Below are 144179 nucleotides of genomic sequence, written 5' to 3' on the forward strand. Positions count from 1 at the left end.
TCACATATTCTAGACATGCCATGAAAATGAAGATACAGGCCAACAACGTATACAGCATACACAGCAAACCATAGATTCTTGTCTAGTTCTACAAATTGGTAAGATAAATGAACTCAGCAGAAAAGATAGGTGAAGTCTGTAATAAAGGCAATTTATATCTGAGAGAAGAGTTGGCCACACATGTATTAATAGATGTTGGACTCATTGTTAATCAAGAATTGGGGCACACAGAAAGGCTCCTGCTGTGGGATGTCATCCTGTATGCTGTGAGAGTGTGTTGCTCTGATTGGTTGATAAATACAGCTGTTTGGCCAATGGTGAAGCAGAATAAGGTTAGGCGGCACATTCCAACTGGAGAGAGAGGAAGGAGAAAGGCAGAGCCTGGAGATGCTGCCAGCCGTCGCCAGAAGAAGCAAGATGTAAAGTACTGGTAAGCCACAAGCCATGTGGCAAGGTATAGATTTATAGAAATGGGTTAATTTAAGATGTAAGAGCTAGCTAGCGAGAAACCTGAACCATTCGGCCATACAATTCACAATTAATATAAGCCTCTGTGTGTTTATTTGGGTCTGAATGGCTGCAGACCCAGGTGGGACTGGTGTAGTTGAAGTTTTCCTGTGTCCCACCCAGTCTAGTAGCCTCTCGGACCCAATTAAACACACAGAGGTTTATATGCTGTCTATCTGCTTGTATTTCCTGCCTGCCTCTAAGCTGCCTTTGCCATAGGCCAATACAGCTTTATTTATCAACCAATTGGAGCAACATATATTCACAGCATACAGAAAGACATCCCACAGCAGACTGGAGGAAACTCCAGCTACAGGCTCCCCATTGGACAATTGACTTGACAGTACTTTAAACTTGAACATCTGTCTGGAGATGTGGAAAGCATACATTTCCTCTCCCATGCTGGCCGGGTGCACAGAACACTTCTTGGATCAACTTACCAGTGTCCCCATGTCAGTATACCTACTTTGGGTCTATCGATTTCCCTTTAACAAATTTCTCCTTTAAAAACATTTGCTCATGGACAAGACAGTAAGTTCCAAGACATTCTACTTTTATGATAATTGTGAAGCTGAGAGCAAAATAAAAATGGTCATGACTTGATTAATATAACAATTCATTGGAATAAGGAATATTATTTAGACATTGGAAGGACGTGCTTCTGCCAGGCTCAGTGCTGCATAGTCCCAGCTTCTTCAGAAGGCTGAAGCAGGAGGCTTCCTTATTAAGCCCGTGAAGTTGAGGCCAGCCTGGGAACCATTGCAAGACCCTACCTGTCAAAAAACAAAAACAAACACAAAAACAAAAAACCTGTGAAGGGGGGTGTTGGTGGGAGAAAACTTACTGAATAATGTGTGTGGTGAAGTCTGTGTGTGGCTGTACAGTTGAGGGGATGAGGTAGAGGAACCCAAGTTTTTACTCCACATTCTTCAAATGGATCTAGTATTTGTGATAGGCCCGTGCTCAGCAGCCCCAGCGGGAATTACATGGCTGGGTGGCAGAAATCAATATTCCAAAGTTTGTTGACCAGCACTGGCTGCCCGTGTACTCCCTGGACTCTTTCTGCTTCCATTTTAATTGATCTCTTTCTAGATGTTCTACGCAACTCCGCTCTCACTTACCTGTGCTCAGGAGCTGCAGGTCTCACTCTGCGAAGAACCAACCTCCAGCTGCTTCCTGTGGCAGCTTTGGGAGCAGGACTCGTTTTCTTTAATATAATCATATTCTCTAGAAAGGCTCCCCCATTCACAAAAACAACAACAAAGCAGAATAAGATAGTTGGTTTGTTTGTTTTCTCAGCTTATAAATCATCTGTTTCCTTTTCCGGTTGTCTTTTTTTCTTTCATCTCATGCTAATGGCTTTCGGTCATATTGCCGTCCTTTTGCTGACACGCTGCTGAGGTTTTTTTTTTTTTTATTTTTTAGATATTACATTGGTCATATATAAGTATAAACATCCACGGTTAAATGAACGCAGTAACAGACTCACAGTCAGGGTCCATTCTGGACCTCAGAAGCCAGGGTAGGCTTCTCAAAGTTGACAAAGAGATGTTTGACGTGAGCTTCCTAGCAGCCCAAGAAGCCATCAGTCATAGCTGGTACTATGGGAGCCTCCTTGTTTATGTCTAAATGCTATAATGCTGTTATGTAAAGAAATGTTCTAATGGTAAAGCTTAGCTCACCCCAGCACTGGGATTGGCAGTCAAAATAGTGGGGCTGACTGGTTGACCCTATGGGAAAGAGGATGAGGAAGGTCATCAGAAGAAAGAGCCCTAGGGTCTTACACAGGGCTGGAGAGGCAGGTGGGTTCCTGGCATAGCCAATAATTAAGCTGCCAAACACAATTCTAATGCCAGGCCCTGATGTAGTCATGGCCACTGTGGAGGCCCCAGCTCCTGTAAATCTGGCTGCTGTGTCAAAGTCCCAGAAGACACTACTGGTCTGGAACTTCTATCTGGCCACCTGGAGAGTGGAGTTGCTGCAGGCTGTCTAGAGGCAGGAAGCAGGCACTGGCTGGAACAGACCCCCAGTGCAGGAGCTGACCGGAACTGGAGAAGGGAACAGTGCCCTGGTGGTGTGCTCCTTTACAATCTGCATCCCCATTCCTACACAGCCCCCAACTCAGCCCACAGTGCTGTTAAAGTTTTTTTTTTTTTTTTTTTTTTTGAGACACGGTTTATCTGTGTAGCTTTGCACCTTTCCTGGATCTCACACTGTAGCCCAGGCTGGCCTCGAACTCACAGAGATCCGCCTGCCTCTGCCTCCCGAGCGCTGGGATTAAAGGCGTGTGCCGCCGCCGCCGCCGCCGCCGCCGCCGCCGCCGCCGCCGCCGCCGCCGCCGCCGCCGCCGCCGCCGCCGCCGCCGCCGCCGCCGCCGCCGCCGCCGCCGCCACCACCACCCGGCCTAAAGTTCCTATTATTAAGGTAACTGACTATTCTTTTGTTACACAGAACCTGTGGAGATGAAGCTGTCAACAATCCAAAGTTTCCTTTATCATTAAGAGTGTATTGCTCTTTTATAGAGAGACGTTTATAAGGTGCTTCAGAAGATACACCTAACCATAGGAACAATGACTTCAATGAAGATACCCATATGTGGTCACCTACAGGGCATCCATAGGATTATGGATACATTCTGTTGAAATGTTCTGGCTTATGTGCTCTGAGGTCTGATGTTGGCAGTGCACCAACAAGCCTATTTAACAAACTCGCGAGGCTGCTGTTTTAACATTAATTTACCTATTTGTTTATGAACTATGAAAATTAGAAAGCCCACATTCATGAGTCATTCCTGGAACATTCCCTTATCTGAGCAAATCGCAATTCCATCAACCCTGGAAACTACATAGGCAAAGTTCACATGTCAGCACTTTTGGTCTCTCTTTCAGCAAAGCCACTTAGGAAGCTGATGTAGAAGAAATCACTAAAGTGCTTAGCAAGGAATGAGAGGCTAGCTAATTAATACCTAAGAGTAGCTGAGTCTATCTCATGACACATCACGTCCTTGCAGGGCTAGCCACAGAAGCCAGGGAGCCTGCCTTTCCAACCTCAGGTGTTACAGTTTGAATGCTTGCACCCCTTCAGAGCCCAGGTTCAAGTTTAACTCTCCACACAGTCTTTAGGAGGGAAGTCCTGGAGTTGAGACTCTGCTCATGGCTCCATCAGTGCCCTTGTAATGGACTAGAGGGAACCGTCACCCTTTGTGGTTCTCGGCCGCTGGAGCGCAGCGTTGCTCTGACTGGCGAGGAGGTTGTAAGGGGCACCTGGGAGCAGGGAATGTTTCCCACACACCAAACCTACTGGCACCCTCATCTTGGTCTCCCACTTCTACAACGGTAAGAATGAAGTTTCTCTTGCAAAGGACCCAGGCATTTCAGGTATTTTGTTACAGAAGAACAGACTTGTTCATGGATTTTCAGTGGACAGCACGAGCCACAGTACACTCTGCTGAGGCTCCATGGATGACCAAACTCTTCTGTGCATCATGGTTTTTGTTTTGGTTTTTTAGTTGTTTTTTTGTTGTTGTTGTTTTTTTTTTTTTTTTTTTTTTTGGTTTTTGGTTTTTGGTTTTATTAGCCTTCTGAAGACATCCTGCTCCTTCTGTTTTCCGTATTGACGGTTATCTCCCATTTCTTCATCATGCTTTGTCTCTGAGGGGTTCTTTGGTGTCCCTGATTCACTGCAGTGCATTCAGGTGAGGATCTGTCTCGCCTGTCTTTCACCAGTTCTGGGAACTTTCTGGCTGCTAGAACTCTGTACATTGCTGTGCCTCCATTCCTTGTAGTTCTACTTTCTAGAACTTTTAAAATGCAAACCCACCTTCTCCTTCAATTTCTCTTTCTTTCTACTTCTGTATGGGATTCCTCTACAAACTTTGTTCGCATGATCTGTAAGGCAGTATGAGAATTCAAACGTCTGTAATTATATCATTTAATAAATTTTCATTATGCATTTGGGGAACAGTAAAGGTCAGACTATATAGTTTAAGCCAGTCTTGAATTCTTTTTTGCTTTTTGCTTAATTAATTCAATTAGACACTACCCAAAATAATCTTAAAACTTGTTATGGTTGTTGGAATAACAAAATAATGTAGTCATAGCATGTCTCCACAGTTGGAATCAGTTCACTTACATCAGTATGTTTTTAAATTCTATTTTACAGCTATGTCTACATTACTAATTTACATTTTAAGGTGTTTCACTGTGGAGAGGATGCAGCTTCTGATGGTAAGAGCTGGCCTGGGGCTTACTGATGGGCCACGGTGCTGAACACTTATCATTTTCAAGAGGAGAACCATTAAGCCCCTTCATTTGATTATTAGTTATTTATGCTAACTCTTGAGGTGTTCACTTTATCAAGCTTCTATATAAGGCATATATGAGATGTATAACAAACCACTTCTTAGGAGCACCCTGAATTCCAACACCCTACAATTCTCAGCTCTGCTTTGAGCTATATTCACTTCACACTGTTGGGAACATGTCTCAGGAAAACTTCCAATTATGGTCGATGGGTCTCGGGGGCAAACAAACACCAAAGCAGGGCAAGTAGGGCTGTGACCTGGTACAGGTCGTGAAAACTGTGCCTCCTGGACTGACTCAAGGCTAGCATTACCTCTGCTTCAATTAAGAGTCAAGATGTGTTGTTACTCAAGACAATGTAAGGTCGGTTTCTATCGTAAGTATCTATACAGTTTCTGAACAGCATATGAATAACAATCTCATCTTAGCAAGTTTCATCTCACCTAACAGCTACACACATGCTTTTTATAAAGAATTTTGGTACGAGTGCAATCACCTAGGAACTCCCTAGCACACTTAGGACCTGTGCACCTCACCACGTGGATGCTATTCTTCAGTTACGCAGCAGGAGCCAGGTGGAGTGGTATATACCTGGAATTCCAGGACCTGGAGAACTAAGGCTGGAGGACCAAATTTTGGAACTGCTTGGGCTACGTAGCAAGTTCAAGGACAACCTAGGCTATTCCCTAAAAGAATAGCAAAACTATTTCTAGCAAAAATCTAGCAGAAAAAAAGAAAAGAAAATCTAGCAAAATTCAAGAAAATAAATTAAAAAGAAAGCAAGAAAAAGAAGAACTATTGAATTTGGAAATCTATCAGTATCATGCCTCAATTTCTGAATCTATAATAAAGAGTCCTTCAGTCCCAGGTGTGGCTAAGGACAACAGCTAACCTAAATTTTGTGGGATTCAGGAAATGGTCCAACAAATTCTTGTTAAGTTAATAAGCCTTCAAGTGTGTTGTTGAAATGTTGAAGAAAAGCCCGAGTCTTTTTCATAGGGAGCAGAGTTTGGCAGTAGAGATCGGATATGGTCAGTAATCAGTTCCAAAGACCAGGAAACCCAAGGTACAGTTAAAGTGGCAAAGACTTACCTTGATTCACCATTAGCATAAGAAGCAAAAATCTTGTCAGTCAGAAAATCCTTTGATGAAAGGATCCCACACAGTGCCTGGGTCTCATCTGGTGATGGGACAGCCCCCCTCATAAATGTTTAAGGAATAAAACACACTTTGCAATATCTTCAAACTAAGGCGTTTTATTAGCTGGCTCTTCAACTTAAATAACCTTAGTGACCTAAGAACAGCTTTCAGTCACTTCAATCACACTTCTGAAGGTAGACTTGTTGAACGTGAGGGACGTTTTCATTTTCAACATAGAACAGCTTTACTATTACCATCAGTAAATCTTTTCTTAGTGTTAACTAAAAAAAGCACCAGGTCAAAGACTGACTACATTCAAGTCCCCAATTAGATACCTTTCCTTAAAACGTGCATGGAACAGGAGAATGAAATGAGAAAATGAGGACTGTTTTGGTTTGGCTGAAGTTGAGTCCATTTCATGATGATTTAAGTCTCTTCGGATAATCCCCACAAGTCTCAGGAAAACAGATGCATTTCACTACCACCCCAAAGGGAAAACTGCTTTGGAAACGGAAGCACACTAGTGGCCTTTCTGTGTCAGTTGGCCCCTTGACATTTCTGCAGGAGTGATTACGAATACTTCTTGGCAGCTAATCATAGCTTTAGTTCCTCTCATCTACAAGACGTCATCAAGTGCACGCTGTTTCTGTAACGGCACCACTGGATGCCGCCTGCGTGGCTGCCTGTCTCACGGCATTTGAACGTGGTGGAGACACACACGGTGGACCCCATCACTCTTTGATCTGCAAGAGAAAACAAGGTGCCACCGTCATTTCAAACCCTTTACTATAATAACAACAGCCAGGACAGGGAACAGACTTTCCCTTTCCCTCACCATTTTCCCTTCCTGTCACGCTACTTACTCGTTTTTTAAAATAAAATATTCATATTAGCTATGGGAATGCAGAAGAAGATTCAAACTACTGAAATTTCCTGGCTCAGTTCTGGCTATTTCCTTCAAAATGTCACTGTACTTCATCATATATAAAAGTTATGTTTAAAAAAGTGTTACAACTACATTAATTCAATTTTTTGGACAAATTATTTCAAATACACTGAAAGCCAGTAATTTAAAGAAAGCTAATACAGCTTCTTCTACTAAACAAAACCAGAACTCCCAATTTATTTGACCCCACATATATGATACTTTTCTCCTCTCATCACTTAGAAACTATTTGAGTATAAATTTTAATTTCTTGTTCTGATATTGTGTGTTTCCTTAAGCCATAAAATCCCTGTGACCAGCTGGCAAGGTGCAAAGGACACGGTGAACTAGGACATCACAATACCTCCGTGACAACACCAGCGGCTATCGTGGAGCCGCCGTAGCGCAGCATAAACCTCCCCAGTTCCTTGAAGTCTTTGTAGAGCTCAAGGGCCACTGGTCTGTGCGTCTGCAGCTCCACCAAAGCGTTCTGGCCCTTGGTCAGCAGCCTGGCAAGAGGGAGGGAAACAAGGAACAGATGGATATTCGACACAGAGAAGTGAGCACCTGGGGATGAGCAGTTCGCACCCAGTCAGCAAATCAACTCATCTTCAAAATCCAGGAGGAAAGTTGCATGTGTGTATGTTTTAATGCAAGCATATGCCTTTGAATTTTTCTGGGCTAAAAGGAATGAGGGTAATTCTAGATTTAAGATTCATTAGGTGGATGTCAGAGGTGTATATGTGAGTGTGTGTGAGTGTGTGTGTGTGTGTGTACACCAATCTTAAAACACACCTCCTATAGGTCCACTGTATCCTATCCCCTAAATATTCAACACCCATCCTGATCAATGCTTCTCTACCATTCCCTGAAGAAACCTAGAAGCTTAGTTATCTAATAAAGCAATGGTAGTAAAGTTTAGTATTATCAGGATACTAACTCTTAATCCTCTTTTAAAGCGTATTTATTTATTTTTTCACAGTTCTGATGATTCAACCTTGGACTTGACACTAGGACCCTGCAGCAGGCACAGGGAGGGAAAATTCAGTTGAAAAGGTCTCCAAATGACTGTCCTCCAACACAGACCCCAACAATCCCGCACACAGGAGCATTTGTGTAAGCCACTGAGTCAGTCAGAACCCTGCCTCCACCGCTTGTAAGCTTCCTGTCACTTTACTGTGATTGCTGAGGTATAAGTCACAGGAAACACTCCTGAGAGAGCCTAGAAAGCATGGACCTTGAGAATGTCATCCTCACAGTTCTGTGATGTCTGCCAGAGCATCATGGCACACACTGATGTGAGAAGCCAAGGGCTCCAGCTAAGCACCTCCTTCAAGAGACATGCAGGCAGCCCTCCTCTCCTGAGGAGCAGGCAGCCCTCCCTCCCCTCCTGAGGAGCAGACTCCCTCCCCTCCTGAGGAGCAGACTCCCTCCCCTCCTGAGGAGCAGGCAGCCCTCCCTCCCCTCCTGAGGAGCAGACTCCCTCCCTTCCTGAGGAGCAGGCAGCCTTCCCTCCCCTCCTGAGGAGCAGACTCCCTCCCCTCCTGAGGAGCAGGCAGCTTTCCCCTCCTGAGGAGCAGGCAGCCCTCCCCTCCTGAGGAGCAGGCAGCCCTCCAGGCCTTTCTGCTGGCAGTCAGCCCATTAACCCATTAGCACCCTGGGCCTCTTACACAGGTGCAAAGGTGAGAAATACTCAACGGCAAGGAAGGGGATTTTGAGTGGGGTTCCCCACAGGGCTCAAGATGAGGGAAAACCCAAAGTGCAGGCAGCCAACCCAAGCTAGGATGGCCTCTAGCTCCGTACCGAGCAAGAGTCTGCAGTTTGCAATATGCCCTTGCATTATTTTATTTTATTTTATTTAGAGTATGCTTAGTTTCTCAGACAGTACTTCCTGTGTCAGGCAAAGAGGGCTGTGCAGACCTCAGCCTCGATGCTAAGGATAACGAGAAAACCACCATGCAGTGATCACCTCAGTGTGAGACCATGTGGACAGGAACACAGTCACGTCACAGGCTGGAAAGAGTGAAGTGCTAGAGAACACGCGGAGACTTTTTCCTTAGGCTAGGGGACAAGCTAACTGAGCAAGTGACAAAGTTAAGGAAAGCATGAGCCTAAGATCTGGAACACGTGGCAGCCAAATTAAAATTCACCTCTAAGAACACAGGACAGGCTTCTAAATGTCTTTGGTCCATCACCATCTGTGGCTTGATGCAACATAACTATTTGTACTTACGTTTTTATTTATAATTCCCATCACCATCATACATAATCATAGCTAACATTTACTCCTAAACAAGGTGTTGGTATGACTGCACATGTATGTGCAGGTGAGTGTACACACGGGTGTGCGGGCATGGGAAGGCGAAGGGCGGCCTTGGACGACCCTCCTCAGGCACTGTTCATCTTCTTCTGTGACGCGAGCTCTCAGTGAACCTGCAGGCTACGCTAGGCTGGCAGGCCAGTGAGCCGCAGGGATCCACTAGCTCTGCCTCCCGGATGCTGCCATTCCAAGTGGGTTCCAGGCACCTAGCTTTTCCCAGGGGTTCTGAGGATCCTTGTGCAGCAAGCACAGCCTTCACTCGAGCTCTCTCCCCACCCCTTAAGCGTTTATGTATGTGTATTTCAATGTAACCACTGACAAGCAATTGGTAGAAAAAGTACACTGGACTCCACTTACCTCAGTACACACACGGCTTCTCTGCAAGGAATTTACTTACATTGTTAGTGTTTATGATTTCTGCGTTCAAACACTCACTTAGGCTTTTTCTTTGTGACTTCGCCAGTACTTTTGTTTAGGACACTAATCAATCGCTTCACAGTAGCCGGCTCACTGACAGTCTGGTAGTGTAACAGCACCTAAAGCGAGCAGAAGAAGGAAATACTGAAACTGTTTCCTACAGAAGTCCCAGCCTTCCTTTTGGCACATGATGACTATTACACGCAAGTCATCACGGTGACCAGAGTCACTTCCTGATGACTCTCCAGCAGCCCCCGCCCCCTGGCCCACACTAGTAAGGGGTTCCCTCGAATTTCCACCCTGCACTCAGCTAAACTTGAGTAGGCTGCAGAGCCTCGCTGTTCCCTTTTCCTCTGTAACAGTGAAGAGAACAGTACCTTGGGGTTACTGTAAAGGTTAAAAGCAGCTACTGTTCACAACACCTACCACCATGGTGGCATCCTAAGAAGCAGGAGGCCAAGAATCTAAGCCTGAATTCCAAGCCTTTCATTTGCATTTGTCTGTAGGTCAGTGTCCTTAGTGGTAAAACAGACTTTCCCAGAATTGTGATGACAAATAGAGAGGATGAGACAAAGTACTCGGACACACAAATGTTCAGCAAGTGAACTGTTTTATCATGAATGATGAGGGAGGGGGATCTGACATATTCATTGGTGATCACTACATCCACTCTTGGGCAAAAAGAATAAAAGCTTCCATATACAGAGATAAGAAGGAGAGCAACATTTATAAGAATCCCCGAGTACCAAGCATTGTGTGACAGATCTTATAGGTGGTAGTTTACTTACATAGAGATTAGACCAGGCTGAAAGTCTAATAGACATAGGTGCAAATCACCTTCACCTGGGCCATGCTCTTTAACTAGTCTACCTGCAAAGTCCCTGACTGAGGTTCCATACACTAAAATGAGGATGCTCAGAAGTCACCTAATATTAACAGTACCCAGCACATGGGAAACACCCAGATAACATGATGATTTGATACATCACATCGTCTGTGGCCATCCCACCCTGAACAGGCCTGCTCTCGCCTGCCATTAGATCATTAGATCATAAACTAAGTACTGTCGACTATGTTTTCACATGGAAGAGACATAGCAGAAAGTTCTGGCATGTAATGTGGCCATGGAGCTTCATGGAAGCTTGAATTGCACTCTGAATCAGTTGAAGCTACAAATTGCTGGCTCTTCTCATGTCGGCTACTGAGTCCTGTGGAAATCACATGGACACAATCTTCTGTTTTCTAAGAGAAGCTTTTATGAAGAAAAAGGGGGAAGCTTTGGTGGATCCCAATCAAGGTCAGAACACAGACCGACTGTTCTTATTCAAATAATAGGCTTTGAGCGTGCTACCAGTGTGTCTACAGTGCATGAACAGCAGCAGACCGCATTCCCAGGAAGCAGAAAAGCTCTCCTACTTTAAATGGTTTGTAAACATCATTCTGAGCCACTGAGTTGTAGAAACAGACATTTCCTATCTGGAATTCCTAGCCGAAATAGTTTGCACTTGGAGAAGGGAGAAAAGCAAGCCAGGGATGCAGCTCAGGGAAGGATGCTTGCACAGCATGCGCTAGGTCCTGGGTCCCCTCCACACTCATTGGCTGCAGGTCTTAAAACTGCACATCGCAATACAAGTGCGAGACTGAGTATGTCAGAAACACCTCTTTAGGACTAGATCCCTACGCTCATCTCACACATGACTAGGTCTTCATGGCCTACCAAATACCAAAGAAAAGAGGCACATGAACCCCACTCAGTTCCTTCTACTATTTGCTGAGCTGCAACACCAGGGCTAACAAATGGGGTGTGGAAATATGGGGTTACATTTGATATTTCCTTCTCTCTCCACAGCACTGTTTATTAACTAAAACAAAAACAAACAAACAAAAAACCTGTTGGACATGAGTGAAACAATCTATTTACAATCAAAAGAATTCAGTGTATAATATCTTGACATCCTAATATTATATATAAAGTCAAACTCACTCATAATCTAAAACCTTAATACTGTGTATCAAATCAAACTCCTTCATAATCTAAAACCATCTGCAGCACCGTGTCAAAAGGAAAAACTGGGTGCTGGCTTAACCATTACCGTTTACCTAGTCACAACCCCACAAGGGTCTCTACTCACTATTCTGAAAACTCAGAGCATTTCTCCAAACTCTGTTAAATACCCATCTAAACAGAGAGACTTGACGGGAGGCAAGTCAGTCCTGTGAGTTAACGTTCTATGAACATTAACAAGTTACGGTAAGAGACAGTAGGTGTCAGAAGTCTCTTACTATCAGAAGTCCCATGTAGCTTTCTAATAACATCTTTAACATCTCTGAAATCTGAAATACCCTGGTCTAAGGGTGTTAGGGATTGAACTTGGCTTCATGGGTTTATGAGGACCAAATCACCTAGTGTTTCATTAAGCTATAATGTTAGGCAACAATATAAATAATTTTTCTTAATAGCCTATTAAAAATATCAGTGAATATATGGTCATTTGATATTCAACAAAGGTGCCTATGTTGGTTACCGGAGGCTCCCCACTCCCCAACAGATGTTGCTAGGAAACTGGATGAGCAAATGTAAAGGATGACAGTGAAGCTTTGCCCAACATCACATAGGAAACCAACTACAAACCGATCCATGGCCTAACCGCACAAGATAAACACAAGGCTCTTAAAGAAGACAGGCAAAGGCTTCGTGATGTTGGCTCTGGCCCTGAGCTCCTGACATGACACAGAGGCACAGAAAAGACACATAAACCAGGTTGCTCCAAAGTTAACAAGTTACTGTAGGACACTAAGAGAATGAGAAGACAACCACTAGACAGAACTCAGACAATGGCTGCAGGATTAGTTTGGGGTGATAATGCTCTTGAGATGGACTGCAGGGATGGTTATAACCAATAGCAAGAGTATACTAAGTTACAAACTAACAATGTGAACTTTCTTAGATATACTAGTTACAATAAAGATAAAATACGAATTTAAATTGAATCAGTCTTATACTTTCTTCTCTCAAAATGTACAGTTGTCATAACAACTAAGGGAAATTTACATATACCTCTGTATGTAGTATTGGCAGAATTAAGTGCTAACTAGTAAAATTTTAATTGTTTAAGAAGGACTTTCTTTGTTTTTTTTTTTTTTCTACCAGAGCAGGTAGATATGACCAGTTTTTCTGATCACATTTTATCCCGATATGCAGGAGAGTCTCTTAAAGTAGCTGAAAAGCTTTCATTTGGTGCTTATTTTTAAGAAACTACTATAGGCAAGAGATAATGCTACTATTCAAAGTAAATACTGCCCTTTTGACCCCTCTCTATTGGCAAAAATCAATTCTTGTGCATGTAAACACAGGCTACAACAACCTCCCTGCTTGCCAGGAACCAGTTCCACTCATTCTAAAGCAAATGACTGGGGACTATTTGCTAATCCTAAATGGTTAAGAACAAAATATTTCAATTATAACAACTCTTTTGGTGAAACACTTTTTAAAAAGAGAATAAAAATACAATATGACTACTAAAGCATTTAAATATCAAATAAACATGGTGACTACACTTATAAAGAAATAAGAATCACAAGCAAAGCATATGATTATCTCACAGATATATAATCATACATAAGATGAATTTGAATGTCCTAAGTAATTTCTTCTCAGCTCTTCAAACACTATCATGGACTTTAAAAAGTTGAAAGATCAATTACTATTCCTGTTTGATTTAATTTTTTTTCTCTTGAAAAAGTTCCTAGGGTCAAGAAGCAAAATAAAAAGCAAAATAAATATGATGGTTAAATTCTGGCTGTGTATCTTTCTAGATTAGAATAAGACATTAATTTGAAACAAATAGTGCATATTTATGTAATGGCTTTTCTGAATTTATAAAAACAAGTACACTGCATAGTGAAAGTGACTTTTACCTTCAAGGGATAACCATTTAAATCTACTGAGAGACACTTTTTGCTATCACAAAGTGTCTGTACTACATGATCTGATGGGGAAGGGATTGTCTGACTGTTAAGTTACCAATGCAGGGAACCACATGAGAGTGTGGTCTTAAGTCTATGAGAAGAAAACTACACATGAAATAAGAAACCCACAAGTAACATCTTTCTGGGATAAGAAATACTGTGAAAAACTCCTCATCCCACAGTGAGGCAGACTTGAGCTGGTCAATGACACCCTACAGAGCAGTCACATCATGCAGGGTCAGAATGAGTGGCTTCGACGCAGTCAGAGTTCATCAAATGTGACCAGAGCTCTGGACACACCTGAAATCTCCGTGTGCACACGTGCCAGTGCATAGGATGTGAGCATGGAAACCTGATGAAGTCAAAACAGCAGCTCTTGATGGATTATGCAAACACAGACTATTCTTATTTTCTCTATTTGTGTGGCTTTCTAACCTGTAAAACTAATCTATACTTTATACTCAGAAATACCAAAAATAAGTACATTAAGCAAAACAGAAGCACCTCAATTAAAAATGCTAGGTAAGCTTTACTACCCAGTAAAAAGTCTCTCACTTCCCCCAGAAAAAAATATATTATCATCAGTGTTATGAAATATCTTCTCTTGAAAATGTTCTCAGACTCAAGAATCAAAATAAGGGCTGGAGAGGTGCCTCAGGGGTTAAAAACAGTGGCCACTCTTCAGAGGACCTGGGTTTGATTCCTGAAATCACCTGTAACTCAGTTCTAGGGGATCTGATGCTCTTCTAGCTTCTGTGGGCACACACATGGTGTGCAGACATATATGTGAACCAACACCCACACACAGAAAATAAATATTAGAATATATTTTGTAAAAGACTCAAAATAAGAAACAAAGTATTTTCAAATTCTAACTTATTTTTCTAAATTAGAAATGATGTTCCTTTGAAACAATCGGCACATTTTAAGGTGTGTTGGGACTTCCCTGGTTCACAGAAGCAAGGCCAATGCATAGGAAACTTACAGGAAATCCTTTAGTGATAGGAACTTCAATATTGAAGATGAGGATCCGGGCTCTGAAGCGAGTGCAAGCTTTGATGGGTTCTTTGGGGCCGCAAAATATGCAGCCAACACTGTAACAGAGAAGGAGAAAATGAAGGAACGCGCACGGAAAAGATCACTTGGAAAGAAACTAAAACAATTACGCAAATAAGAACGTTTTCTAAGGACTCCCCACCCCGAGCTAAAGCACAGCTTCATGCATTATAGCTTCCATCTCAAGAACATGGTGAGTTTGTGTGTCAACATGAATCAACTCCATTTTAGATGGCATTTGTAAAAATTAAATTTGGCCAAATAAAATTCTGGCTAAGACAGAACTAGTGGACTGCAAAACTCATGTACCCTGATGTCCTTTCTCTGATACAAAGGCTGTTCAAACTCGTTTTCTTACTCACTTGATTTTGATGATATCCATCCCAACCAAAGTAAGGCTAACGTGATCTCCTGCTGCTGCCCAATCAACAGGTTCATCGTGAAGAGTGATTCCTGGAAATGAGTAAAAACCAAAGCCAACAGTGAAACACCTCTGCACAGAGCCAGAGCAACCCAGGGAGTCTGGGGGGTGCGCTTCATCGCTGTACTCATCGTTTTCAATTTGAGTGGGTTAGGAGTGAGAAGTGGAACCAAGCGTGGCGGAAGTAGTTCCTCCAGACCTGACACTCTAGAGCACCACCCTAAGCACGGTGGCTGGTCTTTGCCCACAGGAAGCCGCTTTCTCGCCATTTAGTCAAATATTTCAAACTCACTTACCCGATGAAGCAATAGCCTCCCAGCAGACTTTATTCAAACACTGCTACTATATTAATGGACGCAGTCACAGCTAAATAGTCCAGACTATTAAATGACTCCTAGTGCCGTCAAAGGCAGGACTGGCAAAGGTAGCTGGGAATAGTTTATTCTCTTGAGCTGTTCTGCCCTTCCTTTCAATCTCCCCCCCTCTCCAAGAAAGTTCCAAGGCACAGCCTAGGCTGGCCTTGAACTCTCTGATCCTCCTGCCTTGAACTCCCATACACTGGGATTCTAGAACTGTCCCCTCATACTGGGCAAACTTTGTTTTCAATTAGAGGATGACCTAAATGAAGCAAAAGCGTTCAGAGTCCAAGTGTCCATTCATCTAGCCCTTCACTATTCCTGCTCAAAGACAGCTTCTCCCCAGAGTCTGCACACCATGAGTCACTACAGGGGAGATTAAGAAACCAGCAATAAAATTTAACTGAAAAGTCACCGTGCCTATATATACATATATACATACATACATACATACACACATGCATACATACACACACACACACACACACACACACACACACACACACACACACACACACACACCTACATACATATATACACCTAGCCACCTCAAAACAGTCCTGAAGAGCAATTTCTTAGGGCTTTATGTAGCTTCCTTATTCCAGGGCTTCGGAAACAAAGCCTGTGCTATTTCATTTGATGCGCTGGATGTACAGGTTAAATTACTTTTCACTGAAAGCTGTGCCTTCCAATGAAGACGGTGTGCAGGCCAGCCACAGTAGAACTGTTCTGGACTGACATATTTTTAATAAATTATAGTCCTTCATTTCTTTATAACACTATACTTTTCTCCCTTATGTGACATGCTCTTTTGGGACAATATTCTTGGCTTCAAAAATTAGTAATTTAAATTGTAAATTTAAATACAAAATTGACTAATTTAAATATCAGTCAAATTAAAGGTAGTTGGTTTAATACAATAGAGATTGCCTTTGGCTTAAAATTTTTAAAAGGCCTTTCATATTTATTGACCACGTTTCCAAAATACTTACATTGTTTCTTTTTTTCTCCCAACCATGTTACCATCCCATATCTGGTTTCTTTTGTTTTTTTTTATTCATTTTACATACCAACCACAGATCCCCTCTCATCTCTCTTCCTGCTATCCACCCCACCCCGCCCCCCATTTCTAGTTTCTAAAGGCTTTCTCCTTGGTCAGACATTAGAAAAGGGGGCTTTATTTTTTTCTTTTAATACTCCAGACACTTGATATGTTTTTGTCACTTGGGTTTTAGTTTTTTTCCCACATCCCAGGCTGGTCACCAACTAACAATGTCATTTAAAACAGCCCTGAAATAACTGCAATCCTCCCTCTTTGGCTTCCCAAAGGCTGGGACTAGAGGTACAAGCTACTACGCTTCAATTTGCTGTCACTAGAGTGAAGAGGTGCCTTGGAATTGCTACCTGAGGGCAGGCAAGCCTCCGTTCCTGGGGTAACGGAGCATCACAGTCGTCCCTCATGTATTCAGAACAAAGAGCACAGAGATCCGTGTGGCAAAGCCCAAAGGCAGCAATGGCAGTGGGCAGAGCCGAGGGCTGGGACTGTCCAGAGAGCCAGGCAAGACTCCTGGAGCAGAAGCTTCTGCCATGGCTGCTCCAGCTTCTGCTCAGTCACCAGAGGGACTGGCCAGTCTCCCCATGGAGGAGAGCAGCACACAGCGGCAGGGAGCATGGGGCTCTCTCTCATAGGTGTCCACAGGGACGCAATAGTAAGGCCTGTGGTAATTTTAGGACCAGGTTCTCAACTCTCAGCTGCTGGTTATTTAAAATCTTTTTTTTTTTTTTTTTTAGTTTATTCTTAAAAAAAAAAAAAAAAGCTCATTAGCAGACAGAAATTAGTATTTCCTAAGTGTTTTAGTTCTTTGATGAGTGTGTGTGAGTGAGTGTGTGTGTACATGCACACGGTGGACAGAGGTCAAGCTCAGTCAGGTGTTGTTCCTCAGGTACAGCAATCTGTTTGTTCTGTTCTTATGGTTTAAGGCAGGACTTTGCCAAGTAGTTTGGCTGCCAGCGAAACCCAGAGACCGGCCTGCCCTCTCCAGTGCTGGGATCCTGAGTGCCCATGCCAGCCTGTCATGTGGGTTCTGGGACTACATTAATGCCAGCCTGTCATGTGGGTTCTAGGACTATATTAATGCCAGCCTGTCATGTGGGTTCTGGGACTACATTAATGCCAGCCTGTCATGTGGGTTCTAGGACTACATTAATGCCAGCCTGTCACGTGGGTTCTGGGACAGCACTAATGCCAGCCTGTCATGTGGGTTCTAGAACTGCACTAATGCCAGCCTGTCATGTGGGTTCTAGGACTACATTAATGCCAGCTGTCACATGGGTTCTAGGACTACATTAATGCCAGCTGTCACATGGGTTCTAGGACTGCACTAATGCCAACCTGTCATGTGGGTTCTAAGACTGCACTAATGCCAGCCTGTCATGTGGGTTCTAGGACCCAGGCTGTCACGTGGGTTCTAGGACAGCACTAATGCCAGGCTGTCACGTGGGTTCTAGGACTGCATTCAGCTCTTCCTGCTGGCATGGTAAACACTTCAGCTGAGCCACCTCTGCACCCAGTGCTGCAGGTCTTATAACCACATTAGAAGCAGAAGCAGAGAGCTGCACTTGCAAACAACAGAGCTATGGAAAGTGGATCTTCTTCAAGTACACATTATTTTCCATCAAACCAGAAATGCCATGGTCTGTAGCAGGCAAGAAGAATAGGGTTAACTGGAAACAGAATTTGTCATCCCATGTAACCTTCAACTATAGATTCAGCATACCACTAACTAGGTATTTACCAATTCCTTACACTACCTGTGGTAGCTCACACATGGACTCTCAGCACTTTGAGGCTATGACAGGAGAGCACAGATGTAAGGCCAGCCTAGGCTACAGACTGAGTTCAAAGCTATCCTGAGTTGCAGAGCCAGACTGTATATCCAAATACCAAGGGCTGAGGATGTGACTCTGGTAATTCTGCCTAGCAGGTATCTAGAGTCAATCTCTGCCCCCTGAGGGAGTGGGGTAGGAGAAGGGCCAACAGTGGCAGGAGAGTTTGAAAAATGTCCATTCAGATTTATAACCCTGCCAAGTCCAACTATGAACACAGACCAAAGGAAGAGCGGTAGAGGGTGTACTAAAATGTTAACATTGCCAATGGGCTAGACTTCAGCTTATACTTTACAAATACTACTATTCTACTACAGAACATCTTCCATTTTACCCAGAAGTCACAGAACTGGCTAGAAATCAGATTAAGGTTACCTAGAACTGAGCACTTTCTAAGCTAAATTTAGATAAGAACATATACACACGAAAGGCTAATCCTTAGGCAGAAAGTTATCAATGATCATCAACACACACAGATACCTCTGAAAAAGCAGTGGAGATGGCAGCTTAGGTTAGCTCCACTTAGGTGTACCTATATTTACCTTAAACACAGAGAGAGGTGGGTAATCACAGGTATCATGTATAGGCATAAACATGATCAAAGCTGAAATACAGACTCCATGGGGACAAGCTGCCTGCCACTGACTAGCTACACTATAGGCTGGATTCTTTAATTTCTTCTACAAATTATAATTTTATAAGTATCTGTCAGTTATGTATACAGCTGGCTCCGTCTTAAAACAGATTTTATGACTCAGTACCCAAAACAGAATGTTACCAGGGTTAGAATGTTATATGTACACACAGCCATGTGCCACAACAGGAAAAAAAATGGTTTGTTTTCACATTTTAGTGTTCAACAGTCAGTATCATTTTGACAGTTAGTTACAATTTCAGTAAGAGGATATTGACTCCGGAGTTATAACTAGACTACTGAAGAAGAAATCTGCTGTCTCAAGACCTGTTAGCAAAAGCATGCTGCACACTGGTCATACCTTTTGCAGTGCAGGTTTCATTGGGTGGCATTGCTAACAGTCGGTCACCAGTCTGGATATAACCAGCTTCAATTTTACCAGTCACACAAAAGCCAGATCCTTGATCTGCAAAACATACCAACATCACATGAAGCATGTACTACTGTTATCTGATAATTACCACCGTGATAGTTCTTCTCTACATAGCTACAAAAGGCAGGAGTTAACGAACACCAAGCCCTGGTCAGGTTGGAAGTTTTAATACCTCTACTAAATAGTCACACTTCCAGTTTTTCTTGCAAATAAAACTATTCATATAACAAAAAGTGAAGGTTCATTCCTTTCCAAATGTTTATTGAATGACTAATAGACACCAGGCAATCTACTAAGCTCCGGGGTAAGAGAAGGAAGCAGAGGCCATTTCCATAAGAAACCTAGCCCAGTAAAGAGAAAGACAAGAGTGAGTGAACCTGAGGGCCACAAATATGATTTAAAAGAAAAATTGTGCACCTAAGAATCCACAGTGGCACACCGGGGTGCAGCTCACTGGCCCGGCACATGCAAAGCTCTTGGGGAGAGAGGGTGGGGGCAGAGGACTAAGGGATAAGATGCTAATAGCTTTGGGAGATTCAGGTGGCCTACCTAGAGTCTCTATCTATTCTGAGGCTGAGGTGACTGACTGGCTCAGGGTGGAGACACAAATGTGGGAAGCATCCAGATGTGGGTAGTAGGGGAACTCATGGACATGACTTCATAAAAAGCATTTAGTGAAATCACTATTTCAGAATCTGAAAATGAAGCCTACACACCCAGGAGACAGGTCACAAAAAGGAGGAGGCAGGAGAAAGTAGGTCAAAGAAAACCAGGAAGAAAGAAAATCTCATGATGGCTATGACAACAACCATCATCAAAAAGAATGCAAATTTAAGTACAGGAGGAGTCAGAACTAGAGCGCGTGTTAGCTCAGCAGGACACACTAAGGGAACACGCAAGGCAGAAGCTGGGAAGGTGCCCAAAGAGAGGGCAGATCGTCAGACACCGGCTGGAAGACAGCCCCTGCTTCGGGGTTTAAGAGATAAAGGACATTTCAAAAGCATTTCCATATCCCCTCCCCGACTGCTCCTCTGGAGACTAATTGTGATTATGATCTAGTTCAATTCCATCCCCCTCTGCTTACATTCATTTCTCACTCATTTACTAAAGGCACCTTGTGTCGGGTACTAGACTACATCTTGCAGGTGCCTTTCAAGGGTTCATAAAATAGACGGCAGAGTAACCAGTGCAATAATGAACACCAGTGCAGGGCTGGGGGCCTGTGTGGGCAGGCCCAGAGTAACCACTGTAAATACGCACTCTTTATTTTCTGTGTGATAATGGAGATGAAGGAGACAACTGACATCTTTATAACATCACTTATCCCACTCTATCAATAGTATATACTTCAGCTCCTACCTATCTTTTATTCTCCGACCCTTCTGTAGCTTTCTGGACAGGACTTTCTACCTATGTTTAAGTGAGGTACATTCTTAGGTACTTACTTAGTATAGCACCTTCTCCATCAGTCTGAACCTTTGCCTCCCTCAGCTCCAGGGTACGGGGTTTCCTGGTATCTTAAGCACTAGTCTTTTATCACAGTTAGTGGTTCTGATTTCTCATATTAATTTCCCCCTTTGTCTGTGTGATGCTATGTCTTACTCAAACTGACACAGGTGGGTAGGAAACAGGCAGAGAGAGGAAAGAACACTAAAGCATGGAAACACGAGGACACAGTACGATTGGGATCTTAAAGTATGTGTGTGTGTGTGTGTGTATGTGTGTGTGTGTGTGTGTGTGTGTGTGAACTTTAAAATGATACTTATTTGGTGTCTCTGAGTGTGTGTGTTCAGTCACCACAGTGCAAGTGTGTGAGGTCAGAAGAAAACCTTTAGGAGCTGACGGTCTCTTTCTGCCACGTGGGACCAAGGGACCAAACTCGGCTGTCAGGCTTGGTGGCATGGGCCTTTACCCAGTGAGCCACCTCACCAGCCCCTCACTCTGGAGGGTAAAGAAGATGAATTATCCAATGTGTTTAAGGTCAGGGAGATAAAGCTTAGGCCTCTTTGCCCGTGACAGGTGAATGTAAGGGGGAAGTGGTGTGTAAACTGAGGAGTGTTCAGAGGCTCTGGGACTGGGCCGTGTGAAGTAACAGTGAAAGCGTGATGCTCATCCTTACATTCATGTGGAGAGGATGAACCCAAAGACAACACGACAGTTCGAGAAAACAAGGCACAGAGAGTAGACGGGCAGTGTGACAGAGCCAGTCTACAGAGCAGCACTCACCTTTGAAGACATCCGACACACATAACCTAAAAGGTTTGTCAATAGATCGTTGAGGGGGCTTGAAGGAATCTGGTAGGAAAACGGCAAACAGTTTAATTTAAATGATGGGACTATGGACATTGCTCAGAAGAGCACAGTTTGCTCAGGGGCCTGGTTTTGATTCCCAGCACCCTCAAACCCAAACAAGGAATTATTTTTCCACTACCTCAAGTGTGCCCATCATTGTCTCTCTTCTTCTAGAAAAAGAACTTATTCTGTAAATGCTAACAGTAAATGACTGTCATTCAAATACTTTACAATTATAAACTGTATTTCCCACATATCACTTCATTTAATTCTAACTAGTCTGTAACTAGACAGGGAGGGCCAGTTCTAACCTCATAATGTAGCTTCAAAGCACTGAGTATTACTTTAAATAGTACACATGATTTCAAAACTAAGAGTCCTGTTTCTCTGATTACAAATTCTATGCTTTTTCATATACATTGTCTCTCATAAAGAACTCTAAATAATCTATATCAAGTTTATAGGACATCAAAACAGAGTGGTAACAGAATACGTACCAATTTGTTCTAATAAACATGATCCTTTATACCACTTCGTGAGCTCACTTGACTGTGATCTTGTGGTTAGATTTTCACCACTGAGACCACTCGTAGGGATAAAAGCTACGTCACTCTCCTAGTAACAAGATGGAAGATAGAAACTGACTTATAGAATGCTCTAAGCAAAAAATGCAAAGACTCATCATTACTACAACTGAATCAAGTTTGCAAAACAAACAGCAACAAACTTTCCAAATAGTAACAGGCATCAGCCAAGTGTAGCCCTGAGGTTACCTGAGCCAGTACTTTTGAATTTGGGGGAGATCTGGAAATTTCCTTCTAACCATTAAAGCATATTTACTCACTGATGTAGGCATATTACAGATTTTTGCTGGATAAATTCTTTTCTACCAACATGCCTCCATGACCTCCTTAAACTTTACAATCTAAAGTGGTAGGTGGGAGAAAATCTCTTATCACATAAAATCCACGCCAAATACTCAATATATGAACATTTTAAAAGTCATCCATTTTAAAGAATATATTTTATATACATACCAGAAGAGAAAGAAAAATAGAATTAAACATACTCAACAAGATAATATCAATATAGAAGGAAAGAGAGGGATAGGTATAAATAAGACTATTATACATTATGGAGAAGCCAGAAGGTTCATATATTTTATATTTCTATAAAATCACATATAATACGTGTGTGTGTGTGTGTGTGTGTGTATATATTTACTGAATATATATATATATTATTATATATATATATATGTTATATACATATTTTAATGAAGTTATACCAGTTGGGTGATAAGACTACCCTAAGAGACACAGACTATCTAACAAAAACTCCAGTACTAGACATAAGGAAACTTTCAAGTTGTTGGTGAGTGGAGTCAAGAGATTCCCCAAAGAATACAGGGTATTTCTGCTGTCCTTGGTTGTCTCCAGAAGTTGCAGGGAAGACCCTGTTGCTGAAGACACCACACAGGGGGGATTGAATGGGATTTGCCCTTAAAGCCTCCTCCCTGCGGATTAGCAAGCTACCAAGGGAGGGAAGCAATCAACAGTCCCACTCAGTTGAGACACCTCTGCACCACAACAATGAGTAGCATGGCCAGAGAACCCTAGAGGTGCAACAGTGGTACTTACGTCTTGGCAGTAACCAACAGTGCATAACTGGATTCAAGGCCTGCTTAACAGGAGAGAAATCATGCCTGATATGGGAAAACTGCAACCACCCATGGCTAGTGAGGTTATGGATCTTGGAGGAGAACCTACTTTTTTTTTTTTTTTTTTTTTACTAAACTAGTATATTCCCTAAGTGCATTCTAAATATCTATTCTTTTATCCATAGATAACCGTAGCTTCTCAACCTCATGAATGAAGCTTCTCAGTGCTGCAGATGGACCATTACAAAAGTTACAAACGATCAAATGCACAGAAATGACTGTGGGGTGCCCAGCTCCAACTAATACACCTACAACATAATCCCACACACCTAAGGCTCAAGAAACATGGTGGAAGAGGAGACAGAAAGAATGTAAGAAAGAGCCAGAGGACCAGTCTGCTGCAAGACTGTGCCCTAGAAATGATGGGAAATTACATCCATGACACTTCAACAATATGAATGCTGAAGTAAAATCAATGATAGAAGCAACAGACAGGCTAACATCGAAGGGGTAAGTTTTGTCTAAGGCTCCATCCTTGGACAAAGAACAGTCAAGTAAGGAATGCTGAGAGAGAGAGAGAGAGAGAGAGAGAGAGAGAGAGAGAGAGAGAGAGAGAGAGAGACAGAGAAGTAGTCTTCCCCAAGGATGAGCCAATTGATTAACTAGTACCAAGGAGTTAGCCTGAAATCATACGCATACAAGCAACACTAAATGGACTCAGCAGGCTGTACTTACACGCATATAAAAGCAGAACTAAAGGAAAAGAGGCCATGATTTGAAAGTGAACAGGGAGGGTGGGTATCGGAGGGCCTGGAGGGAGTGGAAGGGGGGAGGGAAATGGTGTCAGGTAACAATTCAAAACCAAAAAGACCGGAAAAGAATATTAATATGTTAGCTTATTTTCTTAGATCAGTAAGACGACTTAGAGAAATAAACAAACCAATTTCACTTAAAATCATCATACCTTAAAACCTGCTTGCTTAAGAAAATGCCCAAGTTTTCCAGTAATCTCTTGAAATCGTTCTTGTTGCCAATTTACCTGATAAAGATCCAATTTATAATTAGAGTTATGCATGAGAACAGACACATAAAATCGGAATTCTATAATAAAATGTACATGGCCAAATATATAAAATATAAATTAAAATTAAAACTCAGAAAAAAAAAATCTTACCATTAATATGACCTAAGATTAACTTTTGCTAAAACAGGAAGCCAACAATCTCTAACAGTTAGAATCTAATAGTTATGCTAAAAATGATTTCGTATTTGGAGAGAAAAGTAATTTATTAAATCATGCTTTAACCAAACATAGATTTAAAAAAAAAAGTACTGACACCCACCTCAGCCATACTAGACAAGTATGTAATGTCAACTCTAGGTCATATGCAGAATTTAGGTGTATGCATACCAGTGTCTATAATTATGTGGAAATAAATACCATAAGAGGAGTGTGAGCAATAAAGTCTAGAATCTTATGTTGTGGCTACAATATGACTATTTACCAAAAAGCTTTCTAGTTTTCTCTACATTTGAAATTTTTCATACAAAAAATGCTAGAGAAACCACAATAATAAACTACAGAAGAACTAACAGAGAATATTGGTGAATATAGAAGCTAGGATGAAGAAAATACCTAAGCACAAAAATAAGCAAAATACATATTGTATATGTCCAAATAACCAAGATGGAAAATGATGTACAAACCATGTACAAAGGAAAAATACACTTAAATATTAATACTATTCATAAAACAATGAAGTTAACAAATGAAGTATGCTCTGTGTATCAAATTAGAAAATATTTTTTTCATCAAAGTTGATTTTCCCATTTAGAGTCATAAATACACCACATGTGCCAAGAGTAAAATAATCAGCACATTTCTCAAAGGCACTCACATCATATTTAGCAAGTTTCAAAAGTTATATGGCCCGAGGCCCAGAGAACAAGCCATTTCAAAATATACACTCACGTATACCCACAACCAGAACAAGTAGAAATCTTCAAAATTAGACTGTTAGAATGAATCATATCTTTAACATAGCCTACAATAAAGCCATAAAAACTTCTTTATCTAGGAAAACATGCATTAGAATATTGTCAACTTTTTACAAAGGAGGTAATCATGTATTATAACCCAATGGTTGTGATGGAGAGAAAAAATATGAAAACTCTTATCTGGAAAAATAAAATTGGTGGATATACAATGAAATGGTTTTATATTTTCATTTTACAGTGATGCATGTTATTTTGTAATTGAAAAGTTTTAAGTTCCAAAACGTCATTTTGAAATTAAGATATTCTTGCTTAAAAATTAATAATACCATGTTCAGTTAATTAAAGGATAGCAAATTTATTTTACTTAATATGGCAGCTAGACTAATAAAATACATACCAGTTCCATCTGTGGGTATCTACATGGGCAGAACAGTCCCATGTAAATTTTTTTAATGTGTTTATTTTATGTGCATGAGTGTTTTGCCTCATGTATGCATCTGTACCACGTGAGTGTTGAATACCTATAGAAGCCAGGAGACAGTGCTGGACTCTGGGAACTGGAGTTACAGATGGTTGTGAGTTACCATGTGGGTGCTGGGAAACAAACCCAGGTCCTCTGAAAGAGCAACAGATGCTCTTAACCCCAGAGCCATCTCTCCAGCTACCAGAATATCATCTTAACATCAGAAACGAAGTCTCCCAGAGCCCTTTAGATACCTGGTCCATTTTATTGACAGCCACAGCAAGCTGGGTCACTCCAAGAGATCGGACCAAAAGGCCATGTTCCCGTGTCTGTCCTCCAGTCTCAAATCCAGCTTCAAACTCTCCCCTGCTGGCGTCAACAACTAAAACAGCTACATCAGCCTGAGGAGAGAGAGAGAATCAAAGCTAGGAAGAACATCACACTCCTTTCATGCAAAGGACAGGTTACTCAATTCACCATTTGGTCAGATTTAAAGGCAGGCTGTAACACGACCCCAACCTAAAACCAAACACCAAAGCAAATGGAAGACTACTACAGACAGCTTAAAATTTTTCAATATGATTATATACTTGTGTGACACCAATAATAACGACATAAAGAACAGGAAGCGGGTCAGCAAGATGGCTCAGCAGGTAAAGCTACTTGCTGCCAAGCCTGACTAGATGAGTTCAATGTCCTCGACCCACATGCTGGCATGAGAGAACTGATTTCCACAAGCTGTTCTCTGACCTCCATAGGAATGATGTGTCTCAAGCACAGACATACACACACAGACACACACACATACACACACAAATACATAAGCATAATAAAAAAGAGCAATAAGAAAGTCTATCCTTGATTACAAAAAAAATTAAAATGCCTAGCCAGAGGGGGGAGGGGGACATAAGCAAAATTAAAACATAAAGATGGCAAATAATCTTGAGTGTCATCCTTACCAAAAAAAAAGAAGAAGAAGAATACAGAGTTCTTTAGAAAATTAGGTAAAATATAAGCCAGGAATTTGCTCAAGAAGTACAAATAGCCAAAAAGTTTATATTTAAAAAGTCCCCCATTTAAAAAGAAATCAAAACTACATATTCCCAGATTCTATTTTTAGATGTCACAAGGTTAGTAATTTAAAAGACAAAGTAATTCACTGGAGGCAGCAGGGGTGTTCTTGTACATATTTGTTATGGGACTATACAACCTCCCAAAGGGCATTTTAAAAGTAAATATCAAAAGCCCCCAAACTGTGCACATTTTACTTCCTATTAATTCCACATTTGGGAATTTAATTTACCAAAACAATTATGGCTACAAAGACATTCAGCTAGGAGAATATTACCTATAGTGAGAAAAACTATGACACGAATTACCAACGGTCACACGTTCATCTTCTGCAGCTACTAAAATAGACCCTTGTAGTGCGGTATCTGCACACTGTGTGAACTTGCATTGCTGTGATTGGTGTAATAAGAAGCTGAACAGCCAATAGCTAGGCAGGAGGTATAGGCGGGACTTCCGGGCAGACAGAGACCCTGAGAAGAAAGGTGGAGTTGCCCGCCAGACAAGGAGAAGAAACAGGAAGTGCAAGAGGAAGAGAAGTAACGCCACATGGCAGAGCATAGATGAATATAAATGGGTTCACTGAAGTTATAAGAGCTAGTTGAGACAAGTCTAGCTTGAGGCCAAGCTTTCATAATTAATAAGTTTCCATGCCATTATTTGTGAGCTGGCGGCCAAGGAAAAAGCTTGCTACAGAACCTTGGATCACAAACATTTCTCCTTTCACACGCAAATCTACAAAGCAGAAAGGAAAAGTTCACATTCCCTGTCAGCCTCTGGTTCCCACGACTCTTAGGTTAACCATTCTTTATGCAATTTTTTATTCTACTTCCATCTTGGGGAAGTGGTTTACAAAATTTTGCAAAAAACTATGCTCCATTTCTCTTCTTCCAGGTCCATTCTTACCAATCATTTCTGTCAATGTCTTGTCTGGGTAGGTTTCAAAGAATGCTGCTCAGAGACACTCAGGCTAGGGTGACTAAATGCCTTTTATTCCCCTTCTGAACTATCTGAGACTGGCAATACAGTCTCTCAAGGGTTTGCTGATTTCCAGTCACAGCATTCAGTGCTCTCGCCTCTTGGTACAGCCCACATAGCTTTTTAGTTGTTTGGCAGGTTTTATTGTTGTTTCCTGTACTGTCTGGTTTATAAGAATCTCACAATGATTACCATATAATCCTTCCCATACATAGTGGGAGATGAAATGGTCATAAAGTGAGTCTGGAATCTACATATAACACCACATTCTTTACATTCTTTTCTCGTGTAAACTACACTCAGCACCCGTCAGCTCGGCATGGTAGCACACACCTATGACCCCAGCATGTGGAAGGTGGAAACGGAGCTCAGAGTTGGAGGCGACACTGAGAGTCTGGGCTACACGGAACATTCCAGGTTAGTCTGAACTTACAGCAAGCTCCAGTCTCAAAACCACCCAACAACAACAAAAGTAGGATCCGAGTCCTCTGTCCGGTGGAGTGACTCTAGTATTTCCTCTTTTACGTACTCAAACACTCTTTCTAGCTTAATCCTACTTTAAAGTGTTCATTACCATGTCAGACTTTAATTTTAGCAATAAATGGGGTGTGTGTGTCAAAAAATCTACACTTGTATACCATAATTTTAACACCAAAGTCTCCATCTCTGATACCTCCACAGTGTAACATGGCGGGAAGCTTAGATAGCACAAACAAACAGGTCACGAAAAATACAATATATCTCATTTTTTTTTCTAGCCTCTTAAAAGTAAAACTTTCAATTTTAAAATATTTTATGAGTTAAAACACCATAATTGCAAGTTTGGTGGATGTCAAAAACTGAAGATACAATCAGTGTGAATTACTCAGTTAAGATACAGGTACCTGGGCTGCTCCTGTGATCATGTTTGGAATGAAATCCTTATGGCCTGGAGCATCCATTAATGTAATAACTTTGGTTGTGGTTTCAAACTTCGTCATGCCAACATCCATTGTTACTCCCCTTAAACAAACATAAGATGGTTAAAAGCTACTGTAGAAATAGTCAGTGATGTGAGCTAAACCTCTTAATAACAGGCTTCATGACAACCTAAATTCTTCATAATAATGGGAACTTTTACATATTTATTTTGTATAATGAAGCAAAGGACTGAAATATCAGCTATAACCATTATCCCTGTATGTTTTGAAACCAAGGTTGTATATATAGCAAACTCAATCGAAATGATAGGTATTTCCCATTTCTTTGATGTTTGGCAAGAAACTATAATTATGAACAAAGAAAGCTATATATACACATCTCTAGATGAGAGAAAAATAAATACACATGAAGAAAAGATAACGGGACAAATGATACTTTCAGGAATTAGCTTTTCTAACGTTCTAGTGTTTATATGTCACTAATTATAGAAATATACACAGACAACTTTCACTTGCAAAGTTAGCCAATAGTTACAATTTGAATACAAGAGGTATCAGATGCCCAATTTTTAACAAAATTAAGAGAGATAAATGGCAGTTTGCTTCATATTCCATTTCAGCCCTCTTAGAGACCAAACCAGGACCTCTTTTCAGACACAAAACGAAGATTCCAATCCTTAGAAATGGCGACAAGAAACCTCGGAAACATAAGAGGAGAAATCAGTTGGGCAATAAACTAGGTTTGCTCTAGATCAGTGGTTCTCAATCTATGAGTCACAACCTCCACAGGGATCAGATATTTGCATTACAATTCATAACACTAGCAAAATTACAGTTATGAAGTAGCAACAAAGTAATTCTATGGTTGGGGGTCACTACAAATGAGGAACTGTATTAAAGGGTCGCAGCATTAGGAAGGTTGAGAACCACTGCTCTAGACCACTCAAACTAAAACAATTTAGCCTTCCTTTAATAACAAGAGTCCCAAAACTACAATAATAAACTAGAGGTCTGCCATGGCAAAGGGGTGTCAGTCTCCTTAGTCAAGCCACTTGAGCTTGCCAGAGTGATGCCTAATCCTGCTTAATGTTCTCCAACACCTAGGGGTTTATATCCTTTCATAAAGATATGAAAATGTCACCCAGCTTATTATTTTCTATTATATTTCTTCAACACCGATTTGCAAATATTTCACATGGTAGAATAAAGAACATACCAGTTTTTAAAAGGCCATTCAGCACTACACTGTGAGATGAGCTAAAAGCACTTCTGATATGTACTCAGAAACTTCTGCTGTCTACAGAATGGAGGAACAGTCTAAATTATAACATGGTGGGAGATAGAAAGGTAGCAACCACAGTGTTACTGCAATAAGCAGATGCTACAGCTGGAAAGCTCAAACGCTCAGTCACCATAGGAATAAGTGCATAGTAGCTCACTTGCACTCAGTGCTGACACATAATGAAGAAGTTTTACTAAGGTCTTCCAGCTTCAATTACACCCTTCTTAGTCTACTAATCCACATAATCAGGTTATGCAAAGAAAACAAAGCCATAGTCTTTGATAATCTGTCTGTTAAACTGGTGGGAATTACTTGGGCTTCTGATATTGCTGTCACATGCAGTTCTACTGTTTTTCAAAATATGGCAAGTAACAGGTTAAAGAAAGCAGTTTTGCAATAATATACAGAGAAAAAGATACCCACACAAGGGAGAAAGACCATGATGATACAAATACCCGGTTATGAGAAACACTAAATATTAATATAACCTGCTTTACTGAGAACTGACTTACTTAAGCATTATAATGTAGAGAGGACTGCAGAAAATGAACACACGTAGAAAAGTCTGCAAATCCAGATACACTCTCTAATACTCAGATTAAAGCCACCAGAGACGTTCCAAACTGTTAACTTGGAAGAGCTTGCACAGGGCCTCATTCTCTTGGACTTAGCTGTTCTGTGTCTGTCATTTCACTTTATGTAGATGGCCCCTGCTTCTCCATCTCTGATAGCCTTAAATATGATATACGCTTATGCTTTAAAATACTTCAAAAGAAATATTCTCATTTTCCGGCCAGAAATTGGTGATTATCTTCCTCCTTCTGTTAGAATCCACCCAAATGAACACTAAGTCCTGAGACAGAAGGACTAACTGACTAGATAGATTCCACTGCTTCTTTTTGGACCATCTCACGAGAACATAGAACACGAATTAGAAAACCATGGAGTTCTCTATTCTGGACCTGCTGGGCACTCTGAATGTAGGCAGAAGACAGTTACGCTCTTTCCCTTTCATTCATAAGCTGGTGCAAGACCGAGTCAAATTCAACTCCAAGTCAAGACAGCGTGATAGGCTGAGGAGTGACAAGTGCCAGCTCTTCTTGCAGCAAAAACAACTTAGGGGACCTGCTGCTTCGGGAGGTGGTTCCGGGCTTTGCTGTTTGGTTTTAGATGTATGCTTCCCCTACTCTCGCAGAATAAAAGCATAAACAATGTACAAAACAAAAGATTTTGTTAAGTTTTCTCTAACATTTTATGTTTTACATATTCAACACACATTGCACACTTATTTTAAAAGGACTGCATTATTTTAAACTGAAAATTTTGAAATATAGTGACTACCTTTCCCTTTCTTCTCCAGTCTCATCCAAGACCCATGCATATGCAAATGAAGCCTTGCCAGCCTTTTTAGATTCTTGTTCATATTTATGCATAGTTCTTTTGTTTACATTACCCAGCAGATAAAGCATATGGCCCATCAGAGTACTTTTCCCAGCATCAACATGACCTAAGGAAAATTGATTCAGGATTAATACTAGGTACATTGTCAGACGTTGTTCACACTGAGGCATTGCATGACTGTAATTCAATAGCTCAAGGCAGTATTTGGAGTAACAAATACTGATTTTTATCAAGGTTAAAACACCTAAACAGGGTGTGTGAGTGGGGGGTGTTGCGCATATTGTTTTAAAGAGGGTAGTTTTTCCCATTTTTTTTTTAAAAAAAAAAATACATCCCATTTTCAAAGTGTTCAGGAAATGAAAATGCCACAAGCCAGGTCTGATGCCCTCCTTGGTAACATGGTACCATTGCACCCAGGGTGGCTAGGATGCATTATGATGCAATGCCTCTGCCTTAAGTCTCTGCTGCCCCAAGCGGCTGGGAGCCTAGAATACGGGCATACCAATGACCACCAGGTTGAGGAGCTGCTTCCCGCCCTGGCGCTTCTCCAGCTCTGCCTTCACGTCTATCTGCTGCCTCAGCTTGCCAGACTTTTTCACTGCTGCTGGAGTTGAACTCAGCTCTTCTGATGCTTGAATGGAGGGAGGTAGGAGGGCAGATTTATGAGTGCTGGTCCCAGGAACGTTAGGAGAAGCAATGCTGCCATCGTCACCAGGAGGGCCTCTGTGAAGAGCAGGCAGGCTGTCTCCATTCTCCTCAGAGGTTAAGCTACAGAAAGAAAGGTCAGGAAGCCATTTTAACTGCTGTCCTATTGTGTCAGAGCAGAGATGCCTCTTTGTAATCCCTTACATTTTGGATCTCAGTTAAGTGATTCACGTTTGTTAAGGTGGAAATGAAAAGTGACCAGAGCCAATCCACACAAACGCAGACTTGGAATCCTGGGAGAGCTGTCTACCAAACACTAGATGCAGAAGGTATGGTGGTGCTCAGTCGGGCTACAGCCAGCAACTTCTGCATCCTATGAGGTAAACACTGCTATTGGAAACTTTCAAATGCCTCGAAGATCTGAAAAGAATCATTCTGGGCCGAGGCCTAGAGCGACTGTCATGACTGAAAGAATAAGTTGGGGACAATTTTTTCAGATACTTTCTCATATAATTTTATGATCTTAACTAATTAATGTGATTTCTTATTTCTAAACAAACTTTCCAAAAGTGAGACCATTAATTTATAAAACTAAAGGATTAATTTTTCTTCTTGACTCAGGCACTTAGACACTAATTTATACTAATGATTTTAAGTGTAGAGTATCTATCCTACATGTGATATTTGAATCAGTTCTACTTACCTATGTTCTAGAGGTATTGTTATACTTCTCAATGTTAATAAAACAGAGTGCCTTCCAAACAATGAATACATGTGTGCAAATATATGGAGAAATGAACTGTCAGTGTATATTTTACATTCTCTCATCTAAGTATTGACCTTGTTTATCAATCAGAACCAGGTGTATTTGCAATGAGATGATCAGGATTGAGTATATTTGCGATGGTATATTAGGCACAGTGTGATAACCTAGCTCAGTGTTTGGACTTATAAAAGCAATACTTTATTGACACTGATCTTCACCAGTTACTCGTGTACCCAACACTTCTCTTTCTTCGTCATTTTACCCAGTATTTCAGTTACTGGCTTAGGAGCTCTGTGTGTATCTCCAGTATAATATAGTACTTTAAGCTTTTGTGCTGGCTGCTAAGGCCTCTGAAACATTCCACATCAAGACTGTGACATTCTTAATGTAAGGGTTGTGTATTTTATTTATTTTGTTCAAGCAAAGACTCCCTAGCTGGACACAGTGGCAAATGCCTTTAATTCCAATACTCAGGAGGCAGAGGCAGGTGGATCTTTGTGAGTTCATGGCCTGCCTGGTCTACATAATGAGTTCTGGGCCAGCCAGGGCTACACAGTGGAGACCCTGTCTCAAATGAAACAAAATAAGAGGTTCCTATAACAGAGTTAAATATAACTCAACACATTAAGAATAAAAAAGGTATCTGCATCAATTTAATCATAATTAAGAGAGAAAGGACATTAGCAAACTCTTAGAACTGAACCACAACTCAAAAAGACCTGAACAGGTTAAAGTTACATGATAATGTGAGTTCCATCTCACCCATCACTGAACTAATACACACTGGAGGAATCCTGCCTCCTAGGCCTGAGCTCTTTCCCACACTGAATCTGAAATTGAGTGAATAAAATCTTGCTTTTAAATCCCAACACTTTAGTGGGAGACTGTTAAAATTCTTCCCCACCTAACATGGGGACATACATTCCCATTACCACAGATTTCTATAAAAGGAGACACAATAAGGCTCCTGAGACTCTATTTCAAAATGCTGAAAGCAGAAGTCATCTTTGTTAATATTTGATGACTTTCTCCTTTTATGCTTTGGTAAGTGACATATACATAACTTATAAATAGTACTTTTTGTTTTTTATAAGACAGAGACTCATAGAGCCTCAGCTGGTCCAGAACTCTATGTAGCTGAGGATGACCCTGAACTCCTGACCTTCCAGTCTCCACCTCCCTCCTGGTAAGACAGAAAGTGTTTGCCACCATGTCCAGCAAAAGTGTTATTTAGAGAATAAAAATTCTGAACAATCTTAAGGATGCGAAATATTAACATTTTACAATTCATTTGAGACACATATAACTCACTTCCTTCTCTAGGAAAAACTCCTAGAATTCTAGAGACTGACTTTAAAATAGCAAGTACTACCAAGGTTGACTTAGTCTTTTTTTTTTTTAGCTGTTTCAAATTCTAGGACTTTGTAACTGCATGTGTTTTGGATACCATGAACCATCTTATTCAGCATAAAAATGAAGAGGGTTAGAGAGACAGCTTACTGGTGTGCAAGAGCTTGCTGTGCAGACATGGGGATCTCAGTTCCGATTCCCAGCACCCACATTAAAGCCGGACATGGTGGCACATATTTGTAATCTCAGTGCCGGGGGTGCAAAAATGCAGATCCATGGCGCCCTAGCTAGCTGTCTACCCAAATGGTAAGACAATGGTAACAGTGCATAATGTTCTTTAGAGGACCCAAGTCCAATTCCCAGCAACAACCACGGGTGGCTTACTCAAACTTCCTCTTCTGGCCTCCACAGGTACCTATATTCATGTGCACATACCCCACACAGACACTTACACATAATTAAAAGCATGTAAATCTTTAAAAATAAAAATGTAAGGTAAAGAGCAAGCAAGGGCAATACCCACTAATCTCTGGCCTTTGCATGTTTGCATGGGTGAATACATACACACATTCACGCTCTACATCCACACACGCAAATATGCAAGCACACAAACAACTACACACACACACACTACATCCACACACAAATACGTAAACACACATAGACACTGCATCCCCACACAAATATGCAAGCACACACATACTCACTACATCCACATACACAAATGTGCAAACACACACACACAAACACACACTATATCCAAACACACAAGAGTTGAAAAGAACTTCAAGGCAATATTTTTGTTTTGTTTTCAATTTTTTTCCTTTAATTTTATTTTATATGTATGGATATTTTGCCTGCATGTATGTGCTCCAAGTGTGTGCAATGCCTGCAAAGGTCAGCAGAGGGCGCCAGATCCCCTGGAATTGGCACTACTTATGGTTATGAGCTGCCATGTGGGTAGCGGGAATTGAACCTGAGGTACTCTGGAAAAACAGCCTGTACTACTTACCACTGAGCCATCTCTCCAGCCCAAGACAGTAGTAATATTTAGTTAACAGAAGTCACTGGGTCTGATTCATTGACTCCCAAGTGCTGCTTGTCTACACTACCCGGAGGTACTAAGAATGCCCTGTCTCATAGAACTAGTCTACAAACCAGTTTTGTTTAGTTTAATGTTAAAGTATCAATCACTGACGTGAGGAAACACACAGTGAGTCATACAATGATAAAGCTAGAATCAAAACTAAGTTCTCACTCCGTCTCTGTCCTTTGCAATACACAAAGGGCTTTAGTAAACAGAACTGAAAAAGATGTTCTCGTCAATTCACAGGAGACAATGGATGCTTTACAGGGGCGAGGGACTGAGTCTTACCCAGGTACTTCAAATCCCATTGTTTGCTTCTTCCCAGATACAGTCATTTTAGCAACTTTTGGCACAATTTCAGACTCACTCTGAGATGACCGAGATCCAACTGATTTTCCTAATTAAGGAGTAAAATATAAAAGGACAATTAATTTCCAGAAAAGTGTGGTATATTATAGAGATCATGATTAATTTACAGAGAATTCATGTCCTTGAAAATATATCTTTTCTCTAAACAGGGAGCTCATGATGCCCAAAGACGACTGCCTCTTTGGGAAATCCCCGACTGTCTGGACGCTCCTGTTTAACCTCACCAAATCTCTTCCTAATTTTGAGCTGACTGTTGAGTTTCAGTATTAAGAGTTAAGGTGGTTTCTGCACTGAGCCTTATTCTGACATTTTACCTAGATCCTCTACCTACCTCTCTGACCACACCCTTTCACAATACTAAAATTGTCTGGTCAGTTAGCAGATGGCTAAACTATTTTGGATCCCCTAAGATTTATATATCAACTGGTGAACAAGTTGAAAGTCGGATGACTTTTGCTGGCACAGTTCATGTGTTTTACTTGCATACAGTACTCGAGTCTGTGAGATCTAAGCTATCCATAAACACAAGAGCCAGGACAATGTAGAAAAACCTGAAAGCAGGAAGGAGAAGCTATGCGGCAGAGCAAAGAAGACTTTATGCAGAGTTATACTATGACTCTTCATAGTTAATCCTCTGGTCTTAAAATGCATTTTCTTAATCTTCAAGGAGTGCAATCTTCAAGGAGTGCCAACAGCACTGGGTTCACAAGACCATGGAAACTAAGTATGCTACACTAGCAAACGCATATAGAGAGATGAATTAATGTACAAAATTCACTAAAAATGCTTACAATTTGCCCACTCTAGGCCAGCCTTGCTAGAAATGAAAAGGTGAACAAGAAGAAAATGTTAGTGCTCAGAGTCTAGAAAGGGAACATAAAATGATATTTTCAATGTAAAATTAAACTTGTTAGTGTAGAGTTAATACACAGTGCCATAAGATCTGATGAGAGCACACACTAGTTAGAGAGCCTCTCTAGGAAAATGGGAACTAGCTAGATGAAATAAATAAATAGATAACAGATAGATAGATAGATAGATAGATAGATAGATAGATAGATAGATAGATAGATAGATAGATAGATAGTAGGAACTTACTAACATTAAACCGAAACACATTCCAGAAGGCAGTCTGTATAGTGACCCTGTTTTAGGAGTCTTTCTGAGTGAACAAAGCAGGCCCCCAGAAGCTGAAGCGGGCCGGACACCCCATGCCTGTCCTCCACAAGTGGACATGCCACACACAATATGTGATCACTAGACCCTCATGCCTGTCTACACAGGGGGACACCGCCACAAAGGTGACCACTAGACCCCATGCCTGTCCACACAAGGGGACACCGCCACAAAGGTGACCATTAGACCCCATGCCTGTCCACACAAGGGGACACCGCCACAAAGGTGACCATTAGACCCCATGCCTGTCCACACAAGGGGACACCGCCACAAAGGTGACCGAAGAGCAGGAAGGAGAAAAGGAGATGAGGCGAAGGCAGAATATGTGAAAACAATCCTTCTCAGGACAAGACATCCATGACATGAAGACAAATTCAGAAACCAGACCTCTGAGAGCCTCCACTGGCCAGTAGGCACATCACCAAACTCACGCAAGGCTTCAACTGGAGTGTGCATTGTGATTCAGTGCACATTCGGAAGAGAACTGGAAAGCTGAAAACAAAGACACGATTGCCAGAGAGGGAACAAACCTGAAAGTACTTAGCATTCAATGCCAGAGGACGCACTTTCCGGAGATGGGGACCCAGGGAAAGGGGACACCAAGGACAGCAACAGAGGGGCCTGCTGCAGAGCTGGCATCCACAGGAGCTGAGGCTGCTGACCAATAGGATGATAAGAGGCTGAAAACTCAGTGGAACCCGCTAACTTTAGATAAAGGTCACTGGTAGTTGACAAGAGCCATTCAGAAGTGAAGGAAGTAAAGCCAGAGTGAGTTCAAAAGCAGAAGGAAGGTGAGAAAGCAGAAGTACCTATCTTTTCATCTGTAACTGGAAAGTCACCATCACTGACATTTTTCAAGTTGTAACAGCTCACTGGGAAGCAAATCTGACAGGAACTACTAACATGGGACTATTTATCTACAGCCCTTATGCTAGACAGCTCCATTTCAGGGCGGGAGGAACAATGCACTTGACTACAGGGCCTGCTGGTTACGGAACCAACAGGCTAGCACACACGCGTGTCTACATGGAAATGCTTCTGTAAATCAGAGTTTCTGCTATCCGGAAGCCGATCTGGCTGTCAGGACTTCAGATGAACATTATAGGTGTGTAGCGTGACTAAGAACGCCTGGCAGGAAGGGGAAGACCTGGTAGAATGCTGCCAATGGGGTCTAGGATCCCACTAAAGAGGAAACTCAGGGCTCAGTGGATAAGCTGCCGACATTACAGTCTAAGAAGGCAGGAAGGATCAGGAACCAAACAAAGCACAGCAGACACTGGGCTGGAGCTCAAAAGGGACAGAAGGCAGGTTCGGGTGTCTTGGAACTAAAAGATGAAACTTCCACATTAATAACTTCCTTCCTCAGGCTAGACAAAAAAAAAATTTTGAATGAATAATTGAGATTTTTAATAACAAAAGAATGGACTTAAACATAAGAAATTAGGGGCAGCTTGGCATGGTAGCACACAATTTTAATCCCAGCAGACACAGGAAGAGCTCTGTGAATTTGAGGCCAGCCTAGTCTACACAGTGAGTTCCAGGACAGCTAGAGCTATGTAGAAAGACCCTGTCTCAAAAAAAAAAAAAAAAAAAAAAAAAAAAAAAAAAAAAAAAAAAAAAAAAAAAAAGAAAGAAAAGAAAAAAATCAGGTTCAAAGAACTGCAGAAGAGAGAGAACACACAGCATTTGCCTTTCTGGATTTGCCTTACCTCACTCAGTATAATGTTTTCTAGGTCTATCCATTACATCCATGCAAATGCTGTGATTTTTTTTTTTAAACAGCTGAACAGTATTCCATTGGGAATATGTTAAGGCATTCCCATTCATCTATTGAAGGACATTTAAGTTGTTTCCATTTCCTGGTTATTGTGAACAGAGTGCTATGGTCACTGCTGAGCAAGTGTGTATGGAGTGGGATGTTGAGTCCTTTGGGCATATGCCAAGGAGTGGTAAAGCTGGGTCATGTGGTAGATTTATTTCTAGTTTTTTGAAGATTCCCCATACTGGCTTCTAGAGTGACTACACCAACTTCTGCTCCCAATAATGGTGAGCCAGTGTTCTCGTCCAGTTTGGTTCACCTTAGCTATTCTGACTGGGAGAGATGAAATCTCCAAACTGTTTTAATTTCATTTACAGTTTTTGGATATTAGCCAATTTTATCTCTTCTATCAAGTACTCTATTTAGATTTCTAGCCCATTTTTAAATGGGATCATTTGTGTCTATTAAATCTTGTTTTTTAATTCTTTGTATAGTCTGGATATTAATTTTCTAAATCAGGCAAAGATTCTCTCCAATTCTTTGGGTTTCTTATTCACTTATTGTTTCCTTAGCTGTACAGGAGCCTTGTAGCTCCATATCCTCAAATGTCAGCATATAACATGCAGTAACCATAGAAACCAATCAATTATAAAGAAGGTGGGGCGGGGCAGGACACAGGTGATATAAAGTAGGAAACAGTAACAGGGAGGGTGGAGGTCAGTACAGAAGGAGAGATGAGGGACAAAGGAACACCAAAGTTGTTGGATACAGCCTCAAGGAATCATATTGTATGCTCACCTAAAATTATAACATGTAAGTGTATATGGACGGACACACACACACACCACACACCTTAAAGAAAGTTAAGCCACTTGGACTCTGCTCCTCCCAGGAACCACAGACTAACAAAAAACCAGTATCAGGCACAAGAAACCTTTCAAATGGTTGGTCAGGGTAATCCAACTGACTCCTAAAACAGTATAGATTATAAATGTAGCCCTTGGTGGCTTCTCAAGGACTGAAGATGGGCCCCTCTTGCTGAAGACACCATACACTTTGGACACAGGACTCTGCTGATTGGAGCTAGATCTGACCTGAAAGTCTCTTTCCTGTGATCTAGCTTCATGGTTCCAGAAAATTCTATGTAGGCTGCCACAAGGGCAGAGGGAAACAATTAAACAGTCCTACCCAGCTTCAAATACCTATGGCCCACAACAATGACCAGCATGGCATAAAGGTGCAAAAAGAGGCACTCACATGTTGGTTGCAATCAATATCTGATAGACTTAAAGCCCATTCAATGGGTGAGAAATCATGTCTGGTACTGAAAACCTAGTCAGCTCCCCAGGGCTCAGACTAGCTTAATTCCTTCCTTACCACATTCTAAATCTTAGCCTTATGCCCACAAATAAGTGTAGCTACTAGCCCTCATCATAGAAGCCTCTTTTTATGTCAAATGGAGACTATCACAGAAAATCACAAATGGACACAATGCAGAGATCAATGGATGAAGGGCAGCCTAGCCCCAACAGATACTTCTACATCATAGCTCCTACTGCATCTACAGTTCAGGGAACTTTGTGGAAGAGGGTGGAAAGACTGTAAGAGTCCAAATACCAGGAAATCTACTGTGAAACAGTCTCCTAGAAATGGCTGTGTGAACAAGACCAGTACAATGACAATTCTGATGTGAAAGGAGGAAAATCTCTTTGAGGTCCCATCCCTAAACAAAGATCTACAGGCAGCCAATGACTGCTGAGAGAATGATACTTAGCCTCTCCCAGGAATGAGCCCTTTTTGGTTGTCCAGTGTAAAGTAGTCAGCCTGAAAACCATATACACACAAACAACAAAAGTAGCCTCAGTAAGTTGTATTTATATTTGTGCACACACATACATGTTTATAATAAAGAGAAAGGAGCTTTCAACTTGGGGGGTGCATGGAAGTGGCTCAAGGAATAGTAGCTGGAAGAGACTGTGATTCTGTTTCAATTAAAAACATTTCAAATAAACTTTAAAAACAACAAAAATTAGGTGGTCACCGTATTTAGACTCCTTTTAGGCTCTGTGGTAATGAACGAGACACTGACAGAAAAGGTACCGACTGTTGTATGCAAGGTCAAGGTTGTACCCAACAGGTGCCAGGACAAAGTAAACCTGAGTTAAGATACGGCTCTCTAAAGACTGAGTTGTTTAGAGAGCAGGAGGTCTAACCTGGGAACATTGCATGAGAAATGGAGACTACTGAAGGGAAGGGTCTGCAGGTCAAAATGTCATGGTGGGGATGGCAGTCAAAACAGGGTGTGAATTAGTTATTTTGAGGGGGAGAAAATTAGCCTGAATTGCTGCCGCCAAATGCATATCACTGCAAATGATAACCAGATGGAAGTCCTTGGTGATGCACTAGCAGGCCATGACCATGAAGACCCGATGAGAAGACAGCTGAAGGCCAAAGTCTTTAATGAGGCTTCAAGTGATGACTGTAAGAACTAGGAGAGGCTTAAGCACAAAAGACAAGACCCTCCAAACAGCAGGGAAGAGGGAAAAAGGACAGGTACCATGATACTGGAAGAGCAGGAAATGAATGAAGTTAACTCCTAGGCCCTGAGGCTAAGTGACCACAAATAAAGTGAAACAAGGCAGTGGATAAAGTGCAGGAAGGACCAGTGACAGCAAAAGTAGAGAGGCTGGCTCTCTGTGAGAGAAGCAAGTGTCGGAGGAGGGAGGTACTTTGTGTGTGGTGATGGTGATGGAGGTGGTAACGATGGTGATAGTGATGGGGATGCTACGGTTAGCAGTGGTGGCATTCGTAGGTGCTAAAACTGGAAGGAGTCATCCAACTGAGGAAAACAAAAGGAGACAAGGTAGACTTTGACTTCTATTATAAGAACAAGAAAAATACAGGATGAAAGCCTCAATATAAGGCCTACAAGAATAATTCTAACTTCCTTTTCAGGTTAATTTTTAGTATCTTCCACAGCTTCATGTAAAACTTTCTTGATTCACTTACACAGTGAGCATATTGAAATACTGTGATCTTTTACTTTTAAAGGCCTTGTAAGCATAGAGAAAAGTCAGTGTGATCTTACACTATTTTTAGAGATGCAGTAAATATTACTTTGGTGTGTTTTTACCTGTAAGAGTCAAGATTCAACATTTAATTTTTTTAAATTAAAAGTAAACACAAAGATACCAGTACTGTAGATAACAAAACGTAACTCATTAAAGCACTTTATTAACCAGCCAGCCTGCTTGCCTGCCTATCCGTCCGTCCTTCCTTCCTCTCTCTCTCCCTCCCTCCCTTCTTTTTAAGTCATTCCTTTAGAAAGCCAGCAAAACCACAGGCCATTCTTAACTAAAAAAATGTAAATACACATATGATTTTGTATGCTACTTCAAAGAGTTCACATACAAAGTCATCCTCATCCCTAGTACCAGGCTGCATGGGAAGCAAATTCTACTGAGGTCAAACACATTTTAACAACTAAAAGAGTCAGTCATGGATCAACAGGAGATACAAGTATTCAGATCAAGATAGACAGACACATACACACAACACTCACACACACATAATCAATCATATCCTCCCCAACCTAATGGGAATCCATTCACTGTGTGACAATCTCAAGAAACAGAGCAGTACATTTTCAGTAAATTTCAAAATGCACCAGTAGGAACTGACTGCTGGGAAGAAGTCTTGACTTCTCAGCCCTGCCCCTCTATTAACTGGCCATCACCTTACCCCCTCACTACGTTCACTTTCCTCTGAAATGTTCTCGGTGGGCACGGTTTTACCACACTCCTCCTATGTCATACCACCCAGCTGGCCCTTCTCTGCCATCTGATGGGGAGTTATGACAAGTTTCTACACACACAAAGAGGTGAAATAAATGATCCCCAGCTCTGTGAATATATGTATATATGACTTCCAAACACTAAGAAGCTCTTTAATTCCAACAGGCCACTGTGAGGTGAAAGTAAAATGTACCATTCTAACGGATTATCAAGCCCCTCGACCAAACCGTGTAAGACCCACTCACCCACCAAATGACGGCGGTCCAAAGGTACGCATTCTGAAGATTCATATTTAATGATCAACATTCTGTCCCTAGTATGCTTGTGTCCCATCCTTCATAAAAGTTATTCAGTTCATCAAGCCGTTTTCCCATTTTATAAATAAGGGACATCCAAGTTAAATGATTTCACTATAATGGCAGGGTCTACGCCCTAAACCAAATCACCTGCCTGCCTGCCCAGTTCACCTTCTCCATGCTATAGTTCCCTCTGCAATAAAGCATTCTTAGACAACGGCACCTTCTGTCTCTTTGGTTGATGCATCCTCCATGGTTCCCCTGCTCTCCTGCTAGCTGAAATGTGGGACTCTTATCCAGAAGGCTCTTGTTCAATGTGAACTCATGTAAAGGATGCAAAGGTAGACCACTGCAGCATCAGAGCGCTACTGACTCCTGCTAGATTTAACGGTGGTTATTTTCAAAAGCTGATAAACTACTCAGACACAAAACTATAAAAAACAGACACAATGCATAAGATAAATTAAAAGTATGTCCCTGAGTACCTAAGGCTTCAGTTTCCATCTGGCCCAAGACTCGGGGGAAAAAAAGACACTGATCAAATGGATCAATAAACGTTTAAGAAATATGTATATACCCCCCCCCCCCCCCCGCCACACACACACACAGCTTCAACAGGACTTCTTTTAAGGATCTTTTGCAGATTTACATAAAAGGACTCCTTTTCCATTTAGTAAGTATAAAGTAAAATAAGTAGAACTAAAAATTCTTAGGACAATTACTAACACTGTTTTAGAAATTGGGAGGTCAAATGAAGACTAGGTAAGAGAGCAGACAGAAACCACATGTGATAATGGTGATTTACACATGAAAAAGCTTGACATTCTAGAATTCCTCTTCTTTTTCTACACCATTATAAAGGAATTTTCAAGTTTCTGCCTTACTTGAAAAGGATCCCATTTACATCCCATAGACACATGGCTTCTATCCAGAAGCCATCAATTTAAACAAGCCTTATATGGATAGAAATCTAAGGATTCGCTATCAGAAAATACATAGGGAACAACCCTACAAAAAAATTTGAGTTTGTTATCCACAAAATGAGTATCTACTTCAGGATGAAGTTTAAATGTATGTATTTGCAAAAGCACAAAAAACAAAATTCCCAAATCAGACTTTATTATAGAGTTAATTTATCATCGAGTGGTATTTTACAAGAAAATTTTTAATTAGGAAATAATTATTAAGTTTGTGGTCAGTCAGGTTCATCTTTATAATACTCAGTTTGGACATTTCTAAGCCCACTTAGCTTCCTCAGTTTTTAAAATAACTGCAATGATGAAATAAAAATGCTGGAATAAACACAAACCATGTCACAGACTGCTGGTAGCCAATGACCATATCAGAGGTGCAGCAGATGGCAATTGAAGGTCAGATGTCAGTCCACCTGAAGAATATCTCTCTGATGGATCTGTCTCCTTCAAGCAAAGCTTAGGAGAATACAGACTCCAGAATGTCTTTTGCTTCTGCTGTACCTTTGGTATCTGATATTGTGTATATGGTGTGGAGTCTCCCAATGCCTTATTGTAGTGTGTTTATCTCATGATTATTTCTTATCTAGTGGGCACATTTATATCTGTGGATTGCCAGGAAGATGCTGTGTAATTTTTGATACAGTCAGGACCTACTGAGTTCCACTAAGAAGCTGCTTTAATCACAGCTTAGATTTATGATTTATGAATTCAGGAGCCAGACTAGCTCAAATTTCTTTAATCTTTATGCTGAGAATTGCAGTTACAGTTTTTTTGTACATCATTAGGTGAGACAAACCTTCAAAAGAGCTATAGATTAGACCAGGTTTTTTAAATAAGCATTCCCAATTTCATCCAAGCAAGGACACACAACTGTACTATATGGCTATGTTGTAAACACAATGACACGCCAATTACTGCTATCTGGCAAATGATTAATTCCTTGCACCCATTCCTGACCTCAAATTGTGAAAATAAATTCTGACTACTTAAGACTACAGAACATAACTTGACTCTGTAGCCCCCAATGAGGGCTGCGGGTGTCCCCAGATAATGAGAACTCTTATATTGTCTGAAATAATTGGTTGGAATATATAGCTGTAAAAAGGCATGAGAGATTGGAGCAACAAGAAAGAACATGAGTATAACAGCACAAGAGGACCAACATGAGAAAACAGGAAAGCAACATGAGAGAGTAAGGGAAAGTGACCATTAGAATGATTGATAGATAGAATTCTTCCCTATTCCCTAAAAATCCCTCATTTTGAAAAAGTCTAGTTTTGCAAACCTGGGCATTCTCTCTGAGCCCTGGTGCAGTCTGGTGCAACCCTGTGACTGCAGTAACAGACAGTCATGCAGAACACAATCACCCTTGTCTTGAACCATTTTTTTTTTATTTTTACTTAAGTATTATACAAGTAAGTTTCTAGAATAAAAAACAAAAACAGTATAAACCTGGTAGTATAAATTCAGTGAAACTATGTCGGGAGAAAAACATGGTTTTGTTGAAGTTCATTTGTAAAGTGAATGTGAGAGAATGAGCAATAACATTTCAAAATTGGGAACAATAATTTGAAACCTGAACTTACAGCTATCAAGACTTTCTATAAAATAGCTGGAGAAAATTAAAATCAGGGAATGTCACAAGAATAGCTCAATAAATTAGAGAACCTGAACTACACCAATCAGTAGGGATGCTCTTGTATATGTTATATTCAGGAACCAGTAATAAGTGAGCATAGAAAATACACAGGACTAGAAACACACAAATCACTTCCTGTCAGCTTTCAATGTTCAAAAAACAGCTGAAGGAATGAAGGACAGAGGGAATTTTAAGTGTGACTTCTTCTCTTACAAATATTTCAGAGTAAAGTCCATCCTGTACTCATCAAATTCTCTAGAAGTAGGATTCTTCAATGTTGACATTTTGAATGTGGTCATTTGTTGCTGTGAAGGGACTGTCCTCGGCACTATGAGGTATTTGGCAACACTGCCCAAATCTCTCTCGAGAGTGGATTAGAATTCCTTGAACTAGGTGCACAGCACATCCATTATATAAAAACACTTCCCCACAAACCAGCAGTCCTTAGCAATCTTTTCCTATCTTCCAACCATGAAACATCATTTATTGTAAACTCCTTTCTTGAAAATTTTTCTATCCAATTAACAACACTCCTTTACTTTTCTTCTCATGAATATTGCTTAGATTTGTTCCTCACATCCTTAACTACTGAGGTCAGATCCTTAGGACCAGATGTCTACAGTATCTGACAGGGTTCTACCTTGTATCTCTTTCCTGTCACCAGGGTCTTTTACCTTCATTTACACACTCAAATATATTCAGTGTCTCTGTACAGGTAAAGGACTATGGTTCTCTGTAACATGGCCCCCATTTATCTTTCAGAACCCACCTTTACCTTAATACTCCTGTATGCAGACTAGTTCTTTGACATCAGCAATTCGTTTCCTCATATACATGACAATGGATATACCCTATGTTCTATGCAAATATCTTAACTTTGACAAAAACTGTAGTTTTAATGCTTATATGATTCATGCACTGCTAAGGATTGTCTTCCTTGATTTCAAATTAAAGATTCAAGAATTTGAAATCAAGGAAGCCAATGCTTTTTAACAATGGAGAACAACTTCTGTACTGTATGAGCAAACATCTTTGGATTCACTCTACAGAGATTTGGTGAGCCTCTTAAGTAAAGACCACAAAATTGTCACCCTAGGTTAAAACACAGTATGTAAATTTATGCACATTTTTGTTATCCTGTGTGAGTACCAATAAGTCTAACCCATGTCAAAGACTCTAAGTTACCAGTCATTTGGAGGTTAGTAACATCAATAAAATAGGGGTTCTGCTACTACCTACCCCAAGTCTGAAGCTAGGCCTTGTTACTACAAGGTCACAGTAAAACAATAATACCTACGTAGTAGGGATTTCTAATGAACAGAATGAATCCATATACATGGCGTGCTTTAACAAATGTCTACTACCAACAGAAAGCACACAACCTGATAGCAACAGAATTACAGACACTCTAGCAATAAGTCATTCAGGATGGAAAGAATGAAAAGCACCGACTGTGGGACATGGTGGTAGGTACTGGATAACTAGATCAAAGAGTAAGACATGATTCTAATGCAAAAGGAACCCAGGAATCAAACAGAGCAGCCACAGGCTGGTTCCGTGTCACACTGTGAGCTGCAGTGATGCAGCCTGAAGACAATACATAAAAAAATTAGAGGAGGTGGGTTTTGAGATTCTCCCCAGTCTTGGAGGAAAACAACAATAGTAAAAGGGGGATCAGGGAGCTTGACAGCAGTCCACAGGGAATCCCCACCAGAGTTTATCTTACTAGACACTGTTTACATCCTGAGTCTTTCAGAGCTCTGAAGGTTAAATTACGATAGCATCCCGACACTGGGAACACAAACAGGAGCAACAGTCTGTTTGCAGTCAGCATTCATTCTAAGAGATAAACAAGACGGAAAGAAATGAGGCAATTAAGAGATTCTGAGAGATCAAAACAATGACTCGAGATGGGCAAGTACTATGGCATACAGTGACCACTGAGACTCTAATCAAATGCACTACTAGAATATGGGATGAATTCAGTGAGAGGGAAAATAACAACAACAGGAACCTGTAACTAAGATCCCAATCAAATACATTAACAGAATACGGTGATGAGTTAAAAGGAAAACGAATAGGAACCCCCAGGGACTACTAAGACTAACCAAAGAGCTTTAATAAATGAAGATGCATGGGGCTGCATTAAGACATGAATGGAAATCCACAGAAAACACCCAGACTATAAGGCTACAGAGCAGAACTGGTACACAGCCATCAAAACACTTGAAGTCACTCAAGACCTACACTGCGAACACAACGTGAAGGGCAAGAAAGCAGCCAAGTGGAAACATGAACGCTCAGGAGAGAGGGCAGCCGAGTACAGCTGGAGGACTGACTTCTTCAATGGAGCCAAGGTTCACATGCTATGAACTTGTGGACCATATCTGTTCACATTGCTTTGGTCCAATCCATCACTTTACAGGCAAATATTAAATGACTATTCAAGATCACACAGATGGTTAATGTAACTTTTGTTCACTTCGCCAGCTTTCTTTCCCAAGGCATCGTCCCTTGTCCCAGTCTCTTCTGACTGTGTCTCCTCAGAATGAGGGACATGGATTCCCAAGCTAAATCAAGGTCGTTTTAAAGTAAAATATTCACAAGACAGCCTTGAGTCAAGAACCTAGAGGAAATGGAAATGTGTTGTCCACATCTTGATCCTGTAAATTTATTCAGTCAGATCATAAATTACTGAGAATATGGAATGAAAAGGTAATGCTAAAACCAATCTTTCTGCCAGGCATAGTGGCGCATGCCTTTAAATTCAGCACTTTGGGAGGCAAAGGAGTGAGTTCTAGGCCAGCCTGGTTTACATAGCAAGTTCAAGGACATTCAGGGCTACATAGAAAGACTCTGCCTTAAAGTTAATTATTTATTTAACTATACCATTAGGTTTAATGTTTAAATTTCAAAGTCTCTTAATCTAGCAGTTAGCTTGCTCCCTGCCCAACAAATAATGCAAAACAATTTTAATTTCTACTGGGAAACTAGAGATGCATAGGCCATTGTTCCTCTAAGAAATACCTGGACAGTCTTCTGTTCATCCTGAGTTTTAGGAAGCAGAAAAGAGGCATAGGTCCAAGGCATACGATCCATTGACATTCTGTCAATTGTAGGTCACAGGCAAAAACAAAAGCGTCAAAGGGACTGTCTGAATAAGTTGAAAAACTTGAAAGGCCTTTGTTGTGTATCTTTGTGCACATACACATATCACACGCACGGGCACACACCCCCTGCTCCCTCTACTCTGAAAACTGCTCTCACTGATGAGCAGAGATGTTGGTATTCACTAGCACCATTTTCTCAGGAAAGAAAGAAATAATTGAGAACACTTCATCTGGTCATGTGCGATAAAACTTCTACAGAGAGAGAAGAGGCTTAGGTGAATTAATCTGCTAGGCTGATTTAATAACCTTTGCCAAGTATAAGCACCTACCCTCCCACTGAGTGGTTTCAGGTTCACCAGTAAACCGGTTCAGGAGACTTTTTTTTTTCTTTTGGTTTTTCAAGGCAGGGTTTCACTGTGTTGTGTAGCCCTGGCTGCCCTGGAACTCACTCTGTAGACCAGGCTGACCTAGAATTCACAGATATTTGCCTGCCTCTGCCTCCTGAATGCTGGAATTAAAGGTGTGCGACACTGCCACCACCCAACTAGATGACCTTTTCAGGTTTCTGCCTTTAGAGTTTTATTTTTAAAATGACTACTTAGCCTACTCAATAAGAATCTCTCCTCCACTCAGACATTAATCTTCACATGACTGCAAAATGCTTGAACATCCACTATCACTATGAAGTGCTATACAATAAAAACTTATCTAGGGAAAAAAATCTTAAGCCCAATCAAAACAACCAAGGAGCTTCCCCCACCCCCCTACATAAAACCCACAACTAAAATGCAAGAGATACAAGGACAGTTTGAATTAAAAATGAGGGCCAGTGAAATGACTTGGCCAGAACGGCCCCTGGTGCTAAGCATGAGGACACCCTAAGACCCACCACAGTAGGAGAGAACTGACTCCTGCGATTGTCCTCTTCCTTCCATGCAGTGCCCAGCCCCCAACCAATGAACACCTAAAGGGGATTAAAGTGCCTTTCTACCTCTTCTCATTTTGGAAGTATAGTAACTAGGCTCTGAAAATTGATTCCTTATTTTAAAACACATGTGAAAAGAGAAAAGGGGATGAAAAACTGTATGGTTAGTATGACCTTAAACCTGAAAGAACACACACAGCACAGACTATGACTGTTCTCTTTGGATAAGAAAACCTGAAGTGACAGCTCTTCCCCCATCCAACTGTCACCTTCTTAATTTAAGACAAGGTCTCACTGATGACGACCAGGTTGGCTGAGAGTTCAAGGTCTTCCTGCTTCTGTTCCAGACTCCTGGGAAAACAGGGGTGTGCCAGAGCACCCATTTTTGTCAACATTAAAAATACTCTGCTTTCACATCACAGAAGGGTGATTTCAAAAGGAGGAATGCTTTTTTCCTATTTCTATGCTTTAGAAACATTCAAACTAAATCCATAATAAACTCCTTTTATGTGAAACAAATTCTCAACTTCAAATATCAAAACACCATAAGTCTAAAAACATTTAAGATTAAAAACAACAACAGGGTTTCCCAGGTAAGTAGACTTTTTTGTCACCAACCATTTTCCTGTAATTGCATTTCAACACATCAGAGTCCATGCGAATTCAAACACACGTTAAGATTTTCAAAATTTCAAGAAATTGGTGCCAATTTTCAAAAGAAAAACTACTTCAAATAAATCATTTCACTGAATCTAAGCAAAGATGACAATTCTAGTTACCAGAGGAACACTGAGAAAGTACACTAACGAGCCAGACTAGACCACTTCCTTCAACAGTACAGCTGCACTCTGGTGAATCATTGCAATACAACTTTACAGCACAAATCCCCATCACACCCATCATTCTGCACCATCTCCAATCACGAGAAGAGAAAAAACAAACCAAATCACTGGAGCCAGGTTTCAGTGTTATGGAAATAACTGACTGGTGGAAACAGAAACTTCAAGGCCTGGGGCTTCAAGGCTCCAAGGTTTAAGTGTGTGCTTCAAAAGCCTGGGGACCAGAGTTCAGATCCCTAGAAACCCATCTAAATGCCCAGTGGGTATGACAGCCCACCTGTAATTACAGTGTCAGAGAGCTGGCACAGGGGAGTCCTAGAACAAGCTGGCTAACCAGACCAACAATATGGGTAGTTCTGGTTTGACTAAGACTGTGGATCAATGAGTAGGGGGAGAAATGATGGTGATTCCTTACAGCACCCTTGGGCATCCACATGCACAGCACACACACACTTGTACACACACACACAGACACACCCACACGTAAAATCATGCATACACACATGCATGTTGCACTCACATTCATTCATACACATACAATAAGTAAATTCCAATCTGTGCTAGATTTCATCATAAACCTTGATACAAAACCAAGTACACAAAATAAAAGTTATAACCATTAGAGCAATAACAACTTCTACTGGTCATTTGGGGAATAACTTTGATACTGTACACTAACAATTATCCTTTAAAAAAACCTTTGGGTCTGGGTAAGTAGGAGTGGGTAAGTATGTACTGCACCGGCAGGGAGACCTGACTCGAGTCCTCAGACTTCACAGAAAAGCAAAGGCAGGGAGGCAGGAGTGGACCCCAGGGGCTCACCTGTCAGTCAGCCCAGCCTAACGGGCAAGCCCTGGTTCTTAGTGAGAGACTGTTTCAAAACAGAAGGGAGGCAGCTCCTGAGGAGTGACCCCAAAGACTGACCTTTGGCGCGCACACACACACACACACACACACACACACACACACCTGCACAAAAATTATTTTATTTATACATACTATGGCTGTGGCTAAAAATTTTGCTTGTTGTGCCAAAAAGACAACAGTCTAAAAATAAACCCTTTTTACATTACAGAATAAAAGTGTTTAAATCCTTACCCCAATCCCCTCCCCCCAAAAGAACCCTCTAGACAAGTATATTGCTGCCCTTCGGCATTCTACCGTAGGCTTCTGTTTCATTTCTTCTAAACTCTGGCAGATTCCTTGCATATCCCTATGAATTACCCACTAGGAACCTCTCCCTAACAATTCACACCCATCTTCAGTATGATGCTCAGGCATAAGAGGTATGAGCAATAATAAGAAGGCATATTGAGAAATACCTCATCAATATACAATCAAGTTAACAAGCTCTTTTTGTGTATCAAGAAAAGCTGTGATGACTTAACATATATGACGTCATTACACATCATAACTACCCTAAGAACTGTTAGCAGCTGCTTTTATAATTAAAGTAAACATGGGGCTGGAGAAATGACTTAGTGGTTAACAGCACTGATCTACAGGATCTGGGTTCAATGCCCAGCACCCACATGGTGGCTCACAACCGTAAGTCCAGTAATGGGGATATAATATCCTCTTCCAGTCTCCACGGATACCAGGCCTACAAGTGGTGCACAGATATGTAGACAAAATACTCATACACGTAAGATAATATTGAAATTAAAAATAAATGAAGGGAACTATGGCAGTGCTAAGTAATCTGCTAGAATGGACCTAGGTGGCCATGCTTTTCTCAGTTACTGTGCAGACCAAGTGAGAATCAACAACTTCTAGTCACAAATTCAGGAACACTGACCATCCAGATAATGGAAAAGCCTGAGGAGAAATGAAAATCTCAAGGTATACAAAGCTGGAAACCAGCAAAAAGGTTTACAGGAGTTCAAACCAGCAAGAGATAGCAAATAAACTGTTTTAATAACGTTTGCAAGGTGTTAATTTCATTAACATCCTATTTAGATGCCATTTTAATTTTCCTGACATCACACACACACACACACACACACACACACACACACACACACACACTCACAAACTCAACCTCACTTTTCTCCACAGTGCTCACGGAGATCAAAGTCACAGCTTACACATACTGAAAGCAATAGCCCTTCTAGTCTAGAGCTTCTCTAAGGACTTGTCTCATAGAAATAAAAGCCCTATTTGGTAAAGATATGTTCAAGGATATTCTATGAACACAAGTAAAGTTGGAAACGGGTATATGAAATAAATGAATGAGCTTCTATATGAAAGGCTTAAATAAGCCAAGTATACCCAAATCATAGATTATATGACCCCATTTTTAAAAAAAGGAATAATAACTCTACTAAAAATATATTACAAAAAGAAGGGAACTGAGTCTAACTTAGCGTACTCTTCTTAGAAAAATAAATCCCTGAATATTTTTATATGAATATTTTAAAGAATGCATATTAGAATGCTAAAAAAAAAAAATGGCCAAGTGGCAAGCCCACAGATAATTCAATTAAACCAAAAAAAAAAAAAAAAAAATCTCCAAAACTGTTGAGTAACATGAATGCCTCAGTTCACTGGACTGGATTCTGAGAACCAAGTTCAGTTGCCTCCTCTCAGGCATTTTCCACATGCAAGATGCTGTGCTTGCAGATTCCCACAGAAGCTTACTTCTCAGAGAAACAGTACTTCAGCAATGCTGGGCCCTAACTAACAACTCCAGGTCCCACAGACACAGATCTCAGGAGCACATTCACAGCTGGCATCACAACAGCCCAAGAAGCACCACATGTCTGTTCGTAATGCCCGGTAACTCAGTTACCAGTGAGAACTTCCAATCAGTGTAACGTGAAATCCTTTAACAAACAGTTTCATAGATGCTATTAGGATTCAAAATTAAATATAAGGAGTAAATGAACACAATATTTCCGAAGGGTAGCCTCAATATGTCATAAAACACCTCACCAACCTTTTCATCCAGTAGTTTCACTACAGAATCATACCTGTCAGGAAATAATTGAGACTGCACAAATATAGTTTATAGTAGTAAATAAATAAGCAACTTGAATTCATGTGGCATTTAGTTAAATCATCAGACACTTCAGCAATGAAATACTATAAAACTCTTAAGGGGGTTGGAGAGATGGCTCAGGGTTAAGAGCACATATAGCCCTCTCAGAGGTCGTGAGTTCAGGTCCCAGCACCCACTTAAGGTCGCTCACAACTGCTTATAACTCCAATTACAGAAGATCCAATGCCCTCTTCTGGCCTCCGTAGGTGTTGCCTTCACATATGTGTGCACATGCAAACACACACATAAAAATAAAATCTCAGAAAAATAATTCTAAGGAAGCTAGATAAAATGCTGCACACCTATAACTGCAGCATTTGCAAGGCAGAGACAGGGGGATGGAGAAGCCAGCCCAGGCTTTCTACCAAGGCTCTCAAAACTAAAGAGCCTGGGCCGTAACTTTTTATAGATCTCTAATGCTAGCACATTTTCCTGATTTTTCTTCTATAAAAGGAATATAAGATAATGAAATGCTGGCTTAACTGAATCTGATCTGTCCTTTCTTCCCTGTGTCCTCACTAAAGTACTCGGTAAGAAGCAGATGCAACAAGTTCTCAAAAGTTATTCTATTAAAACACAATTGCCAAAGAATGAAATAAGTACATGTAAATATATGACTTAAGTATAATCTTGGTAATTTTTTAAAAGCAAGGTTAATTAGGATTAGGAGAAAATTCTACATAATATTCAAGCAACTCATACATTGTACTAAATAATCATTAAGTGAAAATCTTTAAGAGTCTAAGGTAAATGATTTTGAAATTAGGCAATCGTGTTTCAATTTTTCCAGTGTAGGTGTGTATATAAAGAGAACATTACAAACTGAAGTTTCCTCACCAAATTCAACCACTTCCTCTCAAAAAACTCCCACATAATAGTAAGCTCAAAGTCATTCTTATCTTTATGAGATGTATAAAATTCTTATTATTGTTTGAATAAAAATACTCAGTAATGGATAAATCAGTGAAAGTTTTCCAAGAAAATCCATTTCCAAGGGAAAACTAGAAGTTCCCTACATATGCTTATTTGAACAGATTACAAAACAAGGACCACAGTAAAACGAAATAGATATTTAAGTGTGTTACTGACAGGTCATAGATTCTCATATTAACCCTTCATTATAGCAGTATTCCTGTCAATCACAGGAGAAGGTGAGAAAGGAGAGGAGAGACTGCATCCCCTAACACTCCCATCACCCGGACATCCAAGGGAGAAAAGCACAGGGCAACAAAGGGTCTTAGCATATGTGCTTCAGCTCTGCTTCCTCTTTCAAGTTCTCGACTCCTCACAGGAAAACGCTGACAGCTGTCATCTAAGTGTGTTTGCAAGAACAGTGTGTGCAGTCATGGCATGGATTACAGATACAGTACATGACGTCTGCTTAATTAACAGAGCTACTACCAAACAGGGATTTCTTTACTTACCTACTTATTTTAAGGCAGGGCTGCCCTACATAGCCCTGGCTATCCCTCAAACTCACCATGTAGACCAGCTGCCTTAGAATTCAGAGAGATCTGCCTTACTCTGCCTCCAGAGTGCTGGGATTAAAGGTGTGAGCCACCACAAATGTGACAAGGAAAATACATCAGAAAACTAAAAGATTATCCTGTGATTTAATGCCTCCTCCCATATACACTCCTTTAACAGCTCACTCATATCAATGGTAACAGAACTATATGGATAACCCATTCTTAGGCTATGTGTATTTGCTACCAGCATGTTTTAATATACATGTTAACACAATTATCAAAATTAAGAAAGATGTTAATATTTAATACACTATTTTAGAAACTACACTTATTACTATAAAAGGTAAGGGGTTTATGCTCTGCCTCCAAGGAAGAAACGAAATATTTACAAAACTGTGCTAGACATAAGCCAAAAACAGAATATAGCGAGGTCAAGATTACAAGATGGCCCCAGTTCAGCCCCACACACTCTCCATTATTCTTCAACGATGCTATTGAAAAGTGAAATGCCAGCAGCTGGGCAGATGGCTCAGCAGTTAAGAATATGTCTTGCTCTTGCATGAACTCAAGTTCTGTTCTGAGCACCCATGTTGGATAAACCACTGTAACTTTAGCTCCAGGGGAATCTGACGCCATCTTCTGGTCCCCATGGGCACTGCATTCATACGCACATACAACCCCACTACATACACATAATTTAAAATATGAAATAAATATATTTTAAAGCTAAAGTAAGTAAACAGAACTCCCTCTTTCTCAAATGAAAATTTTCAAACAGGCCAAGAGAGAGGTTACAGGAAAACACTTGAAGAAAAATTTTAAAAATCAACATAAAAGCAGATGAAGAATACAGAATATGAATGAGAGAAATGTTTTTATATTCTAGCATATGTAATATAGTAAAGTTACTACAGCTCAGAAAAGCTTAAAAATGAAAGAAAAGATTTTTAAAACAAGAGAAAGGAGGCTGGAGGAAAGTCTCAGCAGCTAATGAGCACTTCTTATTCTTGCGGAAGACCTGGATCTGGTTCCCAGCATCCACATGGTGGCATACCACCGTCTGCAACGCATGCCAGGGCTTCTGATGCTTTCTCCTGCCCTTAGCAGGCACCAGGCACCCACACATACAGTCCAGCCAAAGTACTCAAGCATAGAGCAGAAGTAAAATCAGAGACGGAGGACAGGATCTGAAAGAGCGCTCAGAGGAGAGAGGAACGGGCAGAACATGCTACAGATAGAAAAGCCACAGCAGCCGCGGGCTAGCTAGCTGGGCAAATGTGAAACGTTCCCACAGACTCCTCCACTTCAAGAGCAGTCCCCAGCTGGTGACAGTGCTTGAGAAGATTCTGAAACTTCCAGGAGGTGGAGCCTCGTGGAAAGTGGGTCACTAGTGGACAGAATAGGGTTTTATAACCTGGCCCTGTGCATCTAGCCTCATGGATTTTACCCCCAAACCATGAGCCCAAATACTCCCTTAAGTTGCTTTAGTAGTTCATCACAGCAACAAAAACAGTAACTAATACACTAGTAACACACAATAACAGAACACCCAAGAGGTTCCCCGGGCAAACAAGGGCTCCATCTACTATTTGTCATGGAAATATAAGCCACAAAAATCATGTTCATGTACTAGTAACTCAAAAAATATTTTGTGATATTCTCAAAGGAAGAGTAAAAAAAAGGATTCAAAGTAAAAAGACAAAGAGGTCTAATCATGAGAGGTCAATTTATTTAAAAAATAACTGAGAGCTGGGTATGGAGACCTGTCGTTACACCACTGAGAAGGATGAGGCAGGAGGATCATGAGTAGGAGCGAGCCATCCTCAGCTACATAGCAAGTCCTAAACCAACAACTGTAAACTAATTTTATGAATGGCTATCATCTTAAATGATAGCAAAAGGAATCTAGTGCATTAGAGAATATCAAGGTGCTGCACTATCAGACTAGAGTGTCACCAGACAATCCGTTAGAACACTACTAATGTAACACTTAATACTATCCAAAGTCTTCGGCATCCATGGAGATAGTGTTTTCTGTCTCCAAGGACATTTTATAATCATTAAACTTCCTTTCTCTAAAACTTAAAACAGGAGAAGGAAGCTATTTGAAAATAACTCAGAAAAATATAATAGTCTACAAAAATATTAAAACCTAACAGGTTTTTGAAAACCTAAAGGTCTTTGAAAAAGGACTAGAGACGGGGAAGAGTGAATCAGAGAATGTATGTCAGACCCCTTTGATTCACGGACCCCAAATTTGGGTATTCAAATGTAACCCCCAAATCACTGCTCAGGGCACTGCAGACATCACTTTCAGACCTTTGTGGAGCATGGAACAATTTGAGTCATCAACAGATAAGTTCCCAGGTGAGGGCAAACCCAGCAACACTACTTTCTTGTTTCAGTGCTCGTATTGTAAATATGTGCTTTTCAGGGTGGATTTGGTGTCATGGTTTTCTATTTTTGCCTTCTTGGAAGTAGAACACTGACATGTCTAAAATCTCTAAGCATAAGAAAACTATGAGATGTTTTATGAATACAAAGTGCACATTAGATGAGGTAGTGTGTTATGAACTATCATCTATCATCTATGTGCTCAATGTCAATGTATTAATAAGATTAATAATACATATTAAATAATGTCTCTTTAATAGAGGCATGTGTGAAACAGTTATATGCTGAGTGGTTGATGGGTATGTAACCAGTAGCTTATCAGTTACAGGACATAGTAATCATATATGTCCTACAGAAAGAATGTCTCAGTATATCCTAATTCAGTATTTGCAGTCACTTGGTGAAATATGATTACCCCAAATAAGAACTGACACTATCTGCATGCACGTATGTACACATAAATGCTTACTCATACGTTAAACACAAGTGTGGCAATCAATTGTAAGTAGCAGGTCAGGAGAGAGGAATCAAAGATGATGCTAGGTTTCTGATCTCAGCAACTGAGCATGGTACTGACAAAGATAGGAAAAAAGAAAGACATCACTTTCAGGTTACATATGCTACAAGTTGCTAAACACATGTCTCCATGTACCCTCCTCTTTGAAGTATCCTGCCGTTGTTCATCTTGGCATCTCCAATGTTCTGCTTTAAATAGCACAATATAACTCAAGCCTGACAAGACAGGAAACATGCACTCAATTCTTTCTCCTTCTACCATAATCCCAGAAAGCAATATTCACCCTACTCCTCTAACCTGTACGCTATGTTTTTATATGAGTCACAAAATATCAAATCTCACACACACACACACACACACACACACACACACACACACACACACACAAACACACACACACACCATGGAAAACAAGAACTATAAATGATGAACATATTAGAAGAAATTCTTCACACCAGGATGGATTGTTTTTAGTTCATTTATAGAGACATGAAGCAGTAGTACTCTCTGCATTAATTACAAAATACCATTCTGAAGTACCAAATTTCTATAGAAACTTTTCCTGGGTAAATAATGTTTTTATACTTGATTTAAGAAAACCTCAGAACTATAATTTCAATGTAGCTTTTATAAAAATGTATTATACACTCAAAATGTGACAGATTTCTACAGCCTGGGAATCACACAATTACAAAGTTTCATATAATCAGAAGTATAAATGTAAAAACTATCATAGAAATTCCTACTGATTCTTCCCTTTCTAGACAACATTATCTTTGTTTATATATAGTCCATTACTTAAATAACAGAGAACAATTTCTAAGCTACTATAGAACTCATTTTATAAAGAAATATATATGTATATATTATAAACAAATTTTATAAACATATATTGCACATACATGTGTGTGTGTGTGTGTGTGTGTGTGTGTGTGTGTGTATTTGTGAACACAAAAGAAAGTTGACGATACATAATTCCTTTTCAGTAATGATCCAGATATAGGCTCGAGGCCAATCTAAAAGATAACATCCATTACAAACATGTTCCTTTTCTCTGCACTGTATTATCGTTAGTGCTTCCTTTCCATTCGAAGCACCTTCCTGACTTTATCACTGGGATGACAATCAGATGCAGGAGAGCCCAGATACCAAAATTAAATAGAATAGCTACTACTATTTCCGTGAGAAAGAAAGGAGGAAGTGTAGGAAAGGAAGGCTGGAAGCAAAGAGGATAAGCAGGCGAGAAGGCAAGTGGAAAGAAGCAAAGTTCAAACACAAACGTAAGTCTTCTGTACAGAATGAATTCCTGGTTCTGGACACTCAATTTTAAGAACTGCATCCTTTACAATGAAAATGACAAAACTCCCATGGACACAACAGATCCTTTAAAGAACAAAGAGAGCAAAACTCAAAAATCATTTTGAACATCTTTTACATCTTTTAGAACTAATTTTATTGTATTCCTATGTAAACTGAGGGCACATGATCATAACACAAACAGAAATGGTTTTGTGTGTCAACAAAGTTATTTGAAACAGAAAATAAACCTACCACACTCAACATCCCTGAGCTACCAAGTCAGCAATTGGTCAATGAGCAGCAGCTGGTGACTTTTAGTGTAAACATCTTTACAACAGTCTATCCATCAATGAGCACACACTTCTCTTTGCCAAGGACCACAGCCTGGGTGGAAGGTTTCACCTTCTGAGTCTCAGAAACTGTGACGTTCCCATAACAAAAGGGGCAAGACCTTGTCAAGCACATGCCAACAGGCCAGTAGCCAAGACAAGGAAAAAAGGAAGGCTAGGAAGTTATCTTTAAAAAGAAATAATATATATAATATATAATAAACTTTCTGCACAAGAGAAATCTCTTAAGTGGTGGTTTCAATCCTAATCAGCCACCAAAAGGATACACAGTTCAATTAAAAAGTATAGCTCACAAAGTATTGTTTTTCTTTTGAAAATTACTGTCATAAAAAATAAAATAATACTATCACACTCTTCAGTGTGGATTAAGCAAGAATTTGTGGCTTTATGTGCAAAGAGAAGCACTTGCATAGGCTTAATCTATCGGGAGTAATAATGAGTTACAAACTCTCAGAATACAGTTCAACTCTAAACTAGACACTACCTACACAGAACTCTAGTTGGTAAGTCATATACATAGGTCAGTTGCTAAACTGATAGAGGTAAAAGACTACAAGATAACCAAAGAGTAGCTGGGAGTAAACCAAATTTTAATGCTAACCCTAAAATGCATGTTCTGGTCTTTATAATCTCCTAGACATTATAAACAATGTTATAAACTCAGTTACAAATACAATATGGGACTTGTACTGTGGCTCAGTAAAATACTGGATATGGCAGTATCATGTATAGCTAAAACTACTGGAAAAATCTGAACATACACACACACACACACACACTTACACAAAATCAAGGAATAGTGAAGTAGCTGCCATAAAAAAAAATCTTAAAGAGCAGCTACTTAACTTTCACTAAGAAATAACATTATGCAAGAAACATTAACACTACTTTTTATCATTCTAGGCAAAAGACTATTATCCCTGATAAGTAATTTTTTCCTTGATATTCCTGATTATTAGAAATTAAGTTGGTCAGCTATATTTGCCATTAAAGTTTTACTCCACAATTCTCCAGGGAAAGCAGACATAAGTATCACCTAGAGATCATCTACAAACACATTCCCAAGGACCTCCCTCAGAAACCAACTCAGCCATCTGAAAAGCAGCAGTAGTGGCTGTGTTCAGAAAATTTTCCGGGTGATTCCGTATTGTAGCTGAGGACCAGCGCTGTAGAAGACATATCCTTATCCTACTGACTACAAGCACTCTCATGGGATCTGCCACTGCTGAACTGTGTCATGCTGGGCACAGCCATCAGGAGCAAAAAGGAGGGCTCCAGATCTCATTATTTACTGTAAGGAAACTGTTAAAGAAATCTGGTAAGACTATTTAAATAACATGCAAACATACTTTCAGACAGTTTCTATATGTTTATTTTGAAGAGGATGCCTTAGAAATCTATAAAATATATAACGTATAAAAATAATGAATGTATTATTTCAACTCCAATATATACATGGTCCCTTAAAAGATTTTCATTTTATCATTAAAAATGCACCTCAACCGTATTTCATAGTACTTTCAAAAATCCAGAATTTCCAAAGTTTCTACTAGGAAAGTTTTAGTAGTCATCTAAGTAAAATAATAAAACTAGGAATGGTGCCAATAATACTTGGAAATATAAGCATATCTCAGATATGTCATGTATCCTAAGAATAATTTTCACACTATGATAAGCCCAAGTAGTTGCACATTCATTTAAGAAAAAAGCACAAAAATATTTCATAGAAGAAAATATCTCCTCATAAAACTTAAGAAAGTTGGTTGTCAAATGAAATATCTGAGGCTCAATTCACAATATCACGTTTCCATATGCACACTGTAAACATACACTCTACTAATGAGCTAGCAATTCAAATGAAACCAGTCATTACTCCAAGAAGACATCGTAAAAAAAAAATTCTCAGTGCAAAAATCCTTACCAACTAAAGTTGTTATAATGGACTTAAGACAATTTTAATAAAAATCACAATTTGAATCCCATAATATAAATGATCCTACAAAGACTTTACATTAAGATTAAAAAGCTTGCAAGAGTAACCGAGTTTTCCTCTCGTGACTATTCTCTAGTAAATGCTTTCTTCTGATTAGCTTTTACAATGTCATCCGGGGATGCTGATTTGAAGTCAAATGGCGTTATTGCTACAAGTGGACTCATTTCTTTGTCCGAGACATCTTGAACTTGTCTGCTATAAAGGAAAGTCTTGTAGAGGTCAAGAGAGCGCCTCTTGCAGCTCTTCAGCGGGTAACGAAGACACAGTGTTGAAGCAAAAGCTGAAGGCCTAGCGGCAAGAGCCTTGGTCCAGGACACAGACAGAGGTGCTTTCCTAGCAAGGGAGCCTCTTTTGTTTTTCTTACCATCCTTAGCAGAACTGGAATTTTCCTCTAACTTGGGAGCTAGAACTTTAGTGTCTGGGGTTGGAGCAACTGATGGGTCAGCTGCAGGCTTTGGAACACACTCTGGAGTTTTTATCAGGACACTAAGATCAATATTTGAATCAATTCCAGGACTCCTCGATTCAGATAAACTGAGCTCAAAGGACTCGCTCTTAATCTGAGAGTTGTCTAGGTCGATCGTTTTGGCAATCAAATCAGAAAGGGACAAATTCTCCAGGTCTCTTGTGGGAGAAGTTTTAGACAAGGCCAACGATGACAGAGATCCTGTTAGCTCTGATACTCCAGTAGAAGCCTGAGAGCGGTTTGCCAGCTGTGACAGGGGGAGGGAACCCAAGCTAGCAGTTGACTGCTTACACAGATCGGACAACGTGAAACACTGCCTGGGACTGTTTGCTCTGTGTTCCTCAATCAGCTCGGCTAGGGAGGGACTTTCACACTGGGAAAACAGTAAACTGTTATTCTTTACAATATTATTCTTGGCACTTTGTCCAACTTCAGTGTTTATACTGGGATTAAAATTATTTTCCAATGAGACAGGTAAGTGCAACGGGCTACTTAAACTTCCCAAGACGTTCTGCACTGGAATGCTTTGAAAATCAGGCAGCAAACTGCTTTGAACACCCAAAGAACCACTAGCTGTTGTGTTCCCTCCCATTAAGGACTTTAAGTCTGGAATTCCTTTGAAAGCAACATCTTCTTCGGGAGCACACTCGCCTGTAGGAGGCCTTACCACATCAGCATCTGGAGTCTTGGCAAGCCGACCCTGCAGAGTGTCTGTGGGGGACAGTCTGACTGATGGCTGACTTGCACAAGAATCTCTTGGCATATCATCAATGAGGTGAGCTAGGGACAGCTCCTTTGTTAACTTACATGATTCTAGTTCCTTTTCACTTTGGGGTCTGTCAAGTTTCTTTTTTCTATGAAGTAAATAGTGACTTGGCACAAGTGGAGAATTATGTGATCCATATTTTGCTATTGAGCTAGAACAATCAAAAGATTTGCTACTGCTATCCAAATGATTTTCTGAGTGAGGATAAGAATTTTGAACATTTTCGGCTGAAACTTCAGAAGAAGAAATTAAGACTCCTTACCTTACAAAAGCCATCAATGTTCAGATGAGCGAGTTGACATTTGCAGAAGACAGTCACAGCAACCAAAAAGAGACATGAAATGAGGCATTTAATTACTAAGTGCTTCCCTTGATCCTGACATAACTAAAGCGACTCTTGTTCATTGTTTAGCAATAGGGACCATGAGGAAAACCAGGAATATCACCTCTAACAACCCAAGATGCCCTTCACACTGTGTTCACTGATGTATGCAATGATAAGCAAATGTTCTAATCTCCATGAATTTACTGAATCATGGATTTCATGAATGGGAAGCTCCATTACAGTGAAGTTGTCATGATTATCACAACTCTGAAAACTTCTTTTAAAAAGTGAAAAACTGAGTTCTGTTTTTCTATATTTTAATACATTAAGAACAAGAAGCACACAGCACCTGTGCTTTCCTGTGTTCTAGGGACGCATTATCAATACAGAAGACATTATCATCATGATCAATTAAAAGTACTTATCTGAGCTCCACCCCCACACACAGAAACACTGATTTCACAGCGGTAGGCTGTGTGCAGTTTTGCAGAGGTCTAACCCAAAGATTAAAGGACATATCAATCCAGTTAACAAATGACCACACACTACCAGAATCATGCCAGTTAATACAACTGTACCTCAGTTCTCATGTCCAAACTTCTAAACCCCAAACCCTACAAATTTAAATTTAAAAATCTATTCTTGTTTTTGTATGCATTAGCTAAAAACCAAACATGAGGAGTATAATTTTAATGTTACATTATTTAATGATACTTCAATAACATGAAGTTATAATTATCCATGATATGAGTACAGAGGAATTTTTAACAGTAATGGTTGGGTACTCACTTCTGTCTCATCTCATTAGGATTTTAAAAGTTCAATAAGAAACTAACAAGAAGGAAAATATCTTCTTTAATCTGATTTTATTGCCTTTGTGCTGTTGTTTATGCAAATACACATGCATGATGTAACAGGAAATGAACATAATACTCAAATTAAAAACACCCAAACTAGGGGGCTAGAGTTGGCTCAATGGTTAAGAGCACTTTCGTTCTTCCCCTGCCGAGGACCAAGGTTTGGTTCCCAGCGCGCACGCAGTGGCTCACAACCATCCTTAACTCCAGTTCAGGGGATCCAATACCTTCTTCTGACCTCCTAAGGCACTGCATACATGTAGGGCATAGATATAAACGCAGGCAAAACACTCATATACATAAAATAAAAATATCTTGACAAAATTGCAAACCAGAAAGCCACCTGACAATAACTGAGACAGCTGTAGTAGCTAGGATTTTAACAACTCCAGCACACCATGAACATTAGTCTTTAAGCAGCCCGAAAGAGCTACAGGAGGCGTGAAAGCATACCTTTGGACGCCTTTCCTGCGGGCACTGCTCTTTCGCTCTTCCCCTTCAAATCCTGCACGTGATCTTGTTCCAGAACCACTGACAAAGCCTTCTGGACATCAAAGTTGTTCTTCAGAATTGCTTCCATCAGTATGTCATCGGGCACAGCATCTCCCAGTACCTCTCTCATGTGATCAAGGCATGAATAGAGACGAGCTAGAACATAAAATGGAGATGAAAAGCTGTACTACACAGCATCGTGAAAGAGAGGTCACGGTCTTCACATTTGACCAGAGAATTGAAATTATACTGGGACACTCAAACTTTCCTTCTCTTTAGTAGAAATTACTTATAATGGTTATATTTTATCTACTATGTACCTGTCTTCTCACATCTTATTAACAAAGCAATCAATGTAATGAATGATTCTGAATAACACTTGAAAAAAAATATATAAACTGTATACAGTAATACACATTCTCAGTATAGGATGAAGTTACACGCTTTCCAATTGCTTAAAAAATGCAAATGGATGGAGCTAGAAAGATGGCTCAGAGGGTAAGAGCTGGTACTATTCTGACAGAGGACCCAAATTTGGTTCCCAAGCACCCACATTGGGCAGGTCAGATCAGCCTGTAACTCCAGCTCCAGATGATCCAATATCCTCTTTTGAGGTCTCTTTTGAAGTCTACAGGCATCTTCACTCATGTGCATAAGCCAACACACAGACATACACATATACATGTAGTTAAAAATAATAAAAATGCATCTTTCCAAAAACACAAATGGCACACTCTAACCATTTAGACAGTGATGGTGAAACTTCTACCAACCACTCTTAACATGCATAGAAAGGGAAAGGAATTGTGTGAGACTATTTCAAACTTGTCATTTTGAAAAACACTGTATTTCTTACATGTCATAAATTACTATTTCAAATTTTTTCCAAACTGACAAGCTCTCCATAGCCAACAAATATCATCCTTTATAGTTATCAAAATAATTTAGCATAAAAATAATCAAGTTCAAGAAATAAAGAAGGAAATGAACATTCATTTTTAAAACCATATTTAAATTTGGGATTGTATTGCTTAAGGATTTTCATTTTTCTTATAACTAAGCTATTATAAAGTCAGTATAACACTCATCAGAGTCTTCATATCCTTAAGAGCTAAAACAGGACCAGGTACCTAGAGGCTAAAGAATAAAAACAAATACTCATTTGCATATTACAGCACTTGGCAATTTTCACACTGATCATATCCAATCCTCACAGGAACTCTGGATGCCAGACATGTCACAGAAAGTAACTGAAGTGCACCTCATAAGCTTCTGGGCTGCCATCTATTATGAGGCATCTATTATCAAGACTTTCCTTAGTAAATGCTATACTGCATGCTTAACTGCTTAATTACAAAAATAAATTCCTTAAATACCAGGACGATTCTACTTTGCCTCTGTGTAAGATTTAACAGGATTTCCCTGTTACTAGGAAAGTATTATGTATTGAATTCATACATCAATCACTGAAATGGGAAGGCAACACTTAGCAGAGCTAGCATCAGAACATCTAATAATCACAGGATCTATTTCCTACATATTTGTAAAGAGGAAAAGTACTAGGGGGTGAAAAGTGGAGACTGCATAGTCAGGCTGGCCTAATTAATTCACAGCCTATTCATGTTCCTATAAAATAAGACTTACCAATAAGGCCAGTCAGATCCAGTATGTTAAAAGAATGCCTGTAAGCACTTACTTAACATGGGTCACAAGTATTACTGTCATGTAAGTAATTGCATGTCTGAGTGAAAAGTTAGTCTTTTTTTCACAAATAACTTGACTTTCGTAGGTCCTAATCACAGAAGCACACATAGCAGAAAAATGACTTGTACTCTGTCCACCTTCTCATCCTGGAGACTGCGTTAACACAAGGACTTCTCCTCGGTTCCTATCTTCTCATCCTGGAGACTGTGCTAACACAAGGACTTCTCCCTGTCCACCTTCTCATCCTGGAGACTGTGCTAACACAAGGACTTCTCCCTGTCCACTTTCTTATCCTGGAGACTGTGCTAACACAAGGACTTCTCCCTGTCCACCTTCTCATCCTGGAGACTGTGCTAACACAAGGACTTCTCCCTGTCCACCTTCTCATCCTGGAGACTGTGCTAACACAAGGACTTCTCCCTGTCCACTTTCTTATCCTGGAGACTGTGCTAACACAAGGACTTCTCCCTGTCCACCTTCTCATCCTGGAGACTGTGCTAACACAAGGACTTCTCCCTGTCCACCTTCTCATCCTGGAGACTGTGCTAACACAAGGACTTCTCCTCTGTTCCTATCTTCTCATCCTGGAGACTGTGCTAACACAAGGACTTCTCCCTGTCCACCTTCTCATCATGGAGACTGTGTTAACACAAAGAAACACTCCAGGGCATATGCACTAGCTCTGTAATCCACCAGATATTCAAGTGAATCTACAGAGTTGACAAAATTCAGTTTTTCCCACTTTCTAATTTTGTATATTTATGCCTTTTTTCCATTTATTGCGATTTTGTTAGCCGTTGGCGTTTAAAAAAATATTTATTTTATGTATGAGTGTTTTGCCTTCACGTATGTATGTGCATCATGCCCAAGCCTGGGGTCCCAAAGGTCAAAAGAGAGATCTGATCCCATGGAACTGCTATTTTTAAAAAGCCATACCTTGATCAATTTCACTTAACTGGTGATTCAAAAGAGAATTAGAAGACTCTTTCAGATCTTCATAACCATATTCTTCTACAGGGTTGTCACGTCGTGAGTAAATAAACTGAGCAGCTAGAATACAAAATGAAGAATGCTATAATAGAGCCAGTTCTCAAATTTTTCTTCTTCTTTAACACAAGTTAAAATAAAGGAGATGGGGCTATAGTTCACTGGTGAAGTGCTGCCCTAATACACATACAGTCCTGAGTTTGATTCTCAACACTGACATTGAGAAATCCTATCTGAAGGCACTGAAACAGAAAGAGAGGAAAATGTCAGGATGTCCTGCTCTGGCCTCTGTATGCTCATTCACAGAGGGCAGGCTTCTGCATATTCATATGCATGCATTTTAAACACACACACACACACACACACACACACACACAGCCAGGCATGCCAATTCACATACATGATTACACACACACATCTGATCATCACTTACAGCCAGTCTGACAAGTGATGAAACTGGAACTTCTCCACAACTGTATCAATCCTAGTCTAAGTCCTGAGATGAACACCTTTCTAATGTCGTCTTCCTTCTTCCCCCAATCTCCAGGACCACTCCACTCATGTCATCCTTGCCCACTATTATGCTCCCTTATTCTCTTGGCACTGACATTTTAAAGCACAGAGCAAGCTTACTGATGTGCTTAAGAAAGCACTCAAGACATATTTACAGAGTGAGGCCAACATTACATTAAATTTTGCTATTCAAGAAACACTAATTTTGTTTCCAGAATCCAAAAGGTTACCAAAAGCATAAGCTCTAAGTTTTAAAAAATATTGTTTAGATTTTAACTTTTTAAATTGATTCTTTGTGAATTTCCCATCACACAACTCAATCCCACTCATCTCCACATCAGCCTTCTGCCCTTGAAAACCCCCCCCTAAGAAAACAAAAACAAAAACCCCATTGAGGAAGCTGCAGCTGCCACCCCGTGTCACAGTGAACCACACAGTCTACCCTTGGGCCCGAAAAGTTTGACTTGCAAACGTTTATTGCAATGCAACAGCGGTGTAGTTCCAGGCCTCAGGCTTCTGCTACACTAGCGACAGTGGATCCTCTCCGGTACCCTGTTATTGCCCTGTGTCATGGAGATCCTGAAGCTTTGGTTATACAGGACTGGCCCTTCACAGACTCCAGCAGCTCATGGGTGGGGTTGATGTTGGGGTGAGCCCACTCAAAAGCCCTGGATCGGGGCCTGAGTGGCGGCTGAGCTGGTCACCCCACTCACTCTCCCGCACCCGTGCCACCAGAACCAGCTCTCCCACTTTGCTCAGGGAGGGGTGGGGCTGGTTCTCGTGGCTGCGGCAGCTGGCAAGGGCAGGTCCAGATCTCCTGCACTCATGCCACTGGGGCCAGCTCTCCAGCACTGCCCTGACAAGGTGCGGGGCCAACTCACCAGAGTGCTGCAGCCAGCAAGGGGCAAGGCCAGCTCTCCTGTGCTGGTACCACTACGTGGTCAGTAAGAGGCAGGGCCAGCTCTCCTGTGCTCACGTCCTCAGGGCTCTCCCACACCCATGCCACCTGGGGCAAGCTCTGCTGTGCTGCCCAGGAGAGGTGCAGACCTACTCTCCTGTGCAGCCCGCAAGGGGTGGAGACAGTTCTCTGGGGTGATCTCCTGCCAACAGCCAGGGGCAGGGCCAGCTAAGTATGATGCTCAGCCATGATTCAGGCCGCAGCCCAGACTACCAACATCCGCTTGGCCTTTGATGGTAACATGGGCCATGGACACCAACACAGACCCTGGCTGCAGTAGGGCCTCAGACCCAGATATGGCCCTCAGTGGCAGCACAGGACACTCAAATGAGTTTGGCCCCCAGTGGCAGCACGGCCCCAGGACATCAACGTGGCTTCAGGTGGCAGTGCAGGCTCCTCATACAGGCCTGTTCCTCACCAGCACTGCATCTCCAGTTCCACGTCACTCCAGAGTGCATGAACCGCTCCGCTTCTTTCCCATCTCTCCATTATATATTTACTCAACGTAGTGGCACCTGCTGCCCCAGCCTGCTTAGGTGTTGTTTTCCAGGCCCTAAGTTTCTCTACTTAGGTAATGTGTAAATATTTTGCTCCAATGTACCTCTATACACCACATGCATGCTATGTGCCCTTGAAGATCAGAGAGGGCAATAGATCCTCTGGAACTGGGGTTATGAATGGTCTTCTGCAAGAACAGCAAGTGTGTGCTTAACTGCTCTCCAGCCCTCAAGAGGTCTTAAGTTTTGAACAACTCATTTTTCAATCATATAGTGACATCGTTAACCAGTAACATATATATAAAACTTTGACTTGCAGATATTGGTCTGTGTTTCTCTAACATACTGGCTGTGTCACCATTCAATATGGAATGTAACAAGGTACTAAGTATTTCATTAAAACAAAGAAAGATTCTGTACAAATGCCAATATATGCCTCAGTGGCATAAACAAAAAGGGAAAAACGACAACCCAAAGTATGGACGCATCCACTTCAACTGGACACCCACTGAACTTAACAGTCTACTAACAAAAGTAGTACTATAAAGCAAGACATTATGGGAGCCTTTACATCATTTTACGTCCCATAAGAACATAATAAGCCCACTGCACAAAATTCCTACATTGGACTTTTGAGCATGGTTCCAGTGAGGTATTAATGCTGGAAGAGAAGCTACCTCCAAAATTTATAGATAATGCAGAAAATATAAATAAAGTTACAGCCCATGTGTAATATTTATAATCAGAAATCAGAAGGCCATGCCCATGAGCCAATGACCGTATAGGTTAGCAGAGAAGAAAAAGAAAATTGCAATGTCATAGTTTAAGATCCAAATGAGTAAGACAACTGACAAGAACTGGAGAAACAAATTAATCACTGGAGACTGGAGCAGTTACAACAAAGGAGGTAAAGAACAGAAAAACTGAAGACTGAACAAAAGGAAAATCCATACATACAGAGAAACTGAGGACTAAAATGCATGTTTCCTTTCTCAGATTAGGTCGTCGAAATGGATGAATAAAGGCATGAAGAGGGTGACACATGAAAGAGGCTTCAGTCTAAAACACGCCACTCCAACATGTCAGGTCATGTCAGGGTTCTTTGGAAAGTCTGCTTTCCACTGCCAACTGTAACTCCACTGCCACCAACTCCGGCACTCCCTCCCAGCCCCAGCTGTCTCCAGGAGTGCTTACTGTGAACAGTGGCCTTTGCGACAGTCCTCACTAGTTACGGTCTTAGACCTCACTCCGGCAAGCTTTGCCTTGTCGACCACAGAGTCCTGCATCTGTGGTCATTAGGAAGCTGAGGCCTCTCTCCAGACGTGTGGCATTTTCACTAAGAGGGCTACTGGGTTTTGTTAGTTTTCTTGGCTGAATGACCTGTCCTAATCCTATTTCCCTGTAACTATTTTTAGTCTTACTTGTGAACACCACAAGTATTTCAGAAAGGCACACATTATATGATTTATATATATGTGTATCCTTCTCCACTTTATTCAAGGAGATAAATTAGTATTACGGATGAAAGACTGAAGAAACATTCTGTTTCAGATTCTGTAATACCTTTCCCATTGTTCAAATCTCAGATTAGAGATGAGTCTTATAACGAGAAGGTACCTTAACATCATGCAATACTTAGATTGACAGTCTTTTATTTCTATCAATCTAAAGTAAATCCTTAAAATCCGTGGCATTTTAGACTTACTCTATCAACTATACTAAAAATATAAATGTTTTATTTTCGGCCTAGAGATTTACAAATTGTTTCCCAGGCTTTTCTAAACTTTTTTTTTTTTTTTTTTTTGCCTAGTCCAACATTAACAATGCAACTATGTCTCATACCACTGTGACCCCAGAACCCTAAGACCAATCCAATGCTGACTGAGATGAGAAACCAGATATATCCCTCAACAAGTTTCATTCTAGAGATTTCCATAGCAAAGCGGAAGTTCTTACTTACAAGAAGAATTTCGCCACCTGCTAGAAGCTTCTGTTTCTGGGGGTATTCCTTACTGTTACACTTTCCCAAACAAAAAATTCTAACTTCCAAACTCGTACTATAGCCATTGTTCTAGAAGTCCTGGCTAGTGGTTGGGATTGCCAACAGAATAAGGAACCATAGAGGCTGAGGTCAGGAAGGAGACAGAGGGGGAAGGGGATGGGGGGGGGGGACACGGGGCAGGGAGCACGGACAGCGGGGAGAGCAGGGACACGGGCAGGGAGCACGGACAGCGGGGAGAAGGGGACACGGGGCAGGGAGCACGGACAGCGGGGAGAGCAGGGACACGGGCAGGGAGCACGGACAGCGGGGAGAGGAGGGACACGGGCAGGGAGCACGGACAGCGGGGAGAGGAGGGACACGGGCAGGGAGCACGGACAGCGGGGAGAGGAGGGACACGGGGCAGGGAGCACGGACAGCGGGGAGAAGGGGACACGGGGCAGGGAGCACGGACAGGTGGGGCAGGGGCAGGTGTCAGTCTAAACCTTGAAGTTGAAATCAAAGCCCAAAAGGCAACTAGTACAAATAAAAATTAAAGCAAGGGTAAGAAAATAATAAATGCAAAATGTTTTTCTTTAAAATTTTAAATCTTAAGCTTCAGTGCATTTTCTGAAAGTTAGCCATAGTAATTTTAAAATGTAAGCTATTTTGACATACATGAAAGTCCAAGGAATTCCAATTCTAAGTCCTGAAAGTGCCTAAACCATTTCCTACACATTAGTGTGCACATTAAAGACACAGTTCTCAGCATCCTTCCTGGAGCATCTGATACAGTGGTGCTGGAAAAAAGCAAGAAAACTGTATTTAGCAATTACTCTCTGCTCTTTCATACCAGCAGGGAAGCTTACGAGACACTGCCCTGCAAATGTCTTTAACCCCAGCATTTGGGAGGCAGAGGCAGGCGGGTGTCTGAGTTCAAGGCCAGCCTGGTCTGCATAGTGAGTTCCAGGACACCCAGAGCAACACAGTGAGACCACGTCTTGAAAAAGCCCAAGTAACAAACAAACACACAAAAAACAGAAAAAGAAAAGAAACTGTCCTACACGCCCCACCTCCAGGCTGCCCATGTGTAGTCTACTACATCACCATCCGTCACCTGCTAAATACCCTCCCTGTCCAAATGCCTCCTGTCAAAAGTGACACACACACAGAATGAAGAAGACCCTTCACAATCTGCTTCCATTCCCCATGCCAGTCCTCTGCAAACAAACACCACTCAGTGGCCAGCACTCTACGCACACACTCCCCACTTTCCCAGCCCACTCACTTCTCCCGTCACGCACACTCAGGACCGTTCTCCACCCATCAGACTGCAGCCGTGACCTGTCGGAACACACAGCTGTAAAAAGACCAAAAGGTATGTGTGTGGGCTCTTCTTACACACAAATTGATACTGAGTAAAGGTTCTGAACTAAAATATATCAAGGGACTACTTCCAACTTACATTAATTCAAACAAAATACACTATTCCAATTGCTTTTCCTGGTTCTTTTGTTATTCCTGCCCTGACATATATTCAATAATCAGTATGAAAAATCTTTCTAAAGAAAATTTTAAAGAGCTACATTTAAAAACCACCTTTTATCAAGTATGCTTAGAAATCAAAAATATATCCATTTGTGACTAAAGTTTAGAAGTCTCTATGAACTGGCAAAGCAACTCAATTACAGGTTCAGTAGACCATGAGTACAGTGTGTTCACCTTTTGAATGAACAAAAGGTAGATTTTTATTTTCTGAGCTACTCGGGAATTTGTTCATTTGTTCCTTCATCCCCTAACTGAGAAGTACTCTTCTAAAGGGTATTCAGATATGGTGATGGCTGACCTTGACTGTGGAAGAAGGAATCTCAGTTAAGGAACTGCCACCATCAGGATGGCCTGTAAGCAAGTCTCGGGGGCATTTTCGTTGCATAAGCCCTGTCCTCCCCAAGGTGCTTTATGTCTGGGATTTTATTTATTTTAGTCCAGCCACAAAGGAGCAAACTAGGACAGACACCAACAATGACAGCAGTGATGAAGAGGGGTCTGCTTCACAGAGCAGCCCACCAAGAACACGGCGGCAAAGCCTATGCTCTGCCATGGCAGGCTGCTCTCTACATAACAGAAACTATTCGAAAACTGTTCACTTCTCATCGGAAATTACCTGAAACACACACTAAAAAATGAACGAGGCCGAGTACATGGTGCTCAGGCCTGTGAGCCTAACTTCTGGGGCTCTGAAACAGGGACTCCCAGACTGCAGGTCAGTCTATGATGCACGCTATGTTCCAAGCAGCGCAGGCTAGAGTGTGTTCTGGTCTAACACTACTGCTAGGCCACACATTTTCCTTTTCTTGACTGTTTTTGGTGGTGTTGGTGGTGGTTTTGTTACTAATGTCTTCCTACAGGGTGGTGTTGGGGGTCACACCCAGGATCGCACACAAGCCTACTAAACTACACGCATGCCTACTAATCTACATTCCCCACCTGTAAATGTTCTAGAAAATAAAAATTCATACCCACATGCTTCTGTTAAAAGTGAGTTTATCAAAGAAGCAAAACTATTTATCTATTGTTCAGTGAAGTCAGTAGACTAACTGTGAGGAATCACTACTGTATAAAGAATCCACTTTCACACAAACCATACTCAATAAACCCTGTAGATCTCAACTTGTTTTTGAGACATGATCTTGCTTTATAGCCCAGGCTGGCTTCAAACTCAGAGTTCAGCCTGTTTCTGACTCCTGAGTGCTAGGATTAAAGACATGTGCCACCACACCTAGCAGACCTCGACTCTTATAAGCCTCTCAAATCCACATCTAAGTATTACTATTCTTACCCTCAATAAATGCTTCCCAAAGGCCAGTCTAATATTCCAAATATTCCCGATATAATTACTACTATATGCCTTCAGAGGTCTTAGAATTTCAATAATGATCAATTAATATTTCAATGAATTTATATTAACTGCATAATATAGAGACTATTAGAAAAAAAGTCTTCAAAGGTTTCCTTAAACTGCTTAATTTTTGTTTAAAATGGATCAGTGAGCAAGAGCTCTTACTACACAAGGATGAGGGTCTGAGTTCAAATCCCTAGTACCCATGAAAGACCAAGTGTGGCCATGTACATGTCTGTAAACCAACTGCTTTGGGTGGCAGGAACAGCAGGATCTCTGAGGCCTGCTGGCCATCAGCCTACAGATTTTCTCTCAAAGGACTAAATGAAGAGTGATACCTGAGGTTTCCTCCACGCTCCCATGTACACACAGAAGCATGCACCTACACAAACATATACAACACACACACACACACACACACACACACACACACACACACACACATACGCACAAAAAAATTACTCATGGGTAAAGAAATTCTTATAGGTGAACTTCGTGGGGCATACTTACAAACGCATCTACGCATGGCCAAAGCTGGAGGACCACCAGGAATTCAAGGCCACCCTGGATTATATAAAGTCTATTTTTTGTTTTCAAATAAATCATTATAAAAACTTTAAATTTTAACATGTGAGTATGTAAGCAAATACACACATATACATCTTTTTTTTATTTTGTTTTTGTTTTGTTACAAGATAGGGTTTCTCTGTGTAGCCCAGGCTGTCCCCAAACTCAGAGATCCCCCTGCCTCTGCCTCCTGAGTGCTGGAATTAAAGGCGTGCTCCACCACTGCCTAGCTACATATCTTTGTAAAAATTACATATTATATAGTCTTATGACTCTAGTCCAGAATGACAATCATACTTACTTGACCTTTTTAAACAGCCAAATCAAAGAAATCTTTTTTTTTTTACAACTTACCTGTTGATGGTGAAATACAATAGTCATCCTCCACAGACTGGCCATACAAATCATCTTCTTCAAAATCTAAAACAAAAATCAGATTCATTTACAAGTTCAATCAGTCTTCTATGTTAATGAGCAAACACCTGAATTATCTACAAAATACATTAAAAATATCAACTTTCAAGGAACCTGAATGTCTATTTTCCCATAAATTCCAAGAATTCTACCCACAAAGTAGATATTTACTAACAACTAAATTACTGACAATCTGTACTTTAAAAAAACATACATAGGCCTTCTGTTTTAAGTTAACTGGGCTGTATTTGATTTTCTCACATATTTCATGTGATCAAGAACCAGTAATAATCCTGTAAATAAATAGGTGAATTGTCTAATTGTTCACAGAACCTGAGGTAAGCCACCCGCTGCTCTCTAGGCAAACATCTTTACAAAACTGGGGGGGGGGGGGTGGGTAGGGTATACACTCCAACCATAAAGTCACTCTTCGTGGAGACCAGGAAGCCCAACTCCCATGACCACTAAGTCTTCAAATGGAGTATGCAAGTGGAGTAAGTCACTCTTAACGGAGTATGTTCTTGGTTGAGATTTTCCAAGGTTGCGTCTCTCTCTGGGTAAGGCTCCAGAAGGCTTCCCTGCCACCTCTACCTTCAGCAGCCTCCTCTAATTTCTTCAAAGTATAGCCCATGTTTCAATGCATGAGAAATTACAGCTCCTTCCAGGAAAAACTCAGTTTAGCCAGGTACCTGGCATACATGGGGCAATAAATTGATGTGTTTCCCAAGTTGATGAGTCAAACTATTTAAAACCCTGAAGGAACATGAACTTATACTAGAGACCATTAAAGAGATATTTCCAGTACAAAGTGTGCGCATTTCCAGCTCTGTCAATGCCCAAAGTCTAACAGCCCAGAAGAAGATGATTACAAAACTGTATTATGAGTGTTCAATATGAGAAATACAGAGCAATCTGGGAACACATATGTGAAAACCAGAATTTCCCCAAGAATAGAACATTCAAACCAATTCCAAAGAAGAGAGTTAGCCATCTTTCTGGGGCATTTATACAGCAGGAACAGCATGAATTAAAGGCTAAGACCAAATGTCATGGCAACGGAAATTTGTATGACTGCTACTACTGGATAAAACTATGTGAGATTCAATAAAACCAGACCATAATCCCAAATTTAAAGATGTCATTCACAACCCCCCCCCAAAAAAAAGTCTATCTTTAGATATAACAAATCACTTTTACTAGTTCAGGTGACCTAAAGTACTACAGTATTAAACATATGAAGAAAATTCTCTGAAATCGTCCTAACATGGTTCCTTTCTTCAAAATATTGGCGTGTGACACCTAAGGTATCACACCAGCTACTGGACTAGACCTAAAATTACAGGGGGATTTTGAACTCGTGGAGACAGGCTGCAAACACAGAATGGTTGCTTGCCCATTACGCACAAAGCCGTAGGTCGCAACGGCCAATACTACATAAACCAGGCCTGCCAGTCCACGACATCATCAATGACTTGGGAGCCAGAATCAGCAGCAGCAGGATTAGGAATTCATCACCCTTGACTATATAGTGAACTTGAGTCCAACAGGGGCTACATGAAACTCTGTCTCAAAAAAAAAAAAAAAAAATCAAGGGAAAAAAAAAAACTAGTAGTTAAGACAGTCAAGAAAAATACTCCCAATCACACAGAAAAACGAAACAGGTGCTACAAAGAGGAACCAATGGGTTTTAGACCTCAAAACTGAATATACCTAACAAAATTGAAATACGTGTATGAATTTTTAATTATTGAAAGTCCAAAGGGAAGCTTAACTGGGAAGAAGACCAGATATTGAAAATGAATTACACTTTCGTAAGCAGGAAGGGAGAAACACCCATGACAGGACAGGACAGGCTTGGTTATGATGTCACCAATTGTTACAAAGAAATATAACCTGATCTCAGGTAGCCAAGCTAAGAAGGTATTTAGCACTGACCCTCAGAGGACACAGAACTCTAGTCAAATACTTCACCCAGAAATCCTGATCCTTTCTGATCTAGATGTTCTCTTCTAGAGTGGTTCCCTCAGCACTGTCATTACACGGTGTGGAATCTCTCATGTTTTAACCAGCTGCTCCTTTTAGACAGTCCTTGATAGCTTGAGCAGTACTCTAAGCACTCAGTTATCACTGGATGGGAAAATAAATTACTAGAGAAATGGGTGTCCTTTATTTCATATCTATAAAATCCCTCCCAGTCTAAAGTCATTTCTCAGTGGTGAGGGACGGCAAGGCATTTTATTCATTTACTACAATATTCTGACAGCAAATGTCTGCAAAGTAAGACATTCTAGGCAGACTGGGCCAAAGTCTCCAAAGGTTGGTGTCCAACCCTGTCTGAGTACACAGATGCTCACAATCTCCCTGGGGTGCCAATGACAACCGACTTCTTCCACATAATATGTTCTCCACTTTACAAAGCAGTAGGTCTTTACTCCTCTTGCATTAGTTCCATTTGTTTTTATTTTTAGCTTCTATGATGCTTAATAATACCTATTATTATACACTCATGGCGTGACGTAGCCTTCCTAAAATCACTTTTAGCTTAACTCCTTGAGACCATTAATATATGTATTTTTTTCATATAAAAAAAAGTGAGTCCTTTTCCATGGCCCCCTTGTGTTGATTTTCATTTCCATTTTGAAATTTATTTACATTAAGTGTCATCAGTCAACAACTGAGTATACACTTGAAGATCAGCAGATCGACTTAATTCCTTGAGCCTTTTAAACCCGAATCTTTTCTGTTTCTTACGTCCCCAATTTTGAAGTTCGTTGAACATTGGGGTCCAGCGAGGTTCTGCAGTCAAGACGCACGGACACAGGCAAAAACATTTGTATAAAACCTAACAAGTTTTTGCAGGTCGGTTGAACGCAAGCACCAAGTCAGCCTGTTTTTATAAATAAATAATGCCGGTGGGGGGGGCACGCCTGAAGGAGGGCTTGAGAGACAGAAGTCAGAAACCGGCCCGCGGGTCCCCAAATGAAACAAGGAGGAAAGAGGTGACGCTTAGATACGAAAGAGCTTCGGCCGCCACGGTCGCCAAACATCTGTCGGCCCTTGAGAGATGCTGCACTGCGCCCCGTCCGTAAATAAGGCCAATCCGGGAGGCAGAAATCACGCTCTCGCCCTTCCCTGGGGCTCTGATGTCCTACCCTCTCCCCCTCCTCACCGCAAACACCAGTTCGAGCACGGCTCCGGGGGTCGGCGCTCCGACCCGAGCGGCCATAAGGAGGCCAGGGTCCCCCGGCCGGAGCCGCTAAGATGACGGCCCGGCGCGGCCCTGCCACCCACCTTCATCGTAGTTGTAGCCTCGGACGTTCCGATGCCGGGCCATCGCAGCACACCGGGGGCGTCAGCCACAGTCCCTCCCCCAGAAGGCGGCTCAGGCACGGAGAAGGCGCCAACGGCGGCCGGGCGACCTCCGCCGCGCCATCTTGGCTTCCGCCAGGCCTCTGCGCCGGGCGTCTGCGCAGACGCGACGTCACACCCGCGCACGGCGCGACGGCAAGCTCTCAGGGTCACAGCCGGCGCACTCCCGAGAGCGCAGGCGCACCCGCGAGCCCGGCGGCGGGGTGGTGCAAGGCCCCGCCCACCAGCAAGTTGACTGACGTGGATTGCAAAGCTCGGAAGCTCTCTCAGCTACCTCCACGCTATGGGTTTGCAGTGCACAGTACAAGCGGGGGCGTCTTTGACTTCCACCAGCGTTCAGGATTATTTTCCAGATTTGTTTTTTGATTATCTGGAAGGCTGCCTAGTTTGCTCAGTAAGAGCAAGGACTCTGTCTCAGCTTTTAGGTTTTAGGTAAACGTGACAGGCAGGCAACAAACACGTGCAAATGTGGCATAATAATTAGTCCAAGCTTTAGAGGGAGCAAGACTTTTTGAACAAGTAATTAAAATATAGCTACACTGGGTGACTATGCTTTGTGGGTAATTCATGGCTTCAGATATGGGCTCCATCCTCCATTAACAGCTCTGGTAAACAACTGTCTGGCCTTAGCTATGTAAACTATTTTCATTAACTCGGATTAATTAAGAAAGATGCCTTAGGCGTTGATTGAATACATAAACATGTGAACTTGCTGAGAGCCCCTAGTACAGCTTTTCAGACACAGCGCTAGCCTTGGATGTTTATGATGTAATACATAATACATAAATCTATAACCTGTTATTAAACATCCTCATTTCGTAAAACATAAGGCTAATAGTGCTGTGTAAAAACATCAACCTCATTATCATACTGAACGACTGCTTTGTTGTAGCTTGTTTTTGCAAAGCCAAGACCTTGTATCAAAGGCAAATGTCAGCTTCTGCCTTAGTCAGCATTTCTTATCCACAATAATGAGAAAACACAAATTAAATTCATATTTGTAAATGGCTCAGGTTTGGGTTCTCACTACCGAATGGTTATTCTTAACTATCATTGTTTAATATGACTCCAAGGCAAAGTTTTATGAAAAAAAAAAAAGCAGATGCTAATTTTATATGGTTTTTAAGTGTTTTATTTTACACCTTCAAATAATTTCTACATTGCAACCTATCTCTTTGTAAGGGAAGATAGTATCTTACTCATACATTACCTAACTCATAAAGTTGTAAAAAAGATATTTGCCCGTGTAAGAGAACTTAGCACAGAACATTCAAGTGCTGAAAAATGCTAAATGTGCTAGACACCGTGGCTCGTTCCCTTAATCTCCGTACTTGGTAGGTGGAAGCAGGAGGATCGGGAGGTCAAGGTCATCCTCGGCTACACAGGGGCTGCCAGGCCCACCAGCACTCTTGGAGACCCTGTCTCTCGAATACACATACATAAAACTTAAACACAAATGACAACTTCTATCCCTCTGTAATCATCAATGCTGCTAACTACCACTCACCGAAGCAACTCTTGGAGTAAATGAGTTATGAATTGACCACATCAATAGTACAGGGCAGTGAATAAGGGAAACGATCCTTCTGCCGAAGAGGTGATACATAATCTGGCTCTGTGGACCAGTTCGTTTTGCATTGATTTGTGAAAATAGCATACTACTTGTGCTTGTTAGTTTCATTGTCAACCTGCCATAACTTAGACTCACTCACCTGGAAATTGCTTTATCGGATTGTCCTGTGAGGCATTGTCTTGCTCGGTGGTTGATGTGGGAGGTTCCAGTCTACTCTGGGGTGCACCTTCCCTAGGTATAAAAAGCTAACTGGGCTGTATAAAAAGCTAACTGAGCCGAATCAGAGAGCGAGTCAGTGAGCAGCGTTCTTCTGCAGTTTCTGCTTCAGTTCCTGCCCTGACTTCCCTCAGTGATGGATTGGAACTTGGAAGTGTGAGTCAAATAAGCTGTTCCCTTCCCTTGGTCAGAGTCTTTTACCACAGCAACAGAATGAAACTGGGATGCTGATTTTTGATAGTGATTTGAAGTAACATTGAAAACAATAAACAGTACATACTTAAAGCCTATAATTTAAAATGCTTACATGCGTGTAAATGCCAGCAAAACCATCAACCCAGTCAAGACAATGAACACATGCAGACTCTCAAGCATTTATATATAGAATATAAAAATCCAAAATGTCCAGGTATCCTTCTGCCCTCCATGACTCCCCCAACATAGACTTGGCAACAGTTTGTATTTGTATTTGTTTGTATTTTTTAAAATTTCATGCAGATGAAACCTGGCAGTATGTGTTCTTTTTTAGGCCTCCTTTTATTCAGCATAACTATTTTGAGATTTAGCCACATAGGTGCTTGGATCAACACTTTATTCCTTTTTCTTTCAGAAAGAATCCCATTGTAGAGAAATGTAAGAGAAAATGCAGGTATAACCCAGCGCTTCTAAATAAGAAGTGTGACACACCATGCTCCTGAAAGTCGAACACTGAATTCTGAAGTAGCATGAGTAGCCGGTTGCTGGCCGGTGGAGAGTCTGGACTCCTCACATCTCCTCTTATGTGCTTCTTCCGCGTGGAGATCCTGGTGGTATGAGCTGTCACTATTCAGTCCGAGGTAATGTGCTAACCAATCACAGTCCATAGGCTTCCACTCTGTAAAGGTTTAGTCACGTGCAATAAATCGGACACTGTTCCCTGAAACTGTCTCCAGAGTGGTTTATCCCCATGCCATTTACCGACCCACGGGCATTGCTGTCTTGTTGGGGGATGCCCTGGTAACGATGGCATAGAAATACCAACTTGTATTCTTCCATTAATCTATTTATACCTACTTTATACCTATTTATACATATTTATAATCTATTTATACCTACTTTGGGAAAAGAACAGAAGATACCCAACAGTTTCCAAGAGTGGTTGGACCATTTTACATACCCCTGAGCAACAGAGTTGCACTTTTTCACAGTGGTCCAGAACTTCTTAACCATCTGAAGATATTCGATGTTCTGATGAGTTCTTCAATGAAGTGTCTTTTTGGCTCTTTGCATGGTTGATGATGAGGTGCTTGTTTTCTTATTTCTGAGTCTGGGAAATATTTTTTATATTCTGAATAATATTTTCTATCAGATGTATAATTTGGCAATATTTCTCTCAGTATGTGACTCATCATCTCATTCCTTCTTGTAGGGTGGGAGATGGAACTCAGGGCCTTCTGGATGCTAGGCAAGTGCTGGACCACTGCGCTGCATCCCCAACCCTTTTCATTCTTTAAGAGTGTCTTTTGAAAAGAATTTTTTGTTTTGATGAAGTCTCATTTGTTTATTTTTGGCTTTCGTTTATTTATTTTCTGCCTTTTGTGGATTGTGCTATTGATTTTCCTCCTAAGAAACCTTCACCAGTACAAAGGTCACGAGAATTTTCTCCTATTTTGATGGTTGACAGTTTGAGGCTTTCTGTTTAGGTTTATGATACATTTAAAATTGAGAGTTGTGAATGGTGCAGGCTTAGATCATGGTCCATTTCCGGGAAAATGGTTGTTTCCTGTTCTGGTACCATTTATGGAATGAATTCGCCGCTGACTCCTGTCTGCCTTGTCATCGTAGAAGTGGTTCTGTGGGAAGATGTCATTCTCCACCCTCCATTGTATTCTCTTGATGCACCAGTGTTGCTCAAGCGGAGCAGAAACACTGCAGCCTAATACATAGTGAAACAAAATCATCTTTTCCCCTTACTCTTGTTTTTAGACAGCATCTCGCTGTGTAGCACTGGTTGTCCTAGAATTTGCTATGTAGACTGACCAGGCTGGCCTTGAACTCACAGAGATCTGCCTGCCTCTGCCTCCCTGGGTGCTGGGGTTAAGGTGTGAACCGTCACAGGCAACTGAAATATTCCAACTTTGTTCAGCTTTTTCAAAGTCCTCTTAGCTAAGTTAGACCTTTATCTTAGACCTTTATCATTTCCAGATATGCCACATTAGCATAAAATGGCATTCTGGGATACCGAGATAAATATAAGAAAAGATGTAAAATATTTAAACTAAAACTAGAAAGCATCACTGAGAAAGATAAAATAAAGTTAAATGAAGAGATGGGGACTGGAAAGGTGGCTCTATTAAGAGCATTGCTGTTATTCGGAGGACCAGTAGGCTTCCCGGCACCCATGTTGTGTGGCTCACACACACACACACACACGCACACACACACACACACACACCTCAAAAATGTAATTTAGATGTAAAGTTCCTGAAATAACCACGATATTCAGAACAAACAATGGAGCTGGATGAATTACATTGTCTAGCTAGATACTACAGATATACAAATGAGGCGACATTGAACACATCTCAGAGACATATTATGAGCAAGGATCCCAGCATTGAATTCTTGTAGATGCTTGTAGAACAAGCTAAACTATTCTATAGTGACAGAAAACAGAATTTTGGAGATCTTTTTTAGATAAATGTTAATAAGGTTGGTGAGAAAGCACTGAACAGAGCTCTATGAAGCCAAGTGTGGCCATGCACCCCTGTAACCCCAGCACTCACAAGGCAGCAGGATCACAAGTTGGAAGCCAACCTGGGCTACATAGCAACCATGGTCTCAACAATCAATACATAAACATACAGTTAGATGGGATGCTGGACATGTTCTATACATTGATATGAGTGAGTTAAACGGTCTTACAGGTATGTACATTGTATTATGCCACACACTTAAGGTTTATGAAGCTTGTAGTATGTAAGTTATGCCCCAGTGTAAAGTATAAAACTGGAGAAAAATGTAAAAAAATAAATAAAATTGTCCATATATATATGCATGCATGCATGCATGCATGTATGTATGTATGTATGTATGTATGTATGTTCTATCTATTTCTTGTGTGTGTGCATGGTTTTTCCAAACAGGGGTTCTCTGTGTAACAGCCTTGGCTGTCCTGGAACTTGATTTGTAGACCAGGCTAGCCTCAAATTCACAGAGATCCACCTGCCTATGTCTCTTGAGTGCTGTGATTAAAGGCGTGCACCATCATTTCAAGCTGTCTTATATATTTCAGTTATTTATTTGTTTTAATGTTTTACTTATGATTCCCAGCATACTATTTTAGATACACAAATAAACTTTAACTCGCTTAACAGTCTAGTCTCATTGCAGCCTATTCTGTTTCGTTTTCTACTGTGAACAATATTGATCCTTGGAATTTGAATTAAACCGACTTTGTTATGGCTGAAACTCTTGGCAGGTACTTAAATACCCACATGCTTTTTCATAAATTATAGTGATTTCTGTACTCTATAATTATTAAAGTGAAGTGAAGGAAACGATCTTTATCATTAGAAAGGAAGTGAGTGGGATGATAGTTAATAATTATGACATTAGACATGACAGTTCCCAAAAGTCCTCGAGTTTTATGATTAAACATGTGGGGATGCTTATCCCACACTACAAACCATGAAATGTCCTGAGTCTTGAGCCTAGGGAGATAACATAGTCTGTAAAGAATTTGCTGTGCTGGCATGAGGACCTGAGTTCGGATCCCCAGCACCTACATTAAAAGTCTGGTGCAACACGTGTCTGTAACCCCAACACTGGAGAGGCGGATACAAGAACCCTTGGAGTGGCCTGGCCAGCTAATCTAACTAAATTGGTGAGCTCCCGGTTCCATGGGAGGTCCTGTCTTAAAAACAAAGTGGAGAGCGATTAAGAAAGACACCAAATTCAGCCTCTGACCTCCCAGTGTGAACAGGCACACACACATACCGACACCCAAACATACTCAAACACATAAGTGCACATACAACGCAGACACCCAGACATACACATACACACACACACACACACACACACACACACACACACACACACACACTGTCCTAAGTCCTTTGAGTCTCATAGTTCTTTGTAGATTATTTTAGGACTTGTAATTATACAACAACTAAAATCCATTCATCTTTACAATTGTTGCCAAATATCTGTAAAATCTATAAACAAATAACGTTTCTTACTGGGCTTCCGAATTATTTCCTCAACCTTCTGTAAGAGCTAATGATATTCTTATCTTCTGTGGAATTTTTCCTCGCTTTCCTTACGTACTCCGTTTTCTTTCTCTAACAACATTTCTCTCTTTGCCTTTCATTCTTTGAAGGGCAGAAACGTAGCTGAGTGAAAAGGGGCACTCGTCGGGAACTAGATCCTTATGGCAAGGCAAAGTTCTTCTTCCAAAGGACTACCTGGAGGATTTGTGTTTGACGGAGGCGTTGACAGCATACTTAACCAAACACGGGGGGTTGAGGGGGTTCAAGGAAGCTGAACGAGATCTTCAAAGAAGGCTCCGTGGGACTTTTTTCATTGCTGTGTGGTTTTATGGAGTGAATGTGGAATGTATTGAAAGGGTGGAAAAAGGGACCCAGTGAGTCATGAACATATCAAGCAGAGTGATCCCCGCAAGAACAAAACAGAACTCCGAGTTCCATATAGAGACACGAATTTACAGGGGGAATGCCCGAAGAGCAGTAACACCTGCGTACCACCTTCCGCAGGCTGCTCTTTCAAGCACCAGCCCCACGCTATCTAGCTGTCAGTCATGGTATGATGAACTGTAATAGTAAAGCCGCTTGACAAGTTCTCTACAAGACTCACTTTTCAAAAGTTCATGCTCTTCTAAATGCTCTAGTAAGAGTTAATCCTCCAGATTAAAATCTTCCAATGGGAACATTTCAAGTCCAAACCCCCAGAAAGAGGATTTCCATGAGGATTCCATCACAGCCTGGTTTCCCACCTCACCTCTATTACCCGGCAAGTGGCACTCCAGGTCACAGATCCGACTTTGAAGGTTTCAAGTCTGGCTATGTGTTCTGTCCCAGGGCATTAGGACATGGTTCTTCAGTCTACACCTTCCATGTCCTCTTTATCGCTCAAGCTAGTGCATCAGTGTCACACATACTGTACTGTGACACACTCCTTGAGAATACAAACATCTCTTCTGTGCCCTCCAGTAACTTCTGTTTGTCTCTGCTAGAGCATGTATGAGAAATATTCTAACTCTGCTTCTGCCCCTGTCAACCTCCTAGCTGGATATGAGTTCCTCAAAGGCGGGGATGGCCATTAGCTCATGGTCACTCTAGCAGCCATTACAGTGACTGCTACAAAACCGGACTAAATAAACTAAAATGTGCCGAGTGACTCTTGAATGCGTGTAGAACACATAAATACGTGTGCTTTGTAAGGTCTAAAAAATTACAACCTATAGACATTAATATTGATAGGTCGGAAAAAAGAAACCATTTGCAAAGAATAAGAAAGTGAATAACACAGGGATAGAGGCTATTCCATTGTTAGTGTCTCACAATGACACCCCGGAATTCCAGGTTAGCCCTAACAAAGACACTCTGAATGTACATTTTCATATAGATTTGTGACATGTCAAGGTTTTCAATATGGCAGGCTGGATTTGGCGAGGGTGAATAAAAGCTGAATAGAAATGCTTAAAGAGTCTTATGGGTATATCCTTGAAAAATGAAGATGTAAGTTGACGTAAAAGTTGTATATGGATTTTCATAGAATCACTACTCACAATAGTCAAAAAGTAGGTTTGAAACCTCTAACTGATGACTAAATCAATAAAAGGTTGGATAGTCATACAACAGAATACAGCAGTTGGCAGTGAAAATGGATCATGGGATGACGATAAGCTGTAAGATGGATAAACCTAAAAAACAATACATTAAGAGAAGGAAGCAAGTTAACAAAGACAACATATGGCATCATTCCCTTCATAAGGAATATCCAACATGAGCAAAACTCTGGAGACAGAAAGTACACTGACCAGGGCTGAAGAGGTTATGAAAGGGTGGAGGAGATCTGGGGTACGGAAGGGAGCAGAGAATGACAGTTCGTAAGCGGAGCTTGCTTTGGGCCTGACCCAAACATTCTGCAAGCAGTCGTGGTGGTCATCACACAGTACTAACCACACAAGAACTACTTCTAAAACTACCTACTAACTGGGTAACTTAGGTGTACTGGTTATTTAGCAATAGTGTTGTTATCTTTTTTTTTTTAAAAAAAAAATAAAAATAAAAACTCCTTTTCAACAAAGCTGAATGAATGCTCAGGCTGCTGGAAGGTAGAGTCTCTGCTACCTGCACGAGTGAAAGGAATATCTTCTATAACTTGGAGGCAGAGGGGACCTGTCCCACACAGTGGCCATTGACTGAAATGCTTATAGGCCATCCAGGTCACACACTCCGTTCTGCCATTTGCCAGCCAGATAGCCTTGAGCAGATTGCTTCCCCGTCAGTTGTCTTTATCATCATCACCTCCAACCCCGATGAAAGTGTAGAAATTGAGATGCCTTAATTGGTAATGAGGATTTGGAAGGCTTGATTCATGGAAACATGCGGAGGAGCTCCAATCATATGAGTATTCGAGCCATGTGCATGTTCCCTATTCCCAGCCCCCTGATTTTCACAGCAGTAAGACAGACCCTGTTGGTTCTGGGCAGCTGCTTGGTGCTGGAATCATCTCTGAGGCCCTTGAACTATATACTACCTTTATAGGACTAATGATGGTTCTCCATTGCTTTCTCAGCTCTCCAAGGCAGCATGTGACACTTAGTGAATCTGTCATCCCTCACTGATAAGACTCCCCAGCCAGGGATCACACATCCTCCTATTGAACTTTCAACATCTTCTCTGAACCATGGCAAGTGTGGGCTTTGGTGGGAAACCTTCAGCCTGTACAAAGGAGGTTAGGCAATCAAAACCACTTTTTAAAACTCCATGATGTATTCAAAGCATCTGGAAATCCCAATCTCAGTCTCTCCCTCCCTTCCTCCCCCCCCCCCTTTTCGATGAAATATTGCTGTGTGACCCTGGCTAGTCTCAAACTTCTAGGCCCAAGTCATCTCTTGACATATCCTTGTGTGTAGTTGAGACTACAGATCCACAGATATCCACCACAGTGGCCTGTTGCACCTGGAAATCTAACAACTACTACTTGGGTTAGAAAGAACTGTTCTTTATGAATGTAATATTCTTTAAAAAAAAAAAAGAGTACTTCAGTGAAAGCTGAAATGTAAATACATAAACTTGATGTCTATCTTGCTCTGAATTCACATTTGTTGCATATCTCTTGGTAGTGTATCCACAACTTCTAGGGTGTCTAATCTGTCCATTTGTGGATGTTGTTGTGAACACTTTCTGTGTGTGCATCACTTAGGGGCCCCCATGGTCCTTTAGCAATGAGAAAGAGTTATATCCACAGGGCAAAATGTTTCAAGGCACCAACAGGATCAAAGGGAAGAGCATTTTTAAATCCCAAGGGAAAAATACAAAGCAAATAAAAATTGTGAATCGAGTTTAAAGCAAAACAAGGTAGGGTTTTAAAGGGGTAAAAGAGTCTCCACTCTTGTTAGAAGTCACTTAGAGTAGTGAGCTGTTAGAGGAATTTCCCCTCCTTGCCCTGTCTTGCTCTGTGTCTTTGAAAAGCAGATGACATATAATGTCAGGGCATTGTCTGGGAGCTCAAATCTAGAGAAACTCGGAAGAGGTAAGAAAAGGATTGTGTCAGTCAAAATCACCTCAGCCTCTGGAGATGGCTCTTTCTAGATTTTCTTAGGGGGAGCAAAATGGAAAATGTGTGTCAAGTTGAAGGCATTGCTCATCTTGAAAGCAGGACATAGGTCATTCACACAGCAATGTAGCCTGTGTACTGGCCGTAGCTTTTGCAAACTCTCCCCACACAGTCTCAGTGAAAAGAGGCTCCTGGACACTGATGTATGTGTCACTGATGTATGTGACAGGGCTCATTTGCTTCTAATTTCTATTTCTTGCAAGAAAGTTTTCAATGTGATTACACAAATTTTTTCAATTCCTTTTTATAAAAAAAAGATTCTTCTGATTTCACAACTTTTGATTCTACAGTTAAGCAGGGAAGGACTATTTCTGACCCTCGCTAGGAGATAAATCACTGAACTGATGTAACCCAAAGGTTTATATCCATGCTGAAATGTGGTGATATTGTGTTCCCCAAAATATTGTGCACCCTAATAAACTTATCCGGGATCAGAGAACAGAACAGCCACTAGATATAGAGGCCAGAGAATGGTGGCACACACACCTTTAATCCTAGCATTCCAGAGGCAGAGATCCATCCGGATCTCTGTGAGTTCAAAGCCACAGTAGAAACAGCCAGGCATGGTGGCACATTCCTTTAATGCCAGGAAGTGATGGCAGGAAGCAGAAAGGTATATAAGGCGTGAGGACCAGGAACCAGGCATAGTTAAGCTTTTAGCTTTTAGCAGCAGTTCAGCTGAGATCCATTTGTGTGAGGACTCAGAGGCTTTCGGTCTGAGGAAACAAAATCAGCTGAGGAACTGGCGAGGTGAGGATGTGGCTTGTTCTGTTTCTCTGATCTTCCGGCTTTCACTCCAACACCTGGCTCCCAGGTTTGTTTTTATTAATAAGACCTTTTAAAATTCATGCTACACTGAAGTATAAATAAATAGGAAGGGCACTGGTCCTTCTGTGGCAGAACTCTGGGTAGTAGTAATTAGTCTTCTGATTTCCTGGCACCCTTGTGGTAGATTATCTTTTTCTGAGATGACCATTCAGTATATCCCATCCAGAATGTTCCTACCATGGGATGCTGATGCTCCTGCACTGAAAGATGGGAACACTCCTCTACTGAGAGACACCTCCTTCTGTGAAAGCTGGGTCAACCTGTGACTGCAGTGGCAGCAATATCATGCACACGCCAAACCTAAGCTACAAAAGATGATTTATTTTCCACCTGTGCATCTTAGGAAAACTCGTTCTAGAAAACTGGTCACCATATTAGGAGGAAACCAAGCAACTTCCTGGAAAGATTATGTGTATTGTTTCAGCAGAGCCTCAGCTGAGGGTCTAGATGACAATCAACACTTATGACCAGATGCACCATGGCAAGGCTTCATGATGCTCAGCTCAAGAGAGACAGCCAATCCTCACCAATCCCAAAGCCTTAGGAACAAGTACAATTGTGCTCTTTATCTTAAAACACTGGCTTCTACGGTGATTTGTTATGTAGTAATATATATCTTGAATAATTATTAATACAAAACAATTCATAGCTGATGAGCACCTATACGTGTTAGTGAAAAGCTTCATGCCTGCATAGCCATAATTTATAAAGATGTCAATTGATTAAATGGTTAATAAATACATCTGACTGTGACCATTTGTGGGGCAAGAATGAAAGTGTAGGAAGTGTGCTTTCCATGAGCGTGGCTTCAGTCACAAGCCACAGTTCTAAAAGCTGCCTCCTGGGTGTGCTGTGAAAACTCACAGAAGAACTTTTTATTCCATCCTATTGAAATCCAATACTAACATGACCCAGGAAGGTGGATATGCAAAAGGACTTGGTTTTCTGAACTAGAAAACTTACGTTATGAAATTCTGTAGTCACTGCTCTTTCACGTTACCCAACACGTCAACTACTTGAAAGTTTTAAGAAATGGCTTTGTGCTTGAAAAAGAAAAAAAAGCCACAGTTCAACAATGAAACTGTTGATAAAATGTCTCCTTCCCAAGTGATGGGGAAGGGGGTTGTTTATGATTTTCTAAATTACTATAGGGTTTCTTCATTTTGATTGTGCCGATGATAATTGATTCCAATCTACCTCAAGGACTGCCTGTTCCTTAGGCTACCTTTTGATTAGTGATTGAGAAAGAGCAGGAAATTAAATAACAGGTGACTCATCCTGTCACCAGGGCAGTCCTGATCAAACTTAATAAACACAGCAAGTCTCCATGAGAATGTTCTCAAATGTTCTGGAAAATTCCAAAGAATTAATTATTCCCTTCCAGGTATTTTAGAACAAGCAAAGACTGCGGTGATTTTGTTTCCATGCTCAGATCATACTAGTATACACAGATGTGCTTAAATGTACAGGTAAGAATTTCCTTATCCACTAATCATAGCCTATTGCCATTCAATGAAAAACAGTAAAGTTCTTATCAGGAAAATGATATTAGGCATAATGACATTGGGCAACGTGATTGACAAGACTACAGAAAGAGCCAACCATTGACTGCTTTTATCTCGGTCTGCTTTATTGTGAACCCTGAATTCAGGAGTGTTGTCTTCATAAAATCTGAATGGTTTATATCAAAAATATGTATCTTTTGGACTGGCTCATTCCTCTTTGGCAAAAGAAACTTTGAGAGGTGTGCTAATGTTTACAAAGAAAGTGACCCAGAGGAGGAAACCTGGACATGTCCCTCAGATGCCATAGGAGGCAGTATGTAGTGATGAGTAAATAAGAGATTTAGAAAGAATCCATTGTTGTGATCCTATAGTGTCCTTCAAAGTCATGACAAATGTCTAGTACTTAATGTGTGTCCCTAATGTGTGTGTGTGTGTGTGTGTGTGTGTGTGTGTGTGTTAGAATCAAAATGGCTTTTTATTCACATATTTTGTAGAAAAGGGGGTTTAGTAAACAGGGTAGAGCCACATGAAAAACTTTGGGTTGGTCCATACTATTTACACATAGGAGGGGCACTGTCCTCACATCAGGCACAGCACGAGCACCTGTCCGATGCCCCTTTGTGGACACAGCCCTGGGCACACTTGGAGCAGCCCACGGGGCAGCAAGAGCAGCAGCTCTTCTTGCAGGAGATGCATTTGCAGTTTTTGCAGCCACAGGAGCTGGAGCAGGTGCAGGGGCTGCCTGTGGAACAGGAGCAGTTGGGGGCCATTCCAAGATCTGGTGAAGCTGGAGCTACAGAGCAAGTGACGAGAAGACAGTCGGGCTTCTGGAAGTTGTGATCTGGAGATTTCTTTATAAGGATGAAAAAATTGGGAAGAATTCTTCATTGTTGCCTCCTTTTAAGATCAATTTAATGTAAATATGGGGATACCTAACTATAATTTGGGGACTCTGATCTTTCTCTGGTTGCTACTCCATAGTGACTCTCTTTTGCTTGCCTTTGCCTGGTTATTTGTGTTCAAACAATTTTATTCCACAGTCTCTAAGTTTCTTCTGAGTTTAACATATATGTGATGCTGGACTGCAGCAATACTAGCATCTATTATCTTCAAATGTAAAAGCAGAAAGTAGACCATTGTAATCTGGATATAAAGTGTTCCCCCCAAGCAAATGTGGTCCTTCAAAAGTGTTCAGGGACAGAATCGTGAAGGCTTTGTTTTGCTTTCACCAATTGATGAATCCATCCATAAATTCATAGATGAATTAACAATTGGGAGGTGTGACCTATTTAAATGAAGTAGGTCCCTTGTGCATGGCCCTGAAATGGGTATCATATCCCCTGCCCCTCCCCACCTCTGCCATGAGGTGAGCCTCCTGGCATCATCATCTTTCCTACCACATGTGCCTTGACTCAGTCCCAAAGGCAGTTGGTGACAGAACCATGATCCAAACCGTATCACTCCTCTTTAAGTTGATTCCTCTTGTTTATTTTTCTTTTCTTTTTCTTTTTTTTTTTTTTTTTTTTTTTTTTTTTTGAGACAGGGTTTCTTTGTGTAGCCCTGATCTGTAGACCAGGCTGACCTCAAACCCATAGAGATCGGCCTATTTCTGTCTGTAGAGTGCTGGGGTTAAAGGTATGCACCAAGACCACTGCTGGTCTCCTCCCCTCTAACTTAGTCACACTAGTGGAACCGAAATAACACATGCATGCATAGAGGTCTCCACTACCTATGAAAATAGAAATACATTCCTAGTTTCACTGTTTAAAAGAATCCCATAGTTAGCCGGGTGGTGGTGGTGGCGGCGGCGGCGGCGGCGGCGGCGGCGGCGGCGGCGGCGGCGGCGGCGGCGGCGGCGGCGGCGGCGGCGGCGGCGGCGGCAGCGGCGGCGGCGCACGCCTTTAATCCCAGCACTCGGGAGGCAGAGCCAGGCGGATCTCTGTGGGTTCGAGGCCAGCCTGGGCTACCAAGTGAGTTCCAGGAAAAGGCGCAAAGCTACACAGAGAAACCCTGTCTCGAAAAACCAAAAAAAAAAAAAAAAAAAAAGAATCCCATAGCATCTATACAAAAATCATTATAGATTACAACAAATGATAAAATATAGACAATTATAGATGTTAATTTCCCATGTAGAAAGTTGTTTAAAATGTCTCATCTTGATATCTATCTTGATAACTATTTTAGAAGTAAATACTTTTGCAATTTTCTCCATCTTTTGATATGTTACGTTTGTGAACTATAGGGGCTGGGGCCCTGGGAAAATGGTCCAGTAGGTAAAGTGTTCCTTGACTAAGAATAAGGACCTGAGTTTGAGTGCCAGCACTCACATAAAAAGCTGGCCCAACAGTGTGTACTTGTAATTGCAGTACTGAGGAGGGGAATCCAGGCACCAAGGCTCAGAGGCTAGTCAGCTGAGGCAAACCAGTAAGACTGTAAGACCCTGTCTCAAAAAACAACAGGGATCATGTCTAAGAAATGACCCTTGAGGTTGAGCTCTGGCCTCTGTCTTAGTTAGGTTATCTATTGCTGCAGTGAAACACCATGACCAAAAAGTAAGTTGAGGAGGAAAGGGTTTATTTGGCTTACACTTACACATTGCTGTTCACTACTGAAGGAAGCCAGGGCAGGAACTCAAACAGGTCAGGAACCTGGAGGCAGGAGCTGATGCAGAGGCCATGGAAGAGTACTGCTTACTGGCTTGCTCCCCATAGCTTACTCAGCCTGGCTTCTTATAGAACCCAGAACCAGCCTAGGGATGAAACCACCCACAAAGGGTTGGGCCCTCCCACTACAATCACTAACTAAGAAAATGCCCTACACATTTGATTGCAGCCCAATTTTATGAAGGTATTTTCTTAATTGAGGCTCCCTTCTCAGATGACTCTGGCTTGTGTCAAGTTGACACAAAAGTAGCCAGAACATGTGCAACATACATGAAAATATACACATGTATACACACAAAAGATAGAAATATATAAGACAATGGAATCTCGGCTCCAACATTGTTTATAAGCGATGTGTATACAAATCTGGACGTTTTAAAACATTTAAAAAATTAAATAACCAGGTAAATGTTAACCCTCAATTACTAGAAGACCATGAAAGAAAATGTTCCATGGGATGCTTAAGTGTCCTTCCAATTGGTGTGCCAAAATTCTAATCTCAGACATGATGGTAGTAGGAGGTAAAGACTTTGAAAGATAATTAATAATGAAAGAACCCTTATAAAAGAGACCCAGGAGCCCTGAGCTCTCTGTTATCCATACGAGGACTCAGGAAAAAGATGGACATCTACAAACTAGGAAACAGTTTCTCACTAGACACTGAATCATTGTTTGCTATTATAGCCCAAATAAACCAAAGCAAGAAGCCATGGGAATTGTGTAATTATACACAGACTCGCTGACACTGAGTTGGGAACTAAGTATGAGATCATGAGCATCATGCCATCGGGAAAAAAAAAATGAACACCTTGGAACTAATTCACCAAGAGAGGAGAAAGCCAAATGCACGTAAAGAACACAGTGATCCAGTACTTTAAGGACTGCCTTGTAGTTAATGGATCACTTTATTTTGTGTTATTGCAGAAGGGTAAGCTTGGTTAGGGGATGGTCTCATTTGAAAATGAGGACAATGTAAACAAGGTTTTTCAAAAATGAAATAGTCTTAGGAAACAGAAAATTTCCTATTATGAAAAACTTTCTGTTAAAAATGTAAGCATTTGGGATTTAGGGCCAGGGTTGAACTAGCTGTCCTTTCAAGAGTAGCTATTCTTTAGTTCTATCTCCAGATGGCAAGCTAGGGGCTGGAGTGATGTCAGCAGTCACTACTTCCTGCTCTCCCAGAAGACCCCAGTTCAATGTTCAGCACTCACACTAGGTGGCTCACAACCACCTACAACTCCAGCTCCAAGGAATCCACAGCTCTTCTCTGGTTTCCAAGGATAGCCAGACACACCCCTCCATAGTAAGTAAATAACTAAATTAAATCTTTAAAAATAATAATCGGCTGCATGGTGGTGGCGCGCACCTTTAATCCCAGCACTCAGGAGGCAGAGGCAGGTGGATCTCTGTGAATTCAAGGCCAGCCTGGTCTACAAAGTGAGTTCCAAAAAAGGCACCAAAGCTACATAGAGAAACCCTGTCTCGAAAAAACAAATAACAATAATCATCATCATCATCAACATCATCATCATCATCGAGGACAGGAAGACATTTAAAGTATAAAACAAGAGTGAAAGAAGTTAATAGAGCATACCAGAGAATAAGGAGAAAACACATAATAGGAAAAGATAGGATCAGGAAGGTCATTTATCCAGAAAAAACAATGCTCTTTGACCTTTACTTTAAGAATCAGTGGTCTTGAGCCGGGCGTTGGTGGCGCATGCCTTTAATCCCAGCACTCGGGAGGCAAAGCCAGGCGGATCTCTGTGAGTTCGAGGCCAGCCTGGGCTACCAAGTGAGCTCCAGGAAAGGCGCAAAGCTACACCACAGAGAAACCCTGTCTCGAAAAACCAAAAAAAAAAAAAAAAAAAAAAAAGAATCAGTGTCTTGATCCAAAGCACGACTAGAAATGAGCAGTTTAACCAGAATAGAAAGCAGATAAATCAGGAAGTTGCTATCCTGGCAGAGGAGTGTGACTATTGATCCTTCAAACATGTCGGGGTTGGGGGTGTGGCTCAGAGGCAGAGCTGGTGGCCAGTACACAGGAGACTCCACTGTGCTCGATCCTCAGCACTGGGGGGAAGGAGGGAAGACAGCCTTTTAGTGACTTCAAAGTTACAGGAATTTAGATGCAGGAAGACTAGGATATGGATTAAGTCACCAGCCATTTGTCTTTTGTATATTTTGTGATTCATGCCAATGGGAGGTGTGGCAGAGAAGGAAGAAGAAGCTGAGAAGTTGGAGACACAAGCAGAAAAGGTGGTGTGTGGATTATCAGGAAGATGAGGAAGCTAACTCTCCAAGCAGCCTGTAGGGTTTCCACATAAGGTTTTCACACAGTATTCCTAGTCACCACTCCAAAGGGAATCCCTTTCTGAAAAGTGTGTAAAACTGGCACACACATACACATTGTACACATGCTAATGATTGCTATCTATTTCAAGAAGATAGTGTGCTAATAATACCCTCACATCTTAGTTAAATTCCAACTCAAACAACTACATTCTACTTTCCTAAATCCTCTGCTGTCTTATTTCACTTCCTTAAAAGCTAATAAAACATGTCTATAGTTGTTTATGTAATGACACTATAGAGTAGAGTATGATTCTTAAATTTTTAAAAAAATGGCTACAAAACTCCTTGAGTCTCTGAAATAAAGTCTCTTTAAATTGTGTCTTCTTGCCTTTTCCCCAGCAATAATATTTTGGATACCTATTTTGTTAATGTTATGTATTTATGAACTATCATGACTTGGGGGTATATTATGTCATAATTATTTTTATATGGCGTTGTGTTTTCTAAAGTTAGATTGGTGACATCTTTTCAAATTTCCTCATATTTTACAGGGTTTTCTGTGGAATATTATTCAGGTTCACAGTAGCAGCATCGTGGAGTTAGTGGCACATGCCTATAATCCTGGTGCTTGGGAGGCTGAGTTCAAGGCCAGCCTGGGCAATGTAATGAAACTCCATCTCAAACATCAAAAGAGGACTGGGATATACAACTTAGTAATAGGGCGTTTGTCTAGCATGTGTGAAGCCCTGAGTTCAAAATCCGTCACCGCCAAGAGATTAGATAAATAAATACAGATGTACAAACAAAGAAAGAAAAGTCAAAGGAGGAAAGAAGGAAAGAGAGGGAAGAAGGGAGGGAGGGAGGGCAGAAAAAAGAGAAGAAATGTCCGCCCTGTCATGTTTCTGCACTTCACCTTTTGGGTGTCCGTTTTTTTCTGACTTCTCTTTCTATTGAGACAAGACCTAACTCAGCTCCCTTGTTAGAAAATCCTGGCATCACGAGAAGGTAGGACTTTGGCCCTAGTCCAACAAACTTTCACAGTGATCTTCTTTCAGCTCCGTTCTGGTGGCTTAACCTGATAACCAGGAAGAAAGGAACCGCTTAGTGGCATGTCAGCTCGCTATCTAGCTGGCTTCACATGTCGAAAATGTAAAATCCTACCAGCCATGGCTAGGATGGATGTCATATCAAACAAAGGCTAATCATGTCCAACGGATGCTCCTTTAAAATGCCCCAAATCTACTTGAGAACCAACCTGATAACAAAGCCATGCCTGCAAAGGGATGATTCAGTTGTATCAATGGACTTGTCACTCAGACCTCAACCAAGAAAATAAATGTGATGGGGCAGATGGGTGTTAAAAGCATGCACAGTCTTGATAATAGGAAAACATTAGCAAAAAAAAAAAAATGAAAAAAAAGGGAACTTTTCTAAAAATCCACACAAAACGTTGCTTAGTGAGTCTTAGTTTTTGTGGCGTGTACACGAGAAGATGAGCTGTTAGCTGGCCTGAAAAGCGGGATAAATTTAATCTTAAGAAATCTTTCCTTTGCTCTTGCTGTGATCATGATTTGTAAATTGAGATTGCACATTTTCTTCTGCTGCATTTCCAAATTGCAGCTGGAAGAATCATTTTTTGAATTGGGACTATACCTCGCCCATGCTTCAAGCATTGCCTTTCATTTGTATAATGCTAGGGAATGAGGGCTAGTTCTTAAATGCACCTTCAGAGATTAGAGTTTGCCTCCTCACTTTCCCAAGATTCTCCCTATATTCTTGTCCCAGACACTTCCATTATTTTTGAGTAAAATTTGTAGGTGATATGATTTCACTTATATAAATTACTGTCCAAGTGTAATAGACTCTAACTGAAGGTGAAGGCTACTATTTATATATTCTGTAATAATTTGTTAAGATGATTTGGCTGTATACATTTCCATTTGAGGAGGTTCCTTTGAAATATAATCAAATAATACTGAGGTAGGAATATTTAGAAAGATTTACTAAATCCTTCCCTTAGGAAACTATATTCTCTTGATTTATCTAGTCCCTCAGCTGGGCATAGTGATACACAGACCTGTAATCCTAGCACTCAGGAAGCTAAAGCAGATGAACTCAAGGTCTTGGCCAACCTGACCTATACAGTGAGTTTTAAGCCCATCTTAAAAATTAAATTTCATTTAAAAAATTTAACCAATACCTCTGTCTTAGTCACTGTTCTACTGCTGTGAACAGACACCATGACCAAGGCAACTCTTATAAAAGAAAGCATTTGGTTGGGAGCTTGCTTACACTTTCAGAGGTTCAGTTTATTATCTTTAGGGTGCGGAGCATGGGAGCATGAGGGAAGGCACTGGTGCCATAGCTGAGAGCTGTATTCTGGTCTATAAAGAGAGAGAGAGAGAGAGAGAGAGAGAGAGAGAGAGAGAGAGAGAGAGAGAGAGAGAGAGAGAGAGGGGACATCTGGCGTGGCATGGGTTTTTGAAACATTAAAGTCCACCCCCAGTGACACCGTTCTTCCAACAAGGCCACACCTCCTAATCCTTGTAATCCTTTCAAACATTTCCACAGTTCCACTCCCTGGTGACCAATCATTCAAATATATAAGACTGTAAGAGGCCATTTCCATTCAAACCACCAAATTCCCTGACCCCCCTAGGCTTGTAGCCACATCATAATGAAAAGTGCATTCACTTCAACTTCAAAAGTCCCATAGTCTGCCAAAGTCTCAACACTGTTTACAAGTCCAAAGTCTCTTTTGAGATTTAAGGCAATCTCTTAATCGTAATCCCCTGAAAATAAAAAATAAAAAGCAGATCACATACTTCCAACATACAATGGCAAAGAATACACATTTCCATTACAAACAGGAGGAAAGGGAGCACAGTGAGGAAATACTGACTCAAATAGAGACCTAAAACCAGCAGGGCAAGCTCCGAATTTCAGATCTCCATATCTAGTGTCAAAGGGCTTTTCAGATCTCCAACTCCTTCCAGCTCTGTTGACAACAACACACTTCTCTTCCTTGATCTAGTTCCATGTTTTCTTAACAGATGTCTTTGCCAGGGATCCCATGACCCTGTCATCTCCAATTTCTTGGGTTCTCCAAGGCAATCCAGTCTTCACCTTTACAGTTTCAGGCAATGGCCCATCTGGGCCTCCAGGCAGGGACACCCCTGACACATGCATGGCTTCTGAGCTTTTCTTTAGCCATAGAGGGAGATTCCACAACCCCTTTATTACATCCTTGACTCTAAAACCAGAATCACACGGCTAAATCTGCCAAGCTCTGCTGCTTAATAGGGCTGGAATTTGCTCCCCCTCCCAATTACATTTACATCAGCTTTCCTTTGTTGATTGTTTCTTTTTTTTTTTTTTTAACTTTTCTTTAATTACTTTTCACAAGTGGGAAGCTTAGTTGGGTGAGGTCTTGCCCTGAGGTCACCACTCCCTTTATTCCACTTAGCATCGGGCTTTTCTTAAACTTTTTTTTTTATCTCCTTGATCACTGGACTTGGCTCCATTATACTTCCTAGTGCTCCTTTTCTCCTCAAATTGTTTGTTCATTCTGTATTTCTTTCCATCCAGCTTGTTCCTTTTCACTATAGATTCGCATAAGAGTGATTTCTAATAACCACACAACACAGTCAACACTAGGCTGTCTTGAAATCTCCTCTGCCAAAGCCATTAATTAAAAACAACAACAACAACAACAAAAAACCTCTTCAATTTAGTCTCAGCAGATTTTTAGGATAAGAGCAAAAAGCAGTCACTTATTTTTGCCAAAATACTACAAGAACAATCTGTAGGTCACTTACTAATATTCTTCCCCTCAGAAATGTCTTTGGCTGTCATAATTTACATTGCTCCCAGCACACTGTCTTCCATCCTATTACTACTATGTCCCATTAAGCCCTACAAAAGCCTACAACTGCTTTCCTAATCCAAAGTCCACTTGCTGCCATAAGCAGCATGGTCAGGCCTGTCACACCAATACCCGACTCCTGGTACCAAATTCTGTCTTAATCATTGTTCTATTGCTGTGAAGAGACTCCATGACCAAGGCAACTCTTATTTTTAAAAAACAAACAAACAGCCGGGCGGTGGTGGCGCACGCCTTTAATCCCAGCACTCGGGAGGCAGAGGCAGGAGGATCTCTGTGAGTTCGAGGCCAGCCTGGGCTACCAAGTGAGTCCCAGGAAAGGCGCAAAGCTAAACAGAGAAACCCTGTCTTGAAAAATCAAAAAACAAACAAACAAACAAACAAACAAATAACAACAACATAACATTTAATTGGGGGCTCACTTACAGTTTCAGAGATTTAGATATTTAGTCCATTATCATCCTGGCAAGGAACATGACAATATGCATACAGGCACTGGAGCAGCAGCTGAAGAGCTATATCATGGTCTGTAGGCATACACACAGAGACAGAGACAGAGAGATTGGGTCTTGCATGGGTGTTTGAAACTTCAAAGCACACTCCTAGGGACATACTTCCTCTAACAAGGACACACCTTACAATCCTTTTCAAACAGTTCCACTCCCTGGTTACCAAACATGATACATGAGCCTATGGAGGGTATTCTTATTCAAACCATCATATCCTCCCTCTGAGTCAGGCAACCATAGGAGATAAATTAGCTTGGTTATTTTGTTTTGGTTATGCACGCATGCATGCACACATGCATGCAGACACCTTGCATGTGGTAGTCTAGTTCCTTCCCCTATGTGCACTATGCAGACACACTGTTCTCCAAACAGTGCACCTAGCAGCCTCAGGCTCCCTAAACTCCCCACCTGCATCAGGCTACATATCTTCCTACCTCTGAAGAACAGTGTATATAAGAGGAGCGTAGCCAGCTAGCCTGATAAAACCGCAGCTGCCCTGTTCCGGGTAGTGCTCGTAGGCATGCATGCTAGCTACTTCCCGCTGAGCCAACTTGGAGTCTGCTGCTGCACCTGATGATTGGTGACACATGACCATCAGAATACTGGGGGCCAATGAGAAAGAGACAACACACCTAAGAGGGTCTCTAGCTGCCAGTGGGAAACCAAGAAGGGGTATTTAGACTCACCCCATATCCATAAATGAGTCCACTGCTTGCTTCTCACCTGACTCCTGGTGTCTTGTTGACACCACGCCTTCTCACCCCCTCCCCCAAGGGGTGTCCAGATAGAGCAACCCACAACAAGGGTAAGTTTCCCCTCCCCAGTAACGGTCAAATTTTAAAAGTTTCTGGTTAAGCATATCTCCATTGTATGCCTTTGGAAGACTAGAATGGCTGATCCAGGCTGAACTGGTTTGGGGTACATATACAGTAAGGTGAAACCGAGTCCCCTCTCTCTAATAAGTTTCTAAGGAGAATCCCTATTTATCAACTTATACTTATGTGTAGTTTGTTGTACATATAATTAAAATTAAGTGCACTTTGGGAAGAGACATGTGCAGTAGGAAAAAACTGAATCCATTAACCAACACAGAGATTTACCCAAACTGTGACATTAGTAACAATCCTCTCCTTCTATGCCTTATACATGGAAGTCCTGAGCAATAATCAGGGCCTTGAATACTCTCACTCTTACTGCCCATTGTCAGTCTTCATGGTGTAGCTATCCATCTGCAACTTAGTACTTTGCTCTAAATAGTTATTTTACTCCCTTTGCAAAGCTGTGTGAGCTCTTGTTTTCAACACTTTGGATAAAAGGCCAAGAACCTGGGAACCCCTGACCCCCACCACCAGTAACATTCCCCTACATTAGAAATTACAGAGAGTCAGACAAAGGAGTATCCAATTATCTGACAAAATGCTCAGGGCTTTTTTTTTTTTTTTTTTTTTTTTCCTGGAACCCGAATTTGTCTTAAATTATATAGAAGTTAACATCTTTATTCTTTTCTTTATAGTGAGTGAAAACTCTTTATTGCATTGATTGAATATGATGATATTCCAAAGCATGTGATATTGTGTACATGATTACAACTGAAAACCAAGCAATAAAACAATATATATTCAAATACTTAATATGTATATAATTATTTAAAAACCTGCTTGGACATATTTGTAGTTATAATAATGACATTGTATACTGACAATTTTAACATTCATTACCAGAGAGTCTACCTATGCTTTGTTGAAATATGTTTTTGAAAAGATATTATTAACTAAAACTAGGAGTCTCTCCTCTAATTTCCGACCATAAACATATTGACTTACAATAAGCCTTATTTTTAGGGTTACTCATTATTAAAGATGTAATTTTTTTCATAAACCAATTTTTCTCAGAGAACTTTTCCATTGCACCTTTTACGTCTCTGTCCCTCAGACTATAGGTGATGTGACTGAGCATGTGAACAACAGCGGTGTGAACTGTGGACCCCATCATGTCACGCTCCAAGGCACAGTTGGAACTAGGACTCTCATACCTGAAGATGATGGTTCTGAGACAGATGAACACCCCAGTCAGGTGAGCTCCACGTGTAGAGAACCCTTTTTTCCTCCCTTCCACAGAATGCATCTTGAGAATGGCACCTCAGGAAAGAAAGAGGATCAGGATAGTGATGATCTCAATGGTGCCCACATGGTAGAAGAGAAGAAGCTGATTGAACATCTTTATTCTTCATGTGAATTGTCCATTCGTTTCTCTTTATCTTACTTTTCACACTTGCATTTGATTAAGCTCTTGAAATAGAATTACTTCCCCTCTCTTCCTTTAGTGTAGAAGGCAAAAATCGTAACAACTTGGTTTAAAGATTAAACTTGGCTCTATTTTGGTCTTGTGTTCTTTGCGTATGACAGGCCCTTTCTCAGCTCTTGGTGGGCTTAACTTGGTGGGCTAGAATTTGGACAATGATGGTCATCAAAGCCACTTTAAATCAATGGCTTGCAAGGTCCTTGTCTCACCAGAGAATGGGTACAAGGAGCAGGCAAAGCAAATGTACGTTTGCTAAAGAAAACTGAGAACCAAACACTCGGTAGCAGGAGAGGCTCCAATGGAGGAATGCCACTGTGTTGCTCTGTCTAGTAGGCTCTTGCAGGTGTTATGTCAAGAGCTGGATGGAGACTGAAGTAATCTCTACAGGATTAGTCACCGTGGAGCTGTGGTAGGCTAGCCCAGGAATACCTTTTCTAACTCCAGTTGCTTGTATTTCTACATTAGCTATGACCCGGCTATGTATCCCTGTAAAAACACCCAACCATCTTTTTGTAGCACTTGCTTGTTTCCTATCCTAGGGAATCTGAAAGCAGGAAGCATCTTGGTTTTTATTTGCTTCCATATAAAGCCAAGGCCTTAGCAGATACCCCACAAGTACTTTTGAGCTGAACAAATTGAAACAAAGCTTGGGATAGGATAGCACCTTGACTGCGGTGATGGAATGTGGCTGCCCCCCATTTAAAGTCCATAGACACTGCCAGGGCTCAGCTCCAAAACCGCCCTTTGTGATGCTGTGATGGAAACTCTGAAGCACATTACATCTTTGCTACCTGACTCCCTGGTAAGGCTCAACTAGTAGAAGATGCTAGAAGGACACAGAAGACTAGGGTTGAAAAAAGGACCTCTTTTCTTTCCTTCCTTCCTTCCTTCCTTCCTTCCTTCCTTCCTTCCTTCCTTCCTTCCTTCCTTCCTTCCTTTCTCTCTTTCTCTCTCTCTCTTTCTCTCTCTCTCTCTCTCTCTCTCTCTCTCTCTCTCTCTCTTTCTTTCTTTCTTTCACAGAGTCACACTATGTATGTCTGGTTGGCTTGGTACTCTCTATGTAAACTCACAGAGATCTGTCCATCTCCGCCTCCCGAGTGCTGGGTTTAAAGGCTTACAATTAAAGAGCACACTAGTTCTTGATTGTTTTCTGTATCCACCAAGTCCTCAGCCTAGCAGGGTGATTTTTCTTGCCTTTTCAAGCCCTCCTGGAGTCAGTTTCTTGGTAGCTCTACACTGGCACCAGTCAGGAAAACCAGGGTGTCAGTCCATGAAGACCATTAATAAAATGGATAAGAAACTGATCAGATATGAGAGATGTTTTATAAAAAATAAAAATAGAGCACAGAAGCCACACAGAGAAGATTAGCCCCAGAAGCTCCCCCACAAAAGCCAATAAGATACCTGACTTGTTAGAACCTTGAAGCCTGGCATGGCTGGAACTCAAGTCTCAGCAAAGAGGTCCTGCCTGGCTGGTACAGAACCCAAGAGCTCAAAGGCTCATGAAACTAGGACTCAGACCTTAAGACAGAAGTACTGCCTGGCTGGTGGGCATGTACACAAAGAATTTCATCTTGGACTATGCTTACTGCTGTGGCTCAGAAATAAGTAGAAAGTGTGTTTCCTGAGCCTGTGAGATGACCAAAAGATAACCAGTGTTTATGGGTGGATACAGTCGTTGTCTTAATGCTTCCTATCCTGGTCTATTTATTGGAGTCCCTCCTCCCTCTCCTTCTCCCCTTCTCCTTCCTCCCCCTCCTCTCCTCACTTTTCCCTTCCCTTTCTTTCCCCTCTCCTCTGCCTCTTCCTGAGTCTCTGCCTGTGTCTGTCTGTCTCTGTGTGTCTGTGTGTCTGTCTCCCTCTCTGATCAAAACAGAGGAAACAGGTGACCAAGTACCAACTCATAAAGACTGAAGAGAAGAAAAGCCACCCATGATATGTAATTCTTAGCCTAAGAAAAGACAGAAGCTAGAAACAGGGTTAAGGCATCATCTCCATGAGGTGGTTGTAGAGTGTGAGAGGTGGGTGGGTGGGTATTTCTTAGATCCCATAAGTCAAGGTGGCTCACAAACTGTAGACTAGATTATGCCCTGCTATCGCTGAGACATTATGATGAAAAGCTGTGGCAAATGCTGTTGGTTCCTACTCCGTGAGATAAAGCCAGTGTGTCAGGATTAAAGACAAAGCTTAGAAGACATATTCGTCCACAAATACTAAAGCCTTCGCTCACTGTTCTTTACCAGACAAGTGGACTCTAAAGTTACTGTGTGTGTGTGTGTGTGTGTGTGTGTGTGTGTGTGTGTGTTGTTACTGTTGTTATTTTTGTTGTTGTACTAGAGTTTGAAGCTTGGGCCTTTGTGCATACAAGGTAGGCACTTTAACATTGAGTTGTCCCCTAGCCCTAGAGGCTACATTTTGTTTTCATGTGGCTGTTCATTAGCTAGCTATTGATATTTCTAGATTATAACACAAACTCTTAAGTGCGATTCAGAAAATTCTGTAGGTATTCACTAATAATACATACCCCTGATAGAAAAATTCAGTTCTGTTAAACGATGTGCTGATTCAACTAGGTATTGCTAGTTGTGTGACATATGGGAAGCACAAGTCACAAATATTGAAACGAATTTAATACGATGCTTATAGTCACAGAATCACTTTTTTTAAAAGATCGTTCTCACTCAGCCTCTTGAGTAGGGAACAATGAAAATCAGTAATTCAACTTGCATTTTGCTACTTTAAAAAAATGTTGCCAGGCAGTAGTGGAGCCCACCTTTAATCCTAGCACTTGGGAGGCAGAGGTAGATGGATCTCTGAGTTCAAGGCCAGCCTAATCTACAAAGTGAGTTACAGGATGGGCAGGGCTACACAGAGAAACTTGGTCTCAAAAAAAACCAAAACCACCCCCCCCCAAAAAAGTGAAATGTCTAAAATAAGTACAAAAGTCAGGTCATCAAATTCTATCCATAAATTTCATTTAAAACCTTTTATCTTAAATTAGATTAAATACCCCTTTATGGATACACCTCATAGTTACAGTCTTTAGAAGTTTTATTGATATTAAAGAACATTAATTCTCTAATCATGCCTCCAGGTATACACAAAATGACGTCAAACACAGCGGAGTATTTTTAAACGCTTTGAAAATCTGCCACTCCATATGTCGGAGGGCACCCTGTAATACTGTAATATATTCTTGCAAGTGTGGCTCACAGCAACATGTTTTATATCAAGAACAACATTTAAGTGACCCATCTGTTCAATTATTTACACTCTAAGTCTAATGTTAGCCTGACACATCTACCATGAACAGCAATGTGTTTCTGTGGAAAGGTATTTGTAAACATTGCTACAAGGTCCTCATGATGCCTGTACACAGTAAGAAGGTGGCTGTTGTTTTTTTAATTGGAAAGCAAAGTCTGCAAAAACTAGAGAAAAAAATATTGAATTTTGTTGTTTAAAATTGTTTTGAGGATTTTAAAAAATGTTATTAATTTGAGACATGGAAGATTTGTGGCATGAAATTTACATGAAGAAAAAAGATTGGGAGTTGAAACTGAGGCTCAGGGACATGCACGCGCACGCGCGAGCACGCGCGCACACGCACGCGCACACACACACACAGACACACACACACACACACACACACACAGAGCCATTCAGCAAAGGGTAGAATACATACTGTTCAAGGCATTAAGGAAACCACTGGCCATTAATTAACTGACCACGAGGCTAACCAAGCTGAGCTGCATGTAATGAGAATCTGCAGACTTTACAGAGTGATCTGGAAAAGTTACTAAGCAAGTGAAAGGCAGCCATAACAAGAAACTCTGGCCAACAGAAAGAATTTGATCCCCAGAGTTCTAATATTTACAAAAACCAGTTTTCTTTTCTTTTCTTTTGGGGGTGTGCAAATTAAAGCAAGCTTTTTATTAAAATGTTAAATACTGACCAAGATGGAATTTGGTCAGGACCATCACCTGGAAACTTTCCAGGAGAGTGGTCCCAAGGCACCATTGTCGGGCTTATATGGACAATACCCATAGACCACCGAACTTTCTCATGAGGCTTTATTGTTACTTTCAAGAACTACAACTCCCAGAATCCCAGAAAGTTATGTGGCCCTTGGGCAGGTGGGGGGCTTAAAGGTTAACTTAGGGTCTAACATTCCCCCCATGAAGTTGTGTCTGGGTTAAATCCCTGAACTCTATGATGGGTACTGGTTTATATTTGGATTTGGATATAATAGTATTCAGATAGGAATTATCATTTAGTTATTGTATCAATGATATAAAAGCCAACAGTAATTAACAGAAAGCAGACAGGCCAAAGGCTCTGTGATGGATAATATTTCTTTGTTCCCATCAAATTGTAGAACTAGTAGTTAATAACCAATTTCAACAACGAAACAAAAAGTACTATGGACACAAAAGAAATAAGGACATATGAATATTACAGGAAGTCAGTTGTCAATTAAAACTGTCCCTGTCCCTGAAAAAAAAACAAAACAGACTTTGAACTTTGTTTAAAAACAAAGACAAAATTCACGGCTGGAGAGATGGCTCAGCAGTTAAGAGCACTGGCTGTTCTTCCAGAGGTCCTGGGTTCGGTTCCTGGTATCCACGTGGCAGCTCACAACCGTCTGTAACTCCAGTTCCAGAGGTTCCGATGCCCTCTTCCAGCCTCCAAAGACACCAGGTTTGCATGAAATACATAGATGTACATGCAGGCAAAATACATATACATATAAAATAAGTTTTTAAAAAACTTGAAATCAGCAATATTACAAATACATTCAAAGAACTAAAACAAAACAAACCCCATGGTAAAAGAGGGGAAAAAGCAAGGTTTGATGGCATGTGCCTGAAGTCCCAGCAGCCTAGGAAGGTACGTCAGGAAGAATGCTTGACAAAATTTCACCCTGAGCAGCATAGTGACAAGTGATTTCTCTACAAATAAAGAAATAACATAACATAAAATGGGAAAATACAAGAATAATATGCCATCAATTTCTAGCTTGCCCAGACTAGCCCCAAAATCATAATCTCCCTGCCCCAGTCTTCCGAGTTCTAGGATTGTGGGCATGCACCACCGCAACCAGGTTCAAATGGATTCACAAGGATCTAAACAGACAGCACAGTGGTACATACCTATGGTCCCAGTTGCTCAAAGGGTGAGATAGAAGGGTCTCCTGAGTCCATGAGTTTAAGGCCAGATTGGACAGCATCACGTGTCTCCACCTAAAAATAAACAAGCAACAAGTGCCACAAAACCCTAAATAGAAGTCTAAACTCTAAAGATGAGAAGGGCAATAATGTCATTTCACTGTAGGCGCTCAAGAGCAAAGTTGAACTGGCAAAAGAGAGAATTTACTAATTTGAGACAATCTAGCTGATGAACAGAAATTTAAAGAGAAGTCCATCATTCATGAGGCAGAGGCATGAGTGTCATAGTAAACACAAGGCGAGCCTGATCTCCACAGTGAGTTCCTGGCCAGCCAGAGCTACAGAGTGAGACCTCTCTCACATATCTACCATACTCCCTGCTCAGATGGAAGGGAGGAAGGATGGAGGCATGGTGGGAAGGAAGAAGGAAGATAGGTAGGAAGGAAGGGAGGGAGGGAGGGAGGGTCTGACTGACCCATAGGACATCAACTGTACCAATATATACTGTGTCGATGGGCTTCTAATCTATAAGGATGCACAGCAATAATGTCCCAATGGAAGAATGTTATAGATGTATGGAATTTGAAATGCCTCCAACAAGCTCCTATGTTGACTTGGTCTTCAGCTAGTTTTGGAGGTTCTGGAAACTTAAGAAGTTGGGTCCTAGCTGGAAGAATTAGGACATGGGTGGTATCTTCTTGGAAACCATTTCGTCATAGGCTCTGCTTCCTGCCTGCAGCGAAGTGGACAGCTTCCTCCACGAGTGTCAGCCACCATGGTATTTTATCTCATTGTGGACCACAAAGCAACAGAGCCAAGGACTCAGGACTGAAACTTCTGAAAATGTGAGCCAAAATAAATATATAACAAAATAAAATAAAAAAGTCCTCACCCCCTTAGGGTATTTCTCTCAGATATTTGATCACATCTATACAAAGTACTACACTAGCGGTGGTGGCGCACGCCTTTAATCCCAGCACTTGGGAGGCAGAGCCAGGCGGATCTCTGTGAGTTCGAGGCCAGCCTGGGCTACCAAGTTAGTCCCAGGAAAGGCGCAAAGCTGCACAGAGAAACCCTGTCTCGAAAAAACCAAAAAAAAAAAAAAAAAAAAAAAAAACAAAGTACTACACTAGTTCAGAGAAGGAATAGAGTAGCCTTGGAGGAAGTTATTTGTATACTATTTAAATTAAGTCACTAGTACTAGGAGATTGTTTTAAACTTACACTTTCTATATAAATAACATAAGTAAATTATATTATTTATAATCCTTGTGGAAAACAGTTAGAAATGTAGCTCAGGGAGCTAGAGGGATGACTCAAGGTTAAGACCACTTGTCTACACTCTGACAATGAGCTACACCTCTTGGCCCTAATGAAATGGGGTGTCACTATGTAGCCCTGGCTGGCCTGGAATTTGCTGTGTAGACCATGTAGGCTCACCTTGAGCTTACAGAGATCCACTTTAAGCCAGTCCTCTTAAAACCACTAAGCCATCTCTCCGGCCCCTTGAATTGCTTTTCAATGTTAGCTCCTAGAGGAATTTTCTTGGTAGGGAATCTGCACATACCAAAACCAATCTCTATAAAAATCAACATATTTGCCCTTGTTCAAATGTTTAAATATTAAAATTAGCAATGATGATAGATTATGTTTATTGTTGACATCTTGAATACTTTCAAAACTAAACTCTTTGTTTTGGCCAAAGGGTCTCTGGCCAATTTCAGATCTACTTTACCCCTCCTTAGTGCTAGAGTAGATGATGCCACGTGCCCAGCACACTCCCTACTGAGTTACCCATGGCTGAGGATGGGCAGCTGAAGTAATACTGCCAACTGACTCTAGGAATGAACCCATCAACATCAGGCAGCTTAAGCATTGCTTTGAGTAGTCCCTATGTTCCAGGCATACTATAGCAAGACATTCAAAAGCTTTCCTTCGATTTCACACAGAGTTCTCTTCCACACTTCCTATTTTTCTTAACATAGTAAGTTCCCCCAGATGGACTTTGTTCTAAATTTACTATAAATTAAGTGACGTCTCTGAACTTAATGGTTCTGTATTACACACCACACAACAGTTACTACTGGTGTGGTTAAACATTCTACATTATCAGGTCCCCAAAGTAGTCGTAATCAGTTATAGGAGACTCTGCTTAAATATCTCATGAAGAAGAACTCAAAGAGGATAGCTTGGATTTGACTATGCCAGGCAACCTCAAGAGGGGCCCATGCGGGGATTCGGGATTCTTCTTGTAACTTAAAAAGAAACTTCCACAGTGATCAGAGTCCTTAGTGTCCTGTAAATGAAAGCTGTTCTTATATCAGAAATCTACTTGGGTAGAACAGCTTTGATTTTCAGTTGCAACTGTACATCTGTAAGAGAACAGGCGGTAGCATCTACCCCGTAAGCCCGAAGAAGACCTGGAGATGCTCTACCATCAGTGTGTCACCACACAGCCATCCTGGCAGGCCCACTGTGCCTAACAGGACTGCTGTCGGCAGGGCAACTCCTACCACTGCCCTCTTCACTCTTGGGGTCTCCACTGATGAGATCTGGGTAATGTTCCTGCAACTATAGCTCTGGTGGTGACTGACCCCTGGTGATCTTTCACTATGGGGTCCTATGGCAACATATTTACCATTGTTCTATGCAACACAGAGTCTCCCTTCACACTACATGCACATCACCATCCCAGATAATAGCAAGGAAGCGCCCTCCTCAGGTCTGACATGGTGGGTGAAGCCTGGGAAGTTCTGCACACTCATGGCATCATCTCCCGTGAGCAGCACCTGGAGAGGTCATGCCTGGTCTCTGCTATAAAGATCCTGGAGAGATTGGAAAGGAAGAGTAAGCTGTCCCAAGGAGGAGGGTCAAGGTGAGTAGACTCCTCAATGCCCAGCTCCCTTTTTCCTGAGCTCACAGACTGATCTGAAGGTGGATCGGAACTCTGTTTGCCTGTGCAGTAGGTTAAAGATTAAAAGTTAAAAAGAAAGAGCTATAAAAGTTGAGAGCTAAGAGGACCAAGATGGCTGGATTAGCGCAGCTGGGTCACAGGGTATCAGATGGGGGAGGACCACTTTCCTCCATCCTTTTCCAACTGAGAGATCCTACTTCCCATGTGCCCTCTAGTGTGGGCTTTGTGCTTTTGCAGGAGGCCACTAGGATGTCCAACAACAGGTCCCAGCTGGTGTTTCCACAACAGACCTCACAGAAGCACATTTGTGTCCTGCCTCCTCTGCCTTGCCTCTTCCACATCAGCAACTCTAAGAAGCACCTTTAATACGCATTCCAGTTAGTTTGTATTTGCTCAAAGCAAAATGTGCTGACGTTGCATTCAAAGACCAAGTTCTACTACTTTAGTTTTTTTTTTTTTTAAATTATTATGTCTACATTTTTATTTTATGGGTATGAGTGTTCTGCCTACATATATGTTTGTGCACCACTTGCATGCCTGGTGCCCAAGGAAGCCAAAAGAGGGAATTAGATCCCTTGGAACTGGAGTTAAACTTGGTTATGAGCATGTGGATGGTGGGAATAGAATCCAGGTCCCCCAGAAGAGCAGCCAGCGCTCATAACCACTGAGCCATCCCCAAGTCCTACTTCTTCAAACATGAGCATATGCCTGTGTTCTTTACTCACTGAGAAAATTTTACCTTTGAAAACCGTACAGCAAAGGGACAAGATGGAACATGAGTCACAAGTACACATGGGCACAACCTCCAGACCTGAAAGTGTAGACAGTGTCACAGCTCCACAGCCTGCCAGTTTCTGGGTTGCTAAAGTAGAATCACCCCCGCACAACCCCCCCCCCCACCTAGGCAAACCACAGCGACTTGTGTGGTTGGTGTGCAGCTACAGGCCTCGGCTCTCCTGCCATGTGATTTCACATAGAGCTGGAGCGCTTCCAGTGAGCAGGTGCTAACGGTCCCTGAAAACCAGCTTTTAAAAGAGAACTTAGAGGAGGCAAACAGACATCTCGAGCTGTCATCCCAGATGAACGTGCTTTTGAAATCTAAGAACCCCATGTCATCCAGGACGTTGCTTTCAAAGCTCGATGGGGATCCCAGCACAGAAGCAGGACACAATTTACCCCCCTCCCCATTTATTTTCCCTGAACACCTACTGTGTGCCATGCGGGTGAACCACTCACACCCTTCCCTCTTTAAAATCTTGCTGTCCCTTTAAACCTCAGGCAATGATCACTTTCTTAGAAAGTCATTTCCTTCCTTCCTGGAATACATTCAGATATTTATTCAGATCTTTATTTTGTGCCCAATCCTTAACATGTTCTAGAGATTTCAGCACAGCCAATCTAGCTTAGAGCCTACTGAGATAACAACTAAAAGTTAATTGAGTAATAAAGCATGTACTTATTCCTTTGGGAGATAAACACCCAGTATATAATCCATCCTGATTTCTCTTGTTTTCCAAATCCCATGGAGTAAACACTCCCACCATATCACCATATCCAGCTCATGCTACCAACATCAAGTCCCTGATCCTGAACTGGGAGGAAGGGTTCCCATCAGATCTCATAGACTAGTCTGGACTGGTAGGCACTAGCATGCCATGGCTTCACACCCACAGATTCCCTTAAATAATGCGTCATCACTTCTGTCTGTCATTACAGTAGGCACAGAGGAGCACCTCTTAGCCCTAGGTCGCATGTCATCAGAGACCCCATGGAATAAAGCCTTACACAAATAGTTATCCAGGATAAGCTGACATCACTAGTAATGGAATGTTAGGGTTTTTTTATTGAAATAATTTTTCTTTTGTTTTGTTTTTTGAGACTGAGTTTCTCTGTTTAACTTTGGAGCCTGTCCTGGAACTTGATCCATAGACCACACTGGTCTAGAGAGCTGGCTGCCTCTGCCTCCTGAGTGCTGGGATTAAAAGCGTTGGCCACCACCTCCCAGCAAAATAATTTTTATGCAGTATGTTCTGATGGCTGTCTCCCCACCCTCGCCTTTTCCCAGATCCTCCTTGTCTCCCTGTCTAACTCCATGCCTTCTTTCTCCTTTCTCTCTCTTTAGAAAACAAACAGGTTAATTAAAAAACCAAACATACTAAAACAAAACAAACAGAAAAACAGAGAGAAAAAAGGAAAAGCATGAGAAACACACACACACACACACACACACACACACACACACACACACACTTGCACCATTAAATCACCAAATTAGAACCATAATAGATAAGCAAACAAATCAAAACCATAGTAGATAAACAAAAGATGAGTACAGTTTTAAAAAAGGCTCAAACGAAGCCTCATGAGACAAAACCTCTCCAAAATACCATCAACATTGTCTTGTGTTGGTCATCTGCTGGGCATGGGGCTCCCCTTAAGTGTGGCTTCAATACCCAGTGAGACTTCATTGGAGAAAACTTAACTGTTCCTCTGTGAACAGTAGTCAGTTGGAGGTAGCTTCTGGGTTAGGGATGGGGGCTTGTGTCCACTTCCCCTCTCAGTGCTGGGACTCCATCTGGCTTGGAGCCGTGCAGCGTCAATAACGCTGCGTCTAGAAAGTACTTGGTGTCCTCTACTCCTTTCGGCTCCTACCCTCTTCCTGCCTCCTAGTCTGTGTCATTCCATGATCCCTAAGGGGAGGGGCTTGAAGATGTGCCATTTAGTACTGGGTGTTCCAAGAACTCTCACTTTCTGGACTGGAATATTGATTATTAAAAATCTGTTTGAGATTACAAATAGGATCCTGTTTAAGGAAATGCGGATTCCCATTAGAGCTTTTGAGGAAATCAAAGGAGCCTGTGAAGATGAGTTCTCGTTTTTTGAAGCTTATGGATGAGTAAAAAAAGATGACTTCAGGGGCTGCAGTGAAGATTCAACAGTTAAGGGCACTTGTTGCTCTTGCAGAGGACCTGGCACCCATGGCGGCTACCATTCATAGTTCCAGTTCCAGAGGATCCCACTTCTTCTTCTGGCCTCTGGGGGAATTGCACACACACACACACATACACACACACACACACACACACACACACACACACACACACAGAGAGAGAGAGAGAGAGAGAGAGAGAGAGAGAGAGAGAGAGAGAGAGAGAGAGAACCCATGCATATAAAATAAAAATAAATTTAAAAAATGTGAACTTTTCTCCTATCGTCTAGGATAATATATAACTAACAATTGGTTTGAGGAGTAGTTTCAAAATGAAGACTTAAGGACTTCAGTTAGGAATTTATTTTTCTTTTCTATTGGTTGGTTGTTGTGTTCCTGGGAACCCAGGGCCTCACACATGCCCGTTAAGTGCCCACCTACCCACCCCTAGCCCTCGAGCAGGAAATGTCCACTCTGGTCTCTATTCCTGATAATCCACCAGTAGAAGTTCAATTTTTTTGATTTATTTTGAAACCTTAGTCGAACTTTAAAGCTTCCATAAAGATTGGCGTTCCAACACCATGTCTTTTCATTGATTATCAGCAGGTGCCTCCCCTGTATGTAATGAAAGGGCTAGTGCAAAGAGGACGGCAGGAGATGGGGGCAGATGTTCCGAGAGAAGAACTGGAAATGCGTATAAACAAGTTATCTGTTTTACATTACTTTATTTATCTGCGTCCAATCTAAGTCGCTAATTCATATTTTTCCAGTGCCTAATATTTTATTTTTGGTCATGTGCTTATACTAACCTTTACAGAGCACTTAGGTTTACTGAGAAAATGAAAAGGGGGCGAGAGAATGAGATATAAAGAATTGTTGGCTTTAGCAGCAATTTCTATGCAATATAACTAAAAAATAACTTTATTTTACTAGCAAAAGCAAGAAAGCCAGTTGTATAAATGACTACCATGTAGGGGAGGCTCTGCAAGCATTGTAATGCTGCTTGATCTACCTCAGCCTAGGCACCTTCATCTGGACATATCTTTGACAGTGGAGGAGGGTTTGATATTGCTAAGAATGGCCAGGATTATACTCTCAATAGCTCTCAGTTTGGGAAGCAAGTCTCATCTGTAGCATGGGTGAGTGATTCCCTGGGGGGTATGGCTGGGACAAATGAGGCTCAGCTCCTAGGACTGGGATCTGCAGCCCCAGGATGTACTCCGAGGATTAAATGCAGTGTGTCAACACACACTGAAGCCTCTTGTGCAGATCTGACATGGGTAGTTAGTAGAAAAGCCTTCCTTTAATTAACTGCAGACATAAATGTATGAAAGAAGACCTCGGTAAAAGATCTTAGGGTTGAACACTTCTTATATAACAGGCATGAGACTTAAGCAAGTGGGGCAGATGTGACAAGAGAGTCTTTGATGTTGATAGAAAGGCAAACTGGAAAGATTCATTCATCCTTCAGAACCTCAGATCCACCCACACTGGAAATTGTCACTAACGTTCTCTGGCCCAGGAATAACACATACCCAGACTTGTAAAGTTTGTCTTGTTGTTTGAGTCTTATAATAGAAAGAGGCCAAGAGGCAAAGAGTTTTATGAAAGTGAAATATTCACATTGAGGTGGCCACCAATGGGCAAATTCAGACCCCAGTTGACAAGATACACAGTTCCGAAAGCTGTCAGCCCTGTGATAGACTGTGGCCCAAGAGAAGAGCCTCCTGAATTTTCACCAGCTCATCTTCTTTCTCCAGGATGATGATGCCATTCTTGCTTCGCCTTGTTGTGCTGCTTGGTTTGCAATAAAATCTCCTGTATACCTCTCTAATAAAATGTAATTCATGTGCATGGACTTTGTGATAAACTATTTTTGAGGTCCCATAAAGTGTTGGTCATTGCTTTGAAAGAAAACATGAGACTGCTCATCCTCAGAAGAACTTTGATTTACAACATCTGAACAGAGTAACAGCTTCCCTGGGTGTCCAGTTCCTGACTTCTGAATAGAAGAAGACATTTGTTTATTTGAAGAAGGGAACTTTGCCCATATGGTTAAGATTAAGAACTTGAAGATACAGAGATTGTCCTGGTTTTTGTTGGTTGGTTGGTTGGTTGGTTGGTTGGTTGATTGGTTGGTTAGTTGGTTGATTAGTTTGGTTGGTTAGTTGTTTGTTTGTTTGGTTGGTTAGTTGGTTGATTGGTTGGTTTTGGCTTTGTTCTTTGGTTTTTATTAGATCATATCATGGGTTCTTAATCTAATCACATGGGCTCCAATCACATGGGTTCTTAAAAGCAGAGAACCTTCCCAAGCTAATGTCACAATCAGAGGAAGATGTGCAAACAGTAGACAGCAGAAAGGTTAGGAAGATGTGACTCAAGGAGTCAGTTCTGCTAGTGGGGGTTTAAAGAAGGAGGAAGAGATCGTGACCAAGGAATGTGGACAGACCCTAGAAGGAGCAAAAGACAAAGAAACAGACTCTCCTCAGGGCTTCGAGAAGTTGTACACAGCCATATCAACATCTTAAGTTTTAACCTGGTGAAGCCTATAAAAATGTATGATAATAAACATATGTCGGCTTAATCCATAAAACTGTATAAATCTGTTATGCAAGCCATAGAAAAAAAATGTAATCGGCCACAATCTAAACAGCTATGACCAGTTAAAGTTCACTCAAGTAGTGACAAGGGCATTATGATTGCTACCTCACTTTGGATTATAAGATGCACTCCGCCGGGCGGTGGTGGCGCACGCCTTTAATCCCAGCACTCGGGAGGCAGAGCCAGGTGGATCTCTGTGAGTTCGAGGCCAGCCTGGACTACCAAGTGAGTCCCAGGAGAGGCGCAAAGCTACACAGAGAAACCCTGTCTCGAAAAACCAAAAAAAAAAAAAAATAATAAGATGCACTCCAGTTTTGAAATCTTAAGATGTGAACAAACAGACTCTATGGCAAGTGGAAGATAGACATTAGGCCTTCCATGTCCACTTCCATGAGGCACTCCCTTCTACTTCCTGTGCTCAATGGTTTTTCTTTAGGTCCCCTGACTTAACCAGCAGGCTTCTTCTTTTGTAGACAAAAGAACATCATCCCACAGCTTCATCATTGGTGTCTTGGCGCCTCCTAAGTCTGTGGCCTCCCCTTCTACCTGTGGTCAGCAGGTCCTGAAGCTCTCCCAGGACCCAGTTTACTTCCTGTGCCAAACTTATATTTTAAACCTCAATTATTTTAATTGTCTGTTTATTCCAAGCCTAGCTGTTGCTTCTCTTCTTCCCTCGGTCTTGTAAACAGCATATGGTTGGCTTTTTTGTTGTGTTTGTTTTTGTTGTTAGAGACAGAGTTTCTCTGTGTAGCCCTGGCTGTCCTGGAACTCACTCTGTGGACCAGGTTGGCCTTCGAACTCACAGAGTTCCACCTGCCTCTGCTTCCCGAGTGCTGGGATTAAAGGCATGTGCTACCACCACTCAGCTGGTTCACTCTTTTTCTTTTGTTTTTTTGTTTTGTTTTGTTTTTTGGTTTGGTTTGGGTTGGTTTGGTTTTTGGAGACAGGGTTTCTCTGTGTAGCTTTTGCAGCCTGTCCTGGAACTCACTCTGTAGAGCAGACTGGCCTCCGATTCACAGAGATCCACCTGCCTCTGCCTCCCGAGTGCTGGGATTAAAGGCGTGCGCCACCTCCGCCCAGCTGGTTCACTTTTATAAAGTCTCTGCATTCTTGCTATTGAACCACTACTTCCCAAGTATTCAAAGAAATCTTTCCTTCCACCCGTGGGTCCTGGGTATGGAACTCTGGTTTTAAGTCTTGATGCCAGATGTCTTTACCCCTGAGGCATCTCATGGGCCCATTCCCCACCCCCCCCTTTTAATCATTAGCAAATTTTACTAAAATTCTCAAACCTTTTAGCCTGGTCTGCATGCTCCACATCGATGCTGTTGATGGCTAAAACGCACCGTTAACTTACAATGTTTTTACTCTGACTGATCTTTCATCCTCTACACATACCTAAATTCTAATAGTCCATTAGAAGTGACTGTGTAAGCTTAGGCTTTTCATATACCAGCAAATCCAGTCCGTGATGGGCACCTCTAGCCAACTGTGCCTCATGGTAATGTCTCTCCAAATTTTCTGACGTCTATAGATAGCTTGATTCCCTAAACTACAGCAGACAGCCATTCTTAGTGGCTCTGAAAATCTTCCCTGGTCCATATTATTCTATGATGACACTCACCCTTGGACTTCTGGCCTCTCAAGGTCAGCGCAAACTCTCTACTCTCCTAAGAACTCTCCCCATGCTGCATAGACTGCTCTAATTTCTAATCTGAACAGCTGTACTTCTCCTAGGCTTTACCTCAGTCTACTTGATCTGTATAATTCATGGTTTTTCCATCTTCACATTTCAAGTTCATTGAGATAAGATTTTTCAACCTAGGTTTTGAGCATTGGAGTTCTATGCCTATGTTGCTGTGGGGCCTTGAAGAAGCCATTCAGTAACCGAGAACTTCCATTTCCTCATTTGTAAAATGTAGAAAAAAAATGTATTCGAAGGGGATGATGGCTAAAGTGCCTGGCAAGAAGTAAGTTCTTATTAAATGTTTACTATTTACATAATAGTCATTTCTAAGCTTTGATCCCATCCAGCCCCCGCCACTCTGTCCACAGGGACATAAAGGCTGCTTGTTACATTAATTATTTCACCCTGAAACTGGTGTCATTCTAATCTTTGGACTCGCTTGCTGCTCACCACAATGACCACAGCTAATGATATGCTATCCATTTGACAGACACGCCCACAGGCTGGGGCTCTGTTCCTGAGATACTGCAGGAAAGCGCTGTCATCTCATCTCTGACCTTTATTGGCCACACACAATAGCACCTACCTCTTAAACAAGGCCACCGCGAGGTGCAAATGAGATAAGCCAGCCGTGCGAACACATTTTACATGTGTTGTAAAGTATTTGGGGACACGTTATGATTATTCGCTTGTTCAAAAGTCCCCATTCACAACCTTGCTTTATTTGGTTCCTTGCTTTCTCAAACGCAGTAAGAGGCTGCAAACCAGTCCCAAAGGCCAGTCATGCATCCGCTCCATGGGAAAATGGGTACCGGCTTCTTATTCTAGTCAAAGGGAGAATGCAAAGGTGTGATGCCCTGCCCTCGCCGGCAGTTCAGACTACCTTCCCCTTCTCGCCTTTCACACTCTGCCATCCTGTTTGTGCACCTAGCCTTGTGTGTGTCTGCTCATCAGACAGCATGGAGTGGGGAAAGGAGCTGGTAGGTGACAGGGCAGGGGACCCATGTATGATCAACCCTGGGCACCATGTAGACCACAAGGGCTATATTTGTACTGTAGTGAACCTTCTAGAGATGAAAGCCCCGGCCCCAGAAAGTAGTGCCAATTTACGAACAATCCGGAGGCAGGAGAAAACCACCAAAGGATATTCTTTTTTAAAAAAGTATACCTCTGACCACATACCATTATGACTCATAGTAAAATGGCCCTTGGTGATTCACTGCGACTTATTTTTCTTTAAGCGTGATAATTATCTTTACTGCCTAAATTAAGCTTATTTCCAAAAGCAATCTTTAAAATGCTCGAGGCTTTGTTGGATTTTTTTTTTAATTCCATTGTTTAATGTAAATAAGATTAAATATCCTGATCCTTTCAAGTCTAACATGAGACCTGGTTACGCTTTTGTAATGTGGGATGTCTTCTAAGTTTCCACTCTAGGTCAGTTTTGGAAGAACAAAAACTTTTTTTTTTTTTTAAGTTCACGTTAACTCTAAGGTACACTATTTCAAGATAGAATGTAGCAATGTGATTTCAAAGCACTTCAGTTACGGGACACTCAAAGGGGAGAAGGGGGAGGGGGAGGGGCGCTGGGAGGGATTTTCAATGCCTTTTCTTCAACAAGTACTAACCAATTTCAAAACCACTATCAATTTCATAGTAAATGAGTCTTGACATGTGCGTGATTATGGTTATATTTTCAGGGAAAATGCCCTGGCCTGAGGCGGAGAATCTCTTGAAACGCTAACCACTTGGGCTCTTCTCACTGTGTTAAATCTTTAATGAGTTAATTCACTGGCTACATGGGCTGGATGCAACTGAACTCTCGGCTAAATAGTTGAGTCTGTGTTTTAAAATTTAGATAATTTCTCACGAGGGAAATAAGCTCACATATTCCAAGAGTCGTAAAAGCACACCCTCCACATACGACTAGCTCTGGAGTATGGCCCTTCATGTCTTTTAAAACTCTACTCCACCGGCGTGATCCTCGGCCGGTCGTTCATTACTCTTTTTGAATGACAATGAAGAAATGCAATAATGAACCAAACTGAGGGAAGTATAGATCCACGCATGTTCAACACGCGCATCTGACTTAGCAGACAGCAATTTTGACTTTGCCAAGAACTTCATTATTTAATTAGTCAGCATGTCACAACCTAGCAGTAGATATTTCATTATTTAATTAATTAGCATGTGCTTACTCATTCGGCCTGTGCATATGCGTGCGTGCGTGCGTGCGTGCGTGCGTGCGTGCTTAGTATTTCCTTATGAAACAGGACTGTGTCTTCTGACTGCATAAACATCTAAGATAGTCTGTATCTGTCAACCTGGGCAGGGGTCGATGATCAGAACTTTCTGTGGCAATAGGAAGCAATTGAAGTGCTGATACAGAGTGGTAATGCTGGAGTCCAAGAAAGCGACAGCGTAACAGTTCTAGAAAACATCTATTATTGTCTTGTGTGACTGCATATTTTCTTTCTTTCTTTCTCTCTTTCTTTCTCTCTTTCTTTCTTTCTTTCTTTCTTTCTTCCTTCCTTCCTTCCTTCCTTCCTTCCTTCCTTCCTTCCTTCCTTCCTTTCTTTCTTTCTTTCTTTCTTTCTTTTCTTCCTTCCTTCCTTCCTTTCTCTCTCTCTCTTTCTTTCTTTCTTTCTCTCTTTCTCTCTCTTCCTTCTTTTCTTTCTTTCTTTCTTTCTTTCTTTCTTTCTTTCTTTCCTTCTTTCTTTCTTTTTTTGGCACTGGTGAGCGGACTCAGAACCTTGCATGTGCTAGCCTAGGCCTCTGCATTTGCTAAACAAGTAATGTATTTGAAAGAAACAGAGTTAAGACACTTAGAAGATCATTATATTCTCAGAGTTATTTCTAGATTGGGCCCTAATTATTATGCCAGCCTTTTATTCTTTAATAAAAATATTATAAAGTGCTAGTGAGGCAAGGGTGGAAGAACAAAAAATAGTATTTTTATGTTAAAAGTTTCCAAATATTTCCCAGCATTTAACTCATCCAATGGATGGTGAGCAAGGTAATAATACCAATCCCATATTCAGATCAATATAAGTTAAGCAAAACACTGGGTGATAAAGTTGTTACTAGTTCAGTCCGTACATAGGGGCATTTCTTAGAGGTGCAGACATGGCTGAAAGGAACTACGCACGAACTGAATTAGAAGAAATGGAACCACAGTGCTATCTATTTCCACTATCAATGTTAAGTGACTAGCCGTGCATGCTGTTTGAGGAGTATACACTGCACCTAGGAAGTCCCAGAGGGCTGGAGAGATGGCTCAGTGCTCAAGCATGCTGAGTGCTCTCACAGTTCCCGACACCCCACACCAGGCAGCTCACGGCCTCCTGCAACTCCACTTCCAGGAGATCTGATGTCCTCTGGCCTCTGAAGACACCTGTGGTGCACATGAGTTCAGGCAAGCCCAAACACGTATGGTAATAAAGAAACAGATTTAAAGTACCAACTACCACTTTAAACACTTTGCGCACAGTCCTTTTCAATCTCCCTTGATTCGTTTTGAGGCAGGCATTGCTATTGTCCCATTATACAGATAAGGAGGCTAGATAGAACCCAGAGCAGATAAAGCCAAAGTCCCCACAGTTAGTATAAAGCAGGAACTAGGATCTGGACCTAGCATTCTGGATTTTAAGTTTCTAAATTACCAAGGTTATTTTCAACCATCATGAATGCTTTTTAAAATAAGTGTAGCACACTGTATTATTCAGTAAACTAAAGGTTTATTGAATAGGTTTATGGCAGCCAGGGATTTTTTTTTTCTTTTGGTAATCCATACCATTAAGCCACTGTCTCCAAAATACATCCAAGACTTTTTTTTTTGGGGGGGGGGCCTGGGGTGGTCAGAGCTTCAATAAACTAAACAAACCAAAAATAGCATTACACCTCACTCTACAGCTTAGAAGCTAGGTAAATTTGGAGAGCTCAGAAAGCTCCCCGGACCTCAGTTTCTTCATCAATGAAATGGGGGTATTTAATAGCCTGAGAAAAGAAGTTATGAGGACTGCAGGTAATAAAGCACCACTGAAAGCAATATACAGCCATCACGTGATTAATAATAACACCGGTAATTATGATTATGATTCCCATTAGCTCCAAAGCACACCTGTCGATGGGGGAACAACTGGAGCCGGAACCCCAGTCTTCAGATCTCTAAGCCAGCCGTGCAGACATTCACTGTTATTCTCTGGAGTAATTGGAGCAAATTAAGTCACTCCCATGCCCTTGGATAGCAGCAGCACACTGCCTGTGCGCACCGTCCTCAAAGTGCTGTTTAGAAGGTGGTTATGAAACTCGCTTTTGCAATGGTACAGGAGAACAAAGCCATTTGGTCCGTCTGATTAAGGACACCCCTGCCAGGGCATCAGGATTACGTTCACCCTGGAAAGCAGATGTTCCTGTATCAAAACCACAGCATGTTATCAGGGCGGTTCCCTCCGAAAGACACTTACTGGCAAAACCTTCTGACATGTACTATCATAAATTCAACATTTTTTTCATTTAGGGGAGCGTGTGGGAGAAAATGTAAAGGGTAAGAAGAATGAAATAAAAGACTCCAGAAATGGAGTCTCACTGGATAGCCCTAGCTGGCCTAGACCTCACTATGTAGAGTCTACACTGTAGACCAAGCTGGACCCAGACTCACAACCATCTACCTGCCTCTGCCTCTGCCTCTCAAGTGCTGGGATTAAAGGCGCCAGCAGATATTCTTATATCTGCGACCCTAAAAGGCTATGCAGAAACCTCTTCTGTGGATATACATGAATTTATTTCACTGAGAACATGAGCGTTTGTGACTTTTTTCACTATTATTAACAATATTGCTATCAAGTTCCTGTGTAAAAATCTAATTAAGAATCTTGGGATAAATTCTGCAGGAGAATCACATAGTTAAGAGTTTTTATGCTTCCCAAGCTGGTTGGAGCCATGAACTGTCTTTCGACAGTAAATATTCTTACTAAAAACAATCTCTTCCCAGTTGTTGTTTCTCTTTAATTGCTTTTAAATCCATAAAGTGGGGACTGGAGAGATGGCTCAGTGGTTAAGAGCACTGGCCGCTCTTCCAAAGGACTTGGGTTCAATTTCCCGCACCCACATGGCAGCTCACAACTGTCTGTAACACTAAGATCTGACACCCTCATACAGACATACATGCAAGCAGAACACCAATGCAGGTAAAATAAAAATAAATTTTTAAAAATCCATAAAGTAAGAAGAGATAGTCAACCACTGATCTTATGACAAATAACAGGTTTTTTAAAAACCCTGTATTTCCTTGGTTATTTCTGACAGTCTGTTTTAGAGACATTTTTATCTTCCATTCTGCTTTCTTCTTTTGACATGCCTGTTTGTGAATTTTATCACTCTCACACTGGACATTTACTGTTTTCCTGGACTCCTTGTACAGAGATTGCAGTCCATACAGTCATGCTCCATCAGTCTCTCTCCTCTCCCAGGTGCTGGGGATCAAACCAAGGCTGTGTGCATGTTAGGCAAGCACTCTTCCACGAAGCTATACCCACAGTCCTTGGTTTTATCTGAGACAAGGCCTCAGCATGCAGCCCAGACTGGTCTTGAATTTACTCTATAGCCCAAGCTGGCCTCCAACTGGTGAGCCCTGTGCCTCTGCCTCCAGGTTATTGGGATTACAGATGTACAGCACCATATTCAATTAGTCCTTTGTTTTTGGTTTTTGATTTCTGATGCCCTCCCACCACCACCAAATACCTTCAAGGTTTTCATTTTTATGTAACTCTGTTACCTTGAACATCAAACTGAGAAATCATTATTCTATCCAAAGATTGTTTTAAAAAAAAAGTATTAAGTTATGTTTTGGTCCAGCAGTTTTAGTTTTAGCATCAAAGAGTATGATGTCTGTTGGGTGGTGTTGCTTGAAACAGGCATGCACACAGAGGGAGCCACATTGGTATCAAAGGATGCGTAGGATATGTGTTTTCGATTCCTTTCCTCTAATGACCAGACCTTTGTTATAACATTGAATTTCTCTTCTGGTCCCATTGATTGTTGCACACCACACTCCATCCTATCTGCTTGCAACTGTTTATAGACTCTTTGTGTTAATCCTCTGCTCACTTCTACATCAGTTGCACACTATTTTAATTATGACAGGTTTATATTTCTTTGGAAACATTACCTGGACAAACTCTTCTTTTGGTTTTCATTTTCTAAATATTCTTAGCAATTTTTTTTAAAAAAATTCTTCTTAGCGAATTTAAAATATCATCTAAAAATCTAACTGACTTTCAGAGCTAAGGATCCATGATTTGTACCTTCATGATGTAAAAAGATGCTGTTGTCTCACAGGTTGCTTACAGATCCTTAGTCAAAGATGTTTCCCATAATATTTTTGAAAGAAACTTATGAGACTTGGCACCCAAATTAAGCTGCACTTAAAATAATGCAGTTTGTAAAGTATAAATAGTTTTTAAACTCAAGAGTCATATAAACTATATCTAAATAGCATTCAAGATTCAGATAACATCCCGTCATTTAAAGAGGGCTCTGTTTACTCTAGAGCTTACCTTCCTGTCTTTCATTGGGAAGGGCAATCAGACTATTTCTTGGCCGGCATAGCCCTTTATTACTGAGGGCACTGTGTGTCCACCTTGGGGCAGATACCAGATGCCTTCCCAGTCCTTAGGGGACTGTGTGCTGTCAACGCACACCCTAGAGATGTCTTCAGTCATGTGATTCCATGATTTTGCTTTGTTTGCCCCAATACGCTTCCTATTTAATTAGTCATAATTTTTGTGGTAGAGTAGCGTTGATCTTTACTTATTGTGACAGTCATTTAATTTAAAATATTATAGCTTTCATAAAGGACCAACACCACATTGTGATGGTATAGGTCGTGTAGGAGTCTCTGCTTTTAAAGATTTCTAAGGAAAACATTGAAGAATAAGGCAGATAACAGAACAACCCTTCACACACACCAAAACAAACGGCTGTGTTTGGAATATAAAATTTCAAAAGCCAATTTTGATGATGATGATGATGATGATGATAAAACAATAGCATTGCTGGGTCTTCTTTCCTGGATAACCAGGTAAGGAGATACAAGTCGTATTTTGTACGACCTAGAGATTTTGTAGGGTATTGTCTATTGATGGGGTGCCTATTGATGGCTGTGGGAACAGTCAAAGGAAATTCAAGAGCAGAAATTAACATAGATCCTTAGATGAGATAGAAGGCTGTCTGTTCCCATCAGTGTTCCCACAACAGTGTTGGGCTGCCTTGGGCATATAATAAAGCCCATACACGGGATAGTCTTGTTAAGTGAACTGAACCCTAGATGAAGCCATTTTCATCCTCAAAAGACACAGAAGGATGCTTCTCCACAAGGACTGCACTGCTCCCGTTAAACACACTATTCCTCACCATTCAGCTTGTCAGCCTGTTCCAGGGGAGGGAAGGGCGGGTTGAGAGTCAAACTACCATCGAGCATTAGCTAGAAAGGAAATAAGAACCAGGTTTTTGGGAAGTGCAAAGAACCCTTGGCTCTACCTGCCCTGCCTTCCAGAAGGCAGTACTTGTACTAAGTCAAACCCAAGCAGCGAGGAAGGCCTAAGCTCAGCACTCTAGCTGTTTTTAAGTATAGGATTCTGTGACACCATGGACACTCAGAGTATCACACAGCGGTCTTACTACTTTGCATCTACACAGCTTTTCGTTCGATTCCCCCGCCCCATCTCCTTGACAGCTCAGCAACCACAACCATTTTGTCTCTACGAATTTGACTGTTCCAGATCCCGCACATGAATGGAAGCGTATGCTGTTTATCCTACTGCATTGGACTCTTACTTCACCATACATAACATTTTCAGGGCTCGTTCACAGAACAGCTATCAATTTCATTCCATGTTAAGACTAAAGATTATTACTCCCCGTCCCCTGTGTGTGTGTGTGTGTGTGTGTGTGTGTGTGTGTGTGTGTTTGCCCATTTAACTCGAGAGACATTTGAGTTTTTCTAGCTTTTGGTTCTTATGAGTAACGCAGCCAATAAACATTGTAGCTGAGTCTCGGCTTCAATTATGGATGATGCATCTCCAGCCTGAAATTGTTGGGTCCTGTGGAAAGTTTGCTTAATTGCTTTAGGAACTGCCACACTGTTTTCTAAAGTGTCTGTGCTAATTTATATTTCCATCAGAGTAGTCTGAATACCCTAGTCTCTCTGCTTTCTTGCTGATGGCTTTGCCCATTTATTTTCTCGCCTGTAAATTCTAATGGTCCTGAAACGGCATCTCCAGGCTTTGCTTTGTGTTTTCCTGGTGACTAGCACTATTTAGATTCTTTTTTCTTTTTCTTTTCTTTTTCTTTCTTTCTTTCTTTCTTTCTTTCTTTCTTTCTTTCTTTATTTATTTATTTATTTATTTATTTATTTATTTTTTTGGTGCTGTTTTTTGGTGACCTGTATTTCATCATTAGAGAAGGGTCTGTTCATGTCCTCTACACACATTTCTTCAAATAGCAAAGACATTAGAAATATACATATGAATTTTCACGAAACTAAATGTATTTATTGGGTACCGTGTGATGCTGTGGTCCCTGCGTGCATTGTGTAATTTTAAAATTATACAGTTTCAGTTTATATTGCTCCTCAAACTTTAGCATTTCCTTGTAGTAAAAGCACGGAAAGTCCCTTCTAGCTTTTGTAATATATGCTGTACTGTACTTACTTATGCTCACTAGACTGCACGACAGAACACTAGAAATTTTCAATCCTAATGAACTATAATTTAGCACATGCCATTCAACCTTCCCCCTCCCTCCTCCCTCCACAACTTTTCCAGCCTCTGCTCGCCACCGTTTTCAGCTCCTACTGGATCAATTATTTTGGGCTTCTCGTATACATATTTATTTGTGTTTTCCTGTGTGGCTATTTCAATTAAAATAATGACCTCCCCACCCCACTCCTCACCCCATCAATGCCTGTGGCAAATGGGAGAGCTGTCCCTGTTTCCCATCTGGTGGACCACCTACAGCTGCTCAGGTCTAGACCCAGGGTTATGACTTGGCGTGCCCCAACGTCCACCCCATCTATGATCTGCTGGAGCATGTGAAGGGACCTGACCTGCAGACCCAAAGCTGCAGCATCTCCACAACACAGGGCGCCAGCAGGATGTCCAGGAAGAGTCCCAGTGAGGGCCCAGCATCAATCACATAATGGAGATCAGGGGCCTCGAAGCAGACCAATGACTCTTTGCAATGAACACCCGCAAGTAGAGATGTAAGGACAAAGATGTACATGATGTGACTTGTTGGGTCACACTGCAGCTTCCATGACAAAAATTTCCCCCTATTTTTTTTTCATTTTATTTTCTTCCTCTTTTCTCTAGAATTTTGTTTTGTTTGGGGGGGGGTGTTGCAGGGGCAGAGGGTGGATGTGAAGGGATGGGGAATAAATGGGATCAAGATACACAATGTGAAAGACACAGAATAAATTTTTAAAAAAGAAGAACATTTGAAAAATAAGATAATGTCCTTCAGTTCTGCACATAATTTTGCAAGTTGCGGTATTTCACTATTTTGAGTGGCAGAAGTGACCCTCACTGTGGGTTTGTACCATGTTTTCTTCATTCGTCAGCCAGTGGACATGTAGCCGTTGGCTTTGTAATGCTGCAATCAGGGAGTGCACGGGTCCACCCTGGAGGAGAACTGCCGGGACTCCCACGCTGCTTGCTATAGAACTGTAGTAACTGAGGGCCATGCCAACAGCAGGCAAGGGCTCCCATCTTCCCGCAGCCTCGCCGCCAACACCTTTTAATCTTCTGTCTTATTGGGAACAGCCGCTCTAACTGGAGTGATAGAATACCTCAGTGCAGTTTGTATTTCCATTTCCCTGATGATTAGTGATGCTGAGCATTTCTATATCCTCATGGACCGTTTCTATGCTTTCTTCTGAGAAATGTCGATCTAGATCTACTGCTTATTTTTTTTTATTGAGCTGTTGTTGTTTAGCTAGTGAGTGAAATGGATCCCTTATGTATTTTGACTATTAACTCCTTACCAGTTCTACCACGTGTTGGCTTTCCAACACTGGTACAAAATACCCGATGCCAATTATGAAGAGGAGAGGTTTGGCTCCTTTTGGAGGTTTCTGCCCATGGCACTTGACTCCATTGTTTTAGCTGTGACGAGGCCCTGGTAAGATAGTGGAAGAATCTGCTCACCTCATGGGGGCCAGAAAGCAAAGAGAGGGATAATTGAAGGCGTTAGAGTCCCAAGACCTTTCTCACACACGTTCCCTAGGGACTTGCCATCCTCCCACTAGACCCAACTCTTAATGATTCTGCACCTCTCACCAGGGCCATAGGCAGCAATCAAGCTATTTAGTCAGGTGGCCTGTCCTAAACAGTCTAGCTCCGAACTGCAGCATATAGTTTGAAAATAGTTTCCCTGTAGGTTGTCTCCTCTGATTGTTTCCTTTTCTTTGCAGAAACTTTAAAGTTTGACATAGTCTCATTTGTCTACTTTGTTTTTTTTTTTTTCCTATGCTTTTAGGGTCTGATCCAAAATTCCTTGCCCATAGTAAGTATCCTAGACATGCTGAAGCTTTTCACTTATGTTTTCTTCTAGTGATTTCATGGTTTAGTTTCATAGCTAAGTCTTTAATTCATTTTGAGTTGATTTTCTATATGGAGAGAGAGAGGGATCCAGCCTCACTCTTCTGAATATTGATATCCCATTTTTTCCTAGCACCATGGATTAGATAGATAGTTCTGTCTCCTCTGATTGTTCCCTGCTTTTGTCAAAGAACAGTTGATCATAGATACATTGGTTTCCTTTCAGACTCTCTACTCTCTTCGTGTGTGTGTGTGTGTGTGTGTGTGTGTGTGTGTGTGTGTGTGTGTGTTATTGTGTTATTTTTTCTGGAGGGACGTTGCTTGTTTTACTTTACTTTGAGATAAGGTCTCATGTATGCCAGTTTGTCCTCAAACTCAGTATGTACTCGAGGCTGGCCTTGAACTCTTGATCTTTCCACATCTGCCTCCTGTGTCTACACCACCAAGCCTAGCTTTTGCATGCTTGCTTTAATGCTTGCATCGTCCTGTTTTGGCTCCTATATCTCTGTGGAATAGTTTGGATTCTGGTAGCACAGTGCTCCCTGCTTCTTGTTTTCATTAAAGATGGCTTTCCTTTGCCCACATTTGAACTGAGTTTTCATGGTTGTTTCAAGTTAGTTCTTTATGTAGTCCAAATAGATGCTAATCCCGCATGGTGCCAATTTGCAAGATTTTCTCCACCCTGTGGGTTGCCTTTTCCCTGTGCTGGTCATGTTCTTTGATTCATAGAAGTTCTCACTTTGCTGAAACCCAGTTGAACGGCTTGTTCTTCTGTAGCCTGCGCTTTGGTATCATATCTCAAAACGTTGCCAAACCCCCTCGTCCATTGAAGGTTTCACCATGGAAAGTGCAATGGGAACCTGAGTGTCTCTACGGGTGTACCTTCGTGACACAGTGACCCGGGCTGCTGTGGCCCTGGTCTTCCCACTGCCCCTTTCGTCATTTCCTGAAGGTTGCCTAGACTGGTACATGACATGCTTTGTCTTAAACAACTTGAGGCACCTGTCCTTTGAAGTGGTGTCAGCTGCAGATGAGACGCCATCGTCACATGACATCTGTTTTTAGTTAGTGGAAAATGCTGTAATACTTCACTTATTTGCCCCCCTGCCAGGAAATCCACAACTTCACAGTTTCTCACAGGGGATAATTTGGCTTCTCTCCAATCACTTTTTTCTTTCTAATATTGAGATGCACTGCCATACATCTTCACAGTTTTAAATGGAGATAAACACAGTGGCATATTTGAAAACAGCATCTTGCATGCCAGCTGCTAGTCAAAATTCTTGCCAGCATTCCAACTGGACAGCCTGATGGATGTTCAATTAAAAAGCCACCATCTGATGGCAATGCACAAAAATAGAATATTACAAGTCAATTAAGATGACCAATCTGGCTTCTTTGGTAGTACTTCATCATAACTTTTCTAGTCAGTAACAATTATATTTGTTTCCTAAATTAAACAGACTATAAAGCGAGAATACCACATTCATCCAGAAACTTGCACCAATTAATGAATATCATGAAATATTACTAAATTATCTGAGCCTTCTTCTAGTATGGCTCCAGTGATTTGAAATAGGAAATATGTGCTCTGAATATACTCTGGAAAGACCATTGAAAATTCTTTAGTGACCCTGTTCTATAAGACCCACATCTCTCATTCTAGATTCTTAATAGTTTGTTCCTTTGCCTAAACTTAAATGAAGGAAGATAGGAAGGAGGAGGGTGGGATTGAGAAAGAATCAGTGATTGACAGTTCCTTTGTGGCATCCATCCCAATATGCAGGGCAAGCCTGGTGCATAAATGGTTCATCCTCTAAGGGTTCATGTGTTGCAGACTTGGTTCTCAGTGCAATGGTAGTGTGGAGTAGAACTTTAAGAAGTGAACTCTAGGGCTGGAGTGATGTTTCATCTTTAAGAGCACTTTCTGGTCTTCTAGAGAACCCAAGTCTAGCAGTTCACAACCACCTGTAACTCTAGCTGTGGAGCATCTAACTTCTTCTGGCACCGATGGGCACCCACCCACCCACCCACACACACACACACACACACACACACACACACACAAAAGAACTCTAGTGGTGGGAAGTCTTCCTGTCACTGGGAACCTACCCTCGGACAAATGTAGGTAGCACCCCTCAGTGTTCCTACACTTCCTCTCACACATGTCTCTCTCATGTTGACACCCACTTCCAAAAGCAATACAGCCCGGGTCCATTCACCAGCTGTGTTATTTGGACTTCAACTTTTTAAGTTGTAAGCTAAATCAATCTCTTTTCTTTGTAAGTTACAAGCATCAGGTATTTTGTTATAATAACAAAATAACCGGATTAATACTGATGGGTAAACTGGCCCTCTGAAGTTCCTGGAAAGCATCAAGTTTGGAGATGCAAATGCTCTTTGAGTTGGCCAGGGTACACTTAAATGGTTACATTTACAAGAACAGGAACAGTGACGGATGCTGGAGCACCTACTTTGTAGCAAGCACTGTTGTAAGCACTAAGAAGAGCCCCCACACACAGACCCAAACCAAGCTCCTCACAGGGCTGTCCTTGGTGGAGCCAGATAACATGACTTGATCTGTGATATCCAATCCAAATTGGTTGTTGCCCTGTTGTGTGTGCTCTTTGCCTACTAACAGGGATGTGTAACAGATGTCTATAGGAGAAGGCTGCTCCTGCTTCCTCTTCTTTTTAAATGCTATCTAAAATCTAACTGCAAAAGCAAAATACCAAAATAGCCAAGTAAACACATGGTCACCCATCCATTCACCCATATATCAAGAAAGCCCTCCGGGGGTGGATAATTCTGGCTGGCCATCCCCCACTGCCATCTGGGACAAGGGCTGTGGTACGGTGGCATCTGGAGAGTCGGTGCCTATGAGAGGGCACAAGACAGAATGAGAAAGACAAAGCCACCGGTCAACCTGATGATGTGTGGTAAAATGGAGATTGCCCTCTGCTCGGAGTAACTGAAGAACTCCTGCACATCAAAACCAAGCTCTGCTTGATTTGGAGCAGCATTCTGAGCCTGGAACTCTAACCAACATCAGGTTAACTCCTGCAACTGGGGTCTTTTCTTTGTGTTTGCTGCCTCACAGTCTTTTCTTGGCACTGAAAAGGATTTCATCAAGAGAATCTTCGCTGTGACGTTATCTTATTGAGAACCAGGCTGGACTCTATCTGGTGGGGCTCCTTGCAGCCAATGTTTTGTTTTGACCAGAACATGTTTTGACCAGAACATAGTTTGAGCATGTCTAGCTGTCAGCCTGAAATCCTAGGGATCACATTGAAGGGTGCTCTTTGCGTGAGATATAAAGAGCATCTTTAGAGATTATTAGAACGCGAATCGATGAGTAGTCTTCAGGGCATCGCTGTTGCCTCCGTCCTCACCCGCAAGGTGAGAGATGGGGCAGGAAAGAGACATTGTGTTGACAAAATGGCTCTGGCTCATGTGTTAGCTGGTTTCCCACTGCTGAGACAAAATACCCAGAGGAATCAAGCCGAAGTGGGAGAGGTTGATTTGTGACTCATGGTTTCACAGATTTCATTTTGAGGCATCTGGCTCATTCTTTGGGACAGAGGTGAGGTGGGATCATAGTAATGAGAGCATGTGGCAGCGAGGAATAGGGGAAATGAGAGGAGGGGGAGGGAGGAAGGGAGAGAGAGAGAGAGAGAGAGAGAGAGAGAGAGAGAGAGAGAGAGAGAAGAGAGAGAGAGCGAGCAAGCAGATCTTTTCTTTTGGGCCACCAACTACTGGCTCCCAAATCATAACACAGAGACTTAATATTAGTTTTGAACACTGGCCTAGCTTAGGCACATTTCTGACCAGCTCTTTTAACTTAAATTAACCTGTTTATCTCTACCTACCTTTGGCCTCAGGTTTTTTTTACTTTTTTCTGTACATCTTACTTTCACTGTTTCTTGTGTCTGCCGGCTGCCTGGCTGGCCCCAGAAGTCTCCCTCATTCTCTCCTCTCTTCTCCTTGTTCTCTCATTCTTTTTTTCTCTCCCTTCTCCTATTTATTCTCTCTGCCTGACAGCCCCATCTATCTTTTCTCTGCCCAGCTATTGGCCGTTCAGCTCTTTATTAGACCAATCAGGTGCCTTAGGCAGGCAAGGTGAAACAAATGCAGCACATTGTTACATAATTAATCACACACCCTTGCATCATTAAACAAATGGACAACAAACACATGTAACACAGTTAAAGTAATATTCCAAAACATAAACGTGTAAAATGTCTTTGCCTAGTTAAAATAATATTCCACAACAGAGAGATATAGGTAGGTAGGGAGAGAGAGAGAGAGAGAGAGAGAGAGAGAGAGAGAGAGAGAGAGAGAGGGAACAAAAGTCACTGAAGTTATTCAAGGGTTGACAAGATGGCAAGGAGAGGAAAGGCACTTGCTGTACAAGCCTGGTGACCTGAGGTTGACTTTGGGGAGGCACATGTTGGAAGGAGAGAAACTGACTCACGCCAAGTTATTCTCTGACCTCAACATGCACCCACCCAAAGTAAAATGTAATTTTAAACTTAAAAATTTTTTAAAATTCAAGAGCTTTAACTTTCCAAGGAGCCCCCCCTTTTTTTTAGATTAATTCACCATCTGCAAATGCAGATGTGAAACACAGCACTAAATTATGTTGAAATCATGTGAGCTGTGGAAAAAGAGCTGATCCCTCTGTCTTACATAGTCTTTTACTTTAGTCTCAGAACCAGTAGCTTTTAGTCAAGGGAACGCTTTGTTTTTATTATGTCTCTTTCAGTTAATAGAAAGTTCATTTTCTCTTCACTCTGAAGAAGGCAGTACTTTTAGGGCCTTGGTAAATATGTTCTGGGAACATATTTACTTAACTGTAACAAACATTGACTATCTCCCCGGAAAGCACTAGGGTTATTTGGACATGAATCCAACCCATGGGCATTCAAGCTATATGAAGCCCACACAGGGAACTACAATAAATCCTAAAACTCCCATCCTAATGGAGCATGATGGGCTGAATTGTAAGTGATCGGGCATTCTTTGCAACACAAACAATACATTAGAGACCTACCCTGAGGAAATACTCCAGGGACTAGAGCACAGCAAAACAACAAAAACAAAAACAAAAACCACAAAAGATGAGGAAGGAGTATCAACTTCCCTGAACATATTTCTATAAACAATATAATCGCCTCCCTGAGCATTACAATGAGAAGGTTAAGGGTCCTTAGTTATTTGTGTGTATATGTGTATGGTATATGTATGCATGTGCGCTCGTGTGTGTGTGTGTGTGTGTGTGTGTGTGTGTGTGTGTGTGTGTGTGTGTGTGTGTACACTTGCTTGTGTGGACGTAAGTGGAGGCCAGAGACGTCAGGATGTCTTCCTCAGTCATTCCACCTTATTTTTTGAGATGGAGTCTTTCACTGAGTCTGAAGCTTGCCATTTCTATGAGCCAGCCCCTGGGATCTGACAGCCTCCTGACACCCCAAGTGCTGGAGTGACTGACAGCTTTTCCGTAGGTTCTGGGGATCCACATCCAGGTCCTCACATTTACACATAAACACTTTGCTCACTGAGCTATCTCCCAAACATAAAAGTTTTTATTTATTAACGGCTGATTGTGTGCCACATTCTTAAACATCCCATTTTAATTAGCTAAATAGGTAAGACAAAATTCATTTGAAGAGACCTTGTTTTGTTTGTTTGTTTGTTTGTAGCCTGACTCATGTGTAGCTTATAGTAGTCCATATGAAATTTGGGCATCTCCATGTGTACAATTGAGATGGAGTATCTAATTTTTCTTTTTCAAATGTTCAATACATTTCCTGATAACATTTATTACCCTTCTGTAATTTTTTTGAGAGTTAAATATTTATTTAGCACAGGAATGGCTCACGGGTGGCTGTGCCTCTGTGGAAGTCAGAGGACAGCTTGCAGGAGTCTGTAGTGTGCTCTCTCTTTACACCACATGGGTTTCAGGGATTGAACTCAGCGTGTAGGCTCAGCAGCAAGTGCTCTGCACTCACTGAGACATCTTATGGACCCCGCCCTTCAGATTTAAATTACCTTATTCATCATATCCATGTATTAAGAGGATTGATTTCTAGACCACATAGTCTGGTTGATTGATCTATATGTCCTCTTCAGTAACCACCTGAGATTAATCCCAATGCTAAAGCTTTATGATGTGATTTCACATCATATAGTAAGTAATAGATATATGTACTATATATCTATTACTATAAGTATAGTAAGATATATGCTGATTGTGATTTACTATAATTGTTTACTAAATCCTTTCACATATTTTCTCTTTTAATTTTAGAATTATTTTTATTAAAAATTCTAATAGCATTTTAGTTAGGTTGATGTAAGGTTATATAATTACAAAATAAAAAGTGTTTCTTTTACAATTTTGAGTCTTCCAGTTTTCTTTGTCAACTCAAGAAAAAGCTGTTGATCTTTTCCTTTTCTATGAGTGCTAATATTTGTTGTTTATAGTATTATTTTGTAATTTTCTTGTTGTTGCTATTTAAAAGGAGGGGTTTTCCTTTTATATTTTCTTATACATATCATAAGGAGTACTTTTGGGGGGTTTGAGTGTGTGTTTATGGGTGCCTGTGTGCATTTGTGTGTGCGTGTACGTGTGTGTCTGTGCTGGTGCTGAGGACTCAGCCCCATGAACCCCAGGCCTCGGTGTCCTAGGCAAATGCCTGCCTGAACACTGAACTGAGGCTTCTCTCCAGCCTCATTTCTGCATAGTAATCTTGTATTTTGACGTTTTAGCAGACTCATATCTCAGTAGTTTTAGTTTATTTAGTTTATTGAGCCTTTTAATAATCTGTGTAAGTTATCTACATGGGTCTGCTTTAAAATGTTTTTTTTTTTTTTTTGGTTTTTCGAGACAGGGTTTCTCTGTGTAGCTTTGCGCCTTTCCTGGGACTCACTTGGTAGCACAGGCTGGCCTCGAACTCACAGAGATCCGCCTGGCTCTGCCTCCCGAGTGCTAGGATTAAAGGCGTGCGCCACCACTGCCCGGCTAAAATGTGTGTTTTTAATTGATTTTTTTCTGAGTTTTTTTTAGGACCTTCAGTATATGGTGAATGTTAGTGAGCAGAAATCCTTAGTTTCATGGGAATTTCCTGGTATTTTCCCTGTAAGAATGTTGGCTATAGGTTCTTGGTAAATGCCATATATGGACACATTTTTTATACACACACACACACACACACACACACACACACACACACACACACACATATATATATAGTGGAAATTTCTATTTATTTAGCAGTAAGTGCATTTTTTTTGCATCCATTGGGATAACGATAGTCTACTTTTGTTCTTTTTTCAGGTTGAGTTCTATTTTCAGGATGATCTAAGAAATCCTGACCATTCTTTCCAGAGAAGTCCTGTGCTGACTTTCCCCAGTTTCCACGGCTCTTACTTAAAGAGCGTCACTGAAACAGTGCTACGTTGAAGTCATTGGGGGAAGGGGTACCCATGCTGACATGTATGCCACATTGTTCAACACCATGACGGATCATCTGGTTTCCTTGGACTCCACTCAGACTGAAGATACAACCAACTCTGGTGCGGCCCATTGCACCTTGACCCCGGTCCCTAGTGGGAAAAGTCCCCAACTGTGCGACTGTAAGGTTGAGCTTCAGGTCAGTTGAACTCTTCGCAGTTCTCACGTGACTGCAGCCCTGCGGATGCACTATCTCCAGCAGCACATCTGCTGCAGCCGCTGGCTGCTGTTGGAGAAGGCTGCCGGCCTCCTTCGCTGTGCATCCTGATTGTGCTGACTTCCTTCTGTAACGTCAAGATAAGGAAAATTTCTTGATTTATCAAATGTCTCTGTCTGGCCTCGCAGTCATTTGGATCTTATTTAATGACATTTATCAACATGGTAGGTGTGAGATCTTTTAATCTAATGACTGCTAAAATACTTTTTAAAAGAAAAACATCAAATGATTCTCTCGTTGCTGGAATATATCTATAAGCTATGTTATTTTAATTTTTCATACTGATGGTGGAACCAAATGTATTTAGAAATGGCATAATGCAGCTTACTTCTCAGCTGGAAGTTCACTATGAAAAAGATAGATTTCTTCAACAGTATGTTTAAAAAAATTAAACATTGGACATAGTTTTCACTTTTTATCTACAAATACACCAATGATTAAAGGTAAACTATGATGTAAAAATGGAAATGTATAAGAACAAAGTATTCATTCATTCTTTATAATTTTGGGAGGGGAAAAAAAGCCTTCCTAAAACCAAATCCCAAATCCAGGAGCCGATAACAATTTTTTTTTTTTTAAAAGGAGAAACAACATAATACTGGAAGCGGAGATGCTATAAACACATCTAGTGTGAATGAGAAACTGGACCGGCACGATTGAAATTCAGTTCATAGCAGGATCGCTATTCTAAAAGCCCCCGGTATAATACCACAAAGGCTCTGAGAAACTGAGGGGAACTTGCAACCTGGAAAACACTAATAGGCACATGAGAGGGAACAGAGGGGTCCCGCTCTGCTCAATGTGCACGCCTTCACTCTAAGCAGGAAGAACACACTGTGTGGCCAGTTCAGAAGAGCTCCCCACAGTCTGGCTGGGGTCAGAGGGCAAATGGAGAGGGCTCCATGACGGGCACTGGGAGGAGGTCTGAGGAAATGGCAGTTTGCATCCCACTTCTGAGTTTTTTTCCCCCTTAAAAATCTATCTGTTTCTGTATAAAACGCCATACTTTCGAGATTATTATGTTACTGTTAAATATTTAGAAGTGGATGGGGTGGTAGAGAGAATTCAGATGTCTATCAAAGAGAACTGTTAAAATGTAGTAAGACCAGAAGGTGGAATAGTAGACTATTATGAAAAGAGGCCAAAACTTTCTTTGTATGGGCATCGAGAGAGCTTCAGGACCACTGTAAAGCGAAAAGCAGGGCGAAGACGCAGGGTCCAGTATGACTCTCAATGCGGTGGATACGGAGTAATTGTCAGCACAGTGGTTCCTTGGATCTGCACTTACCACTCTCTGGAGTTAGGTCCAAATCATTTTCAAACACCATAAAAAAATGTATCGATCAGTCTTGTCTACTTTCCAAACTATAGACACATTAGGTTAAAAAAAAAATCTGGAATAAAGATTACCTTGAGTAGACTCGAAATTAATGTCTTAGCTACTTTTCTCATTGCTTCGACAAAACACTTGGTGGAACCAACTTCAGGGCGGAAGAGGGAGGAGAGTGCACTTTAGCCCACAGTTCAGAGGGTACCATCCACTGTGGTGTGGGGGAGCAAACGTGTGGAAACTCTGCCGGTGGCAGGAGCTTGCAGCGGGACTCGTTCGCATCTTGATGGATCAGGACACACAATACAAAAGCAGATATTACCTTCACAGCCTGCCCCATCCCTTCCCCAGTGTCCCACTTAGGCTAGCTAAATCACACATCTCAATGGTCTCACAGCCTCTTACAACAGCGCCACCACGCGGGGAGGAGGTATTCCAACACACAAGCTCGTTTTCCTTCCAATTAGAGCCTTCTGTGGTTTACACATACATGTGTCATCATGAATGCCGTTTAGGTCAGGCTGTGAAGAAATGAATAAGCAGTGCCCAGCAAGTCTAAGGAAACAGACCACAACTGCTGGCATTTCGAGGCTTCTTTCCAGAAAGAAGTTTACAAAAATAAAAAGAGAGTCAAAAGTCTAGTTCCCAAATGTCAAAATTAAGCTTTGTTTTCCCCCTTCTGAGTTAAGAGTAAGACAGCTAATAAATATAAGGCCTAGATAACACTAAAGAATGAAGTGAGAATTTTATTTCTGTTTAACTAATATATAGACCTATGAAACACAGGTTTGTGGTCATTGTTGTATGTGGCCAGGCACCAGATGCTTGGTCACAAAGACAACTGAATGAGGAAAAATGGCACTTAGAACAGCACAAAAACACATGACATTTGCTGCTTATAAAATATTTTTTACTTGCATAAATATTTCTGAGCCATGGTGTCCCACTGAAAAAACATTGAGCTGTTTTTCCCTAAAGTCGTGTTTCATTTGCACAAACTAACCACAGTTTCATCTGAGATTCTCCATATGACTAGTGAAGCGTAACTCTGAGGTTATGATTTAGGGGAATATCTGTGGCCTTAGAGGGCATGCTGCTTACTGGATCCATTCGCTACCATGAGTTATAAATGTGCTCTTGTGTAACTGCTAACCAGCTCAGTGCGCCTCCTTCCTTCCTTTCTTGGGGGTGGTGGTGGTGTTTTGAGACAAGGTCCTGTTCCGTAGGGCTGCCTACCTAGGAACTTACTATGTAGACCAGGCTAGCCTTAAAACTCATGGCAATCCTCCTGCCTCTGCCTCCTGAGTGTTAGGGTTATAGGCATCTACTACCACACTTGCCTCTATTTTGTTGTTGGTAGTGGTGTTCTTTTTTATTATTTATTTATTTATTTATTTATTTATTTATTTATTTATTTATTTATTTATTGTGTGTGTGTGTGTGTGTGTGTGTGTGTGTGTGTGTGTGTGTGTGTGTGTGTTTTGAGACAGGGTTTCTCTGTGTAGTTTTGGTGACTGTCCTGGATCTCACTCTGTAGACCAGGCTAGCCTCGAACTCAGAGATTCGCCAGCTTCAGCCTCCCAAGTGCTAGGATTGAAGGCGTGCGCCACCACCGCCCAGCTTGCCTCTATTTTTTTATAGGCAGGGACAGGGAGAGTATCTGTGTATACGTGCATGAGTATGTTTGGAGGGAGTGATGCACACTCGCGTGTGTGTGCGTGCATGTGTGTGTGCCTGACTGCGTGTTTGCTCACACATGTGTACAGGCAGAGGCCAGTCTGAAGCGTCACACTGAAAGTACTGTCCACTTTTTTTTTTGAGATATGATCTCTTAATAGTCTAGAACTTGTCAAATAAGCTAAGCTGGCTGTGCTGTCAATGATCTGCCTCTCTCCACCTCTCCAGCATTGTTGCTACGGGTACCCGTCCCATGCCTAGATTTCTAAAATGTGGGTTCTGGGAATCAATTTCAGGTCCCTGTGCTTGCCAGGCAAACATTTTTCCAATGGAACTATCTCCCTAGACCTGTTTTTCCTCTTTTAATTTATGTTTCAAGATTATTCATTTAACTATAATCATATGAAAAACCATATGTTTTTTAAATATCCAGTATGCTTACATCATTAATCTAAAAAATTTTTTTTTGCATTGGCTTGTTGAAATATACCCCAACCCATCACCGTGTCAGTGTTTATTAAATCCTTGTAATAGTTCAGCCTGGAATGTCCTCCACAGGCTTGTCTTTCAAATATGAGGTCCCCAGTTGGTGGCACTATTTTAGAATTTTTACTTTTGGGTGTGGAAGCTAACTGGAAGATATGGGTCATGGTGGGTGGGCCCTTTATGGTCATGTTCCTTTGAGTCCAGTCAATCTTTCTTGTTTCCAGATCAGCCAAGACGGGAAGAACCTTCATGACACACCCTTCTATTGTGAATTATTCCATGCTCTCCCCACAATGATGAATCAAAACTGTCAGCCAAAATAAGTCATTCCTCCCTTAAATTTCTCTGCTAGTTTTTTGCCAACAATAAGAAAAATGATTAATATAATCTTATATAATAATTCTATCTCTTTACCAAGGTATAACCTCCTGATTCTCATATACGTAGTTCATTCTTACTATCTTCATAGATCTCTTTCTCCAGCAAGCCTTCTAGTCTTCCCTCTGTATCAGAGACAGATAGGGTAACACATCATTGCTCTTTTCCTTCAGGGGGTCCTTAAAGATCAGTATGCTCAACATGGAGAATGTTGGTATACTGTGTGCATATCAAGAAATAAAGTGCAAACGATTCCATTAAAGTTGTAAGGTATCTCCACTGTCCGGGAAAGAATAAGCTGGACAAATATGTGTGAACTGCAAAGCACAAATTGTGCAGTCTTAGTAATTCTGCCTCAGAAGGCAGTATTCTTAAATTTACCTGTAATGATGGCTGTGCACAAAAGGAAGGCACGTGGCAGTATCTGTGCCTATGGTTGCAAACTTGAATTCTTTCTTTACTTGGTATAACACTCAATAGGAAACTTAAAAGGCCCCCAAAAGGAAAGAAAAGGCCTTATGTTTAATGCCTTTTGTAGCATTTTCTTTGACTGCTTTTTGAACAGGGAGTCCTACTGCCTTTTTGTTTGGCACTGGGCCTTATGAATCATGTCACATTTTAAATAATGATACAATAGCATCCTCGGACACCTGAAAGGATCAATATCTGTCTGAATGCCAAATGGATAGAAATATGATACATTGGTCTATTGATTGATTAATAGATGGTGATGATATAGATGATAGATAGATTGATAGATGATAGATTGATTGATAGATGATAGGTAGATAGATAGATAGATAGATAGATAGATAGATAGATAGATAGATGATAAATAGATAGATAGATAGATTGATTAATAGATGGTGATGATATAAATGATAGATTGATAAATGATAGATAGATTGATTGATGATTGATAGATGATAGGTAGATAGATAGATAGATAGATAGATAGATAGATAGATAGATAGATAGATGATAGATAGATGATAAATAGAAAGGAAGATGATAGATGATAGATAGATTGATTGATTTATTGATTGATTGATAGATAGATAGATAGATAGATAGATAGATAGATGATAGATAGATAGATAGATGATAGATAGATAGATAGATAGATAGATAGACAGACAGACAGATGATAGATAGATAGAAAGATGATAGATGATAGATAGATTGATTGATAGATGATAGATAGATAGATAGATAGATAGATGATAGATAGATAGTTAGATAGATAGATGATAGATAGATAGATAGATAGATAGATAGATAGATAGATAGATAGATAGATAGATAGATACTGTTCATTCACTTTGTTAAAGCAGCCCCAGGGAAAGCATGTCTGAATTGTACCTAGCACACCACTCCCTTATAATCTGCTCACTAGAACTCACTGCCTTTACAGTGTTGTAGTGTTTTGGACTAAGAAGGTTCCATGTTTTTCAGTACTGCACCTGCGCAGGGTTTTCGGGGCTCTGGGGCGTTTTATCACGAGCTCACAGGGTGCTCAGTGACCTTTAAGGGAGGATCAGGTGGTTCCTCTGTTCTTCACACCTGGGAAGGAAAGACCTGCTTATGAAATGTAACAAATGTTTCCTGGGTTGAAGCCAATTTGTTCTTGATCTTCATTTGATCTTTATTTTGACTAATCCTTTTCTCTTTGTGTGATTTCCTTTTGTTGATATGCCAAAATTCTGCCAACCTGTTTCCTTTCTCAAAGGAAAAAAATACCCTTGTTTCTGTTCAGTTTAATTTAGTATTCAGCCCTCTTTGCCAAGAGTAAATTAAATTCCCTCTGCCCCCAAACCAACCCCTATTCAGGTCAGAGGCATATCTTGGAAATGTCTTGACAATGGTTCACCTATATGCATTGTGACTTTAGCTTTTAAGGAGAGTCATATGTTGGCCTTGATGGATGTGTTTAATGGGAGGGAGACAGGATTTTCTTTCCAGTTATTCATTCTCCCAAATAAGAGGTTGTTATGAATGACCTCATATTTAATGTCACTGTGATCAACTGCCCAGGTAACAGGCAACATATGTAACTTTACTTTGAACTACCCAATTAGTCAGGATGCCTTCTGGCCTAATTCAGGAGCATGGCACAGGACTTGGTTGGTTTACTTGGCCTGGCAATCTGGCATCGTAGGAATTTGTGCACTCTGCTAGGTGGGGGCACGCCACTAGCAAGTTCAAGGTCTGCAGAGTTGTACCGAAGTGCGGAAGGAATCCTTTGCAGATTCGGTTCTCTTCAGAGGCTCGGGCAGGGCAAGCCAAAGTGCCAATCAGCACCGTCAGCTCAGCACTTTCAGCCTGCAAGCTTTGCTTCCAAAAACCTCCCTTTGAGCCTGAGTTTGCAAGATGTTCATAGCTCCTGAGTTTCACTTTGAGTGTCAAGTTCAAACAACCAAAAAGAAACTCAAAGCAAAGCCTGCCTTGGACCCTTTGAGTTTCAGCTGGCTTCTACCTGAAAGAATGACCCCAGTGTTCTCTTGAAATATTGCCCAGGTTCCCATGCAATTCAACTCAAATCCAGTTCAGCGGTGTTGATAGGTTTACCAATCCCATGAAAGGGGCTGTGAACCTTTCTTTGGTCTTTAGTTATCTAAGGATGACTTCCAAAGTATCCAACAGACTTAAACAGGACTGTTAGGACCTGGTGAAGAACCTATGTTATCCTTGGAATGTGTAAGTTATATCCTGGAAAAATCACAAATCACAGAAAAATCAGCCGCAAGAGAACAGTTATCTCTGCTTTATATAGTTGTAATTTTTTTTAAATTTAAAGACAATTACATCATCCCCTCTTGTAATTCCCACAATGTCCCACCAACCCCCTTCTCAAATTCATGGCCTCTTTTTTTTTTAAAGTTATTACTGTTACATCTATATGTATATGTATTGCTATATATATTAATAGATAAATAAAGAGTCCATTTAGTGTTACTTGTATGTATATGTTTTAGGGCTGAACACTTAGTATTGGATAATCAATTTGGGGTTCATGCCAAGGAAAGACTGATTCTGTAGCTCTTTATCTAGGGGGCGGGCCTGTGTGAGACTTCCTCCATTTTGTCGACATGTCAGCTGGTGCTGCCATTGTTCAGGTCTTGCTTCAGGAGCCATCTTGTTGAGATTTCGTGAGTGTGACTTTCCCTGCCGTATGTTGAAGACACGATCTCACCAAGACAGGATTTCACCGTGTAACTATGCTAGTTTTGAACTCACTATATAAAGCAGGCTTGCCTCCAACTCAAAGTGCTCCATCCACTTGCCTCCAGCAGCCGAGTGCTCTATTTAAGCTGTGCACCACATCCAGAACTGCTTTGTATAATTGTCATTTTTCATCTTTCCATATACACTAAAGAGGAAAGATCCAAGTTCATGGATGAGAAGCCAAGGGGTCTGGGGACTCTTATTACCTGATGTTTTAATCTCACTCTTACATAAAATGAACTCCACAAGTTCAGGATCCTTATTGGGCATCTGCTACAGAGTGACCCTGGGAAACTACACATTTCTTCTGGTAAACAGTTGAGATAATCCAGTATCTTTGCCCCACACAATGGGTAGGAACACTCTGCCACATCAGACAAACTTCCACTTTTTCTAATGAAGATAAAACTATGAATTCTTTTCTTCAGCTCTTAGGCAGTTTCTGGAGCTCTCTTCTCCATCTTCTCTCCACCCTCTCTTCTCACCACAAACCCCTACTTGTGTCTTCTGATAATCTGCATCCACGCTCTGTTCTCTAACCACCCACCCTCTTCACCTTCCAGCCACTTCACTCCTGGGGTCGGTACGGCCTGCCCCTTCCCTTTCTGGGCCAGACTCCGTGCAGCAGCTCTCTCCCTGACTTCTCCATTGTCCTACCACTGCCCCCTCTCTAAGAATAATTGAATGGGTCTCAGACTCCATTCTCCCACTCTTAGGCGTACGTCAAGCTGTACTTTTTCTCGGTCCTGTGCCTTTTGCTCTCCAAGATGGTTTTCTCAACCTCTCTTGTGAGAGACAGAGAGAGAGAGAGAGAGAGAGAGAGAGAGAGAGAGAGAGAGAGAGAGAGAGAGAGAGAGAGAGAGAGTTGTAATGCTGCCTTCTCAGAGAAAACACTGCAGCAGCTGTGGATGAGAGAGCCATTCTATTCCATTAATTCAGATGAGAACAGTGTGTGTGTTTGTGCATACACACATGTGTGTATTACATATAACATGGTGGGAAGGAAACATGGGTTGGGAGTCAACAAAATGTTTGAATAGCATATCTGACACTTAGGACCTTGGATCAAATAGTTGTCCTAACAACCTCTTGGAGCTTGGCTCACTCATCAGTGACAGACAACCACATCTGTTGGAATGTTAAAGGAATAGATGAAACAGTGATCATCTTAGGGTTAAGTGTGTGTTGATTCTTTGCATAAGAACTCATTAATATCCTGCATCTCATATTGTAAGCGTAAAGCAAGAAAACTTAGTGGGAAATTCATAAACTGCTCATTTTTAGCCCATTCAGTTGCATAGTATGACTAAGGAAGTAATTGTCTTTACATCAAACTACACAGGACACCAGACTCAAAGAGACCTCATTGTTTGCTTTGGGATGGAGTCTAAAATGCCCATCATGCCTGAGCCAAAGTGATTCATGCAAGCTACTTAACTTAATGTAAACGCTTAAGAAGTAAATGAGTGTTACTATCAATAATATACTCATTAGTCACATCTAGATACTACTTAAATCCTTATATACAAATATACATGTTGTTAACTGTTATGTAAAAGGAAAAAGGTTAAAACTAATAGTATCTACAATAGTAAACATTTAGTTTTATTACAAACAACTTATAAGTATTAAAATGAAAAGGCCTTAACTCAGGTTAGGGCTTAAGTCACAAGCATACAGTGTTGTGCACTGTTTCACTGAAGCTGTTGCAAGGCCATTCTCTCTAATTATCAAGAATCTTATATTCCTTTCCATTCACTTTGTTACATACAGCTTTAAAGGTTATTTGTTGCGAATGTATGCACTTGGAGATAAGGCAGATTGTTCCT

The 144179-nt window shown here is 41.3% G+C and overlaps 1 protein-coding gene, 1 long non-coding RNA gene and 1 pseudogene across 13 annotated transcripts; 1 reads left to right on the plus strand and 2 right to left on the minus strand.

Annotated features, from left to right (window-relative positions):
* Window positions 1–6044: 6044 nt before the first annotated feature.
* Hbs1l (HBS1 like translational GTPase) lies at window positions 6045–78445 on the minus strand. Of its 12 annotated transcripts, none has more exons than XR_013045048.1 (18): window positions 77933–78139; window positions 74582–74647; window positions 66765–66878; window positions 64086–64280; window positions 35564–35672; window positions 31930–32195; window positions 31368–31533; window positions 28709–28826; window positions 26033–26179; window positions 24282–24356; window positions 22155–22272; window positions 21592–21660; window positions 19294–19398; window positions 14998–15088; window positions 14565–14673; window positions 8459–9729; window positions 7238–8356; window positions 6045–6691 (listed from the first exon to the last, which is right to left on the minus strand). XR_013045048.1 is itself a non-coding variant. In XM_006980104.4 (18 exons), the coding sequence occupies exons 1-18, from the start codon at window positions 77973–77975 to the stop codon at window positions 6680–6682; spliced, it is 2049 nt and encodes a 682-aa protein (XP_006980166.3). In that variant the 5' UTR covers window positions 77976–78445; the 3' UTR covers window positions 6045–6679. The 12 variants fall into 12 exon arrangements, 9 of the variants coding, with proteins under 9 accessions (XP_006980166.3, XP_006980167.3, XP_076408759.1 ...); XM_006980104.4 differs by having other exon boundaries at window positions 7238–7382; window positions 9629–9729; window positions 77933–78445; XM_006980105.4 differs by having other exon boundaries at window positions 7238–7382; window positions 9629–9729; window positions 35564–35663.
* Window positions 32073–32841, plus strand: LOC121823185 (uncharacterized). Its single transcript, XR_006064549.2, has 2 exons — window positions 32073–32209; window positions 32314–32841. It is a non-coding gene; the product is annotated as an uncharacterized LOC121823185 (long non-coding RNA).
* Window positions 78446–90436: 11991 nt separating the features above from the next.
* On the minus strand, window positions 90437–90799 carry LOC102927322 (metallothionein-1 pseudogene; annotated as a pseudogene).
* Window positions 90800–144179: the final 53380 nt, after the last annotated feature.

Source organism: Peromyscus maniculatus, chromosome 16, assembly GCF_049852395.1.
Source record: "Peromyscus maniculatus bairdii isolate BWxNUB_F1_BW_parent chromosome 16, HU_Pman_BW_mat_3.1, whole genome shotgun sequence".
NCBI lineage: Eukaryota > Metazoa > Chordata > Mammalia > Rodentia > Cricetidae > Peromyscus > Peromyscus maniculatus.

Excerpts from the sequence above, each read along its gene's own strand:
- Hbs1l (XM_006980104.4), bottom strand. The coding sequence starts at position 77,975 with ATGGCCCGGCATCGGAACGTCCGAGGCTACAACTACGATGAAG. Across the intron at positions 28,827-31,367 it reads ACTGGAGAAGAAAGGGAAAG|GGGAGTAACAATGGATGTTG; the intron begins GTAGTCACTATA and ends TGTTTGTTTAAG. Across the intron at positions 19,399-21,591 it reads TGTGTCGGATGTCTTCAAAG|ATCAAGGATCTGGCTTTTGT; the intron begins GTGAGTGCTGCT and ends TATGTTTTGCAG.